The sequence below is a fragment of the Amblyomma mixtum genome, chromosome 5, assembly GCF_055824585.1.
Source record: "Amblyomma mixtum isolate Tamu chromosome 5, ASM5582458v1, whole genome shotgun sequence".
Lineage (NCBI taxonomy): Eukaryota > Metazoa > Arthropoda > Arachnida > Ixodida > Ixodidae > Amblyomma > Amblyomma mixtum.
Genome location: NC_143016.1, coordinates 171,076,350 through 171,220,528, shown reverse-complemented (window position 1 = coordinate 171,220,528; position 144,179 = coordinate 171,076,350). Strand labels below are relative to the sequence as shown.

Sequence of the window (144,179 nt, the reverse complement as noted above, 5' to 3'; positions counted from 1 at the left end):
ACCAAGGTCCAAGTGAGGCGATACCCTTGCGAGGGACCCGGAGCCAAGACGACAGATAGGGTGCCAATCACACCGCTGACTCGACCGAGGGAGCCGTTCGAAGTGATCTACTTAGACTGCATTGGACCTATCGAGCCCGTATCAGCGCGGGGACATCGATACGCTTTGTGTGTTATCGATCTATGCTCCAGGTGGCCAGAGGTGGTACCGCTGCGCTCGCTAACAGCTAAGGCCACGTGCCAGGCGCTTCTCGACATTTTCGCACGGTTCGGTATCCCTCAGCTGATTTGCTGTGACCAGGGGACAAACTTTACCTCAGCACTAACTCGTGAGCTCATGCAGCGCTTAGGAATAAACGTGAGGTTTTCAACTCCGGAGCATCCGCAGAGTAATGGCATCATTGAGCGCTGGAACGGCACGTTCAAGGCGATGCTCAGGCACATAATAGGTGACCACGCGCGCGGATGGGACCGGTTCATTTCATGCATGCTGTGGGCATACCGAGAAGTCCCACATGAGATCACGGGAGCGTTCCCGTTTGAGGTTATGTATGGGCGCGTCCCGCAAGGTCCATTAAGTATCCTCCAAAAGACATGGACAGGGAGTTGGTCACCACCTACGGGCCTAAATAAGGCAACGTCAGAGTACCTGATCAAGCTCCGGCAACAAATGGCCGAAGTAGCCGATAGGGTAGACTGCCAAATAAAGCAGCTACAGCAAGCGTATGCGGATAAATACAATCTAAGGGCAAGGGCCAAACGGCTCTGTGAGGGTGAGGAAGTTCTAGTTTTGGATACGAACCAGCAGAACAAGATGCGACCTAAATGGATGGGCCCGGCAACAATTAAGGAGCATAGGCAACCCGATAGCTATGTTGTCAAGTTCAGAGATGGTGCTGAGCGATGGGTTCACGCCAATAGACTAAGAAAGTATTACGCCAGGGTGAACAGCGTAGGCGTAATTTTTGAGGCGGATGGAGAATTTGGGGATGTAAAAGGCGTCCCGGGATTGCATAGTGGGAATAACACCACTGAGGTGACACTACATGAGTCCACGCATCTGAGCCAGGAACAAGTCAGGGAGCTAAGTCAAGTGATAGGCCGATACAAAGCGGTGTTCTCCGAACAGCCGGGGAAGTGCATAGTTGGAGAACACACGGTAAACCTGGTACCAGGCGCCAAACCAACAAGGGCTTACCCGTACCGTGTACCGGTCGCACTTAGGCATGAGGTGGACCGTCAGATTGAAGAACTTCTTCAAGGGGGCCTAATTTACCCTGTGGAGAGTAGCTACGCGCACCCCATAGTCTGTGTTGCGAAGAAAGACGCAAGTGTGAGGCTGTGCATTGATTACAGACAACTGAACGCCATATCAGAAGTACACAGTTTCCCGATGAGTAACGTCACAGAACTGATTTACGAAGTGGCTAAGGCGAAGTTCATCACCGTCCTCGACATGACCCGGGGCTATTGGCAAATAGCCGTGGAACGCAAATCACAGCAATACACCGCATTTGCGACGCCCAGGGGCCTATTCGCGTGGCGGGTGATGCCTTATGGGCTGCGTAATTCGGCAGCCACCTTCCAAAGAATCATGAATAACGTCCTGCAAAAGCATATGGGCTATGCCGGCGCATACATCGGCGACGTGGCCGTGTACTCTGAGACGTGGCAAGAACACTTAGTCCACTTGGATAGTGTGCTGGCGACTATCATGAGCGTAGGACTTACAATTAATCCTACAAAATGCAAGTTTGCACAGCAAAGTGTCAGGTATTTGGAGCACGTGGTCGGTTCGGGCCTTCATTCACCGGACCCGGAACGAGTGCAAGCAATGGGGCAGCTTAAACCTCCGACTACCAAGAAAGAGCTGCGTAGCGCGCTTGGACTGTTCAACTATTACCGCGACTACGTCCCCTCGTATTCGGAGATAGTGCGCCCCTTAACGGATCTCACCAACCGGCGGGTCCCAAATATAATCCCGTGGACAGAAGAAGCGGAACGGGCGTTCATCGCCGTCAAAGCTGCCTTGAGCGAGTTGCCTATGCTCACGGCCCCCGATCTCAATAAAAAGTTCGTGCTGACAACGGACGCGTCGGAAAGAGCGGTCGGGGCATGTCTGGCACAAGAGGTAAACGGGCAAGAAAAGCCAATTGCCTTTTTGAGTAAGAAACTGACGCCGCAGCAGGCTAAGTGGTCCGCTGTAGAAAGGGAAGCTTACGCAGTCATATGGGCATTAGGGCGTCTGGACACGTGGCTTTTCGGCGCGAGGATTAAGGTGAACACTGACCATAATCCCTTGACCTACTTAACCAGATCAACTTCCTCAAGCGCCCGGTTGACCCGTTGGAGCCTGGCTCTCCAAAAGTACAACTTTGAGTTTGCTCATATAAAGGGCTCTCTCAACAAATGCGCCGACGCCCTATCCAGGTTGGACACTGACTCCGACTCTGCCCAACCGTTGTAAATGCGAAAGAGTCCCAGCGATTCGCATGTAAAAAGAAAAAAAAGGAAGAGAGAAAAAAAAAAGTCAGCAGGTACAGCTGCCGCCAGTTGCTGGGTAGATGGTTCAGACATCGCGGGCCAAGGAACGTACGGGACGGTGGCCCATCCCGCGTGTGTGTAGCTTGTGGACTGTGAACTCAAGTGCATTGATGTTGGACTCCCATGTTACGAGTGTTTCGACTGTTGTGGTTGCTTGTGAAAAGAAGTTAAGGAGTGTGAGTGTTGATGCATGCATCATGTGGTCTTGAACATGCTCTTTGTGCAGTTGTTAGTAGGACGCAGAAGCGCTCCTTTTTTATATTGTTCGTACAGTGCTCAGTTGAGATCCGTTTTTTTTTGTGTGTGCTGTCGGGGTTTTTTTTTTTTTGCTGTTCACGGCCGGGTCTTTGGTACTTTTGAGCGCTTTGGTATGTTGTGTGTACGGCGAGCGTCCACCCAACATTCTTGGTGGGGAGGTGTTAAGGCAGAAGCCTACGGCGCCCGTAGGCTAATTCCCCCCCTACCGTGTCCGTCTGAAGTCGGGAGGGGTTAGGAATGGCGACAGCGGGTCGCGCGCTTCGGATGCCGTCTAAGGATGCGGGAAAGACCGCGACCGCCTTGTCGGGGACCAAGGGGCCGACGACCCCTTGAAAGGATCCCTTGACAAACATAGAAGTGGGGGTGGGGGACAATAAGGTCGACGACTCCTTAAACCCCCGACTGTCTAGCTAAGCAGTGGCGCCTCCAGAGTCGGGTTCTGGCGTGCACTGGGCTCCGCCTACTTGTATGCGCAGTGCCACTGCAGCAGTATTGGTTGGAATTGGGCGAGAGCCGGTTTATTAAAGCTCCGCCCAATTATCGAGGGGATAAAAACCGCTGCAAACAAAGAGCGGGAGGAGCGCGCCGAGTCCCAGTCTCGGCCGCTTTTTTACAGCCTTTTTTGACAGCCTTCCTTTAGCCCGCCTTTTTCAAGTTCTTGTATTCGGTCCCATCTTCAATAAATCAGTTCTTTGTGCTTCCCAAGAAGTTTGGAATTGCTCCCCCAACCGGCAACGTGTCGCCGGACGAGCGGACGAAGTACCGCTGACCAACGTACGATCGGACCAACCGGCCAAATCCGACCTTTGTATTTAACTGGCACCATTGAAACACGCATGTTCATTAGGATGCATAGAAATGGGCTGTTTAAAGAAAGGTGGCTGTCATTCGAGCAATTTGCGGAATTAGATGGTATTCACAAGAACCTTTGCTGGGTCAAGTGTTGGGTTCCCTCGGCGCGAGATTATGCGTAGGCAAAAAAAGCGCCAACAAGACACCATCTGTATACAGTGTGGATGTACCACCGGGCCGGAATGAAACGCTAACACCGGAACGCGTGGCCTTCGGATAATTTTGGCACAGCGTGCGCCGTCTAGCAGCGTCCACGATAAGCTGCTGTCGTGTGCGCTGGCTTTGGGGCTCTGTCCCTAGCAAGATAGATGCAAGGGCGTCCGCAGAACTTTTTCCAGGGGGGTGCACCCGATGGCCGGTTATGGGGGAGGCGGCAGCTATGTAGTTGTTTTCTACTAGTGCATAAATAATATCCGTAATTCCAAGGGGGGGCAACCGCCCCCCCTTGCCCCCTCTTCCGGACGCCCATGGATAGATGTACTATGGTAGCGTAGGCTGCATAGAAGCCCATACGTTCAAAACATGGCGGCTTGTGGTGCGCAGCCAGCGCCGTCTTCGAAATGCGTGGACAACTAAAAAGTGACGTCATAATTAAAACAAAAACGCGACGTCGAAGTCACGTGTTTTAGGGACGTCATATTCGTGACGTCAGCGTCACGTGCTGCTTGGCGGGAAAAATAAACTGCTGAACGCCGCGACGATCTTTACAACCCAAACTGCAAACACTGTGGCCAACGTGCTACCTACGATCACATCCTGTGGGACTGCAAAATAGAGCCACCTCCGGGTGATCTAGTTACTGCTCCTTCTCTCGAGCGGTGGGAGACCGTGCTGGCTAGCTCTGACCCCAGAACGCAAGTTTTGGCGGTGGAGTGGGCTGACAAAGTCGTCGAGGGCTATGTACTCTCGACCACTTAACGCGACCTCTTGCCAAGCTCTTCCCGGCGAATAAAATGTTTTACAATCAATCAGCGCGACACCTGACACGACAACGAAGAAAGAAGACACGACGAGTGCCGACCACCAACGCTATTTTTAGGTAGTCAGTTCTCGCTGTGCCTTTTTCCTTCGTCCTCGCCTCAGGTGTCGCCCTGAATGTCAAAGGTGTAGCGCTGAAGCGATGAAATGTGACGCCGCCAGACAGGTTATCGCTCGAACATCGTGCAACCGCACACCTCTTTTTTGCGTACGGGGGCCCCATGGCCACAGACGATGCCCTTTTGGGGCAAAAGCGACAGAACCGCACCCAACCGAACGAAACTACACAGAAGCGCTGGCAAAAGGGAAAAGCGGAAACTGTACACGAACGATGCACACCAAGAACTCGAGCAACAAGCAACGAGGACAAAGTAGGCCTAGCAGAATCGAGTTTCAAACAAAAGCCAGCAGAATGGTCAAAAGATATGACCAGGGTATTATATCAGAGCACCGTCAACCTTGGCATCGTCCCGCTGCCATTGCCGCTGCTCTGAGCGAACGCTGTCATAAAATTTTTACAAAGCAAGCGCTATACTTTCTAACAAAATGCACACAACTAAAACATTTTAAAACAGAATCACAGCAATTTGTTTGGATGCGTTTGAAACACAAAATATGTTCTAGTTATTTTCCTCTTCTAGTCGTGTTTGTCCACTCATTTCATTTTGGCGCTTTAGTTCCACCACTAATTTGATGTCGCTAGCACTGGGTTCTGGACCGCATTCAAGCCCCGGCTTCGCGACCTATTTCAATTGACCTTGTTCCTAGCCGCGCTATGTGCAGCCGTCGCTTGACTTCCCGCAAGCTGGCAATCCCAACCTTGCGCCTGTTTGGCGCTAGCCGCGTCGTTTCGATACCAATACTCGCAATGTCCAAGGACCGCGCGAGCGGGATGACGTTGCGGGTTTCTGTCTTTTAACACTCGTTATCTCGCCGTGCGATAACAAAGCTTCGACTGCCGAATGCGCTCGGTTATCAGCGTGCAAGGGACGGCCGCTGATGTCAAAGGCTCAAGTCAATCTTTGTTTTGTGTGAAAAAAAAAGATCCAAAATGATTTAAACGTTCCGAACCATGAAGTGGCTAAAACTGATGCCGTGGTAAAGGGCTCCTGATGTAGACAGCGCAAGGAGTTTTTTTTTTTCCTTCACTGAAACACGGCCTCTGCGGCCGGGATCAAAGCAGCGACTTTAGGATTATCAGCCCATCGCCCAAGCTAAAGAGCAACCGCTGTGGGTTCAGCAATTTCAGTGCAAGAAACAAAAGCTGACAGCCCTTTTGGAAGCCTCCGATGGCGAGAACAAAGGGACTGAGCATATAATACAACCCGAGCTAGGATTGTATATGCGGTGTTCTAGGAGTTTATTACGGGAAGGCGGCTTTGAAGCGAATGTATTAGGCGCTCGCATGATTAGTTATGGTTTGCACGATATTTTAATTTGTACAAATTCGCGGCTGAAGCTGGGCTGACTGGAATCCTCATATGCACAAAGGCTCGTGTTGCCTTGGCAGTTATATTACGCTTTTGAACATGCAATGCGCATTAAATCGACCACGTCAGAAAACTTGTCGGCACCGTGCAGGCACTACCATTTCCATTCACGACGAATTCGCTCAAGACCACACCCTATGGCCTACTCCGGAGGCACAAATTTTGATCTTGCTCTAATTGTCTATCAATTGTTCGAACTGAGCTCTAAATGTGAATTTAAGACGTTTTCTTAGCTCTATGTTAATACGTTGTAATAGCGCTTCAGGTTTATATTGCGGAGTCAATGCAAGTATAGGAATTGCCGGTAAATCTCTTTTCTTGACTCTCAGTTCAGTCAGATAGGTCATGTCAAGGGTGCCCTTTGCAACACCAAATTGGGCACCAAAATTTTTGAAGTGTTTAGTCAATGAATGAATTGAAAGGGGGTTTCTGCACAAGTGGTACAAGGCGTGCTGTTCACAGCGGGCGACACAAAACGGCGAGCAGAACGGCGGGCAGCGCAGAAGACGGCCAGTCCAACCCAAGCGACCTCGTGCAGCGCGGCGGCACTTCGTCTTTCAGCGACGCTTCGTCGTCGTCGGCGCTCCGGCAGCGATCGGCCTAGGCGGTATCAGGCGCGGCCGTCGTGGTTCGCTACAATTGCCCCAGGAACGAAGATTAGCCATCCTGGCGACTTATGGCGAGGCCAAGAGGAGCGGGTCGTAGTAAGTCTTCAGGCGGCTGACGTGGACGGTTTCTCGGCCGCGATGGCGCAGGTCCGAAGAGGGGTTGAGCGGCTCCACGATGTAATTGACCGGCGACGTTTGCTGGACGACGCGATAAGGCCCATGGTATTCCGTGGGAAATTTTGATGACATTCCTGGCGGTGTGCCGGGAACCCAGAGCCAAACTAGGGATCCAACTTGAAAAACGTGTTGCCTGTAAACGTTATCGTGGCGATGCTTTTGCCGGCCTTGGGATTCAGAGGTAAAAGAGCGCGCCAACTGGCGGCAGTCTTCTGCATGCTTTGCGACTTCGGAGAGAGGCGTCCACTCGCAGGCGTCAGGAGTATAAGGTAATATGGTGTCCATCGTGGACGACGGCTCACGCCCATAAAGAAGGAAGAAAGGGGTAAAGCCGGTGGTTGATTGCGTGGCGGTGTTGTACGCGTATTTCACGAAAGGGAGGACGGCATCCCAGTTGGTCTGATCTGCTGCGACGTACATCGTGAGCATGTCTCCGAGAGTACGGTTGAAGCGCTCGGTGAGCCCGTTAGTTTGAGGATGGTAGGCAGTGGTGGTCCGGTGTACGATGCGACATTCGGTAAGCAGAGCTTCAACGACGTGTGAAAGGAAGGCGCGGCCTCTGTCACTGAGCAGCTCGCGCGGCGCACCGTGGCGAAGGACAAAATGGTGCAGCAGGAACATAGCAACTTAGCAGCAGGAAGGGCGGCTGTCTCGGCACACCGGGTGAGGTGGTCGACTCCGACGATAATCCAACGGTTCCCAGAGACCGTACAGGGAATCGGGCCGTAAAGGTCAACACCAACGCGATCGAAAGGACGGGCTGGGCATGGGAGTGTTTGCAAGGGGCCGGTCACACGGAGAGTGGAAGTCTTCCGCCGCTGACAGGCGATGCAAGATCGGACGTATTTTCGAACATAGGCGTACATGCCGCTCCAATAGTAACGCTGAGAAATTCGTTTGAATGTTTTCAGCACACCAGCGTGCGCACACTGAGGGTCAGCGTGGTAACATGCGCAAATTTGGGATCTTAAATGGCGGGGAATTGCGAGAAGCCACCGCCGACCATCAGGCATGTAGTTGCGGCGGCGTAGAAGGCCGTCCCGGAGGGCAAAGTGCGGAGCTTGACGCCGTAAAGTTCGAGAAGGCGCAACGTTTTGTGATGAAGACACGGCGTCTATGAGGGACGCAAGCCACGGGTCTTTCCGCTGCTCCGCAGGCATATCAGCGATGGTAAGAGACGAAAGTACGGGATCGGTCGCCGAGGAGCAGGCAGCGTCGCTGGGAAGGGGAGACCGAGACAAAGCATCGGCGTCCATGTGCTTACGGCCGGAACGGTAGACGACGCGGATGTCAAACTCTTGAAGGCGAAGAGCCCGCCAAGCGAGGCGACCGGATGGATCTTTAAGCGACGATAACCAGCAGAGCGCATGGTGGTCCGTGACGACGTCAAACCGGCGGCTGTATAGATATGGTCGGAATTTCGTTAGCGCCCATACAATAGCTAAGCATTCCGTCTCCGTAACGGAATTGTTGGATTCAGCTTTGGTAAGCACGCGACTCGCATACGCAACTACGTATTCTTCAAAATCATCTTATCACTGGGCCAGGACAGCTCCGAGGCCAACGCCATCCGCATCCGTATGGACCTCGGTAGGTGCTGTGGAGTCATAGTGTCTGAGTTTCGGCGGCGAAGTCAAAAGATGGCGCAGGGTAGTGAACGCTTCGTCGCACTCAGCCGACCAGCCAGATATGTCACTGTTCCCGCCACTGTTCCCGCCACATATGTCACTGTTCACTGTAAAGGACTTAAAGGAAGGGCTTGCACGCGCAGTACACTCTTCGAAAGAACACTATTTTAATACAGTGCTTCCAAATTTCATTGTAGAGGAACCAAAAAGTTTTGGAATTATATAAGCGAAAAAAAGAAATCAGTGTCGCAAATTTTGGTTGATGGTTATGTATTTACCGATCACGGGGATATTGCGCACCACTTCAATGACTACTTTCACAGTGTGTTTTCAAATTCCGGTGCTTGTACATCCAGTGACGCAGTGTTTGACCTCTGTGATGTAAATTTTGTTTCATACCCTGGCGTAGTTTCAATGCTACTGAATTTAAAAACTAAATCATCATGTGGTCCCGACAACCTTCCTAACGTCTTCCTGAAGCGATATGCTGAATCTGTTGCAAAGTTTCTAGTTATTATATTTCGTATTTCATTACTTCATGGACGCCTACCGAGCGACTGGAAGATAGCCAGGGTTGTGCCAATACGCAAGAAAGGTGACCGTGCATTGTTACAAAATTACCGTCCAATATCGCTTACATCATCATGTTGTAAACTAATGGAACATATTATTGCCAACCAGATTAATGAATTTTTAGATGCGCACGCAGTCCTCTCTAATTTCCAGCACGGGTTATGAAAGGATACTCAACAATTACACAACTAGTGACAGTTATACATTCACTCGCTTCATGTTTGACAACAACCGCCAGATTGATGCAATATTTCTTGACTTCAGCAAAGCTTTCGATAGAGTTACCATGACAAACTGATATTAAAACTCAGACGCATTGGCCTCCCGGAAATTTTGATCATATGGATATCAAACTATTTAATCAATCGCTACCAATTTGTCGCAGTTAATGAGCAACAATCAGGTTGCCTTCCAGTCGGCTCTGGCGTGCCCCAAGGAAGTGTGCTGGGGCCATTATTATTTTTATTGTATATTAATGACATTACCACTGAACTTGATCCGAATGTTCAAATAAGGTTGTTTGCGGATGATTGTGTGCTCTTTCATGAAATAACTTCAATTGACGACCAAATCCATCTTAACTCCTCTCTTGCTAAGATTTTTGAATGGTGTGAAACGTGGGACATGCAACTTAACACTGATAAGACCGCCTTTCTTCGCTTCTCTCGCAAAAGAGCTCCTCTTTCTTTTAACTACAGGCTAGGTTCGTCGCCTTTGCTGGAAGAGACTAAATATAAGTATTTGGGTGTCACACTTACTAACACTTTATCATAGAATTTACATATAGATAACATCTGCTCTTCCGCACTCCGCAAACTATACTTCTTAAGACATAAGCTTAAAACTCCCCCCACCCTAGCGTAAAATTACTTGCTTACAATTCACTGATTAGACCGAAACTCGAATACGCATGGGTTGTCTGGGACCCGTTTACTAAACACAATATCACCCGCCTAGAAGAGGTACAGAGAAAAGCTGTAAGGTTTATTTACTCTAAATTTTCCCCATATGACTCACCCTCTGAAATAATGCAGGTTAATGGTATTCAATGTCTTGCACAACGAAGAAAAAATTTACGTTTGGAATTTCTTTACTTGCTTTGGAAACAAGATTTAGCTATTAACCCTGCCCCATATCTGTCGCTTTCAACGTCGAGGTATACACGCCACCATCATCCTAATTCTCTGACGCAGTATTTTGCACGAACAGATTTATTCAAGTTTTCATTTTTTCCTCGCACAGTAACGGACTGGAATGATTCTTTATTGCCTTTCGCCACACTTTGATGTTTACTAACTTTGTTATTATTGTTTTGTTTGTCATGTTACCCACCCTGCTTGGACCTATATAAGGTTTGCAGTATTCAATAAAGAAAGAAAGAAAGAAAGAAAGAAAGGAAGAAAGAAAGAAAGAAAGAAAGAAAGAAAGAAAGAAAGAAAGAAAGAAAGAAAGAAAGAAAGAAAGAAAGAAAGAAAGAAAGAAAGAAAGAAAGAAAAAGTAGCTTTGTCAGCGGTGCAATGATGGACGCAAAAATTCAGGGGGCACTTTGACTGTCTAAAGTGGGTAGAGGCGGAAGCGTTTTCCGCACCACCTTCGCTCTTTCTGTGGCACTGGTGGCGTTACATATAATTGAGTACTAATTACTAAGTGATGACAAATCACTGATTAATGGTTAATTACTGATTAATGCCTGAATACTAATTAACTGCTAATTAATGACGCTTAAGCTTTGCCTCTAGGAGTGGAACGCGACAGCGCGTTGTAGCGCTGCCAGGGAGTCAACGGAACCCCACCACCCGTTTCTGCGGATGCCTTGCCCTTTGAACGCAGCGCTTTTTGAGGAAAGGAAATGGCGCAGTAATTCTCTGTCATCTCGGTGGACACCTGAACCACACCGTAGAGGAAGGGAGGAAGTGGGAGTGAAAGAAGATAGATAAAGAGGAGCCGTAATGAAGAAAATGAAAATTGTATTTGAGGAAAGGAAATTACGCAGTAACTGTCTCACAAAATTCAGGGGGGCACTTTTTTGACCTAGAGTTTGGTCACTGATGTGTGGTTAAGATGTTAAGCTTCGCCCCTAAGAGTGGAACGCGACAGCGTCTTCCAAGGAGTCCATAGAACGCCATCGCCCATCCGGTTCTGCGCCTCGCTCGTCGGTAAATTGGTTTTTGAGGAAAGGAAATGTATCTGTCACTCATTTGTCGGTGGACACCTAAACCTCGCCGGAAGAGAATGGAGGAGGATGAGAGTGAGTGAAGACACCGTATTCACTAGACGCGCCTTTGTTCATTCCAAACCATCGAGCTGGCATGGCGGAGTGGATAGCATGCTCGTCTCTCACGCCGAAGACCGGGGTTCGATTCCTGAGCTCGACCAATTTCTTATTCGGTTTTATTTATTTATATGGCCTGACTAGTAAAGCTAATTAAGCTAATTGGATAATTAAGCAATTAACTAAGCTCAGTCCCACTTACTTGGAGCATCACTATACCATCCCTTCAATTGGTTGCATGGTTACTAGCCAAAGTACAATTGGCCCCGTTTGAAATTCCCGCACTGTGACGTCACGACCGTTTCCACCAATTGAAAAGCGTGACATTTTCTGTCGACAACTGCTGCTTACAACGATGAGACATTAAAGGCTTCCGCCTTAAAATTGCGTACGAAGCGCCAGATTGCGTACGAAGCGCCAGATCTTATTGCTCTTCTGAGAAATAAGAGCACAATCCTATGAAGTTTCGAAGTTGCTTGAGCGAAACCGGCTTAGGAAATTGCGCCACAGCACGGAGCTTGGCCGGGGCAGGGAGAATGCCTTGCTTGGAGACGATGTGCCCCAAGATGGTCAACTGCCGAGCTCCGAATTGGCACTTCTTGAGATTCAGCTGCAGTCCGGCGTCAGTCAGGCAAGTCAAAACCTGCTTTAAGCGTGCGAGGTGTGTGGTGAAATCGGTGGAAAAAGACAACAATGCCGTCCAGGTAGCAGAGGCAGGTCTGCCATTTGAACTTCCGCAAGATGTTATCCATCATCCTTTTGAATGTGGCGGGAGCGTTGCACAGACTGAACGGCATCACCTTGAACTCGTAGAGGCCTGTAACAAATGCTCTCTTTTCTCTGTCAGGTGCAGCCATCGGTACTTGCCAGTAGCCGGAACGTAGGTCAAGGGACGAAAAGTACTCAGCGCCTTGGAGGCTATCAACAGCGTCGTCGATGCGGGGAAGAGGGTAATTATCCTTGTGGGTAATTTTGTTGAGGCGGCGGTAATCGACACAAAGTCGGATTGAACCATCTTTCTTCTTGACAAGTACCACCGGCGAAGACCAAAGGCTGTGAGACGGACGGATGACACCACGGTGCAGCATGTCCTCAACTTGTTCGCTAATCACGCGGCGCTCTGCCGCCGATACACGGTATGGCCGCTGGCGAAAAGGCGGGTGAGAGCCGGTCTCAATGCGATGAGCGACGGTGGATGTCCGGCCTAGAGGAGTGTGGGCGACGTCGAAAGAGGACCGAAACGTGTGTAGAATAGTTAAGAGCTGCGTCCGGTAGGCGGCAGGAAGAGCGTCGTCTATGGCGGCTTGGAAGAAGGCGTCGGGCTACGGATCAGGTGCTGAATCAGAATGAAGAGCATTGATGGAGGAACTGCGGGAGGTCACAGGGGCATCCAGGTTAGAGAGAAGGTGGGCAGGTTGAACTGAACCAGGAGACTCGCCACGTAGCAGGATAAGCGGGTAGGGAGACGGATCGTAGATAATCATCGTCGCGAGACCTCCGTGAACATCGAGAACAGCAGACGGCAGCGTCAGGTTTTTGCGATGGACGAAGGAAGACGACGGCGTAAATAAAACGGTGACGGCGGTTGTGGCAGGACGCGAGAGGGATACAAGCGCTGCAGCCTTCGGAGCAATGTCGACGTCTTCAGTTACGGTGATCTTCTGCGGACACAGGGAATGGTGGTTGTCGGCCGGTTCGTCACACAATGCAGAAAATTCTACTTCAGCGCGGGCGCAATCTATCACGGCGTTATTTTTTTGACAAAACGTCCCACCCGAGAATCACGTCGTAGGAACAATTCGGCAGGACCACGAACTCAACACTGTACAATATGTCGGCAATGACGACCCGCGCTGTGCATGTGGCCAAAGGTGCGATCCTCTCTTCGGTAGCAGTCCGAAGCGACAAACCAGAAAATGATGTCACTTTTCGTAACCGACGGCACAGTCTCTCATGAATCACTGACACAGCAGCACCCGTATCGACAAGCGCGTACACAGAAAAACCATCGACTGAAACCAATAGAATGTTCGCGGGAGAAAGTTGACGCCTTGAGCTGTTTGAAGAGCACGCAGTTCTTGCCTCGGGAACTGCGGAATTTAGTTTCCCTCGTCAGCAGATGTAGGGCGACGGCGCATTGGTGAAAGTGAACGGCGACGTGGGGACGGCGATCGACGGGTCGTATACGGACGATCGTCAGTGGCGTAGGCTTCCGGAGGTGGAACAGAACGGAGCAGCTGATGTGAGCAGGCAGGAGGCGCAACCGCTGTAGGGGCGACCATGCGGCGACGACAGTGGCGGGCCACATGTCCGGGGAAGCCACACGAAAAGCATATAGGACGATTGTCCGGTGTGCGCCAAGGGTTGTAATGTGACGAAGGGGGAGGATGAAGCGGAGCTGCTGGTGGGGCTGGTGCCGGGCGCAGAACAGGCTGACGAAGTATTTACGCCGGAGGCCGGGCAGCCACGGCGGCGTACGTCAAGGGCGCCGCCACAGGTGTGGATTGGCGATAATGTGCTGCGGCGCCGGCTTACGTCAAATGAGGGATGGAAGGAACTTCTGGTAGAGGAGGAAGAGCTTCGGCCACTTGTTCGCGGATGACGCACTGCAGCGAAGGCACAAGAGGAGATGGTGCGTCAGGACTCGGGTGGACGAGAGACAGCTGTCGAGCAACTTCCTCGCGAACGAACTGCTGGATCTGGGGCAGCAGTAGCGACTGGTCGGAGTCGGACTGCAAATCGGCCAGAGGCTCCGGGTGCGGGAGTGGAGAGCGAGTGAGGAGACGGCGCTTGCGGAGTTCGTCGTAGCTCTGACAGTGTGCGATGACGTCGACGACGGTTCCTGGATTTTCGGCCAGAAGCATCTGGAACACGTCGTCGTCAATGCCCTTCACTATGTGGTCGATCTTGGGGCGCTCGGACATCGAATCATCCACACGCTTGCACAGGCCCACCACATCCTCAATATAACTGGTGAAATCTTCACCAGGCAGCTGCGCCCGACCACGCAGCTTGCGCACCGCAGGCCGGCCAAATACACGGCGAAATTCCGCTTGAAGGCGGACCACGATGTGATGTCAGCCTCGTGGTTGCGGTACCACACTGCAGATTCGCAACGTCTGTGATATAGCAAATGACGTTGTTCAGTTTTAGAGGGTCGCCCCAATTGTTGTGGGTACTGACCCGCTCGTACGAGGCCAACCAGTCCTCGACTTCGTGGTCTCCGCTACCGCTGAAGACAGCGGGATCGCGCTGGCGCAAAGCTCCAGCGCAGACGACTGTCGGCGGCTGTGCGGCAGGTGTGTGCGGCAGGAGGATTGGCGGCTGTGGAGAATCTTCAGGCATGGTGAATATTGGAAGTGTACGGCTTCGAAGCGTCAAGACGTCAGCAAATCCGCACATCCACCAAGTGAACGGGGGTTTCTGCACAAATGGTACAGGGCGTGGTGTTCACGGCGGGCGACACAAAACGGCGAGCGGAACGGCGGGAAGCGCAGAAGGCGGCCAGTCCAACCCAAGCGATCTCGTGCACCGCGGCGTCACTTCGTCTTCCTCTTCTTCTACTTCACCTCTATATAATGGCACATACCCACGTGGGGGGATTGGCCAAGGTATAGTGGTATACATAAGGAAATTTGCAGAGGATTACGACAAAATATCGGAGCCAAACGTGAATTTTGAAAAATGTATTCATGAAAAACGACAGAAGAATATTTGAAGTGAAATAACAAAAAACATTTTGGCGTGAATAATAATAATATAAAAAAATTCCCACCAATTGAACCCAATGCAAATCCTTTGGCGCTCGCTCCGAACGATAACAACACTGGCAGAGATAACGGGAGCCCTGACCTGGAGAGAGGGACCTCCAGGTAAATCTTTCTCTGAAGTGCGAACTTTGGACAGTAGAGCAGGAAATGTTCCACAGATTCAACGTCCCCGCATAAGTCACATGGGCTTGTCGGAGACACCCACATCGCCATAGATATATAAGTTCCGGGCTTGGGCCTTAGCCGCAGACGTCCGGGCCACCAGACCTGGACATCCATCGTCGAGAACCTCAACCACCAGGCTCAGGCGCCACTCTTCTCCGTCCATCCGTTAGCTGCTCCACACAGGCCGCCTCTGGTGCCTACGTGGCTTTTCCGGGATACCAGACCTGGGAATTGTGCTGGGAGCCACGGACGCTGACGCTGCGGTAGCGTTGCATCGACATTGGAACACCCAGAGACTCCCTGAGTGCCCGACACCCAGCCAGTCCTCCCCGCACGTTGCTCGAACAAAAGACAAGTAGTGCGACTGTCCTCTTTGACTTTCTTTTTCCTGTGTTTTTCGTAAGCATTTTGTTCTGTTCCCCCGTGTGTTTTTCCCGTGTGTTGTTGCGTTGCTCTCTTGTTCCTTTCCTTTTATTTCGCTCATACTGAAATTGGTTTCCTTTCCGATAAAAGCCGCCTCGTTTATTGTTTGTACTTTTGTGTTTGTTTAAAATAAGACCTGCAATCTTCTCACAGATCCTCACAAATTTGGCGTCCACTACGACAGGACGAGGTCGGTTTTTATTTCTTTGCCTGTTGTGTTAATTTAGGCACAGTATGAGCGCTTCAGAGTTGGTTGCTTTAGGCGAGCGCATGGGCTTGTGCGGCGCGGAGTTGCGAGCATGGGTGGAGGACGAGCTTCGTAAGGCACGGGAAGAGAGAGCCGCTGAGCGTGAAGCTGCGAAGCAGAAATTGGAGTTAGAGGCACGGAATTTAGAGGCGGAGCGTGAAGCTGCGAAGCAGAAATTGGAGTTAGAGGCACGGAATTTAGAGACGGAGCGAGAGGCTGCGAAGGAATGCTTGGAGTTAGAGGCGCGGAACTTGCAGCTACAAATAAGGCTCAAGGAGGGTGGCGCAAATCCTCCGAGTGACCGTGGAGAGCGTAGCGTCTCATCGACCAGCTCCATTAACCCGCACAGCCTCATACCGCAGTTCAATGAAGCGCGGGATGACCTCGATGCCTACTTAAAGAGGTTTGAGCATGTGGCCACGGGGCAGGGTTGGCCAAAAGAAAAGTGGGCAACGGCGTTGAGCTTGTGCCTTGGCGGCGAGGCACTTAGGGTCTTCGGTCGGCTCTCGCCTGAGGATTCCGTGGATTATGACAAAGCGAAGCTTGCCTTGCTTCAGAGGTTTAGGTTCACCGCGGAAGGGTACCGAGAGAAGTTTCGCCAGAGCAAGCCCGAGGATGGAGAAACGGCCTCGCAATATGCTGCCAGGTTGTTTAGTTTCTTTGACCGTTGGGTCGATATGCGGGGAGAAGGCCGCACTTCTGAGGTGGTTCGCGAGATGGTCGTGAGCGAGCAATTTCTGAACAACTGTCATTCTCGTTTAGCCCTTTTCTTACGTGAGCGGGAGGGCAAGACAGTTTCCAAGCTGGCGGAGGCTGCCGATCATTTTCTCGAAGCACAGCGGCAAAATAACTTGTTCTTCAAAGAACAAGGGGAGCATACGATGAATAAAGCCAAGGACGAGGTTTCAGGTTCACAATCTCGCCTGCGGTGTTTTCTTTGCGAGAAGACTGGGCACAAGGCGGTGGATTGTCGGACGAAGCCGAAGCAATCGTATTGCACCTGGTGCCGCGAGGTAGGATATGATGCCCAGTCATGCAAAGCTAAGAGGCCAGGAGACCGTGAGGAGTCCGCCTGTTGCATGACACCTCGATATTCACATCCCGATAGCACTGCAGTGGTAACGCGCGTAGAGGGCCAGTTGGGGGAGATGGTCTGTCCTTCCAACCCGGTGGAAACTGCTATGCCCGTAGCGCACGGTGAGGTGTTCGGCCAGCCTGGTTCGGTATTACGGGATACGGGCAGCACCGGCATTGTTGTGCGTGAGTCCCTTGTACCGGCAGCGGCACTTACAGGGAAAAAGGCTACATTATTCTTGGCTAATGGGACCCGTGTAGAAGTTCCGGAAGCGGAGGTGGTGATTTCCTCACCATACTTTTCGGGTAAGGCCATCGCGCGGTGCTTGTCTACACCCCTGTACGACATCATAATAGGCAATGTCCCTGGCGCTAAACCTCCATTCTCGGTTGACCCGCCAGTTCTCACTGATCAGGCTGTTTCCCTTGCCATTACGGGTGCGGTCGATGTTCCTTCTCTTACGGTGAAAGCAAAGGTTTCAGAGAGTAGCAAAAGCCCCACTCTTAACACACTCCGCTTGTCACGGCCGGAGTTTCGCCTCAAACAGGAAGAAGACCCGACCTTAGAGGTGTGTCGCACGAAGTTGGGGCAAATATTTCGTGGCAAGGGACAGACCGCCCACTCTTTTGATACAGATGACGGTGTTCTTTTCCGGACATACCAAGTGTGTCCCGGCCAAGTCGTTGAGCAAGCGGTGGTACCGAAGGGCCTACGCACGCAAGTCCTTAAGTTGGCGCATAAGAATGCATTATCCGGCCATCAAGGAATACGGAAAACAATAGCAAGGGTGCTCAGTGAGTTTTACTGGCCCGGTGTACAGGCTGACATAAAGAGTTATGTCAGATCGTGTGATATGTGTCAGCGGACTGTGTCGAAGGCAAGGAAGAACAGAGTGAATAACATCGTAGGACGGGAACATGTAAAATCATGGTGGAAACCGAGGTCGGTTTGGAGAAAACGGTTTCACAAAGGAAAACGGAAGTACTAGCTGAAAAAGTTCTCGGGACGGTGAAGTGGTTTGATGTGAAGAATGGAATACAGAAGAATTTAGCCCACACCTGTTCTTGTATTGTCTGTGTTTGCTCATGTTTGTTTTTAAGTCTCCGCTACCTACTTTTTATGGCTTCCGTGTTTCGTCGCCCTCTATGGACGCTTTACGTTGACTTTCCATGTGTTCTCTGTGCTGTGTGTGCGAATGTCTGTGAACGCTTCGAACATTGACGACCGTCGTATTGTGTGTGGTGTGTAGTGTGCGCGCTGTGGTGCGGTATGCTGTGTTGCGATCGTCGAACGCGTCTGGTGTCGCTCTCCTGAAGTTGAGTTCGTTCCTTTGGAAAAAACTTCCGAAGAGGGGGCCTTCTGTAAGGAGATAGCGCCACCCAGCGGCGTTCGTGAGGAGAAGAAGACAAAGCACGAGGAGCGCGTGCGGAGGGGTACGCCGGGACAGGTCGAAGAGGATTACGTGGCAGAGAAGAGAAGAGCGCGGTGGGCGACAGACGTGGACGAGTTCTGCTGGCTCCCCGAGTTCCGGGCTTGGGCCTTAGCCGCAGACGTCCGGGCCACCAGACCTGGACATCCATCGTCGAGAACCTCAACCACCAGGCTCAGGCGCCACTCTTCTCCGTCCATCCGTCAGCTGCTCCACACAGGCCGCCTCTGGTGCCTACGTGGCTTTTCCGGGATACCAGACCTGGGAACTGTGCTGGGAGCCACGGACGCTGACGCTGCGGTAGCGTTGGATCGACATTGGAACACCCAGAGACTCCCTGACTGCCCGACACCCAGCCAGTCCTCCCCGCACGTTGCTCGAACAAGAGACAAGTAGTGTGACTGTCCTCTTTGACTTTCTTTTTCCTGTATTTTTCGTAAGCATTTTGTTCTGTTCCCCCGTGTGTTTTTCCCGTGTGTTGTTGCGTTGCTCTCTTGTTCCTTTCCTTTTTTCTCGCTCATACTGAAATTGGTTTCCTTTCCGATAAAAGCCGCCTCGTTTATTGTTTGTACTTTTGTGTTTGTTTAAAATAAGACCTGCAATCTTCTCACAGATCTTCACAGAGACCAAGGCAGAGACGTAGATCACGCCTTTCCAGTAAGATTAAGGGTTGAGCCTTGTAGTTTGCGCTACCAGAGAACAAAATGCGACCGAATTCAAGTATAGGTCTTACATAAGCTTTGTGTAGTAACAATGATGTGTCGCGGCGCATCCCAAAACTTTTATTGGCGATTCGTGTCAGCCGGCCTAGAGCGCGTTCTCCTTTACGCACATTGTTCTTTATATGAAGGCTCCAATCTAAGGTTGGATGGTAACACCTAGATATGTAACAGATTCCACTTGCGGAATCAGATAGGAGTGATGGGCTTATGAAATGTGCAAATGCGTGTCTGGTGGAAATACCAGTATGCCACATTTGTTAACATTGAGGGATAAATTAATACGGTGCAACCAAACTCCAAGAGCGTCCAAATATCCCTGCAGAATCTGGTAAAGGGAATGGATATCCGTGGCCGAGGCGAAAAAAGCTATGTCATCTGCATACACAAAAACTGTTATATCAGGACAGATGGGGATGTCATTTACCAAAATATTAAAGAGCAGCGGTGATAGTACCGAACCTTGCGGCATTCCTCTTGATTGATAAGTATTATAACATAGGGTACCCTCTGCGTAGTAAAAGTATCTGTCCTTTAGAAATTCAGATATCCATGCATAAATGTAGATTGGAGGATGTAACTGCGCAAGTCTGTTAAGTAAAATAGTATGTTCTACACTATCATAGGCTTTTGCAACATCGAGAGTCACCAAAGCTGAAACTTCTCTTCTGCGTATCGAGAGCCGGATTCTACTCTCTAGATCCACATGCGCGGTCCATATAGAGCATCCGCGACGAAAGCCAATCTGTGCTGAGCTAAGGCCATTAACATCCCGAACATGTTTTGTGAGACGACTGTGCACTAACCTTTCAATTAATTTGACTAAATTTGAAGTTCGCGCAATTGGGCGAATATTATCTAAGACGTACCCTTTACCTGCATCTTTCCTCAATAAAATAATTTTCGCTATCTTCCAAATGCTTGGAATCCATGCATTTTGCAATGAAGTATTGACAATATCTAAGAGGTTGCTTGTAAAATCCTGGGCTAAAATTTTAATCATACCAACAGTGACACCATTTTGTCCGGGAGCTGCACGGTGCATCATTGCCAGGACTGAGAGGAGCTCTGATGCATCAACCTCGGTATAATCCGAAGAGGGTGTGATTGCGCGCAGATGGACGTTTCTTTGAGCCTGGAAACGTACCGCTAGTGCCTGAGCTATACTATCCAGGGTTTCCTGAGCCTGTTGGGGTGATAACACTGTTGAAGAAGTAAGGTGAGGGACTGGAGAACTCTTGTTACGTTCCATAAATCTATAGAGGGCCTTCCGATTACGAGGATTCGAAAGATAAGTGTTCAAATTTTCGTTATAGTCCTCCTTGGCTTTTGCAAGTGTTCTCTTGAAAGATGCAGAGAAAAATTTCTAATTTAACCAATTTGCTGGACTCTGGTTGCAGGATAGCCTCTTCCAGGCCGCTTTTCTGCAACGATAGGCCTTCTCACATTGTTGTGTCCACCAGGGAGACAGCTGTTTATTAGAGGCTGCTGCGGGCACAGTGAATATTGCATGGTCTACTGCACTTTGCCAAAAATGAAACCGCCTGCTGAGCTCTGTCATCCCGGCTAGTACTGACTATAGAGGCAAGTGAGGCGTACATCAAACTTTTATAAATATTGTGATTGACAAATTTATGGTTTACACAACTATTTTGTGCAGAGATAACCGGATAGGGAAAGTTATAGGAAAGTGGTCACTAGATGTACCCGAATCTTCTGTCAACCAATCAGTCACCTCTAGCCTACCTGCTGATCGCTGCTGTCGTCGTCGGCGCTCCGGCAGCGATCGGCCTAGGCGGTAGCAGGCGCGGCCGTCGTGGTTCGCTACAGAATGAATGAGTGAATGAATGAATGAATGAATGAATGAATGAATGAATGAATGAATGAATGAATGAATGAAATGTGTATTGATAAGAAATGAGAAAAGTAACCGGCACAACAAAAGGTGGCTAATTTCATCTGCTGCTTCTAACTCATGAGCAGCCGATATCCACGAAAGCGGCTAGTACTTCGTGAAGTCGCCACCAGCATCTACAACGGCCTACATGCGGCGAAGAATGCTGTCGAAAAGCTTGACTGGGGCGTCGCTGGCGTGATGCCGCTCCCATCTGCCTCCACTGCGACCCACAAGTCCTCAGCTGATCCCCTGCTTTGGTGGATGGCGAGAGAGTGCTACCTTCATAGCACCCCAGACATTTTCTATTCATGTCGGCCACTTGGGGAGGCCGTTGAAGCATTATGATCCCCCTGTCCTCGAACAGCTTCTGCACCGCGCGCAACATATGAATGGGGCTCCGGTCTTGTAAGAAATAGAGCCCATTATGCAAGGCGTCCATGGCATACGGTATAATAACCGTGTCGATGAGGTCTTTGTAGGCAAATCCGTCAAAGCGGCTTTCCAGGCGTACCAAAGGGCCAAGTCCTTCTTTGGAGATAGTACCCCAAACAGCCACAGAGCAACGACCACTCCTTGCGACGCGCTGAAAGGTAGCGGTGTTGTGCCTGAAAAATAAAAAAAATCTCTCAACCTGTGCTTCATAATTTGTTGCTATACCGCCAGGCGGTCACCAATAAAAATTCCTCATTCTTGAGAACTTCTCTGGAGCAGGGTGCAAGTGGGACGCATCTGTCCGTTGCCAGCAGTTTTTTTTTTATCGGCGTTTTGCTGCATTATGCGCACCCAGCTGATCTCACAACGAACAAGCAAATAAGTTTCCACATAATTACCTAGAGCTATGAGTGGCGCTAGGGTAGTTCATCCAGCATAAAGAAGCGCAGGAATGCCCGGAAGATAAGCTTTCGTACTTGACTTGGATAATGTTCGGTATAAAACGTGGGGCCAAGTACGAAAACTTATCCTCCTGCTAGTCCCGCATTAGGAGCAGTGATCTTTTAGGAATTCGCACAGAAGGCGGGGGTACATTACCCTCTTGGTAATACTGAGAAACTCCACGCTCAAGTAGTGCCTCTGGAGAGAGGCCTTCCTCTCCTTTCTGTTAATTTGTTTTCCACTGCTGTGAGCAAACTGTAGTGTGCCTTACAATTAGCCCCATGCTCCTGTCACGTATGCATATAATGAATATCTTAGAAGGTTTGAAACAGTCCGAAAAAACGAGGACAGGAACAGGATGGCATGCATACGCGCTTCTTCCTTCTTCGCGTCTTTGTATTTTTTGCACTGTTTCCCGCCTTTTAATTCATGAGCCAACTAGCTCGACAGCGAGCTTTATTGCAGCATACAATGCAGCCTGCGCAGCCACCATTCGCATGCCGAAAGATAACTCACTTGGTGTAAACGGTTCGCCATGTGCGGTGACGCTGCTCCCACCTGGTGCTTAAAGTAGACTCGTCGTTAAATATCACCCGTCTCCAGTCGTCTTCAGTCCACGACGCCTGTTCCTGCGCAGACAACAGCCTCTTCTGCCTATTGGCACTTGAAAGCAAAGGCTTTCGTGCGGGGATGCGGCTGCGATGTCCAGCTTCATGAAGGTGTTCGCGCACTAGTTCTGCGTGGATGGGCAAGCTGGGTTCGTTTCGAATTTCCCTCGCCGTCAAATTTGGGTTGTCAGCTGCTGCAGCCACTATAGACTATCCTGCTCTTCATCCGTGGTCCTTGGTCTCCTTCCGCGCTTAAGGTTATTGAGGCGGCCGCCGTCGTCCCGATACGCTTGTATGATCCTGTTGATTGTGTGGACAGAGGTCGACCTGTCAGCTTCGAAAGTTCCTTCTGTGACGTGCCTTGCTGTGAAAGTGTGACTATTTTTAGTCTTTCGTCGTATTTAACGGACGGCATTGCGCCCTCGATGTGAAAACAACCAAACAGAAAGCAGCACTTTTCAGAAAGTAAAATGAACTTAGTCAGACGACATTCTTGTCAGAGTGACCCGAATGGTGCTCCTTGCAGCATCCTCCTTCCTGAAAGCACTCTTACCGGAAGTCGCTTCGTTTCGGCGAAAAGCTTGCTCTGTCATGCTGTGTGGGCGCCCCGTCTTTCCCCACTTCTGAAAGAAAGGCATGCAGCAGTTTTTCCATGCGAAAATTTTGAAAGGCTTAAACAGCACCCGCCATTTTGATGCGGTGGGATGCTCAAGGTGTAAAAACTTTCACTGATTTTATTCTCTTTTAACCCTTTCGGCCCTGGATTTTTATTTCAGTCGTAGATTTTTTTGCTCCGTGTTTTTACAATACCTAAGGCCCCATAGCCACGCAGTAAAAATTTAAAGCTTCTTGTGGTGCCAGTATTAACTGATTTACAGGTATGGTGTCAAAATGGAACATCAGGGCTCAATGGTTGTAAAATGCGAAATGGACCGTTTTGGTAATCGCAACTGACAAGAAAGAAATGAATGAAAAAATTTCTGATTTTACCAGAAAAGACACCGCTCGCTCTTGTTTACCCTGCATTTTTATCACCTCCTCGTTCTTGTTGCTGACAGCCTTGTGTTCCAGCTTGTGTGCGTCAAATCAACAATAGAGATGTTACAAACTTGTGTAGCCTTCCTGGAAGGCGACTGGGGACAAGATAAAGGCTTTCCTCGAATCTGTAACGCCCTCCTCTATCGAGCTTCATCAAGCGCTTCCATCAGGCCCGGCGCGGAGCTCTGCACATCTGAGTTCTAAGCTTGCGGGAAGCATAATGCATCTGGTTTGCGTCTGTGTTCAAACCAGCTATTTGCTATAGAAGAATTCATAAAGTGGAAGACAATCTCGTCCTGTCTGTGTCGTCAGCGAATGCTGTTCTCTACAGGTGACAATAAATTCCTTCTCATCCATAGGCTTATGAGTTTCGGATATCACTCGGCCGGGGAGAAAGCAGTAGCTGTTTATCAGCACACCAAACACGCTTTCTTAAGAAAACATAGCCAAACACTCTGCATTGACCCTTGTGTAGAGGGTGCGCCACATGTGCTGCACGAGCGGTAGTGCGCGAGTTGCACTGAGAGTACCCCTGTCGCTTCTTGCAGTTCAGAGTCGATGCTAACAAGAGGAGGAGAGCGGTAAAAAACGGAATAAAAGCGCTAGGTCAGGCGTGCGTTTATTTTCCCTATTCCATTGGTACGGCGGTTGCTGTTCGCTGACATCCGCATGGTCATTTCCATGCTCAATCCGAATATTCACCTTGCATGATAGCGTAAATTTCTTTTTCCCAATTTATCAAAAAGATCATTTTATTCGTTCATTCCTTTTTTGAGATGAACATGCATGTCAACAGTCCAAAAAGGCCATTAGTATAAGTGCATCTACAAAAATACTAGCAGATTCTCTTCTACAAAGATCACCTATCATCACTCAATGGCCACCGCTGGCAACCTTTGAGCCCTGATGGTGTCAAAATCGTACATGTCAAAAATGCGTTCGAACGCAGCGTCTACGCATTCCATAATATTTACGACGGGGATGTGAGCCTGAATAGACGTTTCACACAACATATAAAAATCTGAGCGCAGAAGAACGAATGGTTAGTGGGAAAGGAATCCACAAATTTGATACACCTGGGCTTCTTCACTTTATGCCTCCCGCGCTGCTGCTTCTTCTTCCTTACACCGCACAGCTCAATGGAAGGGCCTCAATAGCGATGCCGATAGCAACAGGGGTCCCTAAGAGACTACTCTATTCAAAGTTGATAGTATTTTCTTCTGTTACTGAGGCGTGATCGGAATATTTGTGTTGTGGTGTAAATTGACACCGCCAGGGCCGAACGGGTTAATCAGTCCTAATTGTCATCAATAAAAAGTAAAAGCATGACCTTCCACAAAGAAATTCAGCCTAATATCTGTGTTGCACAAAATTAGTTACAGATATCACGCCGAAGCAGCCGTAGTTACAGATATCACGCCGAAGCAGCCGTCCATTGCACGCTGATAACCGAGCGCTTTCGGCAGTCGAAGCTTTGTCATCGCACAGCGAGATAACGCGGTCTTCAAAGAGAGCAAACCGCAACGCCATCCCGCTCGCGCGGACCGTGTGCGCGAGCATTGGCATCAAAACGACGCGGCTTGCGCCAAGCAGGCGCTAGGTGGGGATTGCCAGCTTGCGGGAAGTCAAGCGACGGCTGCACATAGGGAGGCTAGGGACAGAGCCCCAAACCCAGTGCACACATCAGCAGCTTATCGCGGACGCTGCTAGACGGCGCACGCTGTACCAAAATTATGCGAAGGCCACGCGTTCCCATGTTCGAGTTTCATTCCGGCCCGATAGTACTACATTCGTGACGCAACACACCTGGCACGGAGATCCGCTTAACGTAACAGGAGCGACTGCGCACTTTCTCCGCTCCGCGGCTCCCTCTATCATGTCGACCTAATAACTAGGAACAACCCAGGCAATAAGCACACCAAAGCGTCTCATACAGACAACGCGATGAACAACGCTCGTGGTTGCGTGTTCAGAAAGCTTACTGAAATTCGGTATATCTTGGCGGGCAAAAAGCTGCAACGAGACTTCTCAGCCGTGTCATATCCAAGAGCCCCCGAATGTTGCGTGTAGCCTCCACTCCTCGCCACACACAGGAAGTGCGAAGACGCCCATTGTATTCGATGAACTCAGGGTAAGAGACTTAGCGGCGGAGACCACAAACCGACTCAGCGCAGCGCTGCTATGAAACTCACCTGCGAGCTGTGAGAACACTTTGAACGCGAGTGAAGTGCGTGAAATAATGTCCAGCATCTGCAGTACTACACATTGACGTCGCAAAACGTTTTGAGGACTAACAGTCCTCTGCAACCACGGCACAACAAACGCAAACGGCGACACGCACAAAAACGCAGGCTGCACACATACACTTGCAGAGCACTACCCCCGGGAGGCACGCGCGCCGGCAACGACTCCGGTGGTTCTGGCCACTGCGCGCCGGTGCACGTACCAAGGTAGATGTACGATGGTAGCGTAGGCTGCATAGAAGCCCATACGTTCAAAACATGGCGGCTCATGGTGCGCAGCCAGCGCCGTCTTCGAAATGCGTGGACAACTAAAAAGTGACGCCATAATTAAAACAAAAACGCGACGTTGAAGTCACGTGTTTTATTGACGTCATATTCGTGACATCAGCGTCACGTGCTGCTTGGCGGGAAAAATAAACTGCTGAACGCCGCGACGCTTCAGCGCGACACCCGACACGAGAACAAAGAAAGAAGACACGACGAGTGCCGACCACCAACGCTATTTTAGGTAGTCAGTTCTCGGTGTGCCTTTTTCCTTCGTCCTCGCCTCAGGTGTCGCGCTGAATGTCAGGGTTGTAATGTGGCAACATGCGCAGTTATTTATGTTACTGCCACATTAGTTTTAGGTGTAATGACTCCTTGCTTGGGTGCTGTTTCTGAGCACCCAAGTTTGGAACCAATGGGCTGTGGTAGAATTGTGTTGAGTTGTGCTCACACAGAAAAGGACAGTGATGCAATCTTTTTAATAAAAGTGATGATTTAACGAGTTGAAAGCCACAGTACACAAGAATCTGATTAGTGACACAAGAACACAGTGCTGATGTAATCCGTGAGGAAAGTTTAAAATGTAAAAATAACGTACTTTGCCTGGTGTGTACAAATGCCATAAATGCACTGCAAGCAGCAGTGCTTTTTCCCAGCAAAATTAGGGCTTCCTTTAAAACATGCAAAAGACAGACATCTTCATCAATACAATCAAACGCAATGCACATAAACGAAACAAAATCGAGGAGCACTCATACACAATGGGGAATCAAGAAAAAGTTAAGAATATTCAATTCACCTTTCTTTTTAAAAAAATGAGCTTGTAGTCGCACGAAGCGTTCAAGCTGGCACTAGCTCCTGGATATTACAGAGGAAGATTCCGATATGAAACGACTGACCTCATTAAAGCCTGGTGTGTGCCTGGACCCTGGTCTGCGTGGCAGTTTTCTTGAACGCAAAAATGTGTCCCGTGTGATATGCACGTAGCTATGCCACCAACTTGCATTGTGATAGGAGGCTATAGCACCTGCAACGGTGCATTTTTTTGCTTCATGTTTACGTGCATTTCGCCTGCGGCTTGTTTACGCCAGGAAAACTCACTCCATGCAGGCCAGGCTTAACACACTAATAGAAACAGTATCTGTCTGAGCACTGTACATCTTGCATAGCGACCAGACCGTAACATGTGACATATAAGGCACTTTTTCCTGATATATGATCACTACAAAGTATCATGTCGACATGTCTAAAAAACTGAAGGTGTACAAAATCTTTTTCAGTCGCACTTTTCAGTGCTCAGCAACATGTAAGCACTGTAGACATTCAAAGCAGGATTCACTTGATGTTTGCCAAAGATAAGGTTACAGATTTCTTATTAATGTCTTCGTTTTATGGGGTTTAACGTCCTAAAGCGACTCACGCTATGAGAGAAACTCTCCATTATTAAAGCGCTGCCTAACATTCTGAGGGATATAAAGCGCACTTACTTAAACCCACTGCCAAGTGCATATTGATCCCAGTGCTTCTACACCACAAACACCATTGATGCTCATGCATGATTTACCCTAGAACAGACAGAAAACAAGCACAACCATTGTCCTATTGGAGGCGCTAGGAAATCAACAGAATTCCCTATGCAGCATGCACTTCTGTACAAACTACCATCTAACCATCCGAAAGGCACATCCGATACCTCTCACCATACGGACCATTATATAGGAGGAAACTTTGTCTTCCATGGGCAATCAGTGACAATGCCACAGCAGTGACAAAAGTAATATTGTAGCATCGCAGCACGATTTATGAGTATGTAACAAATAAGACCAGCCTGAACAATGCAAAACATGCAAGGGTGGAAGAGCGGGCTAGGTGGTAGTTCATACACAGCGCTGTATCGTCTTGCCTTTCTTTCTCCGTGTCTTAGGAGTGCGCTGTGTTTTTCCTCACAATGCAAAACAGTAGCAAAGGCGTACTGCCCCTAGATTATCACTGTCAGAAGGTATGTGCACTACAAACTGATACTACACATGACTCACACAATATGACAGTTGCAGAACAGATGTTGATGGCAAGGCATGGATGAAAACATTTTTCATGAAGCAGTAGTACATACAGAGCGGTAGGAAAGTAAAATATTTTTACATAAAGATATGGAAAATTGGTACATCGCCAAAATACCACACCACAAAAAAGCCGCAAGGCCACTCATGCATTCCCAAATTTCAGATTACATAATCACTGCAAACAAAATTGCCGAGCACCTCAGCACGCGTCACACACATACAGTCGATAATTCACTTGTGTTGCAGATAAGTCACAGTAATGACAGCGTGTATATGGCACTACAGGTGTTCAAGCTGCACACAAGATATAGCAGAGACCATAGTGCAGAGCTCCAGAAATTGAGCAAATTGGGCGCATAACATGTACTGATAAAGGGGATGCAAGCATCCTAAAGTAAGCAGGATCCACTGCAACAACTTATTTCAACTGCCTTAAACGTACAGACACAGACATCAGTTAATGAAGCCCGCTATTGTGGCCCGACTGCAATCTTGCCGGCCGTAGTAAACGTTGCAAAGCAGTGTGTGTTCATGAGATGAGAAACAATACCAGCAATCATTATAGCATGCCATGCCTGTAAACCTATACCATGCTAAACAGATATGGCTTCAATGTCATTGCAGGCTCCGTTTTGCTTCTGTTCCCATCTGCACAAGCCCTAACCATCTTGCAAACAAGAGGTTACCCCACATACCACTTTGCTTGCCTCTTGGAACCATTGTCGCAAAATGCGCCGCATCCTGATGACGCCAAAATAATGTCAGGGATTAGGCTATTACAGTGCTACATAAATATGTACACACACCACCAGCCAGAACAAGGAATGACGAGAATAACTTTGGAATTGTTTGCTGATAATACCTTATGAAGACAAACAAAGACCTTTGTGTTCATGCTTACTATTTTGACGGCATGGAAAACCTTTCCCTCAATTGCTTAATAGGTCATCTATTTCGCAAGCACTGTTTGAACAGAGCACTTATTTATTTCAATGTAAACAGGAGCTTTCAACATGTGGAAAATGTGAAGGTCACAACAAGGAATGGTCATGGATAGTGCCCTGATGGCATTGAAAGAATTCTTGAAACAGTTATAGGTCAGCAGCATCTATTTCACGAACGCTATTCGATCAGAGCGCTTATTTCTATGAAAACAGGAGCTATCGACATGTGGGAAATGTGAAGGTTACAAGGAACGTTCCTGCATACGACCCTCATGGCATGGGAAACATTACTGCAAGAGATTATTATGAGGTAAGGAGCATCTACTTCACATGCCCTATTAGGACAGGTTGTTTATTTCTATGAAAAGAGGAGCTAGCAACATGTTAGAAACGTGGAGGTTACAAGAAAACCTTCATGCATACGACCCTGATGGCATGAAAAACATATTCCTCAATCACTTAATAGGTCAGGAGCAGCTATTTCACAAGTGCTTTTCGAACAGAGCGCTTATTGCTATGAAAAGAGGAGCTATCAACTTGTGGGATATGTGGAGGTTATAACAAACAACCTTCCTGGATACGATCGTGATGGCGTGTAAAACAATTATGAAACATATATATATCGTGACGAAACATACGGCAAGATCTCAAGCAAACAGCGTTCTGCAGTCAGCCAGCGCGAGACACACTTCTACGTCCTTGTCTTTCATGCGCCACCTGAGAACACCGGAGACGCGAGGTCTCAATATGGAGAAAGGGCTATTTATGTGCGAACAACGCAGATTGCAGTTGCATAATGGTTGCTCAATACTAGCGCAGCAAGCTTAACAGACATGTTCAAAAATTTAGGTTGAAATTTTTATCACAAACACTGGACTCGAATAGCATTTGAAGGCTGGTGGGAATGTTTTTCGCAAATTTCCGTTAAGCATGAACTTTCTGTTATGTGGTGCGGTACGCTAGATTGAAATCATACTTAAAAATACATATTCCTCAAGCACTTCAACAAGTGAGGAGCATCAAAGAGTAAAAAAAAAAGGCTTGCCATTGGCATCTATTAATGGTTTCTTGGGGCTTACAAGGCCCTGGAAAGTGCAAGTGTTTCTACTCCCTTGGTCACACACAAGGACTATTGGCCCAATGTCAGCTTGTAAACGGGAATCGAAGCATTGGAAGACGGAACTGTAAAGGGGATCAGCAACTGTAGCCCTAGGGGCAAAAAAAACACGCGGCTGCTTCCATCGAGTATGCACTGTTTTATCATGGAGCCGAGGGCTTTGCAATGTTCAAACCTTTAACTTTACTATTGAAACCTGTCTGCTGACAGGTTGTATGACACCTCTTTCATGATGTGCATTTCATAAAGTATGCGCAGCAGAACCTGCAAGCCGCTCTAGCAGCTCAAAAACTTCCACATAAAATCGAAATCTTATGGGAACAAGCTCAAGCCACAGGATGGTAAGGGAGTAAACAAAAGGATGCTGGACGATACTTCCACTGTGTTCTTTCATTGAGACGAAAGCCATAATGTCACATCAACGAAAACTTGCTCATTTCTTTCCGTATATGCCCGTCTATAGCGTCATGTACTTTTCACTAAACATATTTGCAATGGTCATGGTCCTTTTGTTGACAGCTTCATGTATTTAATCTGCGAACCTGCGTCCGAACCTTGCGGCTTGCTGCTGCTGCATCCAGCAGTTCTCCATTCTTTTTACGAGCAAACCATCTGACCCTAGCAAAAAGAGAGAACAACTCATCGTATACGTTGTCACCACAAACAGTTACTGTCTTCTCAACCTTTTCACGAAGCAGAGCACACAGAGACTGCCCTACTGCTTCCTTGGAGATCAGGTCGTTGGCAGAGCCCACAAAGACCTGATCCCATGCAGTGACAAAGGAGGTCATAGCGGAGGTTGGAACTGAAAGCTTCCCAAAATCACCTTCCGCATCGCCCTTTTTGGTTAGGTACAACAGCACCTGGTTATCACAAGAAAAGGCTGCATTGTCAATCATCAGCTGACACTGATCAGCACCAGAAACACACAAATGGGGCCTTAAAAACTTTGACGCCAGCCAGCCCGCAAAATACGCCATGTTATTTTCTACCATTGCAGAAGGGCCATCGGATAAAGTTTCCGAGGTACTGAAAGATAGTGAGGTCACTACTGGAGCAACAGTGGAAGGCACAGACAAGTCAATTGGAAGTGTTGCTAAAAGAGTGGCCATATCCTCGTTACAGTTGGTCTTGTCAGACACCTTAAACAAGTTACTCACTAAAAGGTGGCGAAATGCTGCCTTAAACTGGCGGCAGGTTGAATTGGCGTTTGCACCGCATTTCGAACGAATGATGAGAAACGTGTTTTCAAGAGAATCTTGATTCAAATGACGTGTTAGCAAATACTAGAAACCATAATGGGTCGACAGGTGTTCAAAAAGCAGAAGAATATACCTTATAGTCAGGCAAAAGCCACGAATGCAGGGCGGTCGCCGCACACATCCAAGCACCTCGAGCTTCTCGAAAACTTTGATACACTCTTCTAGAAACTCCCTGTGCACTGATCCACTGGCCATTGCACATGCGTATGGTGACTTGGCAAGCTTCTGCGAGCTGTTTAAGCTTTCAAAAAGACGATCAACTCTTTCAATGAATTTCGCCGTGTGCATGGCCTCGGCTGGCAGTTGGTTGTACAATGGTGAGCAGCCTTGTCTAGAGCGCGCCGACGGTGCTCTGCGGAGCAAGTCAGCGCCACCTAACGTTGCGCTGTGGGTTTGAGTTCTGCGTGCCGCGCGCATGCGCGGCAGAAACAGAGGCATGCCTGCTCATCGCTTCCTTGTCCAGCCGCCGCCTTGCGAGTTCGTTTCGTGCCGCCAGGGACGCGCTGCCTGCAATTGTGACGCTGTGACGGCGGCGTGGGCGTCGCCATGCCACCGTGTTTCGCGAGTGTAACGAGACGGCCGGGCAGGCAAGCGCGAGTGATAGCAGATCACCGCGCATTTCTGCACAGGCACCACTCGTCGCGGACATAATGTCTTTCGGCGTGTATCTGCACTGCGTATTTAGCTAAGGGCGACAGCGCATTTCGCGTCTTTTCAGACCGCGACCAACTTGGCTGCCTCCGGGGCTTGTTATGCCGCTGCAAGTGTAGCGGAGTAAATGACTCCTCTACAACGGTTTGATTGGCGTCTGTAACACTCTGAACTCAAGTTCGGTTTCTCTAGAATTACAAAAAAAAGCACCGGAAGGTGGTCTGAAGAAAGAATGGCACATTTATTTAAATGGTACAAACTGGTGTGGGATACAACCGATAAAATAAACACACACAATCTGAAGTAATTCATGAAAAAGCGAATGAAAAACAACGTTGCTGGACAGCAATATAATGGGAGAAGAAGATATTTATCAAGAAGTGAAACAGAAAAATAGAAATTGAGGATAAACCAATCAACGCGTGAAAACCAAAGCAGTACAGGAGAAGGATGATTGTCGACTCGGATATAACCTACATGAAGGGCTCAGGCGGTGGCATTGTTGCAAAAGTTTCAGGAGTAGGCGAATGTGGCTAAGTGATCACGGGATCGCTCCACTCAGTACGGTATCGTACCCCCCTGGGCCGCTTTAACACTGGCTATTCTGCTGGGTAACGAGTCGTAGAGGGGGTCGACAAAGTTGGGCACACTTCGCTGGCGATTTCACTCAGCCTCAATAGCTTTCCACAATTGTTCATCTGTGGCGACACTGAGTCCACTACTTTTGCTTAGATTCTTTTTAGGATTCCCCAGACGTTTTCTATTATATTAAGGTCTGGACTGCGCGCTGGCCAATCCAGGGGCATGATGCCCAGCTCGTCCATGAGGTCTCGCACAGCTTTAGTGGTATGAATGGGTGCTCCATCCTGTTGGAAATGAAACAGTCCATCGGGAAATTGCCCGTCGAGAACGTATGGAAGGAGCACCGTTTCAAGTATCCGTGAATAGCTCGACGACGTCATTCTCCCTTCAATTCTGTGTATCGGCTTCAGACCTTGATAAGAAATAGCGCCCCAGACGTGGAGTGGACTGTTGTTCGGCCGCTTGAACGAATTCTCCACACGTAGCGTGGATCCCACCTGCAGTGCGAGAAAAATACCGACATATATTATTGTGCTATCCTCATCAAGAACTCACAGGCGTGACTGCAGGTGCGAATGGGATATTTTTGCAGCTGACATAAAGAAAGCCGCCAGAAAACTACTACGGCGAAATTAATTTAGGGAAATTAAGTGAAAACCTAATACTTTACTGATATAATTTTGCATTTCTGTGCTGCTATTATTATGGTCTTGCCATCCACATGGTATCACTCTGTTTATTTCATAATGTGCTAGAAAGAAAGAAATTCTGAATTTGAGCGCTCCCGCAGCGTCAGATTTAGCGGTGACCTCAACGATAAGGAATAAGGATGACCTAGAAGGCTACACTCCATGTGAATCAGTTGAAAACATACGGATCGCACTGGTTCGAAGCTGCGCAGGAAACAATTGATATTAACAGAATTTCTCATCTCTATAGCCAGACCTTCCTCAAAGAGGTACAGTATTAGAGCAAACATTTCGGATCGCACAAATGCAATTTGCTGGACCTGCAACTGTGATAGTTATTTCATCGCTGATGTGTTCAAAGCTGCGGAGAGAAAGGCAAAGATCCGCAAGCTACCCGATGTCCATGAGTCCCCGACACTTACCGGCAGTTTTCTGGACGCCACACGCGCCTTTTTTGGCCCAAGCGGGTGCAAAAGGATGCCTCGTCACTGAACACCACGGCGCGCCAGTTCGAAGGCGACCAGGATTCAACCACTGAGGCAAACTCCATCCTTTTGTCCACGTGGCGTTGCTCCAAAAGTGTCTTTTGAGCAGCGATGTAGGAATTCATGCCTGCTTCACGCAAGCGCCGTCTTATAGTGGAGTCGCTCACATTATCCAAACCCAGCTCGTCCCGAATTTCCCATGCACTCAGGAAAGGATCCAGGAAAGCTGCCGCCACAATCTGCTGGTCCTCTTGAGCCGTCGTCTTCTTGTAGCTTGCGGCACGGGGAGCATCAGCTATTCTACCCTCACGGTAGAAGGCTTGTAAAACGCGGTTAACAGTTGCCATTGGGCGCCCTGTCAGCTTGCATATTTTTCGTTGCGACAATGTCCTTCCCATCACCGCTATAGCTCGCCGCTCTTCTGGCGTCGAACGGGATGCCATTTGGAATGCAAGGTTTGTTCAGCGGAGGTAGACTTTATACTTCGCTAACTGGACGGAGACTGCATTCTTCTTGCCGCCGCGGTGGCTCAGTGGTTATGGTGCTCGGCTGCTGACCCAAAAGACGCGGGTTCGATCCCGGCCGCGGCGGCTGGAATTTCTTTGGAGGAGAAATTCTAGAGGCCCGTGTACTGTGCGATGTCAGTGCACGTTAAAGAACCCCAGGTGGTCGAAATTTCCGGAGCCCTCCACTACGGCGTCTCTCATAGCCTTAGTTGCTTTTGGACGTTAAACCCCATAAACCAAACCAAACCAAACCATTCTTCTTCTCATTGGCCTGTCCGGCTTTCGGTCGTCAGGTTTACGTGCCATGCCGCGGGCAAGCTTTATCACGACAAAGTTCGTCAATGCGAAAAACATCCAAGATATGATAACTAAAAGCTTGTCGGCACATAGCAACCGTGCTTGTAGAATGGATTGCTAGGATGACAAATGATTGAATGGGTTCTGATGTCGCTTTTTTTTTTTTGACGCCAGAAACGCGCGATCACCTGATATCCCTTGCGCTTGCTTGCCTAGCCGCCCCGTGATTAGCGCGAAACGCGTTGGTTTTCCGGCCACTGTTACATATCATTCAGCGCGGCCCTGGCGGACTGAAGCGCTAGCACTGAGGCCGAGAACCCACGAGCAGGCAGCGCTTTATTTTGGCCGCGCATGCGCGAGAGACGCATAGCTCAAACCAAGAGCGCAACGTTAGGTGGCGCTGACTTGCTCCGCAGAGTAAAGCCCCTCTATAATTTGAAAGTAGCGACACTCTCCTCCACTCCGGCGTTTTCCTCCTCGAATATCCTCGCCCGCCGGCTGCGCGCGCTGCACACGGCACGCTTTTTTGGCCATCGCTCGCTCGCCGTCCGGGCAGTTGGCTGGCACATGCGCGCGCTCTTAAGTTCGCGCTTTTTCCACGCTCTGTTATTGAATAAAAACACGAGAAAGACATGCGACACGCGTGTCTACCACGAGCCACATAAATTAGCGTGTCATACGCGCAATGAAAGTGCCAATACGAGCGCTTCCGGCATGAACAAAACCACTTGCTGCATACATCTCACACCCCTTTTTTTTTTTACTTTTCAATGCCGTCTGTCTCAACACGGCATAGTATATGAAGCATAATATTTACAATATATTTGAACATTCCTGAATATTTTCAGCATACCAATGTTTAGTTAAATGTAGATTCACTTCGAACTAATTATCGCGGAAGTACAGTTTATGAAGTTGTTCACGAGTGGAGTTTCAGAAGTGGGATGGTTGCTGGGAACAAGCTGGGGCATTTGCTTCGATGGCCGTCCTGAAATTTTTTATTAAGGTTCAGTCTGAGTTTGGCACCGCGCAGTGCACATGCAACGGCTGAATCGTTTTTGTAGTAGAATTTTCGCGGTGGCTTAAGAAAGAATATGAACTTTTTCTACTAAGCATGAAACGACTTCAGCTCCCGCTGTCGGCGACCTTGAGGTGATGTCGAGCCGAAGCCGAGAGCCAAAGAACCGCGCACCGATTTTCCATCATCCAAGGAAAGTGTCCGCACCCCAAAATTTGGCCCTCTCAACCACCGAAATTTGACCTTGTCCGAGTTTCATCAAAATTGGTGTCACGCCTAATTTTAATATGACCAATTAAATGATGGGCTCCAAAATTAGGTGGGCTATCCCCAAAATTTGTCTCTCCGGAGCCCATATATTTGACGTAGTCCATATTTGACCAACATTGGGGTCCAACCTAATTTGACTATGGGAAATGTTGGCTTCCAAATTTAGGTAGACCACCTCCAAAGTTTGGCACACTTGGGCATTTTCCGCCCACATTCTATTCCTTTTTAAATCCGCTTAAAGAGATGTTACGTTAGGAAAGAAAAAACTGATAGCAACGACCGTGACAAAACCCAAGAGGAATTTATAGGGTCGTGCCTGACTAATATAAGTCGTGAGTATAAATACAGTCACAATATGACACACAGTTTTTCAGATGCAATGTTTATTACAGATGAGTCGTGTTGATTTACGCCAAAAATATACATAAAAACCTCGAATAAGCCAGCTGTGGACATCTGTCACCCGTTGGGTGCAGTCCTCAAAACAAAACACAGAAAACAAAAACATACTTAGGGAAATGAAACAGCTCAGATGTAGGCCTATAGTTTTTGAGCGGATGATGTATTCAACAAAAGGCTACGCGACCATGCTCAACTAAAGCAAATGATCACAAATTGTAGCAATGAATATACAAAAATGGCATGCATTGGATATTTACAATACTTGAGTACATTCAGGCAACAATCGAAAGCACTGAAGTTATTAAAAAATGAATTATTTATGTGAATGCAATATGAGGTCTTTTCCGAGAATGTGGCATTAATAATCTCACCTGGTAGAAGCGTAACGGTTCAGCAAAACAACAAAAAAGCGTAGATCGTTAGACAAGTTGCATTCATAAAAAAAACTAGGTTAAATCTCGCTCGGGACATGCGCCGCATTACTGCGATGTGCACCATTACCAGAGGTTCGAAATATTTACCGCACCGCGGATACCACTGCACGCATACCAACGCTTTTGCTTATTATAACACGTTGAGCTGAACCATGAAGTGACAACAATAACACGCATAACGACGCAAAATGATCAGTGAACTAAGTGAGGTTGTTGACTTTGTGATGCGCATGCATGCAGTTCCAGTATACACAGTCGCTTGGAAGAAATGTACAGTTGCTCGCAGAGGTGGGCAGTCTTCGTCGGGGTAAAGTACTTGCGGCCGATGTTGTGCAGCCGCTTTTTTCTTCTAATGCTGTCTTTCTTGCCGCTCGGAATCGCGGAAAGAACAAAGGCTTTTTCACGCCAGCTTGTGCACTGAAATGCGCAGCAACTCGGCATAGCGCTGCACTAAAAGAGCGCGAATAACGCGAAGTGCAAGCGCGCAATGCCAGAGAGCTCGGTCGTAGCAGCGGCGGCTGGCCAAAAAATGGCGCCGACGAAAAATGAAAACACAAAAAGAGCGAACTTTCCGCGCGCTCTCCCCCGGAGACTGCCCGCGGAGCCAATCACCGTTGAGAAAAGCGCCGATGGGAGAGGTGAGAGAGGAGGATCGGCGAGGGTGCGCGGCGCGGCGGCATAGTTCACAGAAAGACGCTACTTTCAAATTATCGAGGGGCTTTACCGCAGAGCACCGTCGGCGCGCTCTAGACAAGGCTGCTCACCACTGTACTTGTGAAGAGCACACATTGCGGCTGCACAGTGGTTACTGAAAACTTGCGCGGCAAGTTTAACGCACCTTTTCGATGTAAAGGTTAGGTTGAAATGTTTATCGCTGAGACTGGGCATGTAGCGGATTTCAAGGCGGCGGTCTTTTTCGTAAGCTTCTCTTACGTATGCACTTTTTATTATGTGGTCCCCAACCTTGAAATCATACTTAAAAAACATATTTCTCAAACACTTGAACACGTGAAAGGCAGGAAACAGGAAAAACAGTGGCTTTCCCTTGACCTCAATGAATGGCTTCTCAGGACTTCAAGGCTCGAGAAAATGGAAAAGTTTTGGCTCCCTTGGTCACATACAACGGCTACTGGCTCAAGGCCTGCTTCTAATAGCAAGTCGTGGCACTGAAAAATGAGACTGTGAAGTACATTGGCAGGTGTAGCCCTATGAGCAAAAAAATAACCCAGCGGCTGCTTCCACTGAGTGCCAATCCCTTTCGCCATGAAGACGAGGGCTTTGCTAGGTTTGCACCTTGCTTCCCACTGTATTCTTCAAACCCTTCAAATCTGTCTGCTGACGGGTTGTATGAGAGATTCATTTCTGAAACAGCGCAACAAAGACGGGACGTGGAAACTAAGGGGTAAAGACAAACAGGCGCTGACTAACAACTGGGTTTATTGAAAAAAACACACAAATATATAGACAGAGTTAGGAAAGATTAATCGCCACCACAGTCAACTCATGCCACATGTGAAGACAGATACCCAATCTCCCCTTCGGAAAGGGCGGCCGATGGGCAACTAATGCACGTTGCGCCTTTCTCACGTATAAGAAAAGCTTCAATTACTTCTCTCGTCATCTTATCACAATGGCGGAACACGATATTGGTGTTTTTATAGTCGGGGGTACATTTGCATTTCTTGCAACGAAATGCACCTTTAGCGAGAGGGTCTCCTTCAGAATTTCTTTTTTCGTAATCTTTTTCGTGTTGACATTTGCACTTTCTGCAGTGGACCGCCACGTGTGGCAGGGGGTCTTTTTTTCTGGTGTTCTCATGTTCCATGAGTCGCTTGTTGATGCATCTTCCTGTTTGGCCAATATATGTGGCGCCACACGAGAAGGGACTTTTGTATACTACCCCTACCTCGCTAGGTACATAAGGGGAAACATGGCGCACCTGACAAGCCCTTTTGTTTCCCTCCTGCCTCTGCCTTACCTGTTTGCACATCCTGCCTAATTTCTTCGGGGCAGAAAACACGACGTCAACGCCATATCTGCCTGCCACTTTTTTGAGCCCATGGGACATGCTGTGCGCATATGGAACCACTGCTGGCCTTTTATTTTTATTTTCATTTCTTGCTCTCGGCCGAGCCCCGTACTTTACCTGCCTAAGCAATTTCTCCGCTGCCCTGGAAATGAGGTGAGCCGGATAGCCATTCGCGCATAATCTGTTTGATTGGGATGCAATGCTCTCCCCAATCATTTTATGGCAGGACTTCTTGAGTGAAGATTGCAGGCAAGACAAGATAATGCCTTCTTTTATAAGCTTGGAATGACCCGACCTGAAGTTTAACAAGGGCTTAGCCGATCTTGGCCGATAACACCAACACACGTGCTTGTCTCGGGAAAACAAAACCAAATCTAGAAACTGCAGTTCCTTGTTCGTGGGTACCTCTGTTGTAAATTTTAGTCCACGCCCGTACTCATTAAAAACCATAAGAACATCGACTAACATTCTAGGCAGGCTGCCTGGCGGGGTAAACACCAAATAGTCGTCAACATAAGTAAAAATACGCACCCCTAACTCTTTCGAAGCTTGCTCAATCGCCCTGTCCACAAAACTAAAAAAAAATGTTAGCGAATGCAGGTGCAACCCTGGAACCAATGCATACCCCAGATGCTTGCACAAATGACTTGCCCTACCACTCAACAACTGTTGCCGACAGGTAGAAGGACAAGATTTCTAAAAAACTATCAACAGACACACCACATTTTTCGATTAATGCACTTTCGTCATTGTCCTGTGTGATGCACATTTTTACGGCCCTCATGAGCTCTCCGTGTGGCAATGAATAATAAAGGTCCACTACGTCAACACTGAAAAACGTGCAGATCCCAGGGTTATCCAGCTTAAGGTGTTCCACCAGCACATCCGAATTGGGAATCACGAATGGGTCCGGCAGGGCCAGCGCTTCCAGTTGCCTTTGAAGGTATCCTGAAACCACATGCTGCCAGGTCCCTCGTCCGGAGACAATGGAACGGAAAGGGTGGTCCGGCTTGTGCGTCTTAATGGTGAAAAAAACTTCGAACTTCAGCCCTGCCGACTTATTCGCTGCGTCCGCCAGCTTGCTCAAATTGTGGTGTCTCAAAAGTTCGACCGCCCGCCATTTTACCTTAGAACCACTGAAGTCAGCTTCCTTGAAGTTTCTCCCCAGGGCTTCTGAAGCTTTATTCGCATAGGTGCCTGCCGGAAGGACCACAAAACAACCCTCCTTATCGGCCGTCATCAACGCGAGCCCACTTTCAGCCAGGAAATCAACCGTCTTCTTCACGTTCCCGCTGTTTCGTTGCATGCCATGGGTTCTCTTCAGCACGGTAACACATTCCACAGTGCACCTCGGGCGCATGTCCTCAGGAGCCAAATGAATGATGTTCCTTAAACAAGCCACCTTCTCTGCAGGCTTCAGGCGAGGTTCAAAGGCGAATTTTGGCCCTATCCGCAACACTTCTTTGTGTCTCTCAGGTATCACCCTGGTGCTGAGGTCGATGAACCGTCCTTGCTCGGTGCTGGATGGTTCCCTTTTAGGCAGAGTTGGCCGAACTGTATTCCAGAGGAATTCCGTGACTGATTCCAACGTAGTGCACCACTCCCGAAAATCCCGCTGACACTTGCAGGCCACACGCAGCTGGTCCTTGAAGATGCGTGATTGCCGCCACAACTCCGATTTGTATATCTTGCACAACCTTCTTGTGTGGCCGCTTGAAGGCTCGAAGAAACCGCTCGCCGCTTGCACTTCTGCAGGGCAAGAGGCATTTTTGACATGCCAGGAAAGCACTCTGCCCTTGCACACACAAATGGCCATGAGAGACACTATAATGGCGGGATTAGAAAGATCAAAAGTTCTACACATGTCAGAGCCCATTGAACTAGAAATAACATTGAGTAAAGCAGAAATTTGGGCAAGTTGGTATGTATTCATATTTGAAACAGCGCAACAAAGACGGGACGAGAAACTAAGGGTTAAAGACAAACAGGCGCTGACTAACAACTGGGTTTATTGAAAAAAACAGAAATATATAGACAGAGTTAGGAAAGATTAATCGCCACCATAGTCAACTCATGCCACATGTGAAGCCAGATACCCAATCTCCCCTTCGGAAAGGGCGACCGATGGGCAACAATGCACGTTGCGCCTTTCTCACGTATAAGAAAAGCTTCAATCACTTCTCGCGTCATCTTATCTCAATGGCGGAACACGGTATTGGTGTTTTTATAGTCGGGGGTACATTTGCATTTCTTGCAACGAAATGCACCTTTAGCAAGAGGGTCTCCTTCAGATTTTCTTTTTTCGTAATCTTTTGTTTTCGTGTTGACATTTGCACTTTCTGCAGTGGACCGCCACGTGTGACAGGGGGTCTTTTTTTCTGGTGTTCTCATGTTCCATGAGTCGCTTCTTGATGCATCTTCCTGTTTGGCCAATATATGTGGCGCCACACGAGAAGGGAATTTTGTATACTACCCCTACCTCGCAAGGTACATAAGGGGAAACATGGCGCACCTGACAAGCCCTTTTGTTTCCCTCCTGCCTCTGCCTTACCTGTTTGCACATCCTGCCTAATTTCTTCGGGGCAGAAAACACGACGTCAACGCCATATCTGCAGGATGAGCAAACAGGTAAGGCAGAGGCAGGAGGGAAACAAAAGGGCTTGTCAGGTGCGCCATGTTTCCCCTTATGTACCTTGCGAGGTAGGGGTAGTATACAAAATTCGCTTCTCGTGTGGCGCCACATATATTGGCCAAACAGGAAAATGCATCAACAAGCGACTCATGGAACATGAGAACACCAGAAAAAAAGACCCCCTGTCACACGTGGCGGTCCACTGCAGAAAGTGCAAATGTCAACACGAAAAAGATTACGAAAAAAGAAAATCTGAAGGAGACCCTCTCGCTAAAGGTGCATTTCGTTGCAAGAAATGCAAATGTACCCCCGACTATAAAAACACCAATATCGTGTTCCGCCATTGTGATAAGATGACGCGAGAAGTGATTGAAGCTTTTCTTATACGTGACAAAGGCGCAACGTGCATTAGTTGCCCATCGGCCGCCCTTTCCGAAGGGGAGATTGGGTATCTGGCTTCATATGTGGCATGAGTTGACTATGGTGGCGATTAATCTTTCCTAACTCTGTCTATATATTTGTGTGTTTTTTTCAATAAACCCAGTTGTTAGTCAGCGCCTGTTTGTCTTTACCCCTTAGTTTCCACGTCCCGTCTTTGTTGCGCTGTTTCAAAAATGAATACATACCAACTTGCCCAAATTTCTGCTTTACTCAATTGTTGAGAGATCTTTCATTATGTGCATTTCATCAAAAACAATACTGCAGGCTCTGTCTGCATGTGGAAACGAACCTGCACGCCGCTTCAGAAGCTCAAAAACTTCCGCATAAAATCCAACTCTCAGTGGAACACGTTGAAGCCAGAGCTGCAGTGACCTGACAGATGGGAGCATAAGAAGCCTTCTACAGTATCTGTACCCTTTTGGGCTACGTAAATACAAGCCCATGGCAAACGACTTGTTCTGTGAGGACCATCGGAGGGCAAACCTGCTAATGTGGCTCATTCTCAGTTGAGCCTCAACAAGTGATGCGAAGGCTGGCGAAACGTGGGCACGAACGCCCTCCACTATCTCGGCGACAGTCCTCATCTGACGCTGTCATTGGAGCCTTCGTTGCAGCCTCATGCTTTGGTCCCGGAACCGGCGCGCCTTCACTTTCAGCGCATGTAGCTTGTGCTTGCAACGGTGGGCACGGCACGCTGCAAGATGAGAAATCGCAGCCATCAGAGGAAACACATATCTTCCACATACAGGTATAAAATTTCCATCTCTAAAGTATATTCAATTTCAATAACCATGCCTGATCGAAACAATTATGTTTGCATGTCCCTACCCCAATGTCTAAGTTCTATCTCCACAGTTTTTTTAAGCGTCTTACTCCAGTGCGATGTGGAAAATTGTATACTATGATTATTATTTCACTTTTGGAATAGTACTGTAACCGCAAAATATCATCGCGAAAGTTTCCCTGAATCGGTAGCAGTACTTACGTTCACCACAACAAACAGTGGAGGGGCCGGTGCAAGCCTCCACTAGTAGTTGCCCAGGCGCCCACAATTTCTCATCCCCTCCAGGCAGCACATAGGTGTGGTCACCTGTACACAGAAAGCAACAAGGAAGATGGCTTTCAATCTTCAGAACAGCCACAACAAATAAACCACGTTGAAAACAAATCGCTGGGCACACCAACAGAAATGATTTATATATTTCATACTTCCGACAGTAGTATGCTGAAGAGAAGTCACTGGAAAACAGACAGAAGCGGATTCCATATTTCGCACTTCTATATGTAATGTAACTGTTTTGCTTACTGAGTAATGTCTCTTACATCCACAAGCAGCAGCAGACGCAGCAGTGCAAGCCTCCACCAACGGCTGTGCAGAAGGCGAAACTGCCATGCCATCCATAAGCACGCCCTGCTCAGCTCCTCTTCCCACGTCACACGTATCACCCACTGCACAAATAACAAAGAAACGCTCATAACAACGGAGAGTTGTCAATTTGAAACTGTAAAAACCATGGGACCTACTAACACAAAGGGTTTCAGTATTTCATACTTCCAAAGGTATAACGCCACTGTTTTGCTTATTGAGTAACGCTACTTACTACCACCAGCTGCAGCAGAGGCGTGAGGGGAAGCATCTACCCGGGGCTGTGTACGAGACGAACATGTTACGCCATCCATCGGTTCGGCCTCCTCAGCGCTCACCGCATAGCTGTGATAAACTACACAGAGAGCAAAGGACAAATCAGTCTGAATGGGGAGCAGCACGGCTGCCTACACACACATTGTAAGTTAAATGAACAATGTTACCACTGTACCACCTGCATTACATACCAAGAAAGGAAACTAAATAACCTTCAATAATTAGTGTCCCCCATGGTCCTAACATGGTCACGTACAGTCGTTTTCAAAAAAAATCTCTGCCTCTCCCGTAACCGAGAGTAGAGTAAGCATGAAATGTTTACGGGCCTAATGTCATCTCGGTGGACACCCGAACCGCACCGTACAGGAAAGGAGGAACGCCACCACCCGTTCAGCGCGATGCCTTGCCATTTGAACGCAAGGTTTTTTGAGGAAAGGAAATGGCGCAGTAATTCTCTGTCATCTCGGTGGACACCCGAACCGCACCGTAATGGAAGGGAGGAACGCCACCACCCGTTCGGCGCGACGCCTTGCCCTTTGAACGCAGCGCTTCTTTCCCGGGCCCCTGTGCGCCTGCGCGGCTTTGCTTCGATGCGCGAAGCCCCCAAGAGATCACGTATGACAACGAAGTGTATCGTGGCATTTATGTGCTTTTTGCACGCGTTATTAGAAATCGGAAATTATAATTCCGTGCATTATCAAACGCACAGCGACTGATATCTTGATAAACATTGAGAAGGCACTGGCAGCAGTTATTTTTTGTGACTCCTTTTGAGACCAACCGGCGCTTGCATGCCGGTCGCGTAGGAGGGCTTAGAGGGTCTCGTTAAATCTCGTTAAGTCTCGTACGGTGCCCGGATGTTCTCGTTTCAGAGCCCGGATGACTGGAATTCAGTGCCCGGATGAGTGGATTTCAGTGCCAGGATGAGTGGATTTCAGTTCCCGGATGATGGTTCTCGGTCTCGGCGTGACGTCACCACACTGCCGACAACGGGGGCTAAAAGCATTTCATGCTTAAAAAAAATTCTCTGCCTCTCCCGTAACCGAGAGTAGAGTAAGCATGAAATGTTTACGGGCCTAATGTCATCTCGGTGGACACCCGAACCGCACCGTACAGGAAGGGAGGAACGCCACCACCCGTTCAGCGCGATGCCTTGCCATTTGAACGCAAGGTTTTTTGAGGAAAGGAAATGGTGGAGTAATTCTCTGCCATCTCGGTGGACACCCGAACCGCACCGTAAAGGAAGGGAGGAACGCCACCACCCGTTCGGCGCGATGCCTTGCCCTTTGAACGCAGCGCTTCTCCCCCGGGCCCCTGTCCGCCTGCGCGGCTTTGCTTCGATGCGCGAAGCGCCTAAGAGATCACGTACGACAACCAAGTGTATCGTGGCATTTATGTGCTTTTTGCACGCGTTATTAGAAATCGGAAATTATAATTCCGTGCATTATCAAACGCACAGCGACTGATATCTTGATAAACATTGAGAAGGCACTGGCAGTAGTTATTTTTTGTGACTCCTTTGGAGACCAACCGGCGCTTGCATGCCGGTCGCGTAGGAGGGCTTACAGAGTCTCGTTAATTCTCGTTAAGTCTCGTACGGTGCCCGGATGTTCTCGCTTCAGAGCCCGGATGACTGGAATTCAGTGCCCGGATGAGTGGATTTCAATGCCCGGATGAGTGGATTTCAATGCCCGGATGAGTGGATTTCAATGCCCGGTGAGAGGATTTCAATGCCCGGAAGAGTGGATTTCAATGCCCGGATGAGAGGATTTCAATGCCCGGATGAGTGGATTTCAATGCCCGGATGAGTGGATGTCGGTCTCGGCGTGACGTCACCACACTGCCGACAACGGGGGCTAAAAGCATTTCATGCTTAATACACGGCCCACGGCTTCAGCCGACGGAGCGGCCGCGGGGCCGCACCGCGGCGCTGATGTCTCCTACCGGCGCTTGCTGCGAGAGTGCCCCTCGTGACGACAGCCTTCGCCCTCACTCTCGAGCTGCTACGTAACGGGCCTGATAAAGTGTATGTGCGGCGTTCACACGTTTCACCGCTGGGGCTCGCTTCGAAAGAGGGCGCCTGGATATTCGCGCGTGTCTGCGCGCGCTGTGCGGGCGCGAAAATCGAGTGTCATGGCAAGTTGCTCCCGCTTTGGCGCGCTCACTTGCCGCTGCTTTTCAACAAGTGTAGGCTCGCGCAGCGCTGAGATACGGCGGTTTGCAGTGGCGAGGCTTTGGTTCTCTGTTCTAATTGCACTTCGCATGTATAGTTGTTCCAAAAGCGCCAATTAAATTTTTTTCACTTCGTTTTAAGGCGAAAGCTTTAATGGCCCATTACCAGAAAAGCCGGTGGCGTCTGTGTAGGGAGATGGTACAAAAAGGATGGTGCCCTCATCGGCAATGCCTGCATCATCAGGAAGGTAAAGCTGCATTAGGGCGGGTTATTGCGTATTGCTCTGGTACGGGGGTAGATTCTATGGATTGCAGTGAATTACGTAGGATTCAGTTGTATTACGGGCGTACTGCGGTGAATTCTGGCGGATCGCGATGGATTAAGACTGGATTATATGATACTAGGCTGGATTACTTTGAATTGGGTAGAGTAGTTGTGTGTTATGTGAGAAAAGGTTGATTGCAGGGGGTTTATAGTGTATTGCATTGCATTAATCTCCAGTACGGTTGATTAAGTTGGATTACGCTGGATTTTGATGGAGTACATTGCATCAAGTTTCAGTAGGGCTCTCACACGTCAGGAATTTTCGTGGGATAACAATCTAACCAATTCAATGTAATCCAACTTAATATCATATAATCCAGTCTTAATCCATCGCGGTCCGCCTGAATACACCGCAGTACGCCCGTAATACAATCATACGTAATTCACTGCAATCCAGTAAAATGCACCCCTGTCATAGAGGAGTTATTCCATAACCCACCCTAATGCAGCTTTACTTTCCTGATGATGTAGGCATTGCCGATGAGGGCACCCTCCTTTTTTTACCATCTCCCTACACAGACGCCCTCGGCTTTTCTGGTAATGGGCCATTAAAGCTTTCACCTGAAAACGAAATGAAAAAAATTTAATTGACACTTTTGGAACAACTATGCATGCGAAGTGCAATTAGAACAGAGAAGCAAAGCCTCGCGACTGCAAACCGCCGTATCTCAGCGCTGCGCGAGCCTACACTTGTTGAAAAGCAGCGGCAAGTGAGGGCGCCAACGCGGGAGCAACTTGCCATGACACTCGATTTTCGCGCCCGCACAGCGCGCGCAGACACGCGCGAATATCCAGGCGCCCTCTTTCGCAGCGAGCCTTAGCGGCGAAACGGGTGAACGCCGCACATATACTTCATCAGGCGCGTTACGTAGCAGCTCGAGAGTGAGGGCGAAGGCTGTCGTCACGAGGGGCACACTCGCAGCAAGCGCCGGTCGGAGACAGTAGCGCCGCGGTGCGGCCCCGCGGCCGCTCCGTCGGCTGAAGCTGTGGGCTGTGTATTTTTCAAAACGACTGTACGCTTGAGGGTACACCACCGCTGTCAAACAGTACCACCAACCATAGCAGAAAGCGCGACTGTTAACACAGGGGCGGTTGGTAGCCTATTAGCACAATGTATTTCGACGACTTTTTGGTTGAGGAGAATGGGTTTTTCTCGCAGGTTTTTCATACATAATTACCAGACAGGGCGAAGAACCTGCTGTGGCAGGCAGCACTGTCGAGGACAGCAGCGGGGCTGCTTCTTTCGTTGAGTGACCAGTCTGCATAATGTATCACATAATCAGCATAAATACATCGAAGATATAATGGCACAGACATGTTAAATGTTCTCTTACTGGCTATACTTTGGAGCATTTATGCTTGATTGGAAATACCATTTGCACTGTTGGTTCCCTTTCTTGTAAGGAACAGATGGGCAAGCGGCGCGGTGTAGCCGTCCAGGACGCGAGAATTCCAATGGCCTGCAGCGCAGCGAACAGACTACACGTTCCCGCAGCTGGCACGGCTGTAACTGCTGCAGGCTTGCGTTGGCACAGAACTAAACCCAGGCCGCGGACCTGCACAATGGCAAACACCTCATCTGCAGTCACGCATGGTGCTGTATCAGTGGTTGTCATTCTGCTGCTGGAAACCAGGTACTCAGATGAAATCCTGATTGTGCTTGTGCTGATGTTGCAAGACAGTCGAAAGTAATCTGGAGCAGCTCACTACGTCATCTGCCACAGCACAAGCGCAACCTTGGGATGTGAAATGTTACATATCGCTAATAATATAACCATGGCAACAATCCTGCTTTGTGGCAATGCTCTGCACCGTATGCAAGCGATTACTGAACTACTACCTACATGTGCATGGGGCACAGCCAACACACGGTGCCTGAGCTATTTCAAGATAGTTAGCCTTTAAAATATACTAGTAAATGATTTCGGTCGCTATTCATCCCATCTTCTCTCCTGTCTACTTCCTGTCAGGCTGGCTGTAGCTCAGGTGCATTAGATACATAGCAGGCACTGCAGATGGCACCCACTCCTTTCTGCCCTTTTTTGTAGCATTTTGTCACAGAACCTGTGTGCACTTTCAGGTGAAGTGTAAAATGAGCAGCAGGAAACAATGACACACAGTCTATGCATCAACTGCTCGAGAGGACTACACTCTGTGGGGGGGGGGGGGGGGGGGCATATTTTCTTGTCTAAGAGATTAACAACATTCCATTACCCCATCTAGACATGCAAATGAAATGACACGCACCCAAACGTGAAAGGTTATTACAGTGTGTGTATCAGTTAGGGAGTGAATTCATAAAAAAAATTAAGTGCTTTTAATAACTTGGTCTGCTTGACAACACATCACATCTTTCACAGAGTGAGTGCACGCTTCGAGAAGCGCCGTTTTTTCCGTCTTTAAGAACGCAAAAACATAAGCGAATGCAAGCCTACAAATCTAGCAATTTAACACTAGGGTACAGACTAAATGGAAGGCCACCAGAAAAACAGCCATCATACACAATTATCACACAGAAACGGCGGCTATTAAGCCCATTACAACAGTTAGTACAGATAAAGAAAGAATTGGTACACAGATGCTTACAAAACACGATGTTTCCACTCTTCCGGTCTTCACTGGCATCGGTTCGTGGTCCGCCTGTTTCAACTGCAGGCTTCACGTGCCGACGAGCAGATGGCACTGGTGCTTCACTAATGTTCTGGTGACCGTGTTCTGGTGACCGTGTTCCGCGTGCCTCCGCTGCCGTCGTGTCGTCTTCAATGATGTATACGTACGTACGTGTACTGCTTGGCCTTTCTGGCCCACCAGCGTGGTTTGCCATTAGGCCGCGGCACTTATGCCGTTGCGTCTCAGGTTTGACGCACGTACACAAGATTTCCGGTACCAATATCTGTTAGAGACAAACGTGACAAGACAATGAGGGACAGTAAACGGGACAAGTAAACTTTACACATGCTTTCAGGGTTCGTTATAGACGAGACGCATTACAGTTGCGCCATTGTCAACTCTTGCAGCTGCCACAGAAAAGTCCGGGCATAGTTTAAAAGTAAACACGATAGACGTAAAAAATGCATGTCAATCGTTTTCAGCACTAAGTACTCGTCACACAGCGGCATGCATTGCATTCGTCAACTGATGAAACTGCCACAAAAGAGTCCGGGCGCAGTTTAAAGAGGACACGAAGGTAGAAAATGCAGTTGAATTGTTTTAGGCATTCATTACTTTATAATGACACAGCGGCATTCATTCAAAGTGCGCACCGGCTCACGGCTGTGTATCGTGCACATGCAACTTCGATACACTAAGCGCACTCAAGCAGTTAACTGCACTCAAAACAAGACATGACCGCACAAACATGCAGGGGCAGCAGACACAAAGCTTACCTTCTCACGTCCTTGGGAAAGAGATGAAATGTGACACCGCCAGACAGGTTATCGCTCGCACATCGTGCAACCGCACACCCCTTTTTTGCGTACGGGGGCCCCATGGCCACAGACGATGCCCTTTTGGCGCAAAAGCGACAGCACCGCACCCAACCGAACGAAACTACACAGAAGCGCTGGCAAAAGGGAAAAGCGGGAAACTGTACACGAACGATGCACACCAAGAACTCGAGCAACAAGCAACGAGGAAAAAGTAGGGCTGGCAGAATCGAGTTTCAAACAAAAGCAAGCAGTATGGTCAAAAGATATGACAAGGGTATGACATCAGAGCACCGTCAACCTTGGCATCGTCCCGCTGCCATTGCCGCTGCTCTGAGCGAACGCTGTCATAAAATTTTTACAAAGCGCTATACTTTCTAACAAAATGCACACAACTAAAACATTTTAAAAAGGAATCACTGCAATTGTTTTTGAATGCTTTTAAAACACAAAATATGTCCTAATTATTTTCCTCTTCTAGTCGTGTTTGTCCACTCATTTCATTTTGGTGCTTTAGTTCCACCACTAATTTGATGTCGCTAGCACTTGGTTCTGGACCGCATTCAAGCTCCGGCTTCGCGACCTATTTCAATTGACCTTGCATGTATACTGTCGGGGAAAAAAGTGGTATACTCCACGCGGCCTGAGCCGGAGCAACGAAAAACTGCATTGCAACGCCGTCTACAGGCGGCATCTCGGACCCAGACAGAAAATCTGTGGCCCATATTATCAGCAGGCATGTCGCTTGGCTCGTTTCACTCTTTCGTGCTTTCGCTCGCAAAAATGCCGAGCGGCGCCGCAGCAGTAGCAATCTCGTGGCCCTCTTTTCTCTTTGCGTCTTCTTTTTTTCCACGCGCGTTCCAGGTAAGGCTTTTGAGAGCCTGCGCGTGCACCGTCATGATGCGATGAAATGCCCGCGCGCGCGTGGCTAACTTGCAGTGGAAGCAGCGTATTTTTAGAACGATATTCAAAACGGACGACAATGAGTGTTACGATTACTATGTCGCCGCGCACTTACCACTGGACGAATTTAACATTTGGAACCACGCAGAAGTCTCTCTTTGCTGTTCGCTTTCGCACTCGGTTAAAATGGCACCGATGGTACTAGTGAACAATAGATGGATGATTGTCGAGCTTAGTAAACAAGGAATGTCACAACGGATCGTTTGACAACTCACTGGAAGAAATCACAAGGAAGTCGACCGGGTCATCAGTGCGCTAACGTAAATATGGTCGTGCGCGCGCACCCAACTTGTCGGAGAAATGCTTCCAACGTCGTCCCTTTTGATTTTACACTTCTGTTTAGAGAAGTCTAAAGTACTGTTCCACTAAAAGGAATTTGATAACGGCACTCATATTTTGCTCATTATTCATGACAGAACACACTTGCAGACAGAAGCAACTTGGTTCTAGCCGCCTGGGGTAAATCGAGGAAATAATTTGCTTGCTCAATAAAGAGGCTGGCTGATTTCCCAAAGTCTTATTTAAAGATGAGAGTGAATGAATATATTCACACTGAAATATAAATCTGCTTAATTTACAACGTTTGTTGCTGTCAAGGCGAATATTAATACTTTGAAAAATTTCCTTCAACTTGGATGACTCTTGATGCACGTGTCGGCATTGACCCGTAGAGGGCGGGGACAAGGTCTGTTCGGGCCCGCAGTTCCTCCCACTCTGTCCTGATAACGTTCCATAGGTTCCAGGTGGCGTGCCGCCAAACGAGTCTTCATGATGCCCCAACCGTTCTCTATTGGGTTAAGGTCGGCACCCACAGGCGGCCATTCCAGCGTCCTAATGCACAATTCCTCGAGCAGTTTGGTAACTGAGCGCGCTCTGTGTACCGGGCTCCTGTCATGCTGCAGCAAAAAGCAACCATCTTCGAATGGTCCTTCCAGCATGTATGGGAGAAGTGTATCACGCAGTGTCGTGCAGTATGTTTCAGCCACAAAGCTTCCCTCAACCCTCACGAATGGGCCCAATCCGTTTTTTGTTCTTGCGCCCCACACGCTGACTGCGCAGCGCCCGCTTGAGAGGACGTCGCGTATCCACGGTGGTAAATACCTGTTAATAAAATGGAAAACAAAGAATGTTAGTACTTTTTAAGATTGTGTGGTGAGATAACATAACGGATTTCTGAAGCTTTTGGAACCGCGTGCCGAACGGAGTTCTAAACGAAGACAGTGTGTCTCAGCTGAATGAATTTCCCTCTGGTGTATACCTATCACCTCAGCGAACATTTTCAGAAGCTTTAGCGTGCTACTTGCGTTTAATAATGCGTCATTTAACCAAGCATGCAGGTGCTGTCTGGCGCGAAATGAGACGCGCTGCAATTCTGAAACTAGGAAGTTAACAAAATTTAGTTGTGTCATACATTATCTTTTAAAATGTCCGGGTTCAAGGTCTCCTCCTTAGTTTAGTATGGCTGCGGAGTTTTCTGCTTCCCTGAACAGTAGCTGAAAATATCGGCTTGCGCAGTTAATACGATTCTTAATCACAGCATCACATTGACTAGGAACATGTCTTCCGAGAAAATACATCGAGAATTCCAGAAAGCAAAGTAATGAAGACATTACAGGAGTTCAAAGCATTAATGGCTAAACATTCATTAGCTGTGCGAATTTGGGCAGTTGATTTCTCAAAGCGGTACTTCACTGTATAGGTCCATTATACATCATCTTTTCATGTTTTTCGTTGTCTCATCATAATTTATGTAGTAACAATGTTTGCGGAGGATGAGAACCTCTCGAATGGACGTGTTCTTCCCATGTGCCATAAAACATTAGCGTGCGAGGCGCTTGCGAAGAACGCCAGAACTTTTAATACGAATTTACACAGAAATCTGGCAAACTCGCTTGAAATAATGGACATCTCTCTGCAAAAAAGGCAGCCTATATAGGTTTGTAATTCATTAAAATACTCTCAAATGATAAAAATCTGACATACAGACGGCGGATATGACCTACGCCGTAAATGATTAAAAAAGCTTATCAATAATGAGATTTTGTTTGCTTTTGATCACATATTGCGTCATCCTGCAGTTAAAAAAACGACAAAAAATTCGTTGGATACCTGCAGCTTACGGGGCGCCACACACGTTGCTTCTGATCCCATCTGGTAGAAAAAGTGCACTCATCTGTGAATACGGCTTCATTCCAGTCCTCCAAGGCCCAGTCGTGCACAGCACGCGCAAACTCTAATCGTTGGCGCCTTTGCGAGTCTGTCAAGCGTGGCTTCTGCGCAGCCACGCAGCTGCTGAGTACTGCCTCTCTCAGCCTTCGTCGAATTGTACGGCCGGAGATTTTCAGATCTAGCTCGCAGCGTATTTCTTTGCATTGATGAATGGATCTGCCACCGCAGCCGCGACAATCAGGCGATCCGTCTCGTCATTGCTCGATCTTGGCCGTCCGCTACGCTCGGCATCATGCAACCTTCCTTCTTCGTCCCTGTATGCCCTTATAATTCGGCCGACAGCTTTACGATTTCTTCCAGTTAGACCACAAATTGTTCGTTGTGACATCCCTTCTATACTGAGCTCGACAATCCTCCACCTCTCGTTCACTGGTACCATCGGTGCCATTTTAACCGAGTGAGAAAGCGAACAGAGCAGACAGACTTCTGCGTGATCCGGAATGTTAAATTCGTCCAGTGGTGAGTCGCGGCGAGATAGTAATCGTAACTCTCATTGTCGTCCGTTGCGAATATCGTTCTAAAAATGCGCTCCTTCCACTGCAAGTTAGCCACGCGCGCGCGGGCATTTCATCGCACCATGACGGTGCGCGCGCAGGCTCTCAAAAGCCTTACGTGGAACGCGCGTGGAAAAAAAGAAGACACAAAAAGAAAAGAGGGCCACGAGATTGCTACTGCTGCGGCGCCGCTCGGCATTTTGGCGAGCGAAAGCGCGAAACAGTGAAACAAGCCAAGCAACATGCCTGCTGATAATATAGGCCACAGATTGGCTGTCTGGGTCCGAGATGCCGCCTGTAGACGGCGTTGCAATGCAGTTTTTCGTTGCTCCGGCTCCGGCTGCGTGGAGTATACCACTTTTGTCCCCGATAGTACATACGCAAAATTTGCTTTTTAACAGCACTGGGGAAAGTTTAGGTAGCTTCTAGATTCATTTTGTCGTTTAGGTATTTTTTAGCTACTACTGCATCACATATAGGTACTTTTTGGTCACTGGATTTGAGAACGCTGTTTAATGCTGCTTAGAGAGGGCCTGCTCACTATTGTTGTGACGGAAACTGAGTACTGGCGGAAATCTAGCCACGGCTGGGGAATGACCGGCCATACAGCTTGCCAGTAGCTTCCGGGTGTGTCGTTTCGTACGCTCTTATTCAGTGTTTTTTTTTTATGTCAGAAAGCCTTGTCTCTGGAAACTGTTCTTGTTGTCATCCAGAAATAAGCGCCCAGTGCATCTTTAAGGGCTAGCTGTCCGGGAATGACGGCGCGCACTTCATGACGCCAAGCGACGAAGCGGTCTGAAAGTAGGCTTGCTGCCGCCCAAACGATGCCAGCGGTGTTGTGTGCGTCTTTGCGTGCGCGAGTGAGGGGTTATGAAAATGCTGAAAGGAAGTCGAATATGTGCCGCTGTGCATAAGTTATTTTTGGCGATGAGACAAGCAATTCACGTTCCAGGTAAGCACTTCAAATTGACGGAAAAAGTGGCCTGAGTGCACCGGTGTCTTCCCGCCGTCTTGGGCTGCCGTCGGCCGCGTAATGCAGAGAATAGTTCAAAACAAGTTGATCGACAAGTTACCAAGGTGTGAATGATGTCACGTGCTTTCACCGTTAATTTACTTTGTATGCAGTGCGTGTGGCTTCGAAGCTGCCATGGACTATTTTTCAAGTATTAGACCGGCTTCAACACTCCGCAGTGTTCGTTCATGCGTTTGTAGGTAGTACTCGTGCTTTGTGTTGCGTCAGGATATGCGAGACTCGTGAGTATATTTTCTATCCCCTGTGTGATAAATATGTGAATAAAGATCGTCATTGGAATACTTCACAGTGACGCATATTTACTTCCTTTTCTCGTTTGTCGCCCGACTCATGCCGTTGTTAAGCAGTGCGATGTTTCTTTACAAAACTGGTCTGGGAATGATGCTCTAAGGCATTTTGTTTTCTTGCGCCCTGGACGTCCTTCACGACGTGCGTACCGTCAAAATGGCATGCAAAGTGGCAGTAACGAAAAGACTCTTCGTTGTTAACATATGAATTGGTGCCTCCTGTGAAACAGTGCTTATATTTCCTATGGCCGTCTTGAAAAACGCTTCTACCTGCTTTCTAATGACGTCTCTACATGTCACAGAGTGAGTCAGTTGCATAGCCTTTGATTTAAGCCTACTTGTTTAGTTGTTGCTTGCCTTCAAAATCAGTAAGTAATGCGGCAGGAGGTATTTCATTCTGTAACCTGCCATGTCGCTGTGTTGTGTTTGAAAGAGCAGACAAACACCGAGTGATTCTTGAGTCTAACTTCGCAGTTGATATTAGCCCGAGCTTTCAAACACAGATGATTTAACGGGTTTGTACACAAGATAACTAATTAAGAGACCGAAGGAAGGCAGAAGAAGTGAAGTGTGGGTATGCAGGCACAAAGAAGTCATGGAAACTGCACGTATTCGTTGAGAACGGTGCCTTGCAAATACAAGAAAGAAGCAGTAAGAAAGTTCATAACTTTCCTGGTTGTACTTCATGGCCTTCAACAAAATGGAGGCTGTGCATGTTTTTTTACTGCATGTAACCAGGATCTACCAAGTAAGCTTTTTCCTATTGAAATATTCGAACTTGTGTGACTTGAAAATCAGCAAGAAAGGCGAGTGACATCGGTATGCCGCGGAAATGGGCGTCGTGGTTGTCGAAATGGTTACCTCATCGGCCCAGTTGGTATTTGTCTCTTTTTTCGCGTTGCTGGTTAGAAGTCCGCCAAGCTAACCTAGGAGCCAGGAGGAACATTTGCACCTGTCAGGTGTGTTACTCCAGAGGAGTTAGCTTTGTTCATTTGCAAATTTTGCGCCACTGCTCGGCAGCGCGCATAAGCACGTTTCCGCTGCTCCGAGACCCTTCCTGTGCTCCGTATTATTCTAGCCGCAGCTGTACAGGGTCGTCCACTCTTGGGGTGATCACCGCTCCCCGTGGCTGCGCTCCGCGGAGCGCCAGTGCGTCCGGCGCGGCCGCGCATCGAAGCAAAGCTGCGCATGCGCGGGGGGAACTAGGGGAGGTGCTTCGCGTCGTCTGCTACAGCGCTGGAGCGCGCCGCTCTTGCTTTGCTGTGAAGCGCACTTCACTGAGCTCCAGCGACTGAGGGACCGAGACGGCATCGCGGGAAAGAGCACTTTAATCGCGGCAGCGTATTGGTTTCGCCTAGAGCATGTGAACAGCCTGTTTCTTCACCGTCAGAAAGTCAATTCAATGCAGAAACTGAAACAAGCATCTCCGCAGATAAACGACTTAAGCATTGCCCCCCCCCCCCCCCCCGATTGATGAGGATAAAATGACTAAAGCGCTATTCTTTTGCGCGCTGTGCTGGTGCTATTTTTTGTTGTTGCCGCAACTGTTAGTGCCGTGTGTCTGGAGATCCTATCAGGCGCGCTTTTCTTGGTTTAGGGCGATGACGTGATGAGCATAGCGCGCAGTTTCGTGCATCGCTTGATGCTATATCGAATTTGATTAATGGGGCTAATAAAACGGCCAACACCCGTCGCTCTGCAGATGGAATCCCACACATCCGGCACGCTCGAAGGCTGATCAAACTATTTGGTCACCGCTGAGGCCTCTGGTTAATATAAACCGCTCGGGGTTTATTAACGTGCGTTTCCATAGCAGAGCCACGGGCGTTATTGCATTATGTCATTAAAATTACCGAGGTCACTTAACACTGCTTGCGTGCTGTGAATGCGAAATCATTTATGGGTCATCATGAATTCTGCTGCGTGTTCTATTAAAGGTTTCCCCCACCTTTACCATAAAGGCCTTTGTCCAGAAGGTCTTTGGCCTATAATCATTTACCACAAAAAGCGTTCGACCCGAAGGCATTTAACAATCTCATAATGACTATCAGCATTTATTATGCCCTTTACCTAAAGGCCTTTTAGCTAAAGGTATTTGTCCTAAATGCCTTTGACCTAAAGGTCTTTGCCATAAAACTTTTTTCTGAAGGCCTTTATTGTTTATCATTAGTGCCTTTCACCATTAATAATAATGTCCTTTACCTAAAGGTCTCTATTGCAAAGGCCTTTCACCTTAAGGACTTTGTCCTAAAGACCTTTCACTATTATCACTACTAACTATTAATACTGCTAACTATTATCCCGTACACACATCTCTGATGTCTAGGCTATATTTCAATTATGATGTCTGGCTTTCCTTGATTACGTCATCTGAGTTTTTGGACCACTTTTGCAAACAGCAACATCCGGGTTTCGTTGCCGATAAGCCATATAATGTCGCTATAAAGGTGAAATGTTATAGGGCAAAAGAAGGACGAACACAGATAGTCCATGGACAGGACAGCCGCTGCCCGCTCCTGGCCACAGGACAGCGCCTGTCCTGTCCATTGACTATCTGTGTGTTCGACCTTCTTTTTGAGTTGCAAAAGTTGACCTTTCTTCAGAATGAACCAAGCAGCCGTGGAACACGTTTTATTCTATATTGTCTCCATCGAAGTACTGCCTCCGCGGCTGCGGTTGAACCCGCAACGTTTGGATCAGGGGCAAGAGCGAAAGTCACTGAGTCACGGCAGCGGGTTTCTCAATGATACGAAGCCGCACAGCACCAGCGCGAGTTCAGCTTGAATCATGTCCGAGATGTATAGGATGGCGGTCTGTGGTAGCCGAGTCATGCTACCCGCTCTTATCAGCTTACGATGCTGATACGTGGCTGCTCATGACTGCTCAACGAAGGGGCTGGCCACTCTCAAGCGAATGATTCTCGGATTGTTCGTAAAAGCGAAGGCCAGCGGACGTTTTTACTCTGACCGCAGTTCTGTCGGCTTGCATGATCATCGTGCGATCAGCTTTGGAATATGGATTGCTTTTATCTTTTGCTGCTTCCCATGCCCCTTCGGCGACAAAAACTCTTTGACAGCGCAGGCCCATTTCATTTCCCGGTGCACTTTCGAAAAGGTAGCCATGTCGCGGGTGCCAGAAAATGAAAGACGGCGCATTGTAGATCTCTGCCTTCAAAACTATTCCCAAAGAGTTATATCAGAGATGACTAATCGGCCATTTAAAACTGTGAATCGAATCATCCAGGCGTACAAAAAGGAAGGAAGAATTGCTGATGCTCCCCGTAAAGCCCGGCCCAAAGTGACCACGGAAGAGGACGACATGGCCATTGTTGCGGCGGTGGCTGACAACCCCACTTCAACTGTTCGCGAAATTAAGAATAACCTCGGGCTGGATGGCGTCTCAGACACGACTATCAAGCGTCGCCTCTACGCGGCAGGTCTGAAAAGCAGAACGGCGGCGCAAAAGCCAATAGTGAGCGCGGCCAACAAAGTAAAGCGCGTAAACTTCGCCCTTCAGCATGAGCAGTGGACCGAAAACGAATGGAGAAAAGTCGTCTTCACAGATGAGTCCACCTTTACAACAAGATGGGACCAGAGGCAGCGAGTTTGGCGCCCCGAGAACTGCCGGTAAGCATAATTAGCGTGAGCTCTCATGTCTTGCAAGTGCGCAGGAACTTTGCACAGATATGGAAACGAAGATGTTGATAGCTTGTTACTCTATTCAAAAAATTTCAATGATAGCATGTGTTCAAATTATAATTCATGTTGCGCTTTTTCTTCCGTGTTTTAAAGGAAATATTGAGCTAATAAATGTCATCTCGCAAGCCATATTTTCAGCGCAACGATTTTTGGGTTTCATCCCAGATTATATATACGTTTCTGTATCCCGTATTTACTTCCTGCCAAAGAGTTTAGAAAATTTTGAAACCAAAGACAATCTCCGATTTACTAGCGTTGTGCTGGACCCACGAGCGAAGAAATGTTTGCCTGAAGCTGGGCATAAATCGTGATCTATGTTGGTGCTTGTATTTTAGATTTAACGTCTTATGTCACATAGGCTATGTGAGACGCCATAGAACAGCGCGCTAAAAGAACCTTGACCGTCTAAGCGGTCTTTAAAATGTTATGATATCGCATACATCAAATGCGTTTTACATTTCGACCGCTCCTAACACGGCCGCCGCGGCCAGGTTTCGTTCCCGCGAGTTGGGATCGGTAGCCTGCGCCATATTGTAATGAGATCAAAAATGACAAAATGTGCGGCCACCGGGGTCTTTGTTCATTCCTTTCGTATTATATTCCGTGATAACCACTGGAATAACAGGAAAGGCACGGTGGCTGTATATTTGACTCTGGGGACGAGTTCAATTGCGTTTCAGCCTGTTAGTGCCAAGCCAAAATCTTAAGAGGTCAGAACATTTCGGTATTCATTACTCTCAGTCCAGACTCTGCATCTGCTTGTTTAAAAAAGGAAATACAATTTTTTTTATAGATACATGCCGGAGTTTATCCAGCGGGTCGCAGCTAGCGGCCGCTCTGCTGTGAGCGTCTGGGGCGTAATGACTGCTGAAGGACTTGGACCTCTTGTTCAAATCCAGGGCCGCTTCAATGCGGACTCATACTGTTCAATCCTGGACGACGTGCTGCTGCCGTATCTAGTCGGAGGACCATTTCCGGACAATGAATTTATCCTGCAGCACGACAACTCTCCGATTCACAAGGCAAGAAAGGTCGGTGCCTACCTGGACGACCGTGGCGTGGCAGTTCTGGACTGGCCACCACAATCACCCGACATCAACGTCATCGAGAATGTTTGGGGCAGAATGAAATTTTCTATGGCACGCCGACCACTCCACAGCCTCTCAGCGGACGCGCTTTGGACAGCTGTGGAAGAGGAGTGGGATCGCCTTAGGTCCAACACTAGCTTTTGTCGTTCGCTGTACAGCTCCATGCCAAGCAGAATGCGAGCTGTCATTGACGGTGGTGGCGAAGCCACTCGCTACTGAACAGAGTAGAGTTTTAAGAAAGAACTGCTCTGCAATGACGCCAACAGCGATTAGAGCGAAGATATGGGCCCAGGAGAAAACAGACCAAAAAAAGGCACACCAGTAAGCAAGAAACGCTCACATATCCATACCAAAGTATCGCACGAGCCCCATCGCTTGTCTCCTCCTTTCAACTTGGGTTATGCATTTTCCCCCACCCCGACCACTTTTTCTGAGGTGAAGGGCACCCTCACAAGTACCGTCTTCAAGAGAGATGGTGACTCACTTCGTTTGTTTTCAGGCAGAAATAGTTGTGCCTCTTACGTCTAAAGTGTCATGTCTTTTACTCAACGTCTTTTCCGTGTCTAACTGTGCAGAAAATGTTTTTGTAAATATATGTCACTCATTTCTTTCCTCTTTCACTTGACTTCTCTGTGTTGCTTCTTTCTCACAGAATACAGCTTAATTGTAAGCTAGAAAACAGACACGTCTCTCATAGCTTTTCCCCTCCAACCGCCTATTCAAAACGAACACAAACAGCATTCTCAGACAGTGTGCATTGATCCCAGAGACTCAAAAAAGAAAAAAGAAACGTCAGTGCTACCTGCCTTACAACAGCTTATGAATGTAATAATCAAAGAATTGATTTGCGATTAATCTACCTTAGAATGCGACTTCCCGCGTCAGGTATCCCACAACGAACCGGAACTGCTTCGGCGATTTTACATCAAGTGATGGTAATCAAAATAATTTGTTAGTTGGTTTGTTTATCGGGTTTAACGACATTAAGCGACTCAGGATATATGGGACGCCATAGTGGAGGGCTCCGGAGAATTTCGACCACCTGGGGTTCTTTAACGTGCAATGACATCGCACAGTACAAAGGCGCCTTGCGTTTCGTCTTCATCGAAACGCGGCCGGGATCGAACCCGCACCCTCGGGATCAGCAGTCGGAAGCCCTAACCACTGAGCCACCGCGGCTTCACATGACGTAAATAAGTTGTATTTTTTATCGGATCTAGAAATATGACTATGGGGCGTAAGGTTGCGACCCTTTGATCGCAGAAATCAGTTGCTATGCCGGACAGCGCAGTGTCGCACATCCCGTAAAGCGATCCACGAACACCTACGAGCGACATTAACACAACAATAAAATAGCCGCGGAGAAGCTGAGATCACTGATTAGCTTCTGTCAAAGTACTGTTTTTATTGCCCGGCTTAATGGTAGAAGAAATGACAAGCAAATGAACAAAATATATATACGAGTGAACAATCGCTCAATTTTTTTTTCCTGATTTTACACGGATGTTGGCCATTTTATTAGCCCCATTAATCAAATTCGATATAGCATCAAGCGATGCACGAAACTGCGCGCTATGCTCATCACGTCATCGCCCTAAACCAAGAAAAGCGCGCCTGATAGGATCTCCAGACACACGGCACTAACAGTTGCGGCAACAACAAAAAATAGCACCAGCACAGCGCGCAAAAGAATAGCGCTTTAGTCATTTTATCCTCATCAATCGGGGGGGGGGGGGGGGGGGGGGGCAATGCTTAAGTCGTTTATCTGCGGAGATGCTTGTTTCAGTTTCTGCATTGAATTGACTTTCTGACGGTGAAGAAACAGGCTGTTCACATGCTCTAGGCGAAACCAATACGCTGCCGCGATTAAAGTGCTCTTTCCCGCGATGCCGTCTCGGTCCCTCAGTCGCTGGAGCTCAGTGAAGTGCGCTTCACAGCAAAGCAAGAGCGGCGCGCTCCAGCGCTGTAGCAGACGACGCGAAGCACCTCCCCTAGTTCCCCCCGCGCATGCGCAGCTTTGCTTCGATGCGCGGCCGCGCCGGACGCACTGGCGCTCCGCGGAGCGCAGCCACGGGGAGCGGTGATCACCCCAAGAGTGGACGACCCTTACATACATACGTACTACAAGAGTAAGGTTTTTGAGCTTTTCGTGCGTCGTCTTTTTTTTTCCACCAGACTTGAAAACTACGGTCCCGTACTTGCTTACACCGACAAATGTCACCCAAAAAAAAAGGCACAGCGCGTCGAGCCACAGGCCGTGGGCATTTTTTTTTTTTCCTTCTACGCACCGACCGGCGAGGCTGCATCATGCAGCATCGTTCCTCCGGCCGCTCCCGCCCACGGCGTAGCATGCCACAGCGTGCGCGCGCCCTTCACAACTGCGCCGGCGTACTAAGCTATTGCTCGAAATGCAGCGTAATTTTGCATAAAGTGCTTGAAATGTCGCGTACTTTTGCAAAAACAAAACATTCCTTCCTTAACTTTGTCACTAAATGCAAGAATGCCATGAACAACAGCCGGCTGGGCACAGAGCGAGCGCACCGCTTCACGAACTGCAGACAGGAAACGGCGGCCGGCGCGGTCGCCCTAAATTGCTTGCAATGCAGCGTACTTCCACAAATAAACATTTCTCACCTTGCCGCCGCCCTGAACAGGAGGTGTTCTGCGTCGAAGGGCAAGAGAGACGAAAAAAATTGCGGTCTGCCCGCACGAACAAATACGCCGCACGCTTTCACGCGCACAAAACTGCCACCACGACGCTCCGACGCCTGCTGCTCAGATGGGTCTGAGCCGCCGCGCCGGCCACCCGCCCGCGCGCGTGGGCGCGTTTAAAGACTGGTGGCGCCATCCGGGAGGCGGCACATTATTTATTGGAGGAGGATGATTTCGCTTCATTTCCTGGGGCCAGATTTCGCCGAGTGTCCGCTCTTTACCAATATCTTTCTCTATGAGTGAACGGCTAGCGTACGCGATAACTTTCTGCTGTCTGCCATTTTTCTGAATGAGGACCGCTCCTAAGCCCACACTGCTTGCATCGCTATGGACTTCGGTTTCGGCGTTTTCATCAAAGTGCCCGAGCACAGGAGGGTACTGTAAGCGGCGCTTCACCTTGTTGAAAGCTTCCTTTTGCGGCCTTTCACATTTAAAAGGCATGCCAGCCTTGGTAAGTTGGGTCACAGGTTCAGCGATGCGCGAAAAGGTCTTGACGAATCGCCGGTAATAAGCGCACAATCCAAGGAATCTGCGTATAGCTTTCTTGTCATTAGGCTGTGGAAACTCTGCGATCGCAGCCGTCTTCTGGGGGTCTGGGCGAACTCCATCCTAGCTTACGAAGTGACCGAGGAACAGCATCTCCTCGTAGGCGAAGTGGCACTTCTCTGGTTTCAGTATTAGGCCTGAAGATTTGATTGTTTCCAGCACTATCCGAAGCCTTCTGAGGTGGTCTTCGAAGCTTGAGGAGAAGACAACAACGTCGTCTAAGTCGACTAGGCAAATTTGCCACTTCATGCCTGCGAGCACCGTATCCATTACAACCCGGAATTTCGCTGGGGCAGAACAGAGGCCGAATGGCATCACCTTGAACTCGAAGAGTCCGTCTGGTGTGATGAACGCAGTCTTCTCGCGATCTCTTTCGTCGACTTCAATTTGCCAATAGCCGCTCTTCAGGTCCATCGATGAGAAGTACTTAGCGTTGCACAGCCCATCCAATGTGTCGTCGATGCGGGGGAGGGGGTAGACATCCTTCTTCGTAATGCTGTTCAGGGGGCGGTAATCGACGCAAAAGCGAAGGGTGCAGTCTTTCTTTTTCACTAGGACGACTGCTGCTGCCCAGGGGCTCCTAGGTGACTGGATGACGTCGTCTCGAAGCATTTCCTCAACTTGCTTGCGGATAGCTTGGCGTTCTAGCGGCGATACGCGGTAGGGGCTTTGTCGCAGTGGTCGGGCGTGTTCGTCTGTGACAATGCGGTGCTTGGCAAGTCCCGTTCGTCGCACATTCGATGCTGATGAGAAGCAGTCGCTGTAGCTTTGAAGAAGAATGCGTATTTGGTCTTGTCTGCTTCGGGGTAATGCCGGGTTGATGTCGAACGTGGGTTGATGGCCTTGGTCGGGGAGGGCAAATATGCCTCTGATGTCTGGCAGCTCGTCGAGAAAGGCAATCGTCGTATTGCCCGTATTCTTCGGTGAAGTTTGTTAGCAGGGATGTTAGCCATTTCGGATTTGGGCGACTCCCCTTGCGACGCCCAGTCCTCGATCAAGGAGTAACTGGGTGTTCCCCTCGACGACGCCTTCGGCAGTTTCGATGTGTCCTGTACCTATGCAGGCGACGACACTTGATCGGGGCGGCACGCTCAGTGCTTCGTCGAGGACGTTTAAAGCAACGCGATGAGTCGCTGTCGTCGCTGCAGATATGGCTTTGACCATGGAAAGCTTGATCGACTTGGATCGAAGGTCGATGACCGCCCGATGTTCATTCAGGAAGTTCATTCCCAAAATCACGTCTCGCGAGCATTTCTGTAGGACCAGAAAGGTTGTAGCATAGGTTCACCCATTTACTGTAACTCTCGCGGTGCAGCGGCCTGACGGCGTAATAAGGTTACCACCTGCGGTGCGGATCAGCGGACCATCCCAAGTTGTTTTCACTTTCCTGATTTGGACAGCGAATGGCCCGCTCATGACGGAGTAGTCAGCTCCCGTGTCGACCAAGGCAGTAAGCGCGTGACCGTCGACCGTAACTTTAAGGTCACTTGTTCGCGTTCTTGTATTGCGCGTTGTATTTGGTGTCCGATCTCGGCTTCGTCGGGTAGTGAGGCTGCGGTGGGCGTACCCCGACGTTACTGCTATGGGCAGCGGTAAAGGCGTCAAGTCTGGCCGCGTCGTCGTCGTCGTCGGTGTTGTCGTCGAAGTTGTCCGAGGTGTCGTCGGAGGTGTCGTCGGAGGTGTCGTCGGAGTTGTCGTCGGAGTTGTCGTCGGTGGAGGATCTTTGTCCTTGCGCTTAGAAGCAACCTCACCTGCAGAGGCTGCTTTATTCAGTTTAACCTTCGAGGGCTGGGGGAGCGTCCACGCACGGCGCAACCTCGGCTAGGAGATACAAAGCGCGGGGACGATGGCGACGGGGAACGTGATAGGCGGCTCGGAGTTGAGCATTCTTCTCGACGCAAAAACTTTTCGATTTCGTCTGGTCTCTGGCTGCGTGGGCGTCGTGGGGCGTCGTAAGAGAACCCTCGGATATCCATTCTCCTGTATGGGCAGTACCGGAGAATGTGACCGGCTTCGCCGCAGTGGAAGCATAGTGGGCGGCGCTGGTCGGATGTTCTACACTCGTCGCAATTCCTCGGCCCTATGCGACGCTCGTAGGACGGGCGGGTTGGGGAGAGCGGGCGGGGGTCCAGCGCAGCTGGCTAAGGGCGACATGGGCTTGGGTCCCGTCGTCGAGGTGCAGGACAGCGCACTCCTGCGGCGTAAGACATGTCTGAGGGGCTCCATAGGCTGCGTGGTGGTCGGCGTCACACCCAAGGCCTGTTGAACTTCGCCCCGGATGACGTCAGTGAGCGATGTAAGCTGCAACTGCGTTCTCGTTGGTAGCAATCGTCGGAGCTCTTCACGCACAACTTGACGTATAACCTCCCGCAAGTCATTGTTGTTAGCGGTGTCCAGGCAGCTTGCCGAGAAAACGCGCTGCTGGCGGTCATACTGGCGGGCTCGGGCATCAAGAGTTTTTTCCATCGTGGATGCCTCTTCTAAGAATTCCGCGACGGTTTTCGGTGGGTTGCGGACGAGGCCGGCAAAGAGTTGCTCTTTAACTCCTCGTATAAGCAACTTCACCTTCCCTTCTTCCATCATGTTCGCGTCGGCACGCCGGAAGAGACCCTTTATCTCCTCAGTATATACTGCAACGTTCTCGTTTGGGTGTTGTATGCGAGACTGTAGCAGCTGCTGGGTTCTCTCCTTTCGCATGACGTTTGTGAAGGTCTTCTGAAGCTGCTCCTTGAAGGTTTCCCAGTTCGTGAGACTAGCTTCCTCATTTTCAAACAGATTCTGGCTGGTCCGTCCAAGGCGAAGAAGACGTACAATCTTTGTCAAAAGTAACCAGGCTTCATGGTTTGTTTCTAGCTTGCATGGTGGAGCCCTTGTGCTTTTCTACAGATCAAAACGTGTTGGAAGGCAAGAATACCCCCAATATATCTTCAACGGCCATTTCAGCTTCAGAGAAGCTGTAAGGGCTCCACTGTACGAGCTAGAAGAAAACCATGCAGCCTGGTTACTTTTGACAAAGACTGTACCTTAATTTCGTGGCATCGTCCCATTGGTTAATAATAGCCAGACGGTCGAACTGTTCGAGTCATTCTTTGGGGTCGGCGCCAGGCGAAGCGTCGAAGGTTGGTGGCACCCGGGGCTGCTGAAGAATGATTGGAGTGGTCGTCTGGGGCAAGCTCTGGTGGACGTTGCTACTTGCTTTCGCTTCCGTGTAGGGTCCGGCAGAATCCCGAACTCAGGTGCGTCCCCTAGCAGACGTCGGCTTCAGCGGCGGACTGGACTCAGGTCCTGCGGTAGATGATTCAGAGGGCTGGTGTCACGACTTGTAGGGGGTGTCCGGAACATGAAAGGCTACCCAACACCTCCACCAGATGTGACGTTGTAGTGACGGCAGTCCAGCGGTCAAGAAGACACCAACCAGTCTTGGAAACGAAGCTCTTCATTTGGGCTGACTTGTGCCCGCAAAAGAACTGAATCACTCGGCGGCGGCGTGGAAAGAGAAGTTCATTTTTTCTCTAATGTCAACAAAAATACAAAAATACCAAAATACAAAGCAAAACTGCTGAACTCAAAGTTCTGATCTTTCAAGCACATGCGCAGTGACGCAGCATTGAGCATGTCAGTAGGGCAGTAATGAGGCCGACACTCAGCCGCCGCGCAGGACGATGAAGTATGTCGACCATTTGCGCAAAAACTCAGCCTCGCTCATTGACACTGCGTCCACGCATGCTTGCTCAAAGAGGCGCGTCCGGAGACGCTGCAACATTGGAAACATTGCTCTTTGCGGACGCCCATTTAAGGAAGCCGCTCCACGCTGCCGCCACATAACGAACATGCCGACACACAAAAGCATATTTGTAAACAGTTCGCGTGAACTAGTGCGCGCTTCGAGGTGGGTTAAAAACATGCGTGACACCAGTATCCAAAAGATGCGCGCAACTACACACTCAAACATTGCGTGCCGCAATGTTTCTAAGAGACCGCATTGCGGGCATCGGACGGAGGGCGCCACGCCCCACGCCGCAAGGCGGTCTCTTGTGGGCAGGACCCGCCAGCCTCGCAACCAGCCGAAGTCCCTGATGTCTGCAGGAAGTGCAGCTGAGGTCAGCTGGCGCCGGCGTGCCCGTCTCGTTTTCTGGAGTTGTTCGCGGGTGAGCTCTACTACCGTTAGTGCCTCACACATCCTGGAGGGCGGAGTTTCATCAACATCCAGATCGGGCACGCTGGCAGACAACGACGCTAGTGTGCGACGCACGTTAACGAAAAATGCCGGCGGCCGCTCGGCTGTAGGGCCAACCACGTGTTATGTAAAAAACACGTTACGCGCTGTACCCAGGAAGTATGTGAGGAGTGTTCTCCCGGGATAGTCTGGGTTGCGTACAAGATCTCGTACTCCTCGCAAGGCGAGCACATTGCACATTGTGCGGATACAAGGTATACCAAACCCACCCATGTACGATGGAAGGCGCATGAACATTCGTGACACAAGTTCGGTTTTGCCCGCCCAAACGAAAGAGCCACAGGCCGAGGTTAGCCTGCGAGCAAACGTGCGCGGTGGGTTTGCGACGCGGGCGACAAAAAAACATGCGGCTAGGATTGTGGACTTAACTACATAGCTGCGCTCTGCCATTGAAAGGCGGAAAGTTGACGCCACCGAGAGGCGTTTCTCAGCATTCGTGCGGAGGTTAGTCCAGGTTTCGCGGGCTACTTCTCCGCTGGCGAGGAATACTACTCCCAGGACTTTCACTCCCTGCACCCACTCCACCTCGCCCGCAAGGTTCGGTGTGAAGGTGCCAAACCTTAGCGCCTTGCTTTTTCGCCTGTTCAATAGGGCCCCCGATATCTCGCTGTACTCGAGAAACAGCCGCGAAAAGGCTGCGTAGCTATCTTCGTCCTTGAGGAAAAGCGACACGTCGTCGGCGTAGGCCGAAACTTTGATTTGGTCCTGGCCAGGCAGAGGGAAGCCGCGTATGGATGGGCTGTCGTTAATGCGCCGGATGAGTGGATCGAGGCATAACACAAACAATGTTGGGGAGAGGGGGCATCCTTGCCTTATGCCCCGGGTGACTGAGAAGGGAGCGCTCTGGTGGCCGTTTACAGAGAGACGAGCATTCAGGTCTGCGTAAAGTAAGCGCAGCCTGCTGACAATTTGCGGCGGGAATCCGAGGGCTTCGAGGACTCCGAACAGATACGAGTGTTCCACCCGATCGAATGCTTTCGCCTGATCAAGCGAAACAAAACACCCGCTAAAGCCCGTCCTGCTGGCAAATGTGAACAGGTCTCTTGTGAGTGCCAATGCATGAAACACAGAGCGGTCAGGCACGCTGCTGGTTTGAGCCCGGTGGATTAGGTGAGGCAGGATCGTCCGCATTCTTGTGTTTATTAAAGATGCGACTATTTTGTAGTCAGCGTTTAAGAGGCTTATGGGCCGCCATGCTTGTGGGTCGGAGGGGTCACCGCCCGCTTTCGGAATCAGTATGATGCGACATTCGCGGAAAGAGTTTGGACGTAACCCATCCGCGAGGAAGCCGTTGACCATCTTCAGGAGCGCTCCTTGGATCTCGTAAATAAACTTTAAATAAAAACTTGTTGGAATGCCGTCTGGACCGGGAGCAGAGGCCGCATTCATACTCTGCAGGATGGCGTGCAGCTCTTGGCTTGTGGCTGGTGCGCTAAGGTTTTCATGCAACTCTTCAGCTACTCGTGGCAAGTTTCCAAAAAAAGCTTTGTAGAAGCCCGTAATAACCATCTTGAAGATTTAGCCAACTGTCCGTAGAGAACAGGTTCGAGAAGTGACTTGCAAAGATCGTGCAGATATCGGACGCGGTTTTGCTTTGGGTGCCGTCTGGAAGTGTCACGAAAGGCACAGTAGCGGGAGCTAATTCCTCTGCCGTGCCTGCGCGTACGTGTCGTAGCACAGCCGGGTCTGATATAGGCCGCCCGAGCTGGTGTGCACGACTAGCTGCCCGTGATGACTGGCAGAGCAACACGTAGTAACGTGCTTTAAGTAGACTCAGGTAATCGCTCATAGCAAAGGTTAAGGGTGCTCCCCTTTGCACTATACGGATGCGCTTGAGGGTGTCATTCAGTGCATGAGTTACCCGGCGTCTGCGGTCTTGACCGGCCGCCACCAGATTGTTGTTGTGTTGAATTTATTGGCGCATAAGCAGCTAAGGCTATCATGCGCCAAGAACAAGGTATGGAAAAATTGGCTTGGTCAGAGTTTGAAAACAAAGTGGATAAAAACGGTGGTGTAAAGGGCCTAAAAGTTATTTTTACTAACTAGCTGATGAAAGACAAGAATTTTAAAAATGTCTGAGAGCAGAAACTTTTAAAGGTTGGGTCGCCTCTGCAGACATCCTTGGCTCGGCAAGGATTTCGAGGCTCCCAACAGCTCAGATAAAGACCTCAGCCTCCCTCTCATGATTGAGAAAGTGGCTGAGGTGTATAACTGTATGTAGTGAAGCACAGGGTGAGTAAATTAGAGTTTGTGAAGAATACTGGCTTCCCTTAAAAAGCTAAAAACACAGGGTATACTGACAAGTGCATCTTTGCCTAAAATCAATGCTGGATGAAAAGGAATCTGTTCTTTGTAAAAGGTAGTAAAATGTTTTTTCCTTATAGATTCAAGTTCCGTACATGAGAATAATATGTGGGTTACTGTTAGTTCATCTCCGCACTTTTCACAAACAGGTTTGTCTTCTTTTGTAAGTAGGAAGTTGTGTGTGAGATGTGTGTGTCCAATACGGAGACGGCATAAAATAACTTCGATGAATCGTTTTTGGTGTGAGCATGATTTCCATTCGCCTAGGATGGGTTTTACTAAATGTAGCTTATTATTTCTTTCAATATTCCATTGCGATTGCCATTTATTTCTTAGCTTGCACTGTACCAACTTCATACAATCATTGTAGGGGATGTTCACTTTCTTGATTTCTTTGTTCCGAGCTTTTCCAGCACATTCATCTGCTTTCTCATTGCCAGCGATTCCAATGTGGCTGGGAACCCAGCAAAATTTTATGTCTTGTCCCTGTATTATCGCGCTTGTTATGTTGTGTATGATATCCCCGATTAGTGGTGTCACTGCATTGCTATGGTGAAGTGAGGTTAGTATGCTCAGAGAATCAGTGTAAATGATACTGTTCTGAATGTTCTCATTTATTATTTTTTCTACAGCCACCAAGACTGCGTAACACTCGGCGGTGAAAATGGATGTACACTCAGGTAGCCGTACTATTTTTTCCCAATTATTCTGAACTACAGCACTTCCCACGTAGTGCGCCGATTTTGATCCATCGGTATAAAATGCTTCGAATTCTCCGTATTTTTCGTTGAGTGCTAAATATTCCTGTAATATCTGTTCATGTGGAGTATGTTTTTTCTGAAATTGTGTTAATGTGAAGTCGCCCACAGATGGTAGGCAGTACCAAGGCGGGAGTGGATCACGTTTGCGGGCAATATTATGCAATGTGTCCATTATATCTAGTTCTTGGCATTTCTCTTCAAAGCGGAGAAGGAGTGGTCTGATTGCTAGAGGTTTGTTGGTAAATAGTGTTCGAGATGGACACTTTGTAACGAGTGGGTAACAGATGTGTTTAGGCTGGGAACGGATCTTTAAAATGTATGAGCATGTGAGCGTTGTTCTTCTGTCTGCAAGTGGTGGTTCATTGGTTTCTACGTACAGGCTTTTTATTGGTGACGTCCTGTATGCACCAGTTGAAAGGCGCAATCCAGAATTGTGCACAGGATCCAGTCGCTTCAAGTACGATGGCCTTGCTGATCCATACACTATGCAACCATAATCTAAAACGGAACGTACTACAGAGCGATAAATGTGTAGAAGACATACCCGATCAGAACCCCAGTGTTTGCGTGATAGGACTTTCAGTATGTTCAGTGCTAGCGACGCCTTCTTTTTCAGTGCGTTTATGTGAGGCAGGAAAGTTAGTTTTTTGTCGAAGGTGATGCCTAGAAATTTGTGTTCGTTTTTGAAAGGCAGCTCGGTTTGGTTGAGGTGTAATGTTGGATTTGTGTGCAAGCCTCGTTTGAGTGAAAAAAGTAAGGCCACCGTTTTCTGTGTTGAGAACTGGAAACCATTCTTGTCTGCCCATGTTGCCATTTTGTTGATTGTAAGTTGTACCTGTCGTTCACATGTGGATATATTGGAAGATGTACATGCTATCTGAAGATCATCAACATACATTGAATACATAATGGACCTTGGGATTATTTTTCTAATAGAATTCATTTTTACAACGAAGAGAGTTGTGCTTAAAATGCACCCTTGAGGAACTCCATTTTCCTGAATAAAATCCCTCGAAAGGGTCGAGCCTAGGCGGACATTAAATGAGCGGTTAGACAAAAAGTCTTTAATGGAGTTGAGCATTCTGCCACGGATGCCGAGCTCAGCTAAGTCCTGGAGAATCCCGAACCTCCAGGTTGATCATATGCTTTTTCTAAATCAAAAAAGACGCTAAGACATTGTTGTTTGTGTATAAAAGCTTCTCTGACAGTATTTTCAAGGCGGACTAAGTGATCTGTAGTGGAGCATCCTTTTTTAAATCCACACTGATGGATATCAAGCAGTTCACAGGATTGAAGAACAAAGGTTAGTCTTATATTTAGGACAATTTCGAAGGATTTGGCGAGGCAACTGGTTAAGGCTATGGGTCTATAACTGCTAGGAAAGGTTGGGGGTTTACCAGGTTTGAGAAACGGTACAATAATAGCTTTCTTCCAGGCTACAGGTATTTTCCCTGACATCCAAACTGTGTTGAAGAATCTTAAAAGTGCTGCTATGGCAGGCTCAGAAAGATGTGCAAGCATTTCATAATGTATATGGTCGGGTCCTGGAGCAGTTTTTTTTTTCCGGCAGACAGTACTCTGTTGATTTCTTGGCGGGTAATTAGACTATTGTATTTTTCATTTGCACCTCCAGTTGTTGGCAGCCGCTGTTTTTCAGCTGTATTTTTGTATTTTAAAAAGGCCTGCGTGTAGTGTGATGAACTTGAAACTGCAGTGAAATGTTCCCCCAATATGTCTGCCTGTTCCTGTATGCTTGTTTGTGTGCCAGGTGTTGTTAAAAGCGGAATTGTGAATGGTGAAAAGCTACCGTTTAATTTGCGAACCTGCTCCCACATTTTTTTAGATGTCATCTGACTGTTAATGGATGAAACATAACTCTGCCATGATGCTTTCTCGGCACCCCGACGGACGTACCGAGCTTTGGCTCTTGCCTTCTTAAAATTAACGAGATTTTCATGTGTCGGGTACCGGCGAAATTTACCCCAAGCTCTGTTTTGTAGTTTTTTTGCTTCCTTGCACTCTTTTGTCCACCATATTTTATGACTTTGTTGCACCACTCCTGACGACTGTGGAATAGCTGTGAGTGCGGCAGTTATGATACAATTAGTGAACTTTTCATTTATCTGGTCGATGGAGAGATTATCTAAAAGTATATTTTCTAAATTTGCCTTTGCTCTAAAAAGTGACCAGTCGGCGAGGTGAAGCTTCCAGCGCCGTGGCCTTGTGGGGATTATTTCCGGTGGGGATGTTAAAGTGATTAGTATAGGGAGGTGGTCACTGCCATATGGGTTGTCAATGACATCCCATTTAAAATCATTAGAAACAGAAGGTGAGCTAAAAGACAAATCTAAAAAGGTCATTTTCCCCGAGGCAGGGGAGCAGTAGGTGGCTTTTCCTGTATTTAAAAGACATACATTGTTTGTGAGGATAAAATCTTCGATTATTTGACCCCTAAAGTCACAGTGCTCGCTTCCCCAAAAAGGGGAGTGAGCGTTAAAGTCCCCAACTACTAGATACGGTTCTAGAAGTTCATTGATAAGTTCTTGTAAATCGTGGACTGTTAATGTAGAATGTGGAGGAATATATACAGAACAAAGAGAAATTGTTTTATGGCTGACGACACTGACCGCAACGGCTTCAAGTTTTGTTTTCAGTTTTATTTCTCGAGCAGGAACGCCGCTTTGTACGATAATCGCGACGCCTCCAGAGAGTCTATTTGCCTGCTCACGATCGCGTCTAAAAGTTTTATAATGCTTCAGGATGTTCATATGTTGTGGACCTAGATTGGTTTCCTGGAGACATAAGGCTACGGGTGACATTGACCCTAAAATGTTTTTTATGTCATCGTAATTTCTCAATATTCCTCTACAGTTCCACTGAACTAGAAAAGCCATGTTTTATGTTTTGGGGTAGGAGCAACGAGAGGTTTACTTATGTTCTGGGGCCGTTATGGTAGCCCTGCCTTTTTTTCGCTCAAGAGAGCTGTTCCGCCGCTGTAAAGCAGACGGGCTGGGAGTTTGGTCCATCACCTCGGAAGAGGTGCTGGACGACCGCGAAGAAGCCGCGGGTGTGTGGGTGTCAGGCCTCCCCCGACGGGGGGAAGTCCTGCGGGATGCTGACCTGTGGGCCGGCACTCCCTGGCTTGTAGTTGGCAGAGCAGCTTTCGCTGTCTCGGCCTGGGGCGTGGATGGCACTGCCACAGGCGCGGTGGAAGTGGCCGCGGCAGGTGCCGGAGCGCTGTGTGGTGCTACGCCCCCGCGCACCACATCAGCGAAGTTTGGTTTTGCTGTGAAGGAGAATGAATTGGTAAGCGCAAAACGCCTCCTCGCTTCTTTGAATGAAATGTTTTCTTTAGTCTTAATGGTGATGATTTCTTTTCCCTTTTTCCAGGACGGACACGCCCTGGAGTATGCAGCGTGATCTCCTTCACAATTCGCGCAGCGTAGAGCTGCGTCGCATTCCTGAGACTGGTGGTCCTTTGATGCGCATTTCGCGCAGGTTTTGCGGCCGCGGCAGCTCTGTGAGCCATGGCCAAACTTCTGGCAATTGAAACAGCGACGGGGATTGGGTATGTAATGCCTTACGGTGATTTTCAGGTATCCAACATCGATCGTTTCGGGCAAACTGCTGGTGTTAAACGTGAGGACCATGTGTTTGGTGTCTATTTCTTTGTTGTCTTTGCGGATTTTGATTCTGTGCACTTCGATTACATTTTGATCGGAAAGTCCTTCAAGCATTTCGGTTTCTGTTAGATGGATGAAGTCAGCCTCTGAGATTACGCCTTTGACTGTGTTGAGGGATCGGTGGGGAGTTACGGAGACAGAGATGTCCCCTATGGAATCGATGTTTGAGAGTTTTGAGCATTGGATGCTGTCACGGAGTTCGAGGAGTAGGTCGCCACTGGACATTTTGGATACCTTGTAGCCAGGCCCTAAGGTATCTGTTAAACATTTGGTTACAAGGAATGGGGATATTATTCGAGCTTGCTTTTCGTCACTGTTGCTATGTATCACATGAAACTTTGTGAATGTAGGTTTCTTTTTCGAAAAAAAGTCTGCTGCCTCGTTCCGCACTCTTTTAAGAGAGCGATCAGGTTTTGAAAGGGGGGGAGCCATAAAAAATTGAGGTTTTTCGGTCATGGTGCCAGCCACCCACCATGGAGTCCAACAAGGGGACGCGACAGGAACTTGAAAGAAAGTCCTGCCCACGCCAGCTGTACACCTTAACTATAACCTAATATGACTCAACACAGGGTAGTTGGTCACACACGGTTAACCCTCGCCGCCAGTAAAAAGAGGAAAAAACCAAGAAGGGAGGAGGATATAGGAGAGTTGTAAGAAAGGAGATAGGAAAGTGAAAGATGGAGAGGAGAACAGGAAAAGGCGACTGCCGATTTCCGCCGGTCGGGTCAGGCCGGAGGTGCCGTCTACAGGAAGCTGGGGCCAAAGTGGTGTGTTGCCTCCGCCGAGGGGCCTTAAAGGTCCAAACGCTCGGCATCGACTCAACCACCAGGATCCCCTTTTCCCCGGACACGGCGATGCCACGCACGGCTAAGCGCGGATGCTCGGGTCCGTGGTGACACATTGTTCACCATCATCCCCCTGTGGGGATGTCCCTGCGGATGCTCGGGTTAACCCCGTGGTGTCGCCACTCACCAACGTCTGCATGCTGCAGACGCCTCCCTGCGGGGGCGGCCGCCACCAGAGTTGCCTGCCAACGAGCCATGAGTGTGTCCCATGAATCAGTCGCAACGAAGCTCTTGCACGATGCTGCCAACGCCGTACGCAGCGACGCCACGCTTTCCGGGTCCGCCAGTAGGCTCGTGTCCATGCGCCACGTAACAGTACGTGGGGTGTCCTCACCAAAGTCGAGCCTGACTGACAAGGGGTGGTGATCGGAAATCACCGGCGTGCCTGCAGGGAACGCGAGAACTTCGCAGCTAACGACAAAAGAAGCGAGCTCTGGTGGAAAATAGAATTTGTCTATCCGACTCGCTGACTGTGCTCTCTCAAACGTCGCTCCAAAGGCATCCCCGTGAAGCTGCACCCACGCGTCAGACAAGCGGAACTGAGTCACGAGATCGCGGAGCGCGGGGGCACCGCAATAACGGCGACCGTGACCCTGTCCGCGTACGTCACGGTCGATGTTAAGTACACAATTGAAGTCACCGACGATGAAAGTGGGGTAGGGATCAAGGAGGAATGAGTCGAGGCGCTCAAAAAAATCAGAACTACTAGTCTGCCGTGCTGGCGCATATACAACCAACGCACGTACCCGCCGCTGGTTTAGTCTGAAGTCGACCGCAAGAGTGCGGCCGTCCAGCCCGAAAGTGCAATGAGCACCCGCGCGCAGGCAGGGGTTTACAAAAACGACACCAACACCGCACATATGAAGATCAGTCAACAGAAAACCGGGTGGTGAAATTCAGCACATCAAGTGAAGTACGGAAGTTGCATTCCTGTAAAAACAGGATGTCGACGCCCCTAGCCCTGGCAAAGTGCATCACCTCTCTCTGTCTGTCTACGGATTGAAATCCCCGAACATTCAGGGAGAGGAGATGCACAACCGCCATGACTGCCAAGAGCACCGACGGCATAGCATACAACCTAAAGAGCGCTGCGATGGGCGGCGCTTGGCGCGCGCGGCACTTTTTTGCTAGAACGTTCGTTAACAGTCCCTTCGGATTCCGATGATTGGGGGTGGGCACGTTTGAAGTGTGGTCGGGAAAAGTCCATGTTTTCGGGGCCGTCGGCGCTTGTGGCCTCGCTCACCGGTTGCTGCGTGGTCTTGGCGACGCTCGCAGCTGAAGCCGATGCCGACGCCAGGGTCGCCGATGGGAGGGTGTGGCTGGCTGGTGACGGGAAGCGCGCGTCGTCCGCACCTCCAGGAGTCGTCGGTCCTGACACCTGGCCGCACGTCAAGTCGCCTGTCAGGCGAAGCGGCGTGACTTTGTCCGGTACGTCCACCAGGTCGCCCGACGCCACGCTCGACTCATCGCCGCTGCTGCTCTCGGTGTTGAAGGAAGCTGCGCGGGGTAGCGGCGGCAAGGGTTCCGCGAAAACAGCACCGAACGGCTCCACCTCGTTTGAAGGCGTCCCCTCGAGCTGCTCCTTCACGGGCACCTCCGTCGCGGGGGCGGGCTCGGGCTCCCTCGGGCTGCTGGTCGTAGGGACCACGTCGGCAATAGGCGTCCGGAGGGTTGGTGTGCTCCGTGTTTCCGCGGCCACGTTGTCTTTGCTCGGGGCCTTCCTCGAGGCGGCGGCCGCCGCATACGACCGTGGCCGCAGGCAGTCCGCTGTGGCGTGGCTTCCACCGCAGCGCCTGCAAGCCGCTCCGCATCCGGCCGTGTCGTGGCCGAACACCTCGCAGCGAGCGCACCGCGGCGTTCGACACGCCGCGCCGATGTGGCCGTCCTGCCCGCAGCGGGAACACACCTTCCGGACGCCTCGGTAGTCAAACATGACGCGGTGGCCCTGGACGGTCAAGAAGTTCGGCACCGCCTGCTTCATCTCGATCCGGACCACGCGCGTCCCGTTGCCGACGTGACGGCGGCCCTTGAGGACGGGGTGGGTGATGTCAAGCACCTTGCCGTAGGAGCTCAGTGCCGCCGCCAGCGCCGCGTCTCCCACGAACAGCGGCACACGAAAAGCCGTCACGTGGACCACGGCAGGACACACGCAGGCTACTGGGACGGAAGTGCCATTTACGTTGAAGGCGCCTTCCACTAGCATCTTCTCTGCCGCCGCAGCCGAGGCCATGGCGACGCAGAACTTCATGCCTCCATGGTGTTGGAGGCTCTCTAGCCCTTTCGGGCCGACAACCGACTCGATGCCGTCGACGATGTCGTCAGCCGTCGCGTCGGAAGTAACTTCGAACTGGAAACAGTGCGCCTTTGGGGGCGGCGCACGGAACACCGGGGGGGCAGCAGGTCCCGGGCCTCCCATGACGTCACGGGTGGCCGACTGGGCTGCTTCAAGGTCTCGAAGTTGCCCGAGCACCGGCAAAGGCACGGCGCCTGGGCTGGGAGGCTGATTGCGGAACCTCGGGGTCACAGTGGATCCGAGGCCCGCCTGCACTTGTCAAAACTTCTCAGCAAGCCAGCGCCGAAAATACTTCGCTGGGTCTGGACGAGCTCGGGCAGCAACAGGCGTGCTCGGCGGTCGTCGAACTACGAATTCCCGCGGCTCGCGGCATCGTTCAATTTAAAGCCGGCAAGGAAACTTCGAGAGAACAGGTCGAGATCATTAGAGGAATCTAGTAACACATAGATGCAGCTCGGCATGGCTGCGATCAATCGAGATTAGTCCGGTCGCTTCTCGCGTCACGAACACAAATGATAACACCCCTTTCCGGCGGCCTTGCACGAACGAACGGACACTACAATGATACGTGGCAATATAAATAAAAAAAATAAAATGGAGCCAATACGGATCCCTGAAGCAGTCCTTACTGAAGGGGTACCTCAAGCGAGCCAGTCTCGCTAGCTTTGACATACTGGGTGCAGTTAGAAAGAAATGCAATTATCATATTGTGAACTACAGGATCGATGTTAAGGTGACCGAGTTTTAGTATAAGAAGTTGATGATTAATCTTACTGAAAGCCGTTGAAAATTCTAGAAACGCCCAATCAGTAATGAGCCCAGAGTCTAAAACTGAATGTAGATCATTGGGGAATGTAAGTAGCTGTGTTTCGCATGAATATAATTTGCGGAATCCATGCTGGGAGGGATGAAAAAGCTGGTTTGATTGGAGAAAATTGGCTAGGTTGGTGAAGATTATGTGCTCACGTAATTTGCAGGGTATAGATGTAAAAAAAATGGGGCTATAGTTAGACGGTTTGTGTGAGTTGCCATATTTGTAAATTGGAGCAACTCACGCATGTCAGGAGTAACATTCCCTGTTTTTTAGTCTTTGGGTAGACAGCTCTCATTAAGCGATTTGGTAAAAACGAAGGTTAATAAACTAGAGCAGTATTCAGTAGTGTTCTGAAGTAGTTTTGATGCGATTCCATCGACAACCACATGGCGATGATAGTTTCAGTTGACTAATGATGGCTCTGATTCCGGCGGGATCAAAAGCAATGGGGTCGGTTGGGGAAATATGAGCATGAGGGAACAGCGGGCATTGAGTGGCTGAGGGACTCGCGAACGAGAGTGAAAAGGTGTAATTCAATAAGGCAGCACATAAATTTTCACGGACCTGTTCGCCGGATTCGTCAACCAGGGTGATTGTTCGATCGTTGTAGCTCTTTACAATGTTCAAAAAGTTTTTCGGATTGGTACTTAATAGTGAAGGAAATGTGGTGTTAAAGAAATTGAATTTTGCTGTTTTGGGAGCGTTTATGCAGTTTTTTGCTGCATGATTGTATATGTAGTTACCATAGGTTAGGGGCACATCTCATTTTAGCTTAGCGAAAGAGCGTTTTTTTCTTGTTGGGTAAGAGTTTTAATAGGTATTATACCAGAGGGCGCTTGTTGAGTGGTGGATCGTTATTAGTGCAATATATCTGTCAGTAAGATCGAGAAGTTTACTTATACAAGATGACCAGAGCTTGGCAACCGAAAGATTCGAGCAGGTTAGCAAAATGTCTTCGACAAATAAGGAAAGCTCCATGTTAATAGCGTCAAAATTAGCTTTGTAGTAATCTCGGATACGTTTTTTTGTCGCTTTGCTCGCTCAGATGGAACTGAAACCGAGAAGTGTAATATGTCATGGTCGCTGAGGCCTGGCACGTGTGACACCACACAACTGATGTCAGGAGCTGTTGTGAGGATTAGGTCAGTCGATGCTTGGAAAGTTAAAGTGCCCAAGCACAAAAATAGGTGCACCAGGAAACTGTACAGTGATTTGGTTAAGGCAGTCGTGGATACCTTCAAAAAAGCCGTGCGGGAACTGGAAGAGCGGTAACAGGCACCACTGAGAAATGTTTGGAGCGCAGCACTTATACAGCACAAAACTGTTTCTAAGTCACTATAAACAGTTATAGGAAAACACTGAAAACGTTCATTGATAGCAATTAGGACTGCACCACCCGTTCTATCAGCTTGATCATAACGAAGTGTTTGTTGCAGTCGAACAGTTCGTTTGATGATATTTTCTCAGAGAACCAAGTTTCCGTTAGGACAATTATGTCTGCTTCAGAGTCGTTAATTTGCGCATTAAGAGTTTCCTTTTTATTGTAGAGGCTGCGAATGTTCGTGTAAAGTATGGAAACTTTCAATACTGATCCGCTTCCCCTCCTCCATTCCTAACTTTTTCGCAAGTGCGACCAGAACGTGTAGCCCAGGTAGGTGGGGATTCGTTATCAAATGTTCGGTTAGCGGGTGGCATCTCGCGTATGTAGTTGGTAAGCCCTCATAAATGTAGCATTTGTCATTGGCAAGCAATTTATTGTGACGAGGCTTGTGCTTAGTTTTGAGCAATTTGGCGAACTCAAGAAGTTTATTTCGAGCTTGTCTAGTAGCGAGGCAAAAGCGCATGCTGAAATCGCTATCTTGAAGGCTGGACCGCAGTTGTTAGGTCATGTGGGTTGTGAATTTAACAATAAGCCGCCTGTTTCTTTTGGATTCGTATCGGCAAATTCTATGAGCACGCGCTACTGCATCTGATGTTAGCTGCAGTTCAAGTTCTTCGGAAAGTACAGCTAAAACTTTTTCCTGGGACTGCTGAGGTATTTGTAATTCGTCATCGTTGATTAAGAAAAATTTAATTATTGCGACGAGAATGGTCTTTCATTTGATCTAGTTGAGTGCGGACGACTATGGAATCTTCTTCAAGGTGGTTAATGTTTCCTCGTGCTTCCGTCTTGTCGAGTTGCATGGTTGCGAATGGAGTGGTTTGCTGCTCAACACTTGCTAAACGTTCATTTATTTCAGATATAGTGTTAGAGAGCGAGACCTGCTCCTGCTCGATTTCGGTAATAGTGTGGGATAACTTAACTTGGTTAGCTTCTATCCTGATGCATCTCTCGTTGGTTTCTTTAACCATTTTGAGCAGTTCAGTCATATCGTACTCTTTTGGTCCCGGGTTTTCTTAAAGGGATGCTGAAAGGTTTCCCAAAAAAATTCAGTGAAGAGATGCACTGTACAGTTTTCCACCATCGGAATTCGAATTTCTCATCGAAATTAGGCAGAGGAAAGCGCAAACCTATTTTATTTTGGCGAAAAGTGCAGCAGCAGTCTCGGGCCAGCTCGCGCGCCTCGTTGCCGCCTGTGATTGGTTGGGCGCCTCGTGAGGTGAACACTGGCGTTGGCTCGGTGAGCCCGCCTCGGTCGCCGCCGATGTAATACATGAAGCGAGCCGCGCGCTGGTTCGGGCTGTTGGTTTGATGCTTATATCACAATGGAACACATCGAAGATTACCAGGAGGATCTTGGCGTCATCCCCTACATGTACGAACCAATCGCAAAGAGCAAACCGCTCCAAGGAAGAAACGATGCTGGCGCAAGCGGTGATTTTGGCTTGAACGAAAGCGAAGTGTCAGCATCTCCACGTGTTGGAAATGTCCTTTTGTAAGCATACTTTTATAGCCAACCTTCTTTCAGAGATACAATAAATTAATTTTGAAGCGAGCAAATGTTGTATAGCACTGCTCCACTAAATTTTCCTAATGCAATGTAAGCGGGATGCGATCGCCGGCACTGTTGTCTTGCCGCTTGTCGGTGCTGCCGCAAATCTGCTTGTAATCCACACAGACCACTGACATGCGCCAGAAGTTATCAGGTGACAAACGTGCGCCTTCCGTTCTGCGTGGTGTCTGGCAGTAAATTAAAATCCTTGTTTAGGCGAGTTGCTTCATACTGCAAGCCCTTGTAGGAATATCTCCATCCGTTTGCGGCCGCCTTTATCGTGCTGTTCTCAGACCAAGCGACAAGTGATTTTTTTCACTAACTCGATGGCCTCGGGCTGCAACCGAGCAGGCTGAATCGCAAGGCTGGCTGTAGCACACGTTGCGCACAATTATATATTATTATTAATGTATGAAGCCATGCTGCACTCGGCAATTTTTTACGACTACATGTGTTATTATAAATGTATTCCTGGCAGAACACTTTACTGGTATTGGCTGCATTAGAACTTGAACGACTTGTCAGCACTTTTACAAAAGGTCCTCAGCAGCATCTGCCAGTGGCATTCGACTTGTTGCACAGTCCTGGTTTGTATTGCTGTTTGGTGTGCATTCTTGACTGTCTGGTGTGTAGCCTCAGGTGTGTTGTCATTTTCCATGCACTCTTGATTTGCACTATCGTCTGGTGTGCAGTCTTGATCTTGCAGCAGTTCGGCAAGAACCGGAAAGGTATAAGCCATATGATGTTATTGTTGCAAACAGAACAAAAGTGTGCTTCAACATGAGTAAAATCTTCTGGTTTATTTCATAAACCATTTTGTTGATTGGCGAGCTCCGTGCAAAGTGAGGTCATTTATTATATACCAGGTGTTTCTTTAGAAGGTCCAATATTTATTTTAAAAAATGGGTAACTAACCTTGTATAAATTTTATCCCTGGGGCTATATTGGGGGATATGGAAGACACCAGTAATAGGCAGAAGGCTTCCATCAGGGTGTCGAACCGGAACCGAACCTGAACCCGAAACCGGAACCGAACCCGAATTTTTACCCGGAACCGGAGCCGAACCGAACCCATATTTTTTTCGCCATCTTGGAACTGAACCAGAACCGGAACGATTCAAAGGAACCGCTCCGAACCGGTTCGGGACTCGGTTCAGCCCCACTTTATTCCAACCAGGCGCACATTTTTTTTTTTTCGGACAAAAAGAGATAGCCTAGCGCATAGGTTTACCCATCCGAAGCTGTCTGCGCTAGAAAGTGCGAAAATGGCACCCAGTATAGGCGACAACCGAATAGAATGAGGTGTGGTGTCTGTAAAGAAACCTAATTGACGCTTCTGCAGTGTATTGGCACCAATTCTAGAGCATTTATTTATTTATTCGCATGGCCGAAGCATTACAGAGAGGAGTGGGTAGTAATAAGAAACATACAGGACCAATATTGGTACAGCAAAATTAGATTATATAATCACTAACAACATTCTTAAGTAACTCGGGAGTTTGTAACGTTTGTTTTTTTCTACGTTTTGTCCTTGTCTGCGCGCCGAAGCATTTCTTGAAGTTTGTAACGCATGCGATGGAAGTGGGAGGGTTGTTCCATTCCTTAGCTGTATTGGGGATAAATGAGGAAAAATGAAAGTTGGTGCGATTGCTTGGCACTTCAACCTTGTACTGATGTTCGCCGAGGGAATAAATATATGAAGGCGGAAGAAGTGGCGAGTCTCTGAGATGAGGGTTATAAAAGTAAATTTTGTGAAACAGACGTAAACATAAACATAAATAGACATAGACATTGTACGTCAGGTTTATATGAAATCTTCAGTTATTACTTCTCCCCCTTTAAATGTTTGTGTATGGTCGTAATCAAATTTTTAGCACTGATCTAACTCAATAAACGTCTTGATTTGAAGAAAATAGCGCCAGAGCATGCAAACCACGAAAAGACAAGGACGAGACACAAAGCGCTAATAGCGCTTTGTGTCTCTTCCTTGTCTTTTCGTGGTTTGCATGCTCTGGCGCTATTTTCTTCAAATCAAGTATGCACCAACTCGCCCAAGAAGAAGTGTTAATCAATAAAGGTCTATAAACACCAATTTTTTGCTCGCGTGTTTCCTCCTTTCAAACGATGCTTTCGACATTGGTGCTCATGAAGCACTCCGTGGTATTCGCCTACGACCAACAAATAAATTATATTTGAACTTCTTCTTGACGCTGTTCTGGTTTTATCAACAGAGCGATGGCTCTGACGTGTAGTGGAATTCAGGTTACATTAGGCACGAAAAAAACGGCAATATAACTGCTAATATGTAGTTTGTTGTAATACTAGCCTATAAAAACACTCTGGTCTAAGTGCAGTAGTGACTCAAAAAAACGTATTAGCGCTCATATCACAGTTTTCCTGCGCCTCACATGACCTAAAGTTCAACTACACGTTATAGCACTGTTCGGTTGTCGAAACCGAGACCGAAACAGCATGGGAAAATAAATTCTTTCCTGAATTATTCAGCGGCCGTAGGCGAATACACGGTGATACACGTATTCTATTATCTAGTGCATCATTAGAAAGAATAAAACACGCACAATAAAATTAGTTGTGCATAGTACATTAAATACCTATTGAGAATACTTTTCCGTTCTTTGCGTCATTTACGACAAATTTATGAAACGTTAGCGCAACGATCCAACAACGTTGTAGTGCTAGATTTTGAGGAAAGGAAATGGCGCAGTAATAGTCTCACTTCTCGATGGACACCTCAACCGCGCCTTAAGAGAAGGGAGAAAGCTGGGAGTCGAAGAAGAAAGAGAGAATAGGGTGTCGTACTGGATGGATGGAAAACTTTATTGAGCAAGTGAGTTTGGACCGTACAAGGTCTCAGGGCCACCGCACAGCCCTCACATTACGCGCATGTGTCCAGGCCACGTAGGGCCATGGCACTGGCACCCCGGTTCACACAGCGAAGTTGCGCGTCCGGGTCCTGCGACGCAAGGAGGGCCTCCCATTCCTCCCATGTACCGATGGCGAGCTCCGGCATAATTTGGACCAACTAGAGACCTTTGGCGTGCACTGACACCCCACAGCACACGGACGCCTTTTGCGTTTCGCCTCCTTCGAAACGCCGCCGGATTCTAACCCGGGTACATCGAATAAGTAGCCGAGTGCCCTAAAGTCTGAGCCACCGCAGTAGGTAGTGCAACATTTACTTTTTAAGCGCTCGTTGTCTCCGACAGCTAACGACACTGAGACTAGGGCGGCAGAAAGTTAGTCCCAAAAATCCGCCTCACAGGTGGGCGATGGGGCGTGTGGGGGGACGGTGAAGGTTGTTGAAAGTGCATTTTTACCAGTCAGTGCCCGGATGTGCTCCCACTGGGGTGTGGTGTGCATCAAGGGTGGAGGCTGCACGCACGCACACACACACACTCACGCACGCACGCCCCCCCCCCCCCCAAAAAAAAAATCAGTGTGGTTATTTTTGGTAAAGGAGGCTATAATGATAACGCAGTGAAAAAAACAACTAACACAGTATTCACACTCCGAGTTGGATTTGTACTAGTGGCGGCGGAACAGAAAAGCTCCGTTTAGAGATGCCTTAGGCTACTCGGCCATGTCCTAGGCTTCTTGTTATCTTGGTTGCATGGCATATCAGGAATCTTTCTGACCCTCCTTGTGCCTCGCTTGATCTCGTAGAATTCAAAGATATCGGTAGAAGTCCTTAAGCCACCAAGACTCCCTTACTCCGCCCGCACATCAAAATTCCGGAACCAGTCAGGAGGCTGAACTGGCACAGCATGTTCCTCCTGCGGTAAATAGCACTGTTCTCTGAACAGTGGCTTCGTTGAGCGCGGCAGTTTTGCGTCTTCATCCATCACGCGGGTTTTCCACACGCTAAGTGGTCCTTAAACACGAAAAGTTCGCACGGAATTCCGGAGTCTTTCATCGCAGACAGAAATGTTGTAGTGAAGTGCATGATTTCAATGTATTTTCAACAGACTGCTGAATTGTGTGGAAAAAAAAACACAGCATCATAACAAAAGAAATCATTTTGTGGCTCAATGATTTCTCGTTGCTCGCACAGGTAGCAGTTCACTGACCACGGCACAAACGCCTCCTTGGTGCGAAGGTACAGCCTAACGCGTAATGCCCATGTTTGAAGAGTGAAAAAGGTTTTACCGGCCGTTTGAAACTATACAGTCGAGCCCATTTATAACGAACCTGACGGTCACGCGGATTCCGTTCGTTATATCCGATGCTCGTAGTAAGTTGACTCTCCGTATAACAGCCAAAAATACTAGGGCCGCTAAAAGTGGCGTCTACTTATAGAACTGCGTTATGCGTGCACACTTGTGCAAAGCAGAGCCTGCAGCGGCTCTTTGCAGGCTATCTAGGGCAGTCATTTAATCCTCGTCGAGACCCTTGCTGCCAACTATGAAATTTAGGGACTGTGTATAACTAATCGTGGTTGAAGTATCCATGGCAGCTGGTGGCACGCCGGCCACATAAATAAAATTCCTGGCAGTACGGGAGGGCTCGTACTTGGTGTTCAACGTCTTAGAGCACGCGCCTCTGCGATTTTGTGGTCCGCAGGAACTTAGTTATCCGAGGAAACATCTTGCCAGCTATGGGTCAACGAAGCGTTTTCACAAATCTACATGCGTCTGGTCACGTGTGTTTCGAGCTTCTTGTTCCGTTCCTGGGCTCATGCAGCGACGAAAGTAGCGCTGCGCTCGTGGCACAGAGTGCATCAGTTGCACTGCCCGCTCTAAGACGCTGCCTGCACTTAGTAGCAGTGCAAAAGATGAAGCCGACTGGGCAGGCAATGCATACCACGTGACCAGCATGTCTAATAAGGGTTTCAAAGTTCACAAATCACTGCTGTTAGTTGATCCATGACCACGGTCAGTAGCTTCGCTTTCGGCGATGTCCCTTTACCACGCGCACCGCGCTTCTTCAACCTGGGATGCTTTGGCCAGCCAGCGAACACGCAGGAAATAATTGCCCTCGTAGGCCATCGACGCGGGCTTGGCCGGCGGTTACTTACTGCTTCAATAGAGTTATACCATACCGTTACCGTGTTTACGCTACCGTTTACAGTGTTTCCAGACGCCGGACTTCCCGGTTAGCGCTGCGCACTGCAGTGGCCCCTTTTATTGCATTTTTGGGTCGACATATTCTTTCCTGGGCGGTGTCGTGTAGGTTGACAGGCGCTCTCTCATATCCGAGCTTACTGGAAGCACAACCTCTACAACTCCTGGGGTAGTTTACGGCGCCTCCTCGTTCGCTATAACGGAGTGGTGCGGCCAAAGTTGTTCGCTGTATCTGCGACGAATTGCCATTGCCCTTATGCATATTTTGACGGGAGCACCATGCCCGTTCGTAATAAGCAAGCGTATATCTGCGGTCGTTATAAGTGGGCTCGACTACATCCACTAAATTCGCTTTAATACACAGGTATAAAAAGGCTAGGTAAGGCTGCAGATATATGGGTAGAGGAATCAATGACCGATCACAAGCTTAGTTGTTTCCCTTGTGGAGAGGTCGTACAGGTATTCTAAGAAAAAGCGAATAGTGAGAAAACCGAATGTATTAGCATAAAGTTCTCTCACGACCATGTCCAGAAAAGACGGACGAGCACATAGTCGCCTATTTAGCACAGCGGCCACAGAGGGCTTGTTTTGTAGTTTTGAAAATAAATCCCCTGAAACAAGTTGGTGGACGAATAGTGTACGGCTTATTCACCAGACTCTTTTAAGGGCCCAAAAAATCTCTAGACGCACAGGCTCTCTTTGATAGCGCCCCAGAAAAAGTTAGAAAAATTGTATGTAGTGCAAGTTCTTCCAAGCAGAATGGTGCATTTACAAGAATGATGCAACGCAACATCCGAATGAAGATGTTACCAATTTGCATCCGTGCAGAAAAGAAGCGTTCTCAATCCATCCAAGAGTGCTTTTTTTTTTATCAAACTCTTTTTATCAGAACAAAAGACGTCGACGTCATCATAATAAGCTAAAGTTGTAATTTGTCTCTGTACTTGAGAGAAGCCACGATCAGCTGTGTTTTTGAAGATACTGAGCCATAGGGGCTCGATATATATAACACGAGTCACAAAAGGCGATATCGTAGAGGTGATTGAATTAAAATATGTTTGGTAAGCTCTGGATAGGGAGAGCCAGTGCTCCCAAAAGGCTCTCGTTGGGTGGGGGATGAGCGGTTGAAGGGTTCTCGCATATTCCCGTACCATGCAGGAAAGGATGGTGGGGAGGTAACTGGCAAGCCGGTTTGGGGTTGACAGAAAGGTGTCTGCATACAGGTGCCGATACATGACAGCTTCGTTTCGGAATAGTGCGCGGGAACGCAGAGGCCGCGTGCGGTTGTCCTGTCGGCACCCACGTAAGTGCACTGCGCACAAGAAATTCCTCACTGACTCCAGCTTCAGGATGACCAATCACTCGCGCGACGGGGTCTCCGAAAGTGCTCAAGCTGGTGGGTTTTGTAGATGCAAAATCCATTGGCTTTTCGCCTTATACCTAATCAGACGAATTATACCGTACACAGCCGATATACATTAATTTAGATTTCATTGCATTTTGCGGCTCTTGCCATAAATACGTCTTTTTGCCACGGACAAAAAACAAAGTGGGTAAAATGAGAACATATCGCATTACACAAGTTTTTGCATTTTTATTTTATATATCGATGCGCCAGAAAAAAAGTAAACAACATAAAAAGGTTGATTAAAACCTATCTTCGTTCTATTTTTTTTTGTCCTGAACCCGTTTGAACCCGTTTAAACCGGTTCAGTATGGTCCGAACCGGTTCGAACCGGAACGGAATGTCGCTCTGGAGCTGAACCCGGAACTGAACCCGAAAGGTGTGAACCCGAACCTGAACCGAACCCGAAAAAATTCCGGTTCGACATCCTGGCTTCCATTAGCTCACTAAACTGCATATCTTAATTAAATTTTTATTTTCATATTATGTTGTATTTGCAGATTTAGAGCACCTCCTGCAAATACTATAGCCAAGCAAAAAATATCTCTCTAAAAACTTACACCCTGGCAGGCAACTTCAAGCGCTAACACAGCGGCAGCGGGCGCGTCCGACGTAGATCGCTAAAAAAAAAAAAAAAGTGTACGCTTTGGGGCCGGACTGCAAGCGCCATGACTGTGCACATTGGGCGCTGACGAGAGGCGGCTATCAGCCAGGCCCCAGGCGAAACCAAATTGAAAACGAACCGCCACGCGCCCGTGTACCAGAAACATCTGCAAAGAGTTTTCTCGGCGCTCCGAGCACGAAAAAAAATGTGCCACGTATTACTCCCTATGCTCTCGCCACTGAGGGCTACGCATGAATCCTAGAATATGTGAGCTCCAACATAATTGAGTAAAGAGGCTGCATATAACGCCTTTTCACATGCTTGCATACCGAACGAAGTTCTCTGCTCACGCGCGGTGCGCAGTCTCCGGTTGTGAGGCGCACTTCGCGTCGCTCCAGCTCTTGCAGTATTAGTAGCAGTTTAAGATTTTTATTCAGCCAAAAAATTTAGGGCCGAGCTCTGATATGAGTAATGCTGTACGAGATGCATGATACATGCCTGCAAGTATAAAAGCTAAGCACTTATTTTGTAAGCTGCAGTTTGCTGCCGTCCTGACGTTCTCATTCCAGCGCCGTTCATCTCACTACTACCGAAAGTCTTGCATCCACGAAATAACGCGCCATACACTACACAGAACACCGGTTCGCGCAGTCAAATTCTCATAGAGTTAATACACCAATTCTTACCTCGAGCTTCCTCCTTTTCGCGAAAGCTGGCCTCGGTGGCGGTGAAGAGCTCCTGTGCGCGAAGACAGACTGTATTGCGCCGGGTTTCAGTCGAGCTGACTTTGTTGACAGGCCCAATCAACGCATTATCGACAGGCTCTGGTTATAGTCTTCATCACGAAAGTGGTCAGAGCATAGCACTGTAGTCTTTGAGGGCTTGAAATCCCTTCGCTTCACAGCAGCGACCCACTTCGCGGAAAGCTTCTTATTTTGCGGGAAATAATAAAAGACCACATAGTCGCGGCCGCTGGTGTTTGTGCAGCCGAAGGCTACGCAGAACGCCGGCATGATGGTTCACCGCTTCAATCGATGCTGCACACGTTTCTGTACGTCACCACAAACATAAAAACGCACAAATAAAGAAACACACGGCAGCTCGAAGCAGCTTATGATGGCACGCACGCAGAAACAAGCACGGTCGCGGAGGCTGCGAGGCGACGGAACACCAAGGTTTACGTCACCACCCCACGGTTTCCGGTTTCGGCTCGCATTGTCAGTGTCATCAGCAGCGCTCGGCGGACAGCGGGGGGCGGAGCTACCGCGCAATTTTAAACGGCGATTACGTCGCTCCTAAGTGATTAATCTGCAAAAAAATTTCACCCGCATGATTTTTAAGGTTCCCACATCCATACGTGAGCATCTTAATGAATTCTAAAATCTCTTCAGCTTCCCTTTAAACATCACCACACATTAACAGAAATAGGCTGCCAGTATTCCAGCCAACGACCAACTTCCGCAGCCATTCCTTCAGCTTGGACGTACGCGAACACGCTCACGAGGTGTGATAATTTAAAAATTCTTATTGCGCTCTCGACTGCATTTACTCAATGCAAAGGATCCAACATACTACAACATAGCACACAACACTTACACAGCTATAAATTTAGCTACCGGCTCCCCGATGACCTAGCTGCTGTTATCAGTAACTTATATGGGAGTGACCATAGTCTCATCTCCATAAATAAGCAGGGAATGCGGATCAAAGCTTGACCAATCCTAGAAAGTTTATAGAACGTGCAGCAAATTGCAAGATGTTTAGGGAACTTTCAGCACTGCCCTGTTCATCGGTCGCTGATTTAGCTGCTGTTGAAACTTAGCTTTTGGTCACGCTACACATTATAGGTTTGGTTGGTTTATGGGGTTTAACGTCCCAAAGCGACTAAGGCTATAAGAGACGCCGTAGTGGAGGGCTCCGGAAATTTGGACCACCTGGGGTTCTTTAACGTGCACTGACATCGCACAGTACACGGGCCTCGAATTTCTCCTCCAAAGAAATTCAGCCGCCGCGGCGGGGATCGAACCCGCGTCTTTCGGGCCAGCAGCCGAGCTCCATAGCCACTGAGCCACCGCGGCGGCATCTACACATTATGGAGGCCGCAGAAAAATGCATTTTACAGAGTCGTTGTCCTGCCCGGATGTTTGTTGCGTGTAGTAAGTTCACTGACATTAGAACACAGGAAGCAAATAGAGGCGATGTTCAAGCGGAAAAGAGTTGGAAGTGCAGCTGCATGGTTGCTCACGGGACTCTCTCTCTCTATCCCGCCATGAAAATTACTCTTGAAATGTACCTTCAAGTCCATTCGCGGCTTGTATATTCAGTACTCCAGTAGAAATGCCAGTGCCAGGAAAAGTCGGAAGCCACTGTTTTGACGTCTTTGGATGATACGCTCAAAATTTATTTCATTTCATTTTGTATCCTTAAAGGCCCCTTGACTGTGAATTGCATAAGGGGTGGAAACTAATAAAGAAAACGTTCTTACAGCTGTACATAATTTGTTACATTTTCATTGAACTTGGATGAGCAGGTGATGATGACCATGTCGCTTGGAAGTACGTTTCGGTCTGCAGCCGGGCGGGGAAAAAAGGAATTGGCGAAGATAACATTGCGCAAGAGTCGACGGGCCACATGAAAATGATGACTGGTGCGGAGTCACGATATGCGTGCTGGGGGAGGAAGATTATAAGGAGCGGTGCGCATGGGGATGTCGAAGATTTTATGAAATAAAGATAAGCAGGAAGTGCGACGATGGAGTGATAAGGATGGTAAACCGGATGCTGTGTTCAAGGCACAAACGCTAATGTCAAAAGTATAGGATGCGTTAATAAACCTGGCCGCGCGATTTTGGACGGCCTCAAGAGAATTAATGAGGTAAGCTTGATGAGGATTGCAAACTGGTGATGCGAATTCGAACTTTGACCTGACGAACAACTTATAGGCTAGTAACTTAACATATTGAGGAGCGTGATGAAGATGGCGTTTTAGGAATCTTAGAGTTCTATTGGCTGATGATATTGTGGTATTGACATGCAAACTCCAGAAAAGATCAGTGGAAAGAGTTACGCCTAAATACTTGTAGGAATGAACTGGTTCTATGGACACATCAGAGATTACGTGGGAACGAATAAGAGGATTACGACGGAGGTGGACAGATAAAAGCTTGCAGCTAGAAAATAATGTAGATTCATACCAGACGCGTCATTTTGAACCATGGAAGGTTACAGAAGTTGAACTACATGCGGTCTACAAATGCTGCAAAACAAGTTACCCCGATTACTAAACAGTTTGCAAGCTAAAAATATCCAACTCGACAATATAACTTTCAAAGCACTGCGCGATCTTTTCAAAACGAAGTAAAACGAGATTTTGTGTCTATAATATTTCCCCATGAATGTATTAAAAATGTCAGTACGTGTTACACTGAAATGTGGTAACAGTATATATGTTTTGGCGTTTTTTCTTGTAATATGTTGCTTTTTCACTTTTTTTTCTTTACATGTTGTGATAAAATATGCTGTGTATAAACTTTTTTTTACGACATTCCGCCAACTGCCAATGAAAAGGGGCCTACGGCCCTGTCAAGCTGGCTTCTGGCAGCTTTTTCTGCAGGCTTCCTGCATCATGTAATGTGATGTGAATAAATTCTTCTTCTTCTTCTTATGAAGGTTAAGTTCCGTTAGCCATTAGTCACACCAGTTCTGGCCAGCGTTAAGATCACTCTGAAGAGATGCTTGGTTAGCGTGTTTAGTAACTGCACGATAAACACAGTCGAGATGCTTGGTTAGCGGGTTTAGTAAATGCACGATAAACACAGTCGTCAGCAAACATGCGTATATTAGCGGTGACTTGTGAGGGCAAATCATTAACGTATATTAGGAAAAGTAGCCGGCTGAGTACAAATCCCTGAGGAACACCTGACGTTACCGGAAGAGAGTTAGAGTTCTTATCGTTAACAGAAACAAATTGGGAGCGATTGATAGAAAGCCTTCAATCCATTTTATATTTAATCTGGAAAGTTTTGTCACTAAGCGTTTATGAGGTATTTTATCGAAGGCTTTAGCGAAGTCTAAAAATATGACGTCGGTCTGTTGATTACAATCAATGTTGATGTGCAGATCATGTATGAAAGTTGCCAGTTGGGTCTCGCAGGAGTAGCCCCTGCGAAATCCATTCTGCGCCGGGTGAAAAAAAGTTGTTAGAGTCAAGGAAGGCCATGATATAGGTATAGATGACATGCTCCATGGTTTTGCAGTGTACGCTGGTTACGGAAATGGGGCGGTAATGTAAGGGCGAATTTTTGTCAGCTGGTTTGTAGACTGTAACGACCTTCCCATGTTTCCACTAAATATAAGAGCAATATTGCTCTGCACAAATAAACGAGGTGTCGGCAATGGGAATATTCGCGTGAGTTCGGTAACCTTGACTCGTAAGAGCAATATTCAGCAACATGAACGCCTGAAAAACGGTGCTGGAACATTCTCATAGCCTCCTAGCAGTATTGTAGGAATCACTGGACTGGAGGAAAGCTAAAGGACTTCAATAATAGAAGTCATGCCATTAAATTTGGTGCCGAAAGCTTGACCACTTTGTAACAAACTCGGAACTTCAATTTCCGTATAGCTAACTGCCTACAGAGAGAATTCTTATGAAAACACGAAAGGCTTTTGGAATGGACCGTCGTGTACTTCAGGCGAGTTTAACGCACGCTAAATGCTCTTTTCTAGGCATATTGGCACTAGAATGTCATGAAATACCACGGTACAGGGCTGTCGTGTATTGCAGTCACTTTGGTGCACGAATTAGAGAACTTTTGGTGGCGCCAAGTTAAGTCGAATTTATTATAACGAAAAGAAATGAGTTGTGCGAGTGTGATGCAGAGATTTCACTGATTAATTGGTTTTGTAAGCTTTGTGGTCGCCTTCTAAAGTTTATTTACCGGCCATCCATGATGTTTTTTCACACGCGGCTTTCTTTTGCTTCTCTCCCTCGCCGATACTCGAGCTCCCCTCTTGAACTATGGAATACGCTTGGTGAGAGCACGTTCTGAGATATTTTTTGCTGATTTCCTCGCGTTGTCACCGGTCAATTCCTTTTAATTATCAAAGAGAAGTTTAAGCGCGACATGTTCGGTAGCAACGTACAGTTTCCTAAAAGATAAAGAAAATATAATGTTGCTGGCGGCTCCTTTTAATGAGTATAGTGCATGATGCGCCCGGGTCACATTACTTGGACCACAGACGCACTTATTCACAACAGCTCCGCTGTATCTTGCCTAACAAGAATTACAGTCGTAGCTGGGAGATATTACAGTTGGCCCTAGCATTATGCAAACTTTCCGGAAGTCCTAGCGTTGTCATCTCAGTTATTCTTTTTACATGTTTTGAAATACCAGATACAAGACAGAAGGTTAGGGTCAGGCTTTACGGATGGGCCCATCCAGTCCCTGGAAGTGTGGCGAACGCCGCACGCTATATTACGACATCGCCTGGTTGTGGGGCTACAGCGACAACTGCCACGTTGGTAGTGGCAACATTTCAATAATACCAGGCAAGCCTGTTTTGATGCTCGATCTCTGGAAACTGGCCGTGGGCCCGGCAGTAACAAACGCCTGTGCGCACAAAACAGTGTTAACATTGAACTGCGTCCGTTTTCGTTTTAGCAGTTAATACTCTAAATCAGACAACTCATTCCTGACCACGAGGACAATAAACCCTGGCAACAATTTCAGATCGACATGATACTGCCGCAATGTTCCTCCCCAAAAAACACTCAGTACACTGACGATGTTTCTTAATGACCAGACATAGTTCATTCTATTTCTACAAGATTTCCCTCTTTCCTTGCAACGGACATTACACAATATCGCCAAAAAATTTTCCCAAACAAATTGTTTTCGCAGCTCGTCCAAAACGCTCGCATGCGTGGAAAATATTTTTGGCTTTCTTTGCAAGTTCTGCAAAGTTGAAGTGAAAAGAAAATTTTTAAAATAAGTTTAGCTGATAGAAGAACTTGTTGTTGGGCTAGTTGGTAGTTATTCATCATTAAAATCAAAGGCGCCAAACCATACACACACACACACACACACACACAGGAGAAGAAAGAAAGACGAGACAGAGCGCCACTCACAACTCATTTAATGAGTGGCGCTCTGTCTCGTCTTTTCTTCTCCTGTGTGTGTGTGTGTGTGTGTATGGTTTGGCGCCTTTGATTTTAATGATGATTAGCTGATAGAAAAGCAGACTGTTTGGACGAACAGCTATAGATGAATGTACAGTTAAAAAGTAATTAGAATCAAACATCTTAGCAATCAAATCAATCATACATGAAGTACAAAGCCACAAACACTATGAAACAAAAAACGTAATGCAATATATCGACATGCTGCCCACACGCGCACATGATAGTGACTGTCAACGAGTTTCTATACCCCCCACACATATGACCATTGTTACGTCTCGCCTTCGTCGTGGGGAAGACAACGACATGGCAGCAGCGAAACGCCGACAAACCCCGAGACGCGCGTTGGGTGAGCGCCTGGATTGCCACGGAAGCCGCGTCCGTCTGCCCGGTGGAGCGAGCGTTTCACCTACACCGAGTGTGAACGCGCGTTCGGAATGCGCGGGAAACGCCGCTCGAGGACATTGTGGCGTCTGTGCGATTGCATCGTTCTCCCTCTCCCAGCGGGTGACGGCGGTGTGGTCTCTCGGGAGTGAGTGAGTGCGTGCGTGTCTGTGATTGGTGCCAGTGAAACCCGGCCCCCATCTAGGGACCCTAGAGAAAGGAACTCTTAAAAAGCGCGGCAGCGGCACGGCCGAGAGCTTTTTTGTCATCATGGCCTCCTGTTGAGCTGTCGTGATGCAGCGTTCCTGCAGCTCACTTGTAAATATTCCTGTATAAAGTCCTCTAATTGTCTTTTCCCAGCAGCCTCGTCTCAGACGTCCTTCATTCTCTCTCCCGCTCACGACTATGCTACCTCGTCTGTAACAAACTGGTGGCAGCGGTGGGATGCTGCTACCTCGTCCCTAACAAACTGGTTGGCAGCGGTGGGATGCGAAACATCGGACGCCGGCGGAGAGTTGCGGACAACGGGACGCTGAGCAGCAGAACGGCGAGTCGGAGGCAGTGCAACTGCCCTTTGTGATGACTGGTTGCCTGCAGCGGACCGACTGCGCTGGATTCTTGGCTGCGAGGTTTGGTGAGTGCGGGACTTTCTTCTGCTGAGTTTTGCCAGGCTTTTGTTAGTGTCGGGAACAGAGCTGGTAATTGAGTTGTCGTTGCTGCTGGGTTAGTTGCAGCAAGACAATAGCGGGCAGTAGAGAAGCAGCACTCGGAGCAGCCATGGATTTGAAGACGCTGCGCAAACCAAAGTTACTGGAGCTTGCGAAAGAGTTGGGTCTGGAGGTATCAGACAAACTCAGAAAACCAGAACTGCTGAAGGCTATTCTTGCGTTAGAGGCTGAAGATGACGAGCTTGCGGAATGCCTTGAGGCCATTGAGGAGAGGGAATTGGCAAAAAGAGAACAAGAGGAACTCGAACGTAAAGAAAAACAAGAGAAAGAGGAACTTGAACGTAAAGAAAAACAAGAGAAAGAGGAACGCGAGCGTCAATACGCTTTGGAAAGGAAGCGTCTCGACATGGAGATGGAACGCGAAAGAGAGCAGCGGCAACAGGAATACGAAAGAGAGATGCGGGAACTCACACGTGAACTTAACGCGATCAGAAGTATGAGAACGCGATCTCGCTTAAGAGTTTTGAGAAAAGGCGAAAATTTCAGAACTTTTCTAGAAAATTTTGAGAGAATTTGCATGGAGGAGCAGCTTGACCAGAGTTATTGGCCAATTGTGTTGATGGGATTACTCCCATGTGAACCTTGTAATGTCTGGGCGAGGTTGTCTGACGAGGATGCCCACAACTATGCGATAACCAAAAGTGCGCTCCTCCGATACTTTCGAATTCCCGCGGAGGCAGATTTGGAAGGCCAAATTGACGGTGGTAAGCTACACCGCGATAGTGTCAGGGACCGAGTTAGAAGCTCCGCTCAGTCGCCGGATGACACGAGTGCTGTGCAGAAGTGGCGGCATAGGACAGGTCCAGGAAAGAAAGGCCACTTCGGCAGCGAGGACCGAGGAGTTCGGTCAAGAAGCTAGCGAAAAGTGCAGATCCACAAGCCGTGAGGGTTTGGGGGATAATGTAGGCACTAAGGCTAGCAACGAGGAAGAGTGCAGATCCGCCAGCCGTGAGGGCTCGGGCGATAATGTAGGCACTGCTAGAAATAAGGAAAGGGGCAATGCGTTGGTTTTGAGCCCAGAGAAGCATACACTTTCCGGGACGGAGGCGGATTCCTGCGGTCGGGAGGATAATACCCAGGAGAAAGACGCCGAAGGTCTCCGTGACCAGGGAAAAGTAGTCCTTGGGTTATTTGAGGAAAGTCATGATGAAAGTTCTGTGAAGGCCAAGTTTAATGGGAATCAAGAGCAAACTGTGAGTTGCAGGATTCCCACCGAAAACAAAGCCGAGCGATCTGCTTCGTTAGTGAGCACAGACAACGCTAATAAGGGAGAAGCGACCGTCTCTAGCCCTGAGGCAAAACCTGCTTTGACAAGTGAGGTTGATGCTTCTGCTCAGGAAGAGACTAGTGAGCTTGCGGGCCAGAGCAGTCAAGGAATCAAGGGAGACCCTCCTTCGATGCGGCTGGCGAACCTTAGTAGCCAAGTTTTGGACACAGCGCTTTGCTGTAAGGAGAGCGGCTGCGAGTCACCCGAGTGCACCGCTGAAACCCAAGGGCAGATCGCAACGTTAGCCATCGAGTGTGCTTCAGATCAAGTTGCAGGCCAGGGAGTTAGGGTCGCAGGGTCGATTAGCAAGCCTCAGGAGAGCAAGTTATGCTCAGCAGGAGGTAAAGTGCTGTCGGGAGAGCTAGCTACTGCGACCTGCGGTGACTCACCGAAAGCACGAGCCGATAATTCGAACTTAAAGGGGCTGCGAAACACTGCTTGGGGGGGATACCGGCTATACTTCAGGTGGGTTCTTTATGTCACACAGATGCTGACCTAAAAAGAATTACAGGAATCGATGCACAGGAACGGGAGTTATTCAGTGAAGAAATTTCAAAATACAAGCAAACAAAACGCTTCCCTCAACTCGATTTTGGCGGGGCTTCCCACTCCTATTTCGCTCTCCCAATGACGGGACCTGGCGCAACCAATCAAAACAGCGAGCCAGAGCACGTCGCGGAAGTTTGTACTCCATGGTTGCCTGCTCTCTGTAACTCGTTCTTGCTGAGACTGGCAGCGTCGTTTCCATGCCAGAGCGCCCCTGGTGGTGTATTTTTATTTTACTTGCTTTGCAGGGCTCTTATCTAAGACAAACAAGTTGTTTTTGTTGATCTAATATAAAACGCAGTCAGGTGACAAAATGTGTCTCTATTTATTCACACAATTTGCAGTATATTTACTGTTTGTCCGATCATCAAGCTCGCGCCAGGTGATGTCATATCCGCTGCTAAAAACCCGCCACTGTGTGGCGACACCATCAGAGCCATGAAGTTGTTTTTGGGAAGACATTAAAATATTAAAAAACGGAATGTACGCGGTATTACCGACGCTAATAGCACCATTATAACTCACTGTATGCAATCAACAGGCAAAACAGTTAACTAAGATTGTGTTTCTGGGCCCCTTTAAGGGTGAAATACGGCTCGGTGCTGCGTCAGAGAGAAGATGCGGAGGTTGAGGGCACCGCGAGAAATGGAGGCGCGCAGGGCCGTTCTGCGAAGGCAGTTTTAGGAAGGCGACCACGCGCAAGGAGAGCCAAGACGAGGGGTGCTCTCGAGAGAACGGACGAAGTACGGGCCGAGGACATTGTAAAGTTAAAGGCCGGCCAGCAGCGTAATCGTCCGAGGCTATCATCACGGCACTCCATATGCGTCATGCACCGCGCTAAGGCCGGACTAGCTCGGCGTGTACAGTCAGCGCGAAAGCCACCTGTCCCATTGTGGGGACGCTACGGTAGCAGGACGCGTAAAACTCGCAGCGGGCCGCAGAGGACGCCCAGCTACCGCATGGAAGAACGCCACAGAACGCGTTCCAGTCGAAGGACACGGTTGAATCGAGAAAGGAGTCCTCGTAGGCGTTTCTTTCATACGCGACCGTCATCCCCTCGCATTCAAATGTTCAGACGCTACTCGGGTGATGATGACGCGCGGCCGGGGTGCGGAACAAATCGTAGTTGTCTGGCGTCTGGGGCTCGCAGGTGTCGAAGAGCAGTTGATTTTTGTCGATTGTCGGCTGCTAAAGCCACTGTTGGTGTGCGTCCGCGCAGGGCGCGGTTGAAGAATAGGCGACCCCTTTGAGCCGCGGCGCGGCTCGCTAGCAGCGGATTCCGAGGATGTCTCTGCTGTTTGCTTTTTCTTTTTTTAAACCATTCCTGCAGACAAAAAAATTTTGCAGAAAAAAAAAAGTTTGAGCAGGAATAGGTTCCCGACGCGTTGTTTGTATTGAAAGCGTTTCTTTTGACAACAATTGTTTCGAAAAATGCACTAGTGGTGCCGTGCCCATGTGTGGCAGCGTCCGTTAAAACGCGAAGTGCTAGGCAGACGGGCCATTTAGGCCACTAGCATAAGCGCCTGGAGTCGCTTGATTTTTTTGGAGTTTGGGAAAATTAAGGTGACTTTGGCTCCGATGTTGAGCGAATATTTGCGGTGATTTGCAAGGTGACGGCAGTATGCTGCTATGCAGAATGAAATTTTGTGGCATTACGGAAATTTATGGCTTTGTCTCTCATGTTGAGCGAAGCTTATGCATGGTTTACAAAAAGGGGAAGTCTTAACGGCAACGCCGATGACTCAAGTCGAGGTTCGTAACGCAAGAGGCAGCATCATAGTTGCAGTTTGCTGGTAGTTTTTTTCCTGATATAGGATTTTGAACCTATTGGTTTTGTTTATTGTTCTAAATTGAGATACGCTTTGTGGTGTAATGTGCCGATTTGTGGGCATTTTCTCAGTGCTGCTGAACTACTCCCAGGGATCAATTGCCTTGGTAAGAGGGAAAGAGCCTGGCATCGCTTAGTGGGGATTGTGTCGTGCTTGCGGACTGAGCGGTTGGGTTTTCGGCGTGGTTCTAACGCTAGCGGAGCACAAGTCACTTTGCAGTGCCCTTTGGGAACCTGCACATGCAAAGAAAGACTTCGAGGTGCGCTGAGCTCCAGAACCGCCGAGAGACAACTGACTCCGGTTGAGACCAGCCTCAAGCGACATCCCTCCGGACAGCGGATGCTGTCCCCTGTCCATCGGGATCTCCTTCCCACGGCGGGGCAGTCTGTTACGTCTCGCCTTCGTCGTGGGGAAGACAACGACATGGCAGCAGCGAAACGCCGACAAACCCCGAGACGCGCGTTGGGTGAGCGCCTGGATTGCCACGGAAGCCGCGTCCGTCTGCCCGGTGGAGCAAGCGTTTCACCTACACCGAGTGTGAACGCGCGTTCGGAATGCGCGGGAAACGCCGCTCGAGGACATTGTGGCGTCTGTGCGATGGCATCGTTCTCCCTCTCCCAGCGGGTGACGGCGGCGTGGTCTCTCGGGAGTGAGTGAGTGCGTGCGTGTCTGTGATTGGTGCCAGTGAAACCCGGCCCCCATCTAGGGACCCTAGGGAAGGGAAATCTTAAAAAGCGCGGCAGCGGCACGGCCGAGAGCTTTTCTGTCATCATGGCCTCCTGTTGAGCTGTCGTGATGCAGCGTTCCTGCAGCTCACTTGTAAATATTCCTGTATAAAGTCCTCTAATTGTCTTTTCCCAGCAGCCTCGTCTCAGACGTCCTTCATTCTCTCTCCCGCACACGACTATGCTACCTCGTCTGTAACAAACTGGTGGCAGCGGTGGGATGCTGCTACCTCGTCCCTAACACCATCTTTTTGGAGCCATTGGCACTTGGTGGCCGAGCGAAGTTATGTCAATCAATCATGTACTTGTGGCGGCAAAAACAAAACAGAGTACGTCATGTTGCTAATGCCTTTGATTACAAGAACCATAACAGTCTGACCTGGTGCCTTTGCACGAACATTATGACAATAGATTACGCAGAAATGAACGTGCTTCTCAAGGAGGCTCCTTACCGAGGCCCTTTCATGGTGCTCCTTTGGTGCATATTGCCACGTATCATTGTAGTGTCCGTTCGTTCGCGCTCAAAGCCGCAGGAAAGGGGTGTTATAATTTATAGTTCATGACGCGAGAAGCGACCCGATTAATCTCGATTGATCACAGGCATGAAGAGCTGCATCTAGGTGTTTCCAGATTACTGTAGGTGATCTTGAGCTGTTATCTGGAAGTTTCCTTGCCGGCTTTAAATTGAACGATGCCGTGAGCAGCGGGCATTCTTAGTCCGACGACTGACGAGCACGTTTGTCGCTTCCCGAGTGATTCAGTTCTTTTGCGGGTGCAAATCAGCCCAAATAAAGAGCTTCATTTGGAAGTCTTGGTTTGGTTTTATGGGGTTTAACGTCCCAAAGCGACTAAGGCTATGAGAGACGCCGTAGTGAAGGGCTCCGGAAATTTCGACCACCTGGGGTTCTTTAACGTGCACTGACATCGCACAGTACACGGGCCTCTAGATTTTTTTTTTTTATGGGGTTTAACGTCCCAAAGCGACTAAGGCTATAAGAGACGCCGTAGTGGAGGGCTCCGGAAATTTCGACCACCTGGGGTTCTTTAACGTGCACTGACATCGCACAGTACACGGGCCTCTAGAATTTCTCCTCCAAAGAAATTCAACCGCGGCGGCCGGGATCGAACCCGCGTCTTTCGGGACAGCAGCCGAGCACCATAGCCACTGAGCCACCGCGGCGGCCTCTAGAATTGCAAGTCTTGCTGGTGTCTTCCTGACCGCTGCACTGCCGTCACTACAACGTGACATCTGGTGGAGGTGCGGGGTTGCCTTCCATGTTCCAGAAACCCCCTACAAGTCATGACGCCAGCCCTCAGCCTGCAGGACCTTAGTCCAGTCCACCGCGCAAGCCGATCTCTGCTAGGAGACGCACCTGAGTTCGGGACTCTGCCGGACCCTACCCGGAAGCGAAAGCCAGTAGCAACGTCCAGCATGAGCTTGCCCCAGACGACGACTCATATCATTCTTCACCAGCCCCGGGTGCCACCAACCTTCGACGCTTCGCCTGGCGCGGCCCCCGAAGAATGGCTGGAGCAGTTCAACCGTGTGGCTGTCTTCAACAACTGGGATGATTCTACAAAACTTAGGTACGACTTCTTCGCCTTGGAGGGACCAGCAAGAATCTGGTTTGAGAATGAGGAAGCTAGCCTCACGAACTGGGAAACCTTGAAGGAGCAGCTTCTGATGGTCTTCACGAACGTCGTGCGAAAGGAGAGAGCCCCGCAGCTGCTACAGTGGCCGCATCTGTTTTTCAGTCCCGGACTGTCCGGGACTACTTGCGGACTCGAGTCCGGTATTTCTTTTCCTCCGGCAGCCCGAAAGCTCCGCCCACCTGCACTCATCGGCATAGCAACGCTTTCGTTTTTCGCCTATCCACGGACTATTAGGGGCTGCCAGGAAATTTTTGCGCCGGCGGGCAGCAGACGACTGCTGCCGGTAAAGTAAAGCGCCGCGCTGGCGGCCATATTGAGTTAGACTCAATGGTCATTCCGAGTAATTTTCGTTCTGCTGACGGACGATGTGATGCGTTAACCTTCGCATGAGATCCGTTGGTGCTCTCTGATGTAGCGCAAGACTTGTCATGTGTCATATCCATGCTGTGTTTGTTTAATCACAAAGTACGTACGGGCTCAGAGCATCGCATGTTTCCTTAATTTGATGGGCTTTGATTCGCAGCGTTTGCAGCCTAATCAGGAAAAAGTTAGTTCATCTGGAGTGTCATATATCGACACATAAAACCTATATCCCGAAGTAAAGTATCTAGTGTGCTGGAGATGTTTGCTGAGTAACGGTGTTCTGCCTATGCATGCGATACGTCGCGCGAGGTTTTCGCATTTTGTGCGGGACTTCTCTCGTATGGTAACATTCAACTCTCGTTTTTGTTTCGAGAGACAAAAAAATGGCGAATGTTGTGCTCATTGGCGGCGTTCAGACAGCGGTATACCCGTTGGTTGATGAGAATGGCAGACAGCTCTTCAAGAACGGCCTGCCGCTGTATGAAACAGACGGTAAGCGATGTGCGTGAGTCATTCGTCATGTGTGCATGTGTTCACATCACCTCGACTGGACTCTGGTTTGCATACGGCCTCCGCGTCTGTGTAGACGACAGGCCAGAAAGCACCGAGCCGACCGAGCCGTCCGTCGAAGACAGCGCTGCCGGCCCACCACCCCTGCAGCAACCCGTTGAGGTCATGCCTGAGGCGCCTGAGTGACACGTTGCCGGTCCGGCTGACGTCGAGCCACCCGAGGAGCTGTGGGCGAGGGCTAAAGAACTCCGGCTGATAGAGGCATATAAAACGTTTCGATCAGACCGGAGGAACCGCCTGAAACCCCAGCTCGTCATGTGGGAGGAGTTGGCCGGAACCCTCAATAATGATTTCCCGGCCAGCATCGTGACCGCCTCCCAGGTCGAAAACAAGTGGCGCACTCTGAAGAGGGGATTTTTCAGAATGCGCCACTACAACAGGCAGTCAGGCCACGACAGGCGGTCATGTTCCTTCGAAGAGTGAGTCGTATGCAGTCTTGAATATGCAACCCCTGAATGCCTGCAGAAATTAACACTTGCATTTGGTATATTCTTCTCTGCCGAGAGAAAGAATTTCGATGCTTGTCCAAGCGATGAGCTTGACACAAGTGAATTGGTTGTGCTTATTTGTTAGTAAATTACACTGGCCATGTAGAACATGATACAGAAAATACTAGAACCTCCCAGTGAGGGGGTGCGCCCCTCTGTCAAGCCAGTCATAGGCTTTTTGGGTGTACCCCTAACATCCCTGATGTTGAAATAAAGGTATTTGTAGATATATCGAAAGTTTGACTCTGTAAAACTTTTAATAGTGCACAAATTGCAAAGCCAGGAGGATCACTATCTGTTGCGTGCTAATATGAGCAGCGTGAAGCTTGTGTGGTTACCTATATTTTCTATGTCCAGAGAGCTGGCGGAGGTGTTTGAGAGAAGCCATGCCGTGCAACCTCCATACATTCTTGGACCGGGCCTGGTGCGGACACCAGAAGGGTAATTACTGTTCATGTACGCCTGTTGCATGTGCTGAAGAACGATGCTGGTGTAGCTACACAACTATAGTAGCCTTCTCATCAGAAAGAACCGAATTTGCGTTCATCAAGATTACGCCACTGATGTTACATAAAGCTGAACACATTACAAACCTTCTCAGCAGACATAACACCAAGGGACCTGAGGCACCATCCATGTGCTGCTGGTGTATGGTAGCATTGCCAATGCGATACAAAGGACACTGTTCCAGAAGCACTTGATGTAGTCGCAGTGTGCAACACAACAGTCTCATGCACATGAAAATGTTAATCTGCTTCCACTAACGTACATGCTGTTCCTGGACCGAGCGGAGAGAGCGAGAGGCTGCTGGAAGAAACTGAGACAGGACGACGCAGATCGTCTGTCTAGCCAGCAGCCCTCACAATCCCCTCTTGCTCAGAGGAGACGTTATAGCTCTAGGCAAGATGTGCTGGCTTCCCTGGTGGTGAAAATTGACGATGTCGAAAGAAACAGAGAGAGGAGGTACCAGGAGCTTCTTGCTGCTCAAAGGCAGGCAGAAGAGCTGCGCGACCGCCGTCGCTGGGAGCGAAATGCTCTGCTGGAGAGACTTGTGTCTGCCTTTGAACAGCAACGTGCTCCTAGGTCCTCCAAGGAGTAATTTATTTTGTTTTTGGGGGGCTACGTACATTTAATGCATTTTTGTTTACATGAAGGATAAATTTAGGTTAATTTTGCTCATTAAGTTATAAATTGTACAGGTACAAGGTATGTGTTCATTTGTGTTTATTTTTGTAAATAATTTACAGGGATTCAGTTTTTCTGTATGATTGTGAACGTGTACATTGTGAATATTTTATGCAATCAGGAATATGTGCCATTTGTGAAAGAAGCTGTAAATATGTACATCATGAACATTTCCCCTTCGCTAAGGGATACATCTCAATTATGTAAATGCAGTCGTGCCTTATAAATGTACACAATTTGGTTCCCGAATAAAATGTCCATACAACGAGTTGCCTGCAATAACGAATCATGGAAAAAAAACACAAGGAAACACTTCATGATTATAGTCTGCATGCGTGCATATAAGTGACCTACAATGAAGAGGAAATGACACAAAACCTTTGGAGCTTCAAGAGCATTACTGTGGTGACTATGATCTTTATAATAACGAGGCACCCGAGGCGCATGTCGTTGTCTTATGGTGTGGTAATGTGTGTCCCACTAAGGCTGTTTATTTATTTATTTATTCAAATACCCTAAGGGCCCACTGGGGGCATTACATAGGGGGGGGGACAAATCAGAGCACACTTTTCAAGTGTTAATTTTCAGTTTAGGTGGTCAATACGTCATATTGAGACAGAACATAACAGCGTAAAAACTGTTGCAAAAAAATGCACAAATAACAGAGAAAGAGAACATCCTGGTCTGCAAGTCAGTGATATAAAAGCGCAAATCTGGTTACTGAACGCGCTGGGATTCCAGATAAGTTGGCAATTCCGACTGAAATAAGGAAAACTGGATTATTGTAGCCATACTGGAGGGCAACTCGCTCCATTATTTTATTGACAAGGTTAAAAGGTGAATTCTTGTACTTTTCCATCTGAGCGAAGATGGGGTTAACTTTGTAGATATGATCGGTGCGACGTGAAGTATGCGATGGCGGTAAGATGTGCGACCGGGCAAACGATGTACTGCTGTGAAAGAGAGTGTGAAAAAAAAGATAATCTGGCAAATTTTCTGCGCATTGCGAGGGGCGGCATGTTGAGCTCTTGCTTCAAAGATGAAACGCTTTGAAATCTCCCAGGACAGCAGCTTGGGCATGTTGGTTATTCATTTGTGACGGAACAGCGCAAAACACCGGGACAAGAGACACAACGCTTGTCTCTTGTCCCGGTGTTTTGCGCTCTTCCGTCACATTTGAAATCTCGAGTACGATGATAAGATGAATCGCACGGCTTTATTCTGAACGGCTTCAAGCAGCTCATGTCCCATGAGCGGCTAGCTTACATATGTCAGCTGAAAGCTCCAGGATACGACTTCAAACGTAGCACAGTCGGTAGAGAATGTTATTTTTCAAAGCTATTCATACAACCCATCAACTTCGAATGCGCATAGACTCGGCACCCAGACATTGACAATGATTTAACTACAAAAAGAAAAAGCCATCACTCGGCCATTTGCGCCTTGACACTACCTCCCACTGGTGTGCTCCACTCAAAATATAGGAAAGGAGTGATCCATTTGGGGCAGTGGAGTTTCTTTTTTACATTGGTGTACATAATGGGGTGTGTGCATTTGTACCCTCTCCGTTGTGAGGATGAGTTTCCATAATTATGAGGTGTAAGTCTACTGAAAGTTTAGTCCTGATAAAAACTGTCCATAATTCGAATTGTCCTTAACATGGGGGTCCCAATAACGAGTCACGACTGCAATTGTAAATATGTACATTTTGAATGTATTTCCCAAGCAGAGGGATACGCTTCATTTGTGCAATTATTTTAAAATGTCAAAATTGTGAACATTGTCCACAGGCAAAGGGAAACATGTCATTTGTGTAAACAACTGTTAATATGTACATATTAAATATGTCGCGAGGTGCACAAAAGTGAGCAAATATTAAAATTTCTTTACGGTGCACATTTCATCCTAAGTGTCGGATGTAAGTTTCTTTCTTCCCTGGACTTTCTATGCATTTTTTTTTGTACGACATGAGTAGTGCTACTGTGAAATTATCGTTTGAGGGAAGATTTCACTGCGATACATCAGCACATAGGTAGACAACGTTATGAGTGCCAATAAAGGATGTATTTGTTTCTCAAACAGCGTTCACTAATCAGCTGTAGTGATGACTACAACTAGAATGCACGTCTGTGTTTGCATGTGTGTATAAAGGGTTAAAGCTTAACTGTATTGTAAAGCAAGCTGCTGCGATATACATTTCAGCACGTGTGTGTGTGCATGTAATGCACCCTGTCGCGTGGCTCAGCGATTACTGTGCTTGCCTACTGGACCAAAGGAGTCTGGTTCAATGCCTGTCACAGCGGCAATGCTTCAATGAAGGTGAAACGTAAAATACTTCCATGTGTTCTGCGGTATCAGCGCACGTTAAGGAACCCCAGATGATCCAAAATTAATCCTGAGCCCTCCCCTACAGTGTCCTTCATAACCTGTGTGTAGCTTCGCAATGTGAAACCTCCCATAAGTGAAATGCTTAGTCAGCATTCACTTCTATTTCTGCCAGAAATGTGCGCTCACGTTGTTAGTATACTCGCATGATGCTTTCTACTGCGAGTAGAAAGTACAAGTGACTAACCATTGCAGTGTGTGACCTTTTCGGTTTTTTTTTTTCCACAGCACCCAGGAGTTGGAATCCAGGTATTTCATTACATACATTCACTGCACTTTCATGTTTCTGCTTTGCTAGCTCAGGTGTGCATGCCACTTGTGCAGTGTATTGTTTGCATGGTTTCTTACAGAAGTTGAAAACAGCTTCCTTCCTACTTGTGGTTAGTGCATACATAGTGAGCATGTATGTGTACTCAGGGTTTGCTTTCGAGATATGGCATGTGCATGTTGGTGTGGTAATGCATTCATGAAAATAGATATGCATGCTTTGTGCAAGCTCTGCATGATGTCCTGCACTCAAAGTAGTATAATTTTTATGCGCATATAAAAGTAGCAGAACGAGGCGGAGTGCACTTGGGAGGCACTGCGAGGCATGACTGGCAGTTAACCAATATCAGTGCTGGTACTCACCTCTGAAGGAGAGCCACTGAGGGTAACGAAAAGGGTGAAACCTAAATTGAGGACAGCACAGTGGGCTATGCAACGGGAAATTATAGGTCTAAGCATTAAGAGGCAGAAAGAGAGCAGAGCGCCTCAGGGAAGAAACGTTGAAGTCATGGTAAAAGTAGGCATGGACAGGGCGTGTAATGAGAGTACAGTAAAGATGATGACCGTTATTGGTGATATACTGGATTCCAAGAGAAGGCGAGCGTAGAAGGGGTCAGATGAGGTTATAAAGTCTGTGAGGATACAGTGACCGCAGATGGGACAGGAGGACAGGTTTCATATAAGAGATGTGAGCGAGACCGTTGTCTTGCAGTGGGCGCAGTGATGTGAATAAAATCAAGTAGAACCACTTGAGGGTATTTTTTGTATTCACTGGCTGTGGTTACATAGTCCACAAAAAAAACTTCCTCACCACTGCACACACGAAATAACATAAACAATATGGTCCCATTTCCACAAAAGACACTGTCATGGGAAAAACAGTACATGGTGTTGTTCACTTGTTTCACATCTGACACATGATTGATTGAGGGACGTACTGGCCGTAGACCTATCTTCCTTATTTTTAGTCCTATGCTAATGAAACTATAACTGCTCAGTTTTTAAACCAATTTCAAGTCTGAAATTAACTTATTCATAAATTACATAGTTCACAAGTTTGCAAAATTATAAATCTTCGAAGCATGGCTGAACAACTTTGCTTCGATTATCGCACACTGACTTCAGCTTGCTCAGCAAACAATATGACATCTCCATCTGTCCTAGATGTTCAATTGTCAACATAAGACAGGCAGGTGTCCAAAATTTTCATGCTGTTAAATTATTTGCTCCTGCACAGATGTAGAAAACGTGATGATCCCGTTTTAATAGTATGTTCAAAATTTGTACAGCTGAAGAATAACAGCGGTAGATTCCAGGAATGTCATTTTTAGAAGATAAATTTTGTGGCCATTTTTTGCTCTCAAACACCACTGTCCGCCCCTTAGATGGAATGTTGCTTTGCTGTAAACAGTACCAAGTACACCAAAATACAAAACAAATGGACACAATGCTGATATGCAAACTTAACTACTGCCTCTTATTTGCAAGTGGGCGTATAGCACGTTATTAATGTTTGCAGTTTGCACGTGCACTCCTCAATATAAGATAGAATTGAAGTAAAAATGTGTCCATACAGCCTCGACCAAGAATGCACTTTAGTGGAAGGTCAAGTTTAAACAAAACTGGCCAGATCATCCGAGACGTACAGTCTTTGTCAAAAGTTTAGAGCCCAGGGGGTTTGCTTCTAAGCCTCGCAGTGGGACTCCTGTAACATTCGTGGTAGTCCTACCCATTGGAGGAGGCAGGACTAGAAATCTTCTTGCCTTCAGCAAATTGGGAGCGCTGGTGATGCATTACGAACCAGACAGTGTGCTTCTGAAGCAAACCCCCCAGGGCTCCAAACTTTCGACAAAGGCTGCACATCCTGCAGTGATTGTGCTGTACGGAGTCTCGTGTCATATGCAACATGACAACACTTCCACATGATGTCGATCGTACGGTGTTTTCCTGGATGACACATTTCATATTTTCAATGCCAGCATCTAGGCCAGATCGACCAAACAATTTTCAGTGCGCTTTCCTCGTGAGGAGATGAAATCTGCCAACTTGAGCTAGCGATCACCATGCACCTTGGCATGCTTGCAAATGAGTTGTCACCCACCACCTACAAATGCAGGGTTTATAGCCATTACGAATAAGCAAGTAGTAAGGTTGAGGACAAGGTCAAGATGAGGGGGCTGCAATGTGGCAGAAGTGAATGATGTTACCCCAGTAGCACAAACGGGGCTCGGAATTGCGGGCCCCCGCGGGCCCCACACGGGCAGCCCATGGGGGCCCGATGTGGAATATGTGCGGGATTTGCAACTCGGCATCGCGCGGGACCCACAGGGGCAGCCCAGTGGGCTTGCTACATAGGACCAGCAGGGGACCCCTATGATCTGCATGCATAAAAACGATACAGGGGGCTTTCCTCGGTCCTTTGTGGGACCCATAGGGGCAGTAATGGGCTTCTTAGAGGGGACCTCCAGGGGGGCTTAGGCGGCAGTGCAGCGGGGACCCACACGGGCTAGCCCAAGTCCGGCCCACATGGGCAAGCCCAAGTCCGGCCCACATGGGCTAGCCCAAGTCCGGCCCACGTGGGCTCGCCCAAGTTCGGCCCACACGCAAACATACATAGACCAAGAAAGAGACAGGACACACACCAGCGCTGAATTCAGCGCTGGTGTGTGTGTCCTCTCTTTCATGGACTTGGTGTGTTCGCGCTGTTGAACCATCATTACGAAGATACACTAATTAGCCCAGTCTGGACTTCATCCACAGGCAAAACAGTCCACTTTTGCTTCTCAACCGGTTTTCCTTGGGTGATGTCTCCCCCGCCCAATTGCTTCTCCTTGTTAGAGACACCTCGATGCGCGCTATCTTTTTCCCATTGAACAAGAAACGCGAGCTGTGATGCATTACGGGAAAGGTCTAGTATTGGACACTCGCAGGTATTAAGCGACAGCGTAAGGAGCTCGTTCAGGTGAAATCCCGGCTCCGCCCGTCGGAAAAAACCCAAAATTCCTGTAAATAGAGAAAGAAAATAGCCCCACTGCGCCAGGTGGGCAAGTAACGCGTATGCCACGAAGGTTTTTGTTTGTTCTTTATTCCCGTAGGCCACGAAGGGTAATTGCTTCAGGCGTGTTTGAGCGACACCCATTGAACGCGTGGTCGGGTGTATGGCTTAGTAACCTGTGTTTGGGATGTGTTCTGGCCTTACAGTAGTGAAAAAAACAAAAAACAAATATTGGTGTGGTGCATGGCAGCTTAACGTCCCAAAGTGACTCAGGCTATGAGGGACGATGTAGTGAAGGGCTTCGGAAATTTCAACCACCTGGGGTTCTTTAACGTGCAAAGACATCGCACAGTACACGGGCCTCTAGAATTTCGCCTTCATCGAAATTCGGCCGCCGCGGCCGGGATCGAACCCGCGTCTTTCGGGTCAGCAGCCGAGAGCCGTAACCATTGAGCCACCGCGGAGCCAGACAAATATTAATATGCAAATTACGCGCCAGAAATTGGACGGAATGAAAAGGGGTGTTATGGTGCTTCAGTGTACTGGAACAAATGGTGTGTATGTGTACAAGTGGCGTAGTATGCCGTGCTTTGTAAGCTAGATAAGGATTGATCATCGGTAATCAATAATTGGGATTGTAATCGACGATCGTTATCGGTGAAGTGATTGTGGATTGGTAATCGCTAAGAAATAAGGAAAGGAAAAAAGACGAAAAGAAGCTACCGAGAATCTCACGCAGCGGAAGGTGTACGTCACATTACTTAAAAAGAGATAATGCGTGCAAAAGAAGACAGGACGAAAGAGAAGGCACGGACAAGCCAGGCGTCTCATGACGCCTTTCCCCGAGGATTGGCAATGCTCAGTATCGTGAATGCACCTCACGCCTTTCGTATTTGAATCAATATTGTGTTTCAAATGTGTGTCGTAACATTGTTGGTGTGTAAACAGGTTGCTCGGACGATTCCAATGTTTGCTTAGTCATCCTCCTTTATTTACGGCACATTCCGCAGCATCGATGCGATACGAGATTTGTTCAGGGCCTTAAGCCGCTCCCCCTCAGGACGCTCGTCACTGACTGCGCTCGCAGGTATGCACCATATGCCTGTGAAAGAAAGAATACACACCACAAAACTAATTTTAGTCTTGTTATCATGAAGGACAAGAAATTTCGGTATGTAACAGAGAAAACATTTCGGTATTTTGTCTCTCTACGCTGTGCAATCTACAACTGGCTGGTTCAAAAAAGACACTGAACAACTAGAAAGTTTCTGTTGACGCCGAGCATATAACTGAGACGGCGGCAGTACTCAGACAACAGAGTGATTTCAAATGCGTACTTACGTCCTAGCAGAACGACGTCGCCGTCATAAAATCCGCCTTCTCCGCCGTGGCCTCCTCCGCTAAAATGTCAGTAAATGTCACTGTTCACCACTCACGTCTTTCAGACCGAAGTTATTCAACACTGAGACAAGGACGACAGGGTTCCACCATACTTGCACTGGACGTACGCATGGAAGGCGATGTCATCTTCGATCGTGGATTGATCAAGGAACACGAGGAAAGGAACACAAAAATGTATAACACAAATTCAACGACGACTAGCGAGTGCCAGCGTGTTTTCGCAGCTACCTTCATCCCTGGACACTCAACCCAACCGCAGGAAAAAAAAAACCTGTTCCAAACAAACGCAGGAAAGGCCGGACACAGTGAACAAGTAGAATCGGAGCCCCCTCTCCACTTCATGGAGCGTCGCGGGGAATGTTCGGTAGTGGGCTGTAGAGTGAGTGCCTCCGCGCCATTTCGGGGAAGGGGGCTGGGAGGGACAAGTCAGAAACAGAGGGGCCCTCGGGGAAGGAACAAAGACAGAAAAACCAGGGTTGAGCAGTTTTTTTTTTTTTTGAGAGTGGACCCAGGAAAAGCAGGGAAGGCGGTGCTGAGAGGAGAAAAAAACTTGAAAAAAAAAGTGCGCAAAGACAGGTTATTCGTGTGACGTTTCTACAGGAGTTTGTTTTTATTTTGTTCTCTCTAGCACTGTACCTTTTCGCTAGCTAACCTTTTCTTGTTCGTCGATAGAAATGTCGGCGATTTGTGATTAGTATCTCTTCCTGATAGGGTGAAGGGTGGGGCAGCTCGCGATGGCGCTTGGCCAAGTTGCGTTATCAATGTGCGATCACTACACGAAGAAGACGCGCAATGAATGCCTGCACAAAAACCAAGAATTTTGTGTCTTGATCGATGCGTCGCTACAGACTGCTGCTAGCGGACATTAAGAAAGCGGCTGCAATTAACGCGACAGTAACAAACCTTTTGCAGCCTCTGGCGCAGTCGCCGGAGGCTCGCTATGTTCATCAACCAGTCATGAATTCCATGCGCCACATGTTGCATGGGGACGACGAAAGCGCTTGAAGTGCTGGCGTAATTGAAGTGCATTGAAACAAGCAAGAAACCGTATCCTGGCAGCTTTCTCCGCGGCGACCGTAGCACACCAGAAAAAAATACAATGCGATAAACGCAAAAGAAGCACCAACAAATCTCAGAAGCGGGTTCTTTTGTTATTACGACGTTCAAAGAGCAGCTCATCGTCAGAGTGAAACGTGCAAGGTCTTGCTATTTGGTCACGCTTAACCCTTTTACCTCTTATGTAGGATATGCAGGCAGACTGAATGCGAGAATGTCAACTCTTCCCGTGTACAACTAGTGTACGTGTGACTGTCGATAGGTTTTGCCCGGCAACTCGCTAATGGCGCATGATGTTTCTGCACTATAAAGCCCAGAGTAATCTGCGCAGGATTTACGAAGGCTGCTGGGGGATATATACTAGCCGTTTCCCGCACACACTGCATGTTTTGCTACTGCGCAGCTCACGCTTAGGCCTTTTCTACCAGATATGTACGATACAGGCGGGGAAAATGTTGGAATCGCAATTGTGCCCATGCTTAGCCCATATATTTTCCATGCAGGACCAATTTAGGCTACAGGCGGGAATACTGGTGTTAGCCCACACACAGCCCAATTGGTTCCGTTAGGGCGCTGCACGGGCAGGCCCTGTTGGGCGTGCCCGCACTTCACCGTCTTGTAGCCCCATCTTTTATGCACACGAACTGCACGCAGCCCATGCTTACCCCTTTCATACGCGATTTAGAATACAGGCGGTGAAGACATCGGAATGGCAAATGTGCCCATGCCCAGCCCACGCGGGACCTTCGCCGGTGTTGCTAAGACAGCCCAAACTGCATTCCTGAAACGCTTCGCCACCGTGAAGCCCATAGTTTAGCCCCTGTATTTCCTACGCGGGACCCATGTCGGCTGAAGGCGGGAATACTAGCTCTTTTCCCACACAAAAACACTGCGGCTCCCTCATGGTGGTGTACGGGCAGCCCCTTTTGGGGTTGCCCGCACTTCACCATAATAGAGCCCGCATCCTAGCCCGCGTGTATCTGCGGTGGGACCTAGGTGGGCTGCCCAGTCTGTTTAAGCCCATGCCTAGCCGACGAGGGACCCATTCGGGCACCAAGTGGGCAGCCCCAGCGTTTTGTGCCAGCACTGCATCCACGGTGGACCCCTGTGGGTTTATTGCGGGCAGCAACCAGCCCTCATTGCCCATGTCGGACCCGCATGGGCCCGCCACCTTGTGCTACTGGGGTTAGGTACACTTTCCGTTGGTGACTGAGTTTTGCGACATTGGGTCCAGCAAAATCGGCACATGACCTCATAACAGCAAGAGTGCTGTTCATCCACACAGAAGGGGAGCTTCACTGCAGGGAAACCTTTCACGTGGAACCACACACACACAAACACTTTACAAGTACACATTTAACTTGGTGTCAGGCTTGCGACATCCAAAACTATGCTCACAGCTGGGTGAGAGTGTTGCTGACCAAGATGTGGAGAACACTGCTGTGCAGACAACAAGGTGTGTTGTGGCATGTACACAAGGCAGCAAGACTGACTCCTTACTGTTGCGTTTTGAAGGGATATCAAGGTAAACAGCATGTATTTATTGTTTGCAGTCAAAACTGATGTTCTTGGCTTTTCTGGGAATGGAAACGTTTGTCCGACAGCAGAACGTACATTTAAGGCTAGGAGAAATAATTTTAAAACTTGAGAAACTCTCAACGCCTCCACCAGAAAAAGACTGGTTGCCTCTGTTTCGAAGTGAATAGTGATGATGCCTAGCTTGCGAGATATGGGCCCAAAAATGTGCGTTGGTGCACATAGTTTGCGAAATACACTGGTGATTCCAGGATGTTACTCTGGTGTTTTGTATTTTGTAATGGTATATTTGCAGTGAAAGTGGTTTGTTTGCGTTGGAAGTACCCTGTTCATACAGGCCAACTTCATTTTGTCCTCATTATCTCTGGGAGACTGACCTTATCCTATGTCGTCGTCGGCAAACAGATGGAGGTCCTTATTGTATGTAATGTTTCAAGGCTCTCCCTTTCTCGAATGTTGCATTTCGTCAGCAAACACTTCATTATGGACCTTTTTGAACTGCATATCTCCCTTTCTTGCACTTCGTGACCAGGAAGGAACCCTGTATGGCAAGTTGCAATGGAACAGCTTTTGACAAAACATCATCCACACAGTTATTTTTAGCACTTTTCGAGCAAGTGCGCCAACTGTCATTGGGGAAGAAAAGGTTTTCTTGTCATGTTCACTGAAAACTGCACATTCCATTTTTTTTCACAAATGGCTGCACTGTTGCCATCTGAGCAGGCCACATTCACAGGCTGGGCCACGCCAAGTTTTGAGAGAACGTGCGTGCCAGTGGGACCCATCTACCAGAATGTGTTACCTAGCAGGCATGTGGTCGATATTCCTCAATGAGAGAACGTGCGAGCCAGTGGGACCCATCTACCAGAATGTGTTACCTAGCAGGCATGTGGTCGATATTCCTCAATGGAAAAGGTGCGATGAGTTTTCATCACCACAAAACTGATTGCAGTGAGATGGCTCACCAGCAGTCATTATCTGTGACTTGGTTGCACACTAAGTAATTCCACTTTGTTGCCGAGCACCTTAACTAAGTGTGACAGTGCAGCGTGTTCATAAACATTCTTGCAGGCATCCGTGATTTGTTGGCACCATTTTCAGCAGACGCCTTACAAACTAGGCTGTGAAAACTAAAGCAACCAGATCGAAATGGGGTGCAGTATGGAGTTTGATCGCAGTTACTGTGTACTTCGAAAACAGGTGGTGGAAGCACATACGCTACATACGTGTTTGGCTATAATATCGCCAGCAACAGCAAGCACACTTCAACTTTTATCAGCAAATATTTGCAATAATGGCTGCGTTTGGGCGAGTTGGTTAGACATGTTAAACCTGGAAAGCGCATAAAAACAACGGACAACAGAAAGAGACAGACACACGAGCGCTTACTTGCAACTGATTTTTATTTTCATGCGAGAGCAGAATATATGTACACTTCAGATCACCTGCGCATGCGAAGAAAACACATACAAGATAAAATATTATCTGGCTGCACATGCAAAAGAAGAAAGATATGCAATCTCTTTCTCAGACAGCAAAATCGACGCACCACTTACACATTCATCGCCAGATCGTGCTATCTCACTTGCCTCAACAATTTCACGCGTTGTTTTACACTTGCTTTTATACAGAACTTTACATTGTCGTCCTCTCTTTCATCAATGTAAAGTTCTGTATAAAAGCAAGTGTAAAACAACGCGTGAAATTGTTGAGGCAAGTGAGATAGCACGATCTGGCGATGAATGTGTAAGTGGTGCGTCGATTTTGCTGTCTGAGAAAGAGATTGCATATCTTTCTTCTTTTGCATGTGCAGCCAGATAATATTTTATCTTGTATATGTTTTCTTCGCATGCGCAGGTGATCTGAAGTGTACATATATTCTGCTCTCGCATGAAAATAAAAATCAGTTGGAAGTAAGCGCTCGTGTGTCTGTCTCTTTCTGTTGTCCGTTGTTTTTATGCGCTTTCCAGGTTTAAAAAATATTTGCACCTGGTGGCTGACAGACGAGTCTAAAACCTTACAACTGTGATGAAGTTCAATGCCACAAAGGCATCTTGGGCAAGGCACGCCACTGCACAACATATTTTTGATGTACAGAAGTTGGAGCAAAGGCCCACTTTTCAAGCGGTTTACCTCACAGAAGGCATGCACCAGGTCAATGGAAAGCCTGCACTCACTGGCAAGTCAACTGGTACCTGACGGCACTGGGGTACATACGCTTTACGATGCTCAACCCTCTGGACCACCATTGTGGTAAGGGACTGGAAGCTGACATGAAATCACGTGCATAGAAAAAAAATAAAACAAACATATTTTTCTGCCGCCAGTCAAGTCAAAGAAAACCACAGCAGGGACAAGACACTTGTTTCAGTCAGGCAGCTTTAGATTCACAGGTGTGCACACGGAGCTTCAGCCAGTTCAGTGTAGACGAATGTGCCCTTGACTGTGTAACTTACTTGATGTTGGTGAATTGGGGTTGCAATGCACCAGCACAGAAACAGCCTTTATCTGGTGATCCCGTGGGACCCCAGAAAGCTCTCATAGACAAAGCTGACAGTTTCAAGTAACACAGCTGTAGCGTCCTGGACATGTCCTCCGTTATTATTATTACAGTCCTCTGACAGTCAAAGATACCTGATGCAGCAGGAGTGGTTAACAAATTGATACCAACATTTCTTGGCCGTTAATTACAGCGGTGGGTTTCATTACCTGTACCGTACACGCCTGCAGTGTTATCTGCACAGGTTTGACTGCAGCATCCAGCCGGATCGCACATCGTTCTTGCATGCACGTTGCTTTGCCAGTTTTTGCATTGACAACGCTTAGCGGTGAATGCCATACGTCACCTTCACCTGACTGCCTGACTTTTTCCTTAAGCAGGCTGACTTCAAACGTGCAGCATTCCATTCATGTGCAGTTGACTGGTTAAAGAAACACCCACCTTTCCGCTCACATGTGCCTGTGTGCACTCAATAGACTGTGAACGCAGGGAGGTCTGGCTTGAGCCATGTGCTTCGGCCTTGCCACTGTGTGCATGCACGGCACATGAGGCATGTCAATCCTCCTGGGAATCACTCTTTTCAGTGCCATCAACAAGTCGACCCTTGTAAAAGTTTTCCATTTTGATGCAAATTGAGGGGACACAGCAGCTGTTCAAGCTGCGCCCTTGCACACTGAAGTTCCGCAATGTTTGGTTGCAATTTCTGTCGCTTGTAGGGCTTCATGATTATGCCACTTCGTATTTGCTTGGTGTCAATTTGTTAAGAATTGCAGCCTATGAAAGCTTGAACACTCTGAGCACTTGAAGCAGTGTGACGCTGACACATTTCTGTACACTGTAGCATAGCCACATTGTCAGAAGCACTGATGGGGATGAAAATATTCACTGGAGGTCTTTGCTCGTATTTTCACCCAGGAAATGCACCATCATTCGTGTGTTAGCATGTTAGCAATGGTGACGCCCGGACTTTTAATTTCGCACACACGTAATGCATTTGTACTGAATGCCGCCAGTCAGATGGCACTGCACTCAAAGTAGGTGTACTGTAGTCTTGGGCTGGGCCACAAACTTTGGTTGTTATCTCATGACAGACTGCTAAATGTCTAGCCGAATGAAGACGTGTTAGTTATTGCACAGCACTGCTGCTTTCAACCAACTCCTCGTGAAGAAAACCACACAGAGGAAGCATTGTTTGAGGCCAAGCAATTACTGCAAGGTAGAAAACACCCCCAGTACATGCATGCTTGGCGTCAACTCAGCTTAAAAACACATCATGCTGCGGACTTTAGGCGCATAAGAGAACAATGGCATCAGATCAAACGCATGAAGAGACGTGACCTTTTGAAAAATGCAGCACATCATAGTTCATGCATGATAAGCACCGAAGGCAGCTGGAGGCACCAGTGAAGACAATCATGGCTTGTGTGCAATGGAAGTGTGTTCTTGCTACAAAATGTGACAGTGCAACACTGTCGGCTGCTGACCCAAAAGACGCGGGTTCGATCCCGGCCGCGGCCGCTGGAATTTCTTTGGAGGAGAACTTCTAGAGGCCCGTGTACTGTGCGATGTCAGTGCACGTTAAAGAACCCCAGGTGGTCTAAATTTCCGGAGCCCTCCACTACGGCGTCTCTCATAGCCTTAGTCGCTTTGGGACGTTAAACCCCATAAACCAAACCAAACCAGTGCAACACTGTATTAGAACAACTACACCACCTCAGACACATCTTCTGTTCATACCACAACTGCACTGATAACCATGTGTATAACATTTAAGTTCATACTTTTCAGTGCAACGGCCCATGGCCAAAGAAGAGAAGGACGGACACAGCGCTGTTTTCACCGTTGTTCTCCTCTTTGGTCATGTGCCACTGCGCTGAAAACTATAAATTGAAATCTACAAAAGCTAACTGTATTATGATTAAGCTTCACGGCACATGCGTAGAGAGCAGCAATGACATTTTCCTTGTCGATTCAGTAACATTCACGGGGGCAAACGCCCAGTCTGGGAGTTCACATCCACGCGCACAGACAGGAGATGATGGCTAGAGCTGGTATTTTTTTGGGACACAAGGAGAAAAAGTATCACAATCATAATGCTAGCTGTCACAGCACTTGTACTATGCACTCGGCCTTTGCTGCAGTGTCTTGTGTTCAAGTCAGATGCCGCTTCAGCTGGATGTGAAAAACGCTCTTTGCCATCATTTTACCATTCATTGCACACTTCCAAATGGTTCCTGGCAGGCTGCAGCTGCGGTTATTAAGTTCACCTAGCTGAGTCAAGAGATTGAGAGGGTCACCTATATCGCTGACAGCAGCTTTGGGTAGCCACAGATAAAGGTGACAAGACAACCAAGTGCATCCCTAAGGGCGATGAATGGAGGGCATGCATTGTGGCATGTAGAAACAGAAAAGCAGTGAGGAATGTTGAGCACCCTAGCCACCACGAAAAACAGAGGCAGACGAATGTATAGCTCCAGTTGCAGCATGACAGACGTACACTTCAGTGGAAGAAGGCACAGCTTGATGCTTCAAAGAGTCACAGAAGTGTGGTCCGCCAAGCAGTTGTCCACGAACCGGCTTATTTTTCAACCGTCCTTGCTCACTGTGCAAAAACTTGTCGTGCCATCTAGGCCTTGCTATTAAAAAAGTATTTTGCACCAAGTCTGTTTCCTTTCGAAGCACCAAGGTGACATACTTTTGGCAATGACAAGAGCAGGCATCTTTTCTTACCCGTCCACGTTTATGCAAAGAGGCAGCCACATGGACCTTACTAAACTGGTTGTCATGACAGCATTCACCAGCAAATGCAAGCAATAAAAGAGTGCAGTCTCGTATGCACTGCGTGCACTGTACTTTTCTAGCAGTGGTGTAACAGTGGTTTGATCGCATGCTATTGCAGCTTTTAAGCATGAAATGCTTTTAGCGCCCGTTGTCGGCAGTGTGGTGACGTCACGCCGAGACCGAGAGCCAACATCCGGGCACTGAATTACACTCATCCGGGCACTGAAACGAGAACATCCGGGCACCGTACGAGATTTAACGAGACGCTCTAAGCCCTCCTACAGGACCGGCATACAAGCGCCGGTAGCTTCGCGCCGAACAGGTGGCGGTGTTCCTCCCTTCCTGGACGATTGGATTCGGGTGTCCACCGAGATGACAGAATTACTTCGTAATTTCCTTTCCTCAAAAAGCGTCGCGTTCAAAGGGCAAGGCATCGCGCCGAATAGGAGGTGGCGTTCCGTGGACTGTGCGGCAGCGCTACAACACGCTGTCGCGTTGCACTCCTAAAGGCGAAGTTTAAACGTCATTAATTAGCAGGTAATTAGTATTCAGTCATTACTCACTAATTAGTCACTAATTAGTCATTTGTCATTGCTTCGTCATCAATTATGTGTGACGTAATCCAGTGGGGACGTCACCAATGTCACGTAGGCAAAGTGGTGCGACAACGCTTTCGCCTCTAAGCACTTAGGTAGTTTCGAACGCGCTGCATATAGATTCTTCTCAGGACTGCGTCTCGTCGTGTCCGCGTACATACGCTTCTGCATCGTCCTGCATTTCATGCTTGCTCTACTCTCGGTTACGGGGGAGGCAGAGATTTTTTGTTTAAAAGACTCAGCTTCACCACGGGCAATGTCTGAATTCCGTCATTGCGCTCCTTGAAATGCTGCAACCATTCAGCTCTTGCAACAAAATTATCCTGGTTTGTGATGCTAGCAGCCAACCCTCAGGCTATCTTCTAAGGAAGTGTGCAGCTCACAGGAATAATCTGTGCACTTGTGTCCGCAAACCACTCAAATGTCGCTTTTTTGTATACCATCAAACAGTAAGGCTCGAAGTTTCTGTCACCTCCAATTCCTTGCGCAGCAACATCAGTGGTGACTTGCGTGATGCTCAGAATTGTAGACAGTGTGTTGAGTACCATGCTGATGTCTTGTGCCACTTTCCTTAATAATGGGCCCGTTGTGCTCGAGTGGAATAGTGTTGTGCTTCCACTTGCTGCCACTGTCTTTCCATCTTGCTTCTCTGAAGCAACCAAAGCGGAGCATAGAAAGCCAGCAACACAGGCGGCCCAGTGACAAGGCGCATAATGAACTGCAGTCCGAACCTGCTGAGAGCGCAACATCTACGTGCTGTGTACAAGTGTCGCTGTAGCACTCTGAACCGGAGATGGCTCCATGGCGCTGCCCTGCGCTCAACTGCAGCTGGCAGAGTTGAGAGGAGGCCAGAAAAGAAAAGAAAAAAAAACTCAGCAGAGAGTGCCACATGTTTTAACCTGCCTTAGCAATCGCATGCACTCCAGTATCACGGGTCGTCAGAGATCGAGTTAAGCAGTCTGAAGTGCAGTCGAGTCCATTTATAATGGACTCAGTTATAACAAACACTTACTTATTGCGAACCAGGGTGGTGCTACCGCCAAAACATGTATTAGGGCTATGGCATCATGTCTCAGATACAAGTAAGTCTGGCTGCACAACTCGGTTACAGCGAAATTGTCCTCGGAGTCGGAAACCCTCGTTTCTTTCAGGCATGGAGAATGCCTCCGCCCCCTCCTCTCCTTTCTTAGAAAACAAAAATGTACCTCCCGCTCTCAAAAAAAAAGTATGTGCAGAATGCGATAGAACTTAATAGAGGGATGAAGCCGTTACAAATGCACGCCTTAAAAGGCGGCACCTATCGCTGGTGAAAAGCGCAGCAAGCTTTGCGTAACTGTCCTTCTATACACGAGTATGGACGGCAGCAAGGCGGGCATCGTGCGTCCTCGGCAAGACTAGCAGGCACAGCGCTGTAAAAACTACGCTCTCACACACACGACACAAGGGGCTGGGCGATGCCCGACTTTTGTTTTCGACAAGAGCGCAAATATTTAGAGGAGGTAAGGGGACGACAGGTCCCTTGTTCGTACCTTAATCTTTGTGCATGATGGCCTTAGTTGCCTATGTGCAAAACACCCAACACAGCAACACTTGTTCGCCAAGTGGCTTGGGAAAAATAGGAAAGCCTTGTCTGTGCTCGACAACCGTCCGCAGCAGCACATGCTGCCTTCTCCAAGTGCAGTGACCACATTCTTCTGCCACCTAACGCAACAAGGCAGACCTTCCACCTCATGTTAGCACAATTAATGTGCTTGAGGTGTCCTGCTGGCGCCGTGTTACCAGTGCATACAGACATTAAGTGACTGACCAGGTGCTGACATCCACTTAAAGTAACTCTGTTCCCCGCCGTGGAATCAATTCCCGTGGGTGGAAATGGCTGCGTAGTGATCGAGATTTGCTTCCGCAATACAGGTTTTATAATCTCATTAACGAGAGAGGATGTTGTTGAAAACCCAGATTATCAGACACGTGCATACGTTCGTGGCAGCGCGGCATTGATGTGCAGCTCGACTGACCTGATGTTGCAAGTGATGACGTCGACATCGGAGAGTCTTTTAGTGACGAAAATACTAATATGCTGTAAAACTAAACGCTGTCAATTGCCATGAAAATGATGAAGGCAAGGAGGCTGACCACCTCTTGCCTTCTTTGGTCTTTGGCAACTCCTTGAGGCCAACGATTGGACCCATCTTGGCGTGCTTGGAGGAGACTTTCCTCCCTTTCACCGCCCTGTCCCCTTTCTTCTCTGCCCTAGGCTAATGCTTCCTCTTTTCTGCAGCAACATTATGTGTGGACACCTCCTTGTTGATATGTGACCTGACTCGGGGCACCTTGTCTGGCTTGGGTGGTACCAAGTTCGTCTGTTGTCTTAGGCTCAGAACCACGGAAGCTGTTAGCTGCTCGGCTCTACCAGATGGTACAGTGACAGCAGCAGCGGCTGACATATGCATGACGGCCTGTCCCGCAGCATGCTCTAGTGTTGGTTCACTGGCTTCGCCTGCCTCCACATTGTGCAACTGGGTACACTCCCTGCCCTTGTTTAACGCCCTGTGGCCTGGTTGAGGTATACACTGACTTACACCGAAACATTTGTGCATCTTGGGACAAATCTTGAATGCCTTGATGCCTTCCACCTGGCCAGACGTCATGTTGTACCATGTGTCCGTGACCTGAAGCCCTGTGATAGCTTGTTCGGCCGCTCCAGTGAGCAGAGGTTTCAAATAATGAAACCTATCGATGTTGTTCAGCTCGATATTATTTTGGATGGCATGCTGCTGCATATCCAAAAAGGTGACCCACTGGGACATATCATCATACCGGATAAAATCCAATTTCGGCAGCCATGAACCTACGTGGCCTGGTAGTGGTACCAGAAGTGGGCGCTTCAAGGACCTAATGCGGTGGCGGAGGAGCACAGAAGACTCTGCAGCTTTGTCTTCATACCAGCGAATCGACGAAAAACCTTCGACCGCCTCCTTGTTAGAAAACACGGTCTCTAGGTCTTGATTAGGTGAGCGTAAGCTTTCATAACAAGACCTGGCGCGTTCACGAATCACTTTCAATGATGACAGAGTGTCAGCGACCCATTCGGTGAGTTGACTGGCCTCACTGTGCAACCTGATGTGTAAAGTGCGCTGGGTGGTCTACTTACATTTTATGTGCTCCGTCGGGTGTCAGAAAGCTATTTCTCTTCTGTGGTGAGTTCAATGATGGAATTCCTGCTAACCCACCGGGTTTCGGCACCACAAATCATAAAAGAAGGCAGACAAGGTATGTCAAACTTAATCCCGGCTGCCAGTATGACGTTGCAGTCTAATCACACACCTTGCGCCATCTTCTTCCCTTAGTGTGCCAGGTGCCAATCTTCAACAGTAGTCACTATAAATAAATGTTCTCAATGACAATATATTTCTTTAGTCCACTGCAAAAAAAGTTCCGTTTCTTAAAACGTGACTTCACATACACTGATTTGTATGGCTATTTCAATGGGAATTGTGATTACTTCAATACCCCGCTTTTCAAGAGATTTGACAGTATTCCCCATTTCAATGACATCCTTGTACCTCTTTTCGCAGCTCTAATCATGGCTAACATGTGGGGACGCAATGGAATCTTAATACAACATGGCAACCTATAATCTCATGCAGTACAAAACAAGCAATGCGTGACAAAAATAGGTAAAAAAAAGTGCCAAATAGCTATATATATATGGGAAGTCTGTCAAGTACCACGCACACAAATTTTGTGCCAAATATCCACCTGCAAGGCTACAAGCCAGCTTTTTGTGAACAGAAACATCTACGTTGCTCTCCATCTCTTCTACACGCAGCTTTTTGAGAAACATCATGCTAAAGTTCGGCAGAATAAACACCAACACAACAAGTACACTGTCCACCACTGATGATACGTCACTGGAGGGGAAGCACTGAAACCTTGCCTTAAGCACTTGAAAGGCAAATCCACTGATTACACACTATTGAGACTTTGCTCAAAAGTGCACCTGCTGCTGGCAGTCCCCTGTGCTGCGCCACTGACAGCAACCAGGTTAGTAGTGGTAGGCTGCGTTGCCCAAGATGTTGCCGCCTGCATGTGTTGATAGACAGTCAGCTGTAACGGTCGTCCGTGGTACAAAGACTAGCATTAAACGTACGCTCGACGAATGTGTGGTCATCGCAATAGGACATGTTAGCGTACCAACCAAGGCTGCTGTTCTTTCTTCCCGAGTGCACAACAAAAATCAGAGCCGAACAGCGGCTTTAACAAACGCATTGTGTCCAAAAACCACCCTGTCATCGAAGCCACTAACATCGACACACCTATTGTTGCAGTTAAGAGGACAGTAACATAATCCTTACCCCATCACTGTAACATGCCGTCCTCACAGAAGAAGCTGTGCTCCAGGACTCCGGCATCACGTGGCCTGCCGGAAAAGTCCGCAAACACCCTGTCGTGGACTTTGCTGAAAAGTGCTGTATCTCCTGCTGCCAGTTCCCAGTGCTGTGCTGATAAGTTGGTAGCAACCGATGTAGTAGTGGTAGGCTACATCAAGAACTACACAACTACAAGGCTACACTCCTGCGAGAGGGTGTGCACGCACATGAATGGGTTCTTGTCCACTCACACTCACAGCACTCGACGTCAACTTCAAGAATTGGCGGCCACACATGCAGCTCGTGTTACACGAGCAAACGTCCACTTCCCAGAGCTCGTCTACATTCACACAAACAGGGGGAGGGGATGATGACAAACACGATACAAGTGCCGAGCTACAGCTTCAGCTAGCACAAAATTAGTAACGAGTGCAAAAGCACACTAGTAAAAAAGGTTATGCACATGGCACTTTTGTAGTGGAGCACATCTACAAGTTTTGCGCAACATTATCGCGGCGGACACTAGCTGCAAGGCTGCGCAGTTCCTCCACGTCAAGAGGGTCAGGCGATGAAACATCCGTGCCACTCTCCACACCCTCCACTTGCAGCTCGTTGCCAGATCTGCGGCTCATGTTGTGCAGGACACACGCCACCATCACAATCTGCACAGTCTGCGGAATTGATGCCACGTCAATGAGTATGAGGCGCCGGAACCGTGCCTTGAGAAGCCCAAACGCACATTCAATGGGTACACGCTGCTTGCTGTGGACGTCATTCAAATGTCGCATCCACGGCGGCCAGTTCGGTGTGCTCTGTCGGTATGGTGGCAGCAACTACGGCAGCAATGGGTAAGCAGCATCGCCCAAGATGTAGCCACCTGCATGCGTTCATAAACATGTTTCAAAACCTTCTCTCCGCTGCACTTCATAATGTGGCCCCTACAAGGTGCATCTCATGCTATCGACACTCAAAGTATGCTCACATTATGACCCGTTGCTGAGATTTTGTAGCTAGGACGCCCGGCTATTGAGCCAGGCAACCCGGGCTGAATCGCGGCCGCGGCGCCCGCTTTTCGATGCAGGCGAAATACAAAAACGCCCCTGCGGTCTGTGATATTAGCGCATGTTACCGCATCAGTTGACCAACATTAATCCGTAGCCGTTCACTAAGCCGACCCTTACAACACAGCTCGTGTATCGCTTGGGGACAATGAGCAATTTTATCGTCAAATTCAAATACCCCTTTCGCGCACTGTTCGTCGCGCAATGGTTAGATATTACACGGTAGTACAGTACTGTGATCCTTATATTGCTTGCAGTGACTGCGCACGTGTGCGTCAAGTTTACCGATTTTCTTCCGCACAGGCGTCAAAAAAATGAAACGCGAAATAAAGGGTTCCTTAACGCATTGGTTCAAAAAACCATTTCACAACCAAAGCTGCCGGCACCTACTGAAAAACATAGCACTGTACACAGGGCACGCATTACGTGAATTTCTTACTTTCGCACTTCCATGCAGCATCCTCGAAGAAGAAGCTCTCCTCCAAGACTGGCGTCATGTCCTCACACTACGACGGTGCTGCAATGCGGACATGGCATCCGTCGATGACGCCGATGACATCCGGCATGCCTGCCTCGACTCCGCGCTGGAAATAGAGAGCGCGAAATGCCCGCTTGTTCCGCGCTGTCTCGTCGCCGTCTGGCCAGCGGATCTCCATTGCGCTGATGGAGAGCAGGAAACCGAGCACGCGACGAATCGCGGCGTGGACCGTGGCTTCACACACACCGAATTTGTCCCCGATGGCGAACATCGATGTTTGGGTGCCGAGGTAGGAGAGAGCGATGAGGACGGTCTTCTCGGCAGAAATATTGGGCCTTCCTCGGTGGCTCTGCGGGTAGAAAAGGGACACTTCGAATTCCGCGGTTAGGCCAGCAGATGTCTCGCGCGACAGCCGGAATAACCTCCGGAACTCAAAATCCAGATATACGGGCACGACTGTATCGACGTACAGGGGCACACGGTGCCTATCCACCCTTGCCAAGCGGGCGGCGACCAAGGTGGCGATGAACAAGTCGCCGTCCTCGTCATCTTCGCCGACTCGCAACCTAGCATCCTCACAGTCGGAGTCGCTCGACACAAGCAGGTTGATGGCAGTTGTAGCTAGCACGCTTAGATCGCCCTCCATTTTGGAATGAAGCACGCCGCAGCACGCGGAAGAACATGCGAAAACAAGAACACTTCCCGTGCCCGTGCAATTGGTCCAAGACGGTCCAGGACCGCCCAAACTTCTTGCTCACGTGACCGCGACGTAACTTGTCACTATTTCCTGTCAGAACGGAAGCCGAGACCTGTCAGCAAGCAGTCCGGGACTAGAAAAACAAATGCGGCCACTGCCACTGCCTGGGAATGCAGGAAACCCTTGGTCTGCATTTACGGCTATGTTAGATGTTCTGAGCACGGTGACTGGCTGGTCGTAGGCGTTTAAAAAACGCGTTCTCCAGCTCAGACTCCGGTCAGCATCACGGCGCTAAAAGTGCCGCCAGAAGATATACGGCCCATTGTGCGTATTTTCATAGAACGTGTCCCCCAGAGGGAAATTTCCCCGGGCACTAGCAGGTCAAGGGACACTCTGAAACGGATAAGCTAAGCCTATAAAAATGATGAAAGAAGGCTAGGTGTCGCCCAACGCAGCGGCAGACTAAGGGCAACGACGTAAGATGAGGACACACTAATTATGCCTGCGGTAGTTGCCGACCCGTTCGTAAACGCGAAAGAACTAAAGGACGCCCTTGCTGTCAATGTTCCATGCAAGGCGATACGGAGGAGACTGCAGGAAGAAGGTCTCCACAGCTGCGTGGCGGCCCAAAAGCCGCACTTGACAGATAAACAACACAGAGGAAGTTAGACCTTTGCACAAGCCGTTGAGCAGTGGTGAATGGAAGACTGGGGCGAAGTTGTATTCTCAGACTAAACGACTTTCAGCGCTCACTGGGACATCCAAGGGCGCGTATGGCGACCACACAGCACACAAAGTGCTTGTTTAAAAACAAAGCTCTTTCTGCATTCAAAATGCATCTCTAAACAAAAGTTCAATTCGAAAGCTCAATTTCCAATCCTCTCCGCGCCTAAAATTTTAAATACGGACACTCTCCTTTCCGCGAATTCAGCAAATTTCTAGCATTGACACCCGGGAAACTTTGTGTCTAACTCGTCTATTTCAAATTGCTTTTGGAAGGTATAGGTACTTCCCTTTGCGCTGATTTTTTGCTTCTTTATTATACCATGCCCAAATTATAACCATATTTAATTAGACAGTCCTCGGATTGGGGCCAAGCTCGGTCTTGGTCGATAAACTACTAGCGCTCGCCTCCATACGATGTCGAAGCAAACATTTATTTATATTTTAGTATTATTTAAATTTTTACTCTAAAAGACAAGGATTTGGTAGTACACCCATGCAGGTTGCACCCTGCATACTACTTGGGATATGGTAGGCGTCAGGCTAGGATCGGCCACCCAGGCTTCTATAACGCACGCTGATATTGCATATAGCAAGATTCATAAGTGATAAGTTTCGGAGTACTCCCATGGTGTACTTTTAATTTTTATTTGTAACCTAACTTGTGCTTTGGTTTTGTTTTGTGTAATCATGTGAGCATGCTTGTTTGGTACAGACGCAAATACGTTCGCTTGAGTACGCTGCGGACATAATCTGCATGTGTCGTGTTTTTGCCTTTCCTCCATGCCCTGTCGGCTCTGTTTTAATGATTTCTCCTGCTATTTCCTCGTTTTGAGTAATACATATCTCTCTTACTCGGATAAAACATCATCTTCCTTACTTCTCGACTTTTACGGACCTCGCGGAACACACCCAAAGCATTTTTGTCCAGCGGGCGGTGCTCTGTAAACGTGTGGGGGGATCAACAAGGAAGGGCTCCGCCCGCTTATTCGCATCGAAGGGCCGTTTACATCAGAAGAATACTGCAACATTATCACTCACCGCCTGTTGCCATTAGTTCCTGACGGCCCCTTCCCGCATGGTGACATTCAGTTCCAACAGGACAGAGGTCCAGTCCACACAGCCCGTAAAGTGCAGCACTCCTCGACCGCTACGTAGTGCGCCAGCTAAACTGGCCCCCCAAAGGAACTGACCTCAACCCAATAGAAAATGCAAGGGACCTAATCAAACAACAACTGTGCGCCCGCAGTTATGTTCCCATTACGGCCTACTCCATATGGAATGCAGTGACGGAGGAATAGGAGGTGTTACATGGACGACGGGATGTCATTACATCGCTCTAGAACTCAATGCCACTTCGGATGGCTTAAGTTATCGCCTTGCAAGGATATCTGACAAGTAGCAAGGTTTCTTTGTCCCTGGCATACATTTTTGTAATTTGTGTATAAAACACTTCCAATCCATATTACTTCTGATTCCAAATAGCAATCGTAGTCCACCCAAATATTTTGTCAGTGATCTTAAGATACGGCACTAGCGTAAAGGATGACCACCAAACGAACAGCACCTCAAACAGCTGGGCAAAACGTGTTCGCGCTAGTGATTTCTCCCGTGCACGAATTGACTGTTTGATAGCCTACGCACAGGTGAGTTGTGGCCTCGCAGCTTGTTGCCTATATTACGCGATAGCTTGTTCTCCTGAAAAGTCGGCGTCGTCGTGCGTCACCGTGTGTCAGTCGGAAAAAATGACAGAACTTTCGAACAAAGCTGAAAAAAAAAGAAATCAGTCGGAATCGGGGGTCAAGTTGCGCCTCTGCTGCAGGCAGGCCCGCAATCCATAAGTCACAAAAACTTCAAACACGGTATAGGGGCACATAGTGAACGCGTTGCGGTGTTTGACTTTGTAATGTGTATTGAAGATGTGTACTGATGTTATAGTAGTCAGTAGTTAAAGTAATGAAAGTTTAAAAAATGCACGGAATGAAATGACGGTGTTACGGTGCTTCATTGTACTGAAACAAATCCAGTGCATGTCCGACGATTTGCGTAGTATGTCGTAATATTCAACCTAGATAGCGATTGACATTTGGTGGCTTGTAATGAATAAATGACAAAGAACGAAAAAGGAGAATAAGACACTACTGCATCTACACTTAAGGCGAAGCGTAAGCGTACTTCAAATTCTTTTTTCGCCATTCCACGTTTCCGCGTATATGGGCGACGCTCATTGTTTTAAGTTTGAAGCGCCTTGTATGACTTTGAAAACATAGAGGCACCAGCTCTCGACTGGCGCTCTAAATGCGCAGTTTTCTGCTTTGTAGTACTTTCGTTATTGCTTTATTATGGCCAGATAGGTGTTATAATAAGTGTTCTAAAATTATAATACATCAAGGTGAAAACATTCCAAACACAATGCAGAACTTTATTCACAAGAGTTGTTCGCGGTAAAAAACACCAACTTGGTGATAAGGGTCATAATAATATAAAATGACTATGAATATGTACGAGGTATTGAAACAAGATATTTTACTTTGCGTCGCGTTTGGCAGTCTCGGATATATTCTTTGTTCTGCAAGGTTTATAGTGCCGGAAATCTTTGTAGTGCTTGTTTGTTCATTCTTCAGAGCTGCCGGCACGCCGCTTTATCTCTTTGTGATGCAAGACAAGACCAGATTTATCTCCATTGATCGCATTGATTCGGAGCTGATTCTACATTGTTCCACATTGTTGTAGCAATTCTGCACGCCGTCTCTGAAGTTAGATATCAGCTTTATATTGAGCACTGCCAAGAGCGGTGCGCATTCTGCTCGACGACGGCCGAGCACGCCTATTTTATTGCTACTCAACCGCCGAGTCATTAAGTTTTTGTGGGCACAAGTCAGCCCAATAAACGGATTCTCTTGGAAGCCATTTCAGCTGATTTCCCGCTCGCCGGACTGCAGCCACCACTACGTGACAATATTATTACGCATCATTAAATTTGAAGGAATATTCATAATATACAATTATCCTATAATGAATGAAGAACACTGAGAGTGGATTGCGCTTCAAAAAAGGCTCTACGGCTGTATTGCAGTAAGATATATATGCAAAATACGTAATGCTCTTATCTGCAGTAAGCGTAAATTTGATAACTTGGTTAACCCTGTGGTGCATCAAATTAAGCTGCAGTACTGTAAAAGCGATACCACAAGTATGTTATATAACAAAAAAAAAGTTTTCTTTTAGACGGTAGCAAGCATGTTGTTCGGGTGATGGTGCCTACTTCTGATTGAACTTTTAATAGAGGTAATAATTGATCAATTTATTTGGGTGTTCCTCAACAGCCAGTTGGCCTAAAACGAGCGCACACTAAGTCAGACACAAAGATGTCACGCACACAATAATTAACAAAGACAATTGAAAAATATGCATTTAAAGTGACGCATGAAAACCGGTTCAGACAAATATATCAGTGCTTACAAATGTGGAATTATACAGGGTGTCCCAGTGTCACAAAATTCGGCGCAATTTTGGGAACAAAGAAACAAAAACAGCGCAGCGCGGACGCGTCTCGCCGGCGCTAGCCGAAAGGGGGAGAAGGAAACCCCCGCTGGGCGCCTAGCCTGTGTGCGTGTGCTCTCTCTCCCCTCCACCACCGCTCACCGACGCGGCGTGCGCGGAGGGCATGAGTCATCCACGCCGATTTCTCTAGAACATCCGAGTTGCTTCTACAGCTGACGGGGGGAAAAGGGCGTAGCCTTGCGTGCACTAAGACACGTCCCCTTCGCCCGTCGGCGATGGCACCACGCCAGAACACGCTCGAATCTTCGAGACGCGACCCCCGTAGTCTGACCAATGGGGATGCGCGGCCGGCGAGAGAAAGGAAGCTAAACTACACGGGAGATACTGCGTGTATGTGCGCGCCAACTTTGGCGCGTACAACAAACAGACATGAGAGCGAGCCTATCATCCCCAGGATTCCGGCCCATGCGCCTCGGAAAACCGGTCGCGCCATCTCGCGACAGCCGGCGGCGCGGCGGCGCGTAACTGAATGGCGATGAAAAATAAAAAATCAATATCTCATCACGCATAGCAGTTACAAGCGAGCTCTGACCCTGAGGGGTTAAATACCTCATAAAGTTTCTTTTACTAAAGTTTCATCACTGTGGCTTAAATATTGCGTTTACCCTGCGCGATGAGATATGCTCGCATGATGCCTATGACGAGGTCGCGAAAAAAACCCCACTTGTCCTCACTTGATCACTCACCGCTGCCATGATTTACAATATATCGGACTGCTGTAGGAGCTTTAGGTAGCGAAATGTCCCATCTTTTAATAGATGTATTTTACATTTGAAAGAGGCAGAATTTTTCCCTGGCTATTTTTCTATTCATCATGCATCCTCAGCATCGGCAAGAAACGTGTGGCGCCCTCTCTTGGTGCGTTTGGCTAGGCGCACGTCTACGCTTTTTTTGCTTGCTTTAAGGAGATCAAGTCATGCCTTGTGAATGCGCGCTTTTATTAAAAGTGTCCCCATCGGATGTAGGCACACAAATATGGGCCGCTACAGGAAAGTGCTCGCCATGTATGGGTATTATAGAGGATTATAAGCAAACTCCGGAGCTTTACAGACACATTTACTATTGCAAACGCATACAGTGGCTACTTGAGGATGAGTGATAGTGGAAATGCGTGCGCATTAACTATACAAAGCCACGAAACTTAGGTATTAGCGCATTAATCGCTACATCTTAAAGCTCAATAGCGTTCAGCTCTTCGAAAGTTTAGGCGATGCGGTCAAAACAGTGTACCTCTGTAGTCTCTTTATTGAATATAAAGCTATTTCTGTAAGGGTACAAGACCAATCAAGCCGAATTCGTTTGGCTTCTTGCTGTACTCCTGTCATCTGTACATATATAGATGCCCATAAGCTTGTACGTTGCAAGTACTGCAGGATTCTATGCAAGAAACCTGGTGCTCCGTTTCGTGCCTGTTTCACTAACTCATTGTGCGCATTAGACAATTTTTCCAATGTAACAATTCGTAGTGTGGTAATTCACAGCATTTCTTCTAGGTTGTTAAAGTGCCTCCAGTTATTCGATCATTCACCGTCGCTAAGGGCTTTGCCATTGCCGTAATCGCTGCTAATTTCCGCGTTCATGTCAAAAGTGTGTGCAAACTATGAAGCGATAACGAAAAGTTAATAGAACGGCATGTTGTGAGCTATTCTGACAAATCTGCCATTTGCTGTGCAGGAAGCTACGCCTTTTCCCAAAGCTGCAACCCAGAGGCAAATCCAATTAAAGTTTTATGACTATAATTTGCATTTATTTGAGAAGTAAACGCCAGCCAAATAAGTTCTTGTAGGATAACACGACGTTTCAAAGCCGGCTCTGTTTCTGCTTTAAGGCGGCAGCTGGGCGCTCCATCCGGGCCACTTGCGCAATGCGCCGCTCGCGCTGTCCAGTAGCGACAGGACGCTACGTGCACGCGGCCTAGAATATGCAGTTAATTTACGCGCGTTGTAAATGTGTACAACAATGCTTACGCACTAGCTTGCGAGCGGCGCGAACTTGATACTTTTTTGCATTTTGTGAATTGTGTACAAAGCTTCCCCGTCTTTTCTGCCGGTCGCTTTCCTCTGTACTTTTCCTCGCTATCCTCTCCCTGTGACTTCCCCGGCTCTGAATTCCGTGAATTCCACCGGCTGCAGCTCTCGTGCTTCCTTTTTGTATTTTTTTGTCAGTAAACGATTACTACTACTTCTTGAAGGTGCGACTGCGGGCGCGTTGCGTAGCCTTTTTTAAGTCCACATAAGGTCGACCGCAGGGTCACGTAGCTTAAACCGTGGATGTAGGAAAAAGGAGTGGTTCCCAGAAAACATTCAACATTCTCCTCCGTCATGACTCAAGTAGAAGGCTTCTGCGCAGTTTGGTTCGGTTTCCACCACAATAGTGCCGTCAAAGTCACCCTTGTGGTGGCATGGCTGGGAAGTACGGCCACTGCGCTTCTGTTCATTTGCTTGACATAAGCTTTGTGCTGCTTCACTCTTTCCGTCATATTGTTGGTGTCCCCAGCCTAAGCCTCGTTTACATGAACCGGACTGCGGTAGATCGAATCGGGGGGTCAAGTTGTGTAAGGTCAGCCCGGCTCGACGATTGCGTGTTTACATGAACTAGATTTTAGCGAGTCGAGACCGGTTCAACTGCAGCGACACCAAGCGGCGAGCAGCGCAGCGGGTGAGGGCAGTGGCAGCCTCCAAGATTGCGGCATGGCACCGCTGTCTCGCAGGCGCGATGGCGCAAGCGTAAAAACAGGATCGTAATTTATGCTATCCACTCTCGCTAACCCGACTCTTCGTCTCTATCCGGTTTACGTGCTATCTTCCGTTGGGATTGAGCGAGTCAACCCCCCCCTGCAGCGGAGTTGACTGGACTCACTTCCTCGACTCCCGGAACCGACTGTGCGGTGTTTACATGAAACCAGTAACCGGTTTTCAACTGAATTCCTGAACTAAACCCCTTCAAGTAAACGCCGCTCTAGACACCATGCACTCGAGCAGGGTTTTTGCGTACCACGCCTTGCATCTTTTCTGTACGACGACGGGTCTTCGGGACAGGGGAGGAGACGCCTGATAATGATGTCCGGCTGGTACCCAGTTTCCACCGCTTCCTTTCCGCGAATGCTGGCCAAGGTTTTGCTGACGCCTTTTACGTACAGATTACATACGCGTTTTGCTCATGGCGTGTACTTAGCCTACGCGTAGAATTGTTTTCGTTGCGTTTTTTCCCATAAGGATGTTTTCTTTTGTTGACAAGTTTTAATGGTGCAAGGGCCGCCTTGCACCAAAGAGCGCCATGGAACAGTGTTTTCTTCTACATAAGGTTTGGTGAAAGGCATTTTTCGAGTCAATTCACCTCAGAGAAACCACGAAAAAATTTGTATGCATTGGAAAGCATAGGTACCCGGGGGGCACTGGGAATCGAACAACCGAACCGCCCGCGAACCACATGCTCAAAGCACTGCTATCGCTGATTTTAAAATAAATAAGGAAGAATTGGGCATCGCTTTCAACCTAAACTTGCTTGAATTTCACGCTACCCTTCCGACACAACTCTTTGACAATATGTTCCTCTCAGAAAGGCTATGACAACGCGACACAAGATTCGCAGAATTAAATGGATGACGAACACAGGGAGAAAAGGGCGTTATTTTCAAGAGGTACGTAGGTGACCGGTTGCGGGGGTAAGGGGGAGGAGAGAGCAAAGGGCAGTAGGGAGAGGGTGCTGTCTCCTGCTGTACCTTTCTGTGCGCCTTTCTCTTTTTGCCCTTTTACTTTTCCTGGAGCCGTGGACCGCAGGCCGAGCTTTCTTCTAAAGTGCGCTGTTTTTTTTACTTCCGACGCTGAAGAACGCAAAGCTGGCGCGTCTGTCAAACCGGTCCTGAAAGGTCTCATGCATGAACGCATCCTTGCCGGCTCACGTAAAAAAAAAAAAAAAAACCCTTACAGCTGCTAATGTGCCACTCCTGACTGAAGCGGTCAAACATTTCCCAAAAATCCCATCAGAGTTTTTGGAGAGAATCAGTTGCATTCTCTGACGTCCTGGTTACGCAGGACTGCCACCAGCCTTGTGAAGAGAGCAGTGCAAGGCACAAAGAGTGGCACAAAAATAAATTTTGGTTCATTTGTCGTGGCTACGGCAAATGCGAATTAGGTGTGTTAGCATTGCGGTTTCGATATTCGAATCCACTGATCACGGCTGCAAGTTGATGCAGAAGATACCCAAAGCACAGCGCGAGAGACGGGTAGTTTAGGACACGGGATGTTCGGCTGCGGTGATGTAAGAGCGAGTGCTGTGCTGCTGAGGTGTGTCGTATTACGTGTCATGTCGATCTGCTACTGTTTTCCATATGGTTTGAACAAGGTTCATGTACATAGAACAAAAGGCAGTGATGTAGTGGTCTGATGCAGTGGCCAGCAAAACTAATCTAATCGCGCCGTCCGGATTCGCAACGCACTCAGTCCGTAAGGTATTTTCTTTTAGTTAATTTTATTTAAGGTCAAGAAAACTCCAGACATACAGACGGACCTAGGCGAACACTAAGAAGCCTCACCAGCGGGTAAAAAAAAAATTGATCGCATCAGGTCGCTGTTGTTCCACTGCCATGTGGAGCAAGACCTTTCTGCGGCCACGTAATTGGTGGAAGCTTCGGAAACCACGTGTCCTCAGCCTGTGTGTCAAGAAACCAGCCGTATTGCGTTTATTTTTTCTTTTCTCACTCAGCGTGTTCAAGGCGGGCTGGCTCTGCGGTTGCCCTCCGTGCTCCCTTTGTTGGCGTGCAAGAAAAGGAAAAGTCGGGTCACGGCTAACAGGGCTCTGTGCCTTCTTCGTGCGACTTCGAGCGATGATTTGTCAAAAATTACTGCAAGTATACACATCACATAAGACATGACTAAACGTCCCATAAGAGGCACAGAACTTTTTCGAGACAACGGGACAAGATTTTGCTGCGATAATCAGAGAGCGGAGCCCTAAAAGCCTGACAGTTGCTATCATTAACAACATGGTCGGGAAGGTATCTAAACTGTGAAGGATGAGGTAAATGGGCATAGATAGGACGAGATAAGCTCACGAGCCTGGACAGTGGTTAGATGGAGAGTGAACTGAACAAATAATGGAACTTAAGAAGTTTGACAGCCACGAAAAAATACATTTGCGTTGAGGAGCCAGAAATTGAGGTAGCCTCGTTATTGCGTTTAGTAAACGTCCTACATAACGCTAATTGTTTTTTGTGTTTACGAAAGTAATTTTTAGCTCCAATTTTTTTGTCTGAAACTAATTTCTGCACGCCAGAAACGGTTTCAGAATCAGCCGGGGCATTGTCATATCGGCTAACAAGAAACATGTGTCATAGGCTTCAATCTCAGTTACAGCACGAACACCTTAAGACACAAGCCTAGTGTACATGAGCATAAAGCGTGGAATAGGAGACTTTAGCGCTGCACCCAGCTTCTCCCCCTGGGACGGTCCGCCTTGCCATGGCAAATGGGCTTTTGCTCTGAAGAAAAGCTGACGCAAAGAGTTTTGCTTAGGGCCTATAGCCATCATGCAGTATACTTACGAGCTTACTTCATTTTTTGGTTTGCCTGCGCGATGTCTTATAAAAGCCCTATCGCAATTGGCAGATCACGCCGTGCGCTTTCCATGCTGGAAGAATGTGCTGATCGCATTTTCAAGATTATGCTAAGAGCGGCGTCGACTGCTCACTTCCAGAAGGTGAGCGCGCACGCTTCATTCAGAACGCGCTTGGCAGCGCTACAATGCATGTAGCGCAACAGCGCAATGAAGTGTTTTTTCTTTTTCATATTTAGCGAGCATTCCATGAAAACTCGAAAAAAGGGCCACGTACGTTGCTACAAAAAACTGGATCGGTTCTTTCGTAACGCCCCTGTACAACTTAACAAAATGCACGTTCCCTTACAGTAAATGTTAAAATTATGTATAATTGATCTTATATAAGTAACTAATTAAGCGAAAATAAGAAATACTCTGAGGAGCGCCACACAGTGAGCAACAACATGTCGTTGGTTTCACCTAGCTACGCAGCAACCCTTTTTTTTTAATCTTTGGTTCAAGTTCCGTGAAACACCCTGAATAGATTTGGCCTGCAATTGCGTCTATCTGGAATGAGGCAGGGGCCCTTGTGCTTGCCTCGTCCACTGGAATAATGACGCACGCACCATATGGCGCCTCTTGGAAAGCGCTTGGGTGCTTTATTTCGTTGCTAAGGCGTTTCACTGAAAAACCTAGGGTTCCGTGTTTTCAGTATTTCTTTTTTTTCCATTTAGGGGTTATATGGTGTTTATTTTTTCTCTTTGGTTCGATGATTTTCGCTTTCTACTTTCAATGCCGGAGAGAAACCGGCGTTTATCTGGATAGGTGTTGTAAAGCGGCTGTATAGTTACTGGAGAAAATATAACGCACCTGAATTTTTTATTAAACACATTCCAAACACCCTACCCAATGAATTAATGCCCAAACGAGTAAAAATAAAAGAGAAATGCTATGACAGCAACGGAACGCTGTACGACGTAAGGTTATTCAAAATTTTGGCGCGAATGTAGTTGGGAATATTGCCACTGCATTGAGCCTTTGCCAGTGATGGCATCGCTTGGATTGTCTGTAGTGTATGTAGTACATACACACGCAAATACTTGGAACGACGAACGCACGGCGCCGGATTTTCTCGTAATGGAACTATAAGGCTTTAAAGAGTATAAAATGTTATATTTACACGAAGTGAAAAAAAAAATGGACACGTACATTGAGAGATTTGTCAGCCATCGGAGGAATGCGGTCAGAAAGCACACGTTTTACATTTGCGCTTGATGGGGGGATGGCAAGAAAATCAAGAGATGGTTTTAACAAGACCGGCCATTCTTTACAGCGCGCTCTTCATAAGCTGTGAAAGCAAACGTCAGCAGATGTAATTTTGAACAGCGATTATTCTGAGATCCTTCTTTCAAAAACGGGTGGTCTGCAGAGCTCACAACAGGCTAAAATAATCCATTCAAGACTTCTTTCTCATCAATTCCTGCTCTATGGACGGGTCCACAACTTGTACTTGATGCCAGAAGTCATCGCTATCAAGTGAGTTTTCGCGGAAGCTGCGCATATATTTCTCGCGGACTTCATAGCTTCTCGAGTAGCGAATATATCGGTCTTCGCACCAAACGCTGACCATTCAGGAAGGTATTGACCAGTGAAGGTGCAGGCTAGATGAACCAGGATTGAAAACACGCGGCAGACAAGTGCCTCATCTGATTCCAATGATTTTATTGCTGTGTTTATTGCTTCGATGTTCTATACCACGTGATTACACTTCACAAAAACTATATATACAGTCATGTCTTCGGGGATAGCGAGTACTGCTAGCAGGCTCTCGAGCTTTTCACCTTTTGTTTGATTGCTCTCCAGAAACCAAGAGCATGAATGAACGCTAAAAAAAAAAGTACCAGCTCTCAGGGGAACCACAGTGGCAAGTTGCCAAACTGGCAATGAGAGAGACGTGCAGGCAATGTGAAAATCTCGCCGTATTCCCCTGGAGCCTGTAAGCACTGCTGAGCGGAAAGAGCAGAAGATTTTGTCGGGTGGGGAGCTTGTCCTGGGTACTGGCGTGTCCTGTTGCGTTCCTCGTTACAGGAAACTTATGCCTGACCTACACACTTGAAAACCGTCACGCTGGTAAAGAGAAGACAAAGGAACGCGACAACAGAATTTGGTTTCGATTGAAAGGAATGGTACCAATAACAGTTCAGTGCGGCTGTGTTCCGGGTGAACTAGAGAAAAAAAAGTAGAGTACATTTCTTCACTTGAAACTGGCATTCTTTTCTTCAAGGACGGCTGAAAATCAGTGTTTATTGGTTTTCCAGCATTCATATCTAAATGCCGCGGGGGTCATTTTTCGGAGTTTAACGGAGTTTAACGGATACCGAAAACACGGCATCTCTACTTGTAACAGGGTTAGTCGGTGCGATTGCAATGTTAGAACTAAGCTCACTTCAATAAACCGGCCTACATGGATTCGTGTACTACCAGTACGTGCGGGTCTTTGTTCTGTACAGTCCAGCCAGCGCAGCTCTAACGCAATATGTTTTCCTCTTTCCGACTTTCTCACGGGAGCCAGATCGTTTTCAGCTTAACTTCCACACTTTCACGCAGCTGCTGCGCGGCTTCTAGAACGGATATGATAAAACGTTCCGCTGACAAACCACTTGCCCGAGTGCCTGGTATACCGAAGTTTACCAAACATGAACCGATGCTGCAAGCAGTACAGCGACGGCGTACGCCGAACGGGCGCCTAAAAAGGGCATGCACCTCCATGTTCTTGGTACTGGCTGGCTCCCCCTCTGAAGCCGACGGAAGTAATTTCGAGCCGTGAAGAAAAGAGGTTGGGTGTTCTGAAGGGCAACTCGAACCGCGAAAAGTTCTGGGAACCTGATAGAGCTTCAAGCCATAAAGAAAAGAGTCGCCGAGAGCCCCGCTGTCCTCCGAATGTCGTAAACCGGACCCCGCTTCCTACGCGTGCGCGAGCGCCCGTGCGTTCCGGTGGTGGTCCGGTGACGTCTCCTATAGTGCGCATGCTTATACCGGTTCTGTGGTATTCCAAGAGCGCCCACCTTGAGCGCGTACGCCAAAGAAGGGCCCTTGGAGCACACTTTCGGCATATCGAGTGCCCTCAACAATTTTTCAACCGAACATTCTCGTTCGAAAAATGAGGGGGGAGATGTCCCTTTTTCAATATAAGACAGAAGATGTGGAAAGGATGTGAGGAGCGGGTCGGGACAGGTACTTGTCAAGAGAACGCATCATGGTAACCTTTCGGCAACTTCTTTTTACGCTATCTCGATGGCTGGAGGCGTGCGTCGAGGCTTCAGGTTCCGGCATATTAGGGAGCAGCCCCCCTCACGTTCTTCCAAGAACGATACAATGGAGGGCTACTGACTCATCCCCCTTCGCGCTAACCACTTGAGCCAGCCGAGCAGGAAGTGGAAACGCGGTCTGTGAACGAGGATTCTTGGTTTGAAGAGACCTTCATGTAAATAAGCTTTCCTGCAATTCTGCAAGTTGTCCATTTACTTCAGACACAATGAATGCCGGCACGTCGAGAGTATGCTAGGGTGCGTCAGCGGACATCAAGGCCGCCAAGCGACCCACAGTGAAAGCGGGTATCTTCCACGGAGCTGCCTTCGTTGTCTGCATTCTCAGTGCACGCTCTGCGACGTATTAACATCGACAGCTGTTGAGGGCATGTTTCTTGGTTGTGCATCGTCGGTGTTGGCGTTGACGTCTGAGAGGTACGAGCACAGTTACATCACGAGTGAAAGAATAGTGAGGCCATGCGTATTGAAAGCAATATGAAAATAAATGCCAATAAGAAATACGAATTTCATCACCTGAAATCTCGCGTTCTACAGTGGTAATCACGTCCTGTGATTTTTGTGTTCTACTCTGAGCGTTTTCTTTTTGTTTTTGATATAGTGACATTGGAGCCTCGACGCTTTGTCGTCGCCAGATGATCTCTGGAGAAACGGAAAGTTTGCTACATTCGACTGGTTTCTAGCCACACAAGGCGAGAACACGCGGTTTTTGAAGCTTTCACCAATTACGTGGCCGCTGAAAGGTCTCGTCCGTTCACAATGGTTTGTTTTATTTGATACTGCACACAAGCCATAATAACACAGTGCACGCACGTTTAATGAGAAGGAACTAAGTAAAGGCTCTAGGAAAAGCCTTTCAGCATGCCGTATTTTTCAGTAAGTGAGCAGACGAGAACCACGGCCACTCGGTGGTGCGGTTCCATCGAGCGGCCGTTTTTTTATCAACCGCCACCTCCACAAACTGGTAAAACAACAGCCAGCTGACGGGGTCGCATTTTTTGGTGCGGCACTAAGGCTTGAATTCTCGATTTCGACGTGGTCTGTCTGTATGTCTGAAGCCTGCTTCACCTGAAATAAAATAATCGAAAATATTTTACGGCCGCGAGTGGGTTTCGAACCCGGGCCAGCGCGAACAGATCATTTTTAGACAACTACATCGTCGCAACCAAGCATCCCGCATCCTAAACTACCAGTCTCTTGCGCTGTGTTTTGGATATCATTTCTTCAACAGCATCCGTGCGCAATGGATCCGCACACCGCAACCTCAGTGAAAACCGGAGTGCGGGCGCACCTGCGCATGTGCAGTAACCGCGCTAAATCATCCGAAATTTATTTTTTAGCAACTCTTCGTACCACGCCATGACCATGCGCTCTGCTTTTAACAAAGCTGGTGGAAGGCATTAAAGAATGTAACTGATCCTCTGCAAAAGCTCTGATGTCATTTTTGGGAGATTTCTTTCGCGCATGGAGTGACAGACTGTTGACAGACGCCCTTCGAGGCGTCTGTCAACAGGACTGACTTCAACAGAACCATTGTGCTCGAGTCCGAGCCAGACTTGCGCAGGACGAAAATAGTCGGCCTAGTCGGTGACGCCGCAGTGCGATTTTCGCACAGTGCTTTCACATGCAACGCGTACCCAGCGAATTCGGTCGGAGGGAGGCGCAAGGTTGGTCGATGTTTGCATAGGCAACCCACAATTAAACGCGACAGAAAGGCTGCACGGAATGTGTTGACGATGTTATGACCAGCGTGTTTTTAGATGCAAGGCAATATTTCGTATGTTGTGATTAGAATAAATAGTTTTGATTACGCCGCGGGAACAGCTCCCACGTGACCCCATGCCGAGACGGCGCGTGACGTGATGTCACGTGGGAGCTGTTGCCGCGGCGGTCTCGACACGCGCGCCTCGAGACCGGCCGTGGACGCGGCAACAGCTCCCACGTGACACGCGCCGTCTCGGCGCTGCCCATTGGTCAGTCGCAGAGCGAACACACCGACGCTGCGACTGGATTCCAACCGGACGGAACTTGGTCGCAGGCCGTCTGCGGCTAGACCGACGGCCCTCCCCAGTCACAGCGTCGCAGGCGAGAATCGCACGCATGTGAAACGGCCCTAAGTCATGGCACAGTTAATTTTGTGTGTGTGTGTGTGTGTGTGATGGAACAGAATAAAACACCGGGACACCGGTTTTTGCGCTGTTCCATCACAAATGCAAATGAGTAACCAACATGCCCAACCTGCTGCCCTGGCTGATTTAAAAGTCGCGGGGGAATGTTAATCGTTCCCTGGAAATGGCTCCCTCTTCTTAACCCGCGTTTGTGGGCTTAAAAAGAACCTGCAACACTCCTGCAGTCCCTCCTTAAGAAGTAGTAGTAGTAGTAGTGGTTTGCCAGAGGCAACAACAGCTGACAAAAATACAATAACGAAATTAAAAATGTTGCCGGCCGCGGTGATTGATATCTAATACCTTTGCCCTGCAGTGGGTGTAGTCAGGCTGATGATGATGATGATGACCTCAAACATTGGAGCTGCGCCGGTGGAATTAAAGGCAAAGGGAGAGGATAGCGAGAAGTAGGTAGCGAAGCGACAGAGAAAAAAAGGCAGGGGTAGCTTTGCACAACATATGCGAAATGCAAAAAAAAAAACTATAGTTCGCGCCACTCGCGTGCGCGCGCCTAGGTATTGTTGCACGTATTCGCATCCGTGACGGGTAAATTCACTGCATATTCAGGGCCGCGCGCACATAGCGTCCTCTCGCTAATAAATCGCGCGAGCGGCCCACTGCACAAGCGGGCGGGGTGGAGCGCCAAGCCGCCGCGCTTGAGAAACCCAGTCAGCTTTTAAACGTCGTGTTATCTAAAAATACCTTCTCTTCATTTCTCAAGAAATTTAAATCATAATGAACAACATTTAACTAAGGTTTGACTCTTGAGTGCTGCTCTGGGTAAAGGCGTAGTTTCTTGCCGAACAGACGGGAAACGCTTCGGAATAGTTCCCAGCATGCCGTTCTATGAAGTCTTTAGCTCTTCATAGTTTGCGTACACCACTGGAATATTTTCCAAAACTAGCATCGCTTGCAGCAGTGGTAAAGCCCTTATCGACGGTGAACGAATAATCATCGGAGACACTTTACCAACCTAGAAAAAATGTGAACTAACACACTACTAATTGTTACATTGGATAAATCACGTACCGCGCACAATGAGTCAGTGAAACAAGCATGAAGCGCAGCATCAGGTGTTGCCGCTTATTATACTGCAGCACTTGATCACTCAACGCATTCGTACTGCATTTTCACCACATCGATAGAAGTTTCGAAGAGCTGACTGCTATCGAGGCCAATAACATGAGTGTTGAAATGCAGTGATTAATACACGATTTTAATATGTTTAATGCACAGAGTAAGAGCCACATGCAAGTATTCGTGAGTGAGCTCTAAGTATGAGCGTCGGGAATTACGCATTTCACTGCTTGAACGAGTGCCCCTGGAAGTTTCATTGCTTTTGTATTGTTAATGCGTACGCAATATCAGTGTCACTTATGCATATGTGGTCACTGTACGCGCTTAATAAAAAATGTACCTATCACGCAAAATAGTCCTTGCAATCTCCTCTATCCACCCCGGGCGCGCTTTCTTGTCGCACATTATGCAGCAGCCCATGGTATAGCCTCACTGCGATGGGAGTACGCATTCATGTGGCACGGCTCAACCTCTCAAAGCAAACAACCAAAGCATAGCACGGCCGGTCTCGACGCGCTCGCTCACGAGCGAGCGCGTCGGGACCACATAAAAAACTTGCTTTCGAAAAATATTTCGTAGTTAGCAGGGCTAAACCGCCCCCAAATTTTTTGACGAAGTTGGCATGCGTACACCGCACTAGCCACGGTCCGGCTTCTTTTCTTTCACCCCAGCAAAGAAGGGAGCGAGTAGGGGAGCGACACAATCAGCGCGCCTTGAATACGCTGGGTGACAAAAGAATAAAGAGAATCTCTGCCGGGGCCCCGAAAAGCTGGGTTCACGTGAGGGGAGCGCACACAAAGTGGAGAATGCGGGAAGGTGAAGGCATCTCTCCCCCAACCCAGGAAGGAGGAATGTAAGAGAAGGAGGAGCTCGACTTCATGCGGCGCGTGGTGGCAGATTTGTGAACTAGGGGCGCATGAACCAGAATCCTGGCCATGAAAAGAAGGACGTTGACCGCTGTCAAGTCAGTGCGGACCGCCGTTTAATCTTCATCGAAGCGCGCCCGTTCGGCTCCTGGGAAAACACCACTCGGCCAGCATCGGACCATCGAGGCAACGTTCGCCAGTCTGCGGGACGGCATCGTCGTGGAACTCTGGTCGTCGGACTGCCGCAGTGCCCGGTGAACAAATTTTGTTTTGTTTGTTTACCTCTCTCTCTTGTGTTAGTGCACTTAGGTGCAATATTGCCTGTGTATTGTAATCTCTCTCGAGTTTAACTTTGCACGAGTTGCATTGTTCTGTTAATCACTTTGTATGTGTCTGTACTAGTGATTGTGTAATCCTCTGTATCGTCTCTTTGCTGTATAAACTTTGTTTTGTTTGTGAACCTTTGGCTCCGACCCATACTCTGGCTTGCGACCGGCGAAAGCTGGGCACCGAACGCCCAAAAACCTTTTGTTTGTCACTTGGTAGCTGGTCTCCGCTGAGCTTGCCACGCTGAGTCGAGGGCATCTCCTTTGAGTCCGAGACCGCTACCCCCCACCCACGCTCTAAGGGTGTCTGGGAGCTTCCCACGTAAAAGTGCGCGAAGTCTGGGTGACACCCAGCTAATTTGGAACAAGGTTTATAAAAAAACTAAGCGTTCTTCAGAACTGAAATCGCGTGGATGTTGTTGAGGTTTATCTAAAGTTACAGTACCATTTTCTCTGTTCTCCTATTTGAATAATTAGTCGAGATAAAAAAATTAACTTTTTAAATATAGCTTGAAACGTTCAGGCGTCAATAGGAAAGTTGTGACGCTCCACAAATAACGTCCAACCCAGGCACTGCCAACAAGATAGAGTTAGTGTGGCCGTTTTTATTAGGGAAAAACGAAAGCCCGCGGAGTTTAAAAAATACCACGTGACAGAGCGCTCCGTGCGCCCGGATGCGCCGCGATTACAGCGCTCTCATCCGTGCTTTGTAAGAAACATCACCCGCTTCGGCCCTTTCGTGCTGCCCCAGACAGGGCTTCGCGATGTGCTTGGTTCCAAGATAAGCGCCAGTGGGTTCGGGCAGGTGTTGAAAGAAAGCGCGGCTCCCGTTTCTGAGGGCAATAACTGCACACTCACGTTAGCAGAATGCATGCGGAAGAACGATGAAAATCTCATGAGTTTGAATTTGGGAGCAAGATCCCAACAAGCAAAGACGCATATAGCAAGCCTGATAACGTCGTGTGAATTACGCTGAAAAACAGGAGCCGCGCTTTCTTTCCATCGCCGCCCGTACCCACTGGCGCTTATC

The 144,179-nt window shown here is 48.3% G+C and overlaps 2 protein-coding genes, 1 long non-coding RNA gene and 1 pseudogene across 4 annotated transcripts; 2 read left to right on the top strand and 2 right to left on the bottom strand.

Annotated features, from left to right (window-relative positions):
• Positions 1–14,989: 14,989 nt before the first annotated feature.
• On the top strand, positions 14,990–19,059 carry LOC149344685 (uncharacterized). The gene is made up of 2 exons (XR_016283216.1): positions 14,990–15,927; positions 18,002–19,059. It is a non-coding gene; the product is annotated as an uncharacterized LOC149344685 (long non-coding RNA).
• Positions 19,060–30,775: 11,716 nt separating this feature from the next.
• LOC149344684 (uncharacterized) lies at positions 30,776–31,249 on the bottom strand. Its single transcript, XM_089542657.1, has one exon. The coding sequence runs from the start codon at positions 31,247–31,249 to the stop codon at positions 30,776–30,778; it is 474 nt and encodes a 157-aa protein (XP_089398783.1).
• Positions 31,250–44,769: 13,520 nt separating this feature from the next.
• On the top strand, positions 44,770–106,844 carry LOC149344683 (uncharacterized). 2 transcript variants are annotated; one of them, XM_089546341.1, is made up of 5 exons: positions 44,770–45,310; positions 69,740–69,787; positions 73,259–73,436; positions 102,617–102,700; positions 106,058–106,844. In XM_089546341.1, exons 3-5 carry the CDS (start codon positions 73,396–73,398, stop codon positions 106,125–106,127), a joined length of 195 nt encoding a protein of 64 aa, XP_089402467.1. In that variant the 5' UTR covers positions 44,770–45,310; positions 69,740–69,787; positions 73,259–73,395; the 3' UTR covers positions 106,128–106,844. The 2 variants fall into 2 exon arrangements, with proteins under 2 accessions (XP_089402467.1, XP_089402466.1); XM_089546340.1 differs by lacking the exons at positions 44,770–45,310; positions 69,740–69,787; positions 73,259–73,436 and adding an exon at positions 100,159–102,190.
• A 16,975-nt stretch (positions 106,845–123,819) lies between these two features.
• Positions 123,820–125,516, bottom strand: LOC149344682 (uncharacterized; annotated as a pseudogene).
• Positions 125,517–144,179: the final 18,663 nt, after the last annotated feature.

Excerpts from the sequence above, each read along its gene's own strand:
- LOC149344684 (XM_089542657.1), bottom strand. The coding sequence starts at position 31,249 with ATGGTAGAAAATAACATGGCGTATTTTGCGGGCTGGCTGGCGTCAAAG.
- LOC149344683 (XM_089546340.1), top strand. The coding sequence starts at position 102,027 with ATGTGGGAGGAGTTGGCCGGAACCCTCAATAATGATTTCCCGGCCAGC. Across the intron at positions 102,191-102,616 it reads CGGTCATGTTCCTTCGAAGA|AGAGCTGGCGGAGGTGTTTG; the intron begins GTGAGTCGTATG and ends TTCTATGTCCAG. Across the intron at positions 102,701-106,057 it reads CTGGTGCGGACACCAGAAGG|CACCCAGGAGTTGGAATCCA; the intron begins GTAATTACTGTT and ends TTTTTTCCACAG.